Genomic DNA, 117,393 nt, shown 5'->3' with positions numbered 1-117,393 from the left:
CAATTTCAAGGATGAGAGAAGACAGGAGAATAGAAATCACAAGAAAGCTAGATGGCTGAGAATCAGGACAGCACAGGAAAATCAGGGAAGAGTGAGCCCCTTGACCTCTTGGTATTTAAAAACGATCCACAGGGAGTTAAGGATCCAGTGTTGCCATGAGCTGTGGTGTAGGTCGCAGATGCAACTCGGATCTGGCGTAGGCCAGTGGCTACAGCTCTGATTAGCCCCCCAGCCTGGGAACCTCCACATGCTGCAGGTGTGGCCCTAAAAAGACAAAAACAAACAAAATTTTAAAATAAAATGAAAATGATCCACAGGGAGTTCCCATTGTGGAAATGAACCTGATTAGTATCCATGAGGACATGGGTTCGATCTTGGTCTCGCTCAGTGGGTCAAGGATCCTGCATTGCTGTGGCTGTGGTGTAGGCCGGTGTGGTGCAGGCCGACAGCTACAAATCCAATTCGATCCCTAGCCTGGAAACCTCCATATGCCTCAGGTGTGGCCCCGAAAAAAAAAAAAAAAAGATCCACAAATTTGCAGATAAAGAGAAAGTCCCTATAGGATCTGGGTCAATATTCCAATTGCTAATTTAAATTAATATCATTAAGCAGGGTAGGGGAACTGGTAAAATAGGTGAAGAGGGTTAAGAAGTACAAACTACCTGTCGTAAGATAAATATGTCCCAGGGATATCATGGAGAGCACAGGGAATATAGTCAATGATATTGTAATAACATTGTATGGTATGTAATGTATAAAAATATTGAATCAGGGAGTTCCCGTCATGGCGCAGTGGTTAACGAATCTGACTAGGAACCATGAGGTTGCGGGTTCGGTCCCTGCCCTTGCTCAGTGGGTTAAGGATCCATCGTTGCCGTGAGCTGTGGTGTAGGTCACAGATGTGGCTCAGATCCTCCGTTGCTGTGGCTCTGGCGTAGGCCAGTGGCTACAGCTCCGATTCGACCCCTAGCCTGGGAACCTCCATATGCCACAGGAAGCCCAAAGAAATAGCAAAAAGACCAAAAAAAAAAAAAAAATATTGAATCACTATGTTGTACACCTGAAACTAAGTCAAACATTCCTCAATAAAAAAAATTATCATCAAAAGGATAGATTAACTTTCAGGCCTTCGAGTAAAATATGGGTCTTTCCCCTCACATTTTCTGCCACCTCCACCACCCTGGCCTCCAGTTTCCCTAGAGGGACTTGCTATTTTCACAGGCCCTAGAGCAGACATTTCTAGAAAATTAGCTGCATCTAAGGCTGGGAAGTTAGGATGAACATGGGGAAAATGAGAGCTGTTACTGTAGGGCTTTTCCCCCTTAAGGCTCTGCTGATTGCATTTAAAAACAGATACACAATGTTTTCCCAGAAACACAAAATTCAGTTTGAGGAATTCTTCCACACCTTTCCTCTCTGCTCTGAGAGCAGTTGTTCACACTCATTCTCAGCTGACTCTAAAGTTACAGCGCCTCTGTAATGGTCTACTAAAAATACACTTTTCATCAATATTTGGCTCTAGGACTGTATTTAAAGAGAGTTGTGGACAAAAAAAAAAGAGAGAGAGAGAGAAAAAAAAACCCAAAAAACCCTAATCCAGGCCTCTGACCCCAAAGGCGTCACTATTTGTCTGGTGTGACAAGGAACAGTGTTTAGAGAGTTATACGAACGTGGATATAAGTCTGTATTAAGTTATGAGCTGCAAACTTTGAGTGTGGGCAGAGCTGGAAAAAGCAGAGGTCTCTGTGGGCTACAGTCAGGAGGCAGTGTCACCAAGGAGATGAGCAGAGTCACTCCCAAGGACGTGACAAAGTGACGCCATTGCGCTGGCCTTCGGGGGCTCCTCCAGCCCCCAGGACCTGGCAGCGTCTCAGGGAATCAGTCCCAGAAGGAAGAGGGACACGAACAGTGAAGCTGTGGTCCTCTGAGGTTCAAGGACATGCAGTCACTCCAACCTGCATGCCCACACCCTACCCTAGGACACAGAGCAAAGCCGTGATACCCTTTCTGCATATACACAGACAAAGTGACACACTCCTGGCCACAGTTCCTGTTAGCAACCCTGATCCAGGGTTGGGGAGCTGTGAACACAGAGTAGGAGAACAGTCAAGAAGATTTCAGTGCCTGCCACTGAAGGTCAGGAATGAATTCCCACTCCTGCTCTTTACCATGAGCTGCTCGACCTCCAGCAAGTCACAGCCACCCCGAACCCTCCACAGGTTAACTGGGGATGATAATGGTTCCCTTACAGCATCATGATGGAGACTAAACAAGATTAAATAACAGATGTACAGTGTTCAGCAAATTTCTGGATACATATTAAGCCTATATTTACTACTGACATTGTCTTTCCTGGAGAAGAGGCAGGAAAGCTAAGAACCACTAATTTTTCCACTCTTTTACTTTATGAGTTATTTGATCACTAACTATTCCTCTTTTTTTTTTTGGCTGCGCCCATGGCATATGGATGGTCTGGGTCAGGGATCCAGTCTGAGCTGGAGCTGTGACTTATGCCACAGCTGTGGCAATGCTGGATTTTTAACCTGCTGTGCCACAGTAAGAACTCCAAACATTTCCCATTTTGACAAAGTCCATTGCCATACAGTTTCCCTGGAGTGCTTTTCAAACAGCAGAAACTTGACTTATCTACTATTTTCAGAGAAATTTGACTGAATTTTATTTTCCGAGACTCGTCAACCAGGTTAAACTGAACTGTGAGGTATCAGGAAGAATTTAGTTCTGTTTCTGGACTTGACTGATCATAGTAGATTTTAAAAAAGAAACATTAATGAGACCATGCGCTGTTGAGAACTTAGTCATTCAGTAAATATTTATGGAGCATCTGCTCTGAGACAGGCTCTGTGCTGCTTGCCTGTGTGCTCTTATATTTATAGTAAAAAAAAAAAAAAAAAACTCTTATCAAATAATCATTCCTTAAATAATCAAAGCTATAGGGGCAAGGTCTTGGATCTGGAATTATGTAGAAACCCATTTAAATGTGAATGATTTGCCATATATACAACAGATTTAAAAAAAGACTATCCAAATTATAAAGACTGTCTAAAATACCATTAAAATCATACCAGACAATACGCAATTTACAAAAAAGAGAACTTAAATTGCCACTAAACACATGAAGTATACAATAGAAGATTGTGCAGTATTTAAAAAGAATGACTTAACATAGAATTATCCTAAAATTCAGCAATTCCACTTCTGGGTATATACCCAAAAGAATTTAAAGCAGGGACTCAAATCTTCACACACTCGTGTTCATGGCAGCATTATTCCCAACAGCCAAAAGGTACAAACAATCCAAGAGTCCATCAACAGATGATGAACAGGTAAACAAAATGCACATACATATGATGGACCAGGTTATCCAGTCTTTAAAAAGAAGGAAATTCTATCACATGCTACAACTTGGATGAACCTCGAAGACATGAACCTTAAGACATGATTTTAAGGGCGATATGCCAGACAGAAGAGGACAAATATTGTATGATTCCACTCACAAGAGGCATCTAGAGTAGTCAAATTTACAGAGACAGTAAGTAGAATTGTAGTTGCCAGGGGACGGGAGAGGAAGGATGGGGAGCTGGTGCTTCAGGGGAACAGAGTTCGGGGGACGGTGAAAAAATTCTAAAGAAGGATGGTGGCGATGATTGTACATTAATGTGAATGTGCTTCATGTCACTGAACTGTACACGGAAACATGGTTTAAATTGTCGATTTTATGTTATAGATATTTAACCACAAGTTGAAAAGCATTTCTTTTCTTTCCTTTTTTTTTTTTTTTTTTTTTTTTTTTTTTTTTTTTTTTTGTCTTTTTGCCTTTTCTAGGGCCGCTCACATGGCATATGGAGGTTCCCATGCTAGGAGTCGAATTGGAGCTATAGCCACTGGCCTACGCCAGAGCCACAGCAACGCAGGATCTGAGCCACGTCTGTGACCTACACCACAGCTCACGGCAACACCGGGTCCTTAACCCACTGAGTGAGGCCAGGGACCGAACCCACAATCTCATGGTTCCTAGTCGGATTTGTTAACCACTGTGCCACAACAGGAACTCCTGAAAAGCATTTCTAAACTTGAATCCCAAACTATTTGTTTCCTCTCTAATTAGGCTTACAGAACATTCTTCCCCCCTCTCCCATCACTGAACTTCCTCACTGAGCCTTTATTATTAAAAATACAAGAGGGGGGAAATAAAAGAACAAGGTAGACAAAGAAAGCGGTCTAAGAGAAATCATTATGTGAAAAGGGGTGACTGTAAGGTTGATACATATTTTTCCTATGTATATTAAGGAAAATAAATACATCATATGTGTAAAAACACAGAGAAATGTCTCCAAGGAAACACCCCAAACTGGTCACCAAAGTTACTTCTGAGGAGTCTCCTTGGGAGATAAATGAAAACCCCTGATTTATCTGAATTGGTGAATAATTTAAAAATAGATCCCATACCGGGGTTGTAGGGGGGGGAGGCTGGGGTCTCCTGCCCAGTGGGCTTGGCAAATGAGGTCTCCGACTGCCACATCTGACTTTGATAAGATCCTACTAAGTGAAAAACTGGCTACCGCATGCCGGGGATATAAGGAGACCATTCTGATTGCAAATATCACGAACCATTGTCTATAAAAATAAAAGCATATCTGTAGAATCATCAGTTTCAGTTTTTGGTGTGGAAAAAACACGCCCTGAACGGTTCTACTTGGGAGGTAACAGCTCAGCTTTGAGCCAGAAATATAGGTATCTAAATACACATTTATTGACGTAAATTATTTAACTTCTGCAAGCATCAATTTCCTTATCTGTAAAACGGGTATATCAAAACTAGAGATTGATGGGGTGAGGATTATAAAGCACCTGGCATACACCAAGACCCCATAAATACCATTAAAATAACATAATGAAGTCTCATTTCTTTGGGTTTTTTGTTTGTTTTGCGTTTTTAGGGACGCACCTGCAGCTTATGGAGGTTCCTAGGCTAGGGGTTGAATTGGAGCTGCAGCCACCAGCCTATGCCATAGCCACAGCAATGCCAGATCCGAACTGCATATACGACCTACACCACAGCTCACAGCAACACTGGATCCTTAACCCACTGAGCGAAACACACTGAGCAATGCCAGGGATCGAACCTTCATCCTCGTAGATATTAGTCAGATTCATTTCTGCTGAGCCATGAGGGGAATTCTATGTCTCATTTCTTAAAAGCATACTTGGACTTAAGGCATCTAAAAACCGAAGCCAAAACTATTTCCTTTGCACGGTACCTGGCATTTAGAAGGTATTCAATAAATAGGACCCTGGGCTCGACCTACTGGATCTGTGGTTCTCAAACCTCAATGGGCATCCAAATGATCTGAGGCGCTTGTTAAAAATAGAGATTCTAGGAGTTCCTATTGTGGCTCAGCGGAAACGAATCCTACTAGGAACCATAAGGTTGCAGGTTCGATCCCTGGCCTCGCTCAGTGGGTTAAGGATCTGGCGTTGCCGTGAGCTGTGGTCCCAGATTCGACTCGGATCCTGATGTTGCTGTGGCTATGGTGTAGGTCCCATTTGACCCCTAGCCTGGGAACCTCCATATGCCTTGGGTGCAGCCCTAAAAAGACAAAAGACAAAAACAAAAAAACCAGATTCCCCATCTATGCTCAGAAATGTCATCCAGGTGGGTTGGAGTATAGCCCTGGAATCTGCATTTTACCTTCAGGGATGTATAAAGTGAAGGTGAGACATCCTGGTCTAGGAGTAATATTTGAAAAAGGTGAGGCAGCATTCCCCCAAATGTTCTTTTCCTGACTCTGTCTTTCCTTCCTTCTCTACAGGAAAATGACCACTCCTTTCCTTCTCCCTTCTCCAGAGTTTTGGGAAGTATAGTTTCCAGAAAGGATGCCTTTGCTGTTTCTTGACAAAGTCTCCATAGGACTGTTTCTAAAAGAGAAGGAGGGGGGAAGGAAGAGGAGGAGGGAGGTTAGGAAGGAAAAAAGGACAGTTCCTGCCGATGGGGTGGGAGGAGGAAGCAGAGGGCTTTGAAGATTTGGGCATTTAAACCAAAAAGACTAAAGATCTTTAAATATCCAATCTGGTGAGCAGACAGACTTTTCCCATCCTCTGGGACAAAATCTAAAGAGTTTTCCAGTTGAGGGGAAATAGCAGAAATGAGAGATCGCCAAAAAAAAAAAAAAAAAAAAAAAGGGGGCTGGGAGGGAGGGGAGGGAAACCGACAATCCCAGGACACAGCAACATAACTAGGATGCGCGTTCAGGCCAAGGCAAGGAGTCCCTTTTTCTGTACCTTTGAAACAACAATAAGTAAATACATAAAAATAGAAAAAACTCACCCAAGGCTTTTTTTTGGGTTTCCCGCCGCTCTGCAAACACCAACTAATGAATTCATCTGCCCAGGACAGCCCCTCCAGAGGGAGGTAAAGAGTTACAGGCTCTTAGGCCCTATCTGCTAAGTAAACCAGAGCTACAATGAGCTAGAAGTTAAGCAGCTTGTGTGGCGAGAGGTTGCATAAAGTTAATTAATTGTGTCACTGCTGCAGCTGATAAAGCAGGTCCAGTGGGTGGCTATTCTACAGTCACGCAGCTCTAGGTGAAAGCTGAACATTATATAGTAGCTTCTCCAGGAGATTTGAGGTTGCAGAATCAAACCCTATTAGCACTAGGGCTTCAAATGAAGGGGAGGGGTTGATTAGAGAAACAGGAGGAGCTGGAGCTGGGTGGGGGGCGTTGGCGGGGAGGAGGAAGAGGGCCTGTAAAAGTCAGTAGCTAACACAGCCCTGAGCCTGGAGTTTTCATTCAGAAGACAGAAAAGTCACGTGCCCGAGTGCAATGCCTGTGAACAACATCCAAGAGAACCCACTGATGTCATCCTGTATCCGGAGACCCAGCTGTGACCCCTCTGCCATCATCCATACCCTCCCTTCGTCCAATGGGCTTCATTATTTTAATGTTTTATCATAGAAAATTTCAAGCATACATTTGACAGCCTCCCCACCTCCACTTCAATGTCAATCAACGCCTGGTGCATCTTGTTTCATCTAAACCAGTAGTTCTTAAACTTGCGTGGGCAGCAGAATCATGGGGGCGGGGGGAGGCGCTTGTTAAACCACCCAGGGCTGGGCGCTCCCCTCAGGATTTCTCATTCAGCAGGGCTGGGGTCTGAGAATTGGCATTTTCAAGGTCCCGGGTGATGCTCATGCTGCTGGCCGGGCAAGCACAGCTCGAGAGCCACTGATCTCTACACCTGCTCCCTCCTCCCTTCCCTATTATTACGAAAGCCAATCTCGGAGAGAGCGTATCATTTCATCCGAAATATTCGGCGCTAGAAGAGACCATGCCATTCTCACACCTGAAAAATAATAACTCATTCATGTCATTAAATATCTAGTAAGAGCTCAAATCTCCAAATAGCCTATAAATGTGGTGGGTTTTTTTTTTTTTAAGTTTACTTCCATCAGAATCCAAATATGGTGTACATATCGTGATTGTGTAATAGGGTCCTTTGTTTTCTTTTTAGGGCCTCACCTGCCACATATGGAAATTCCCAGGCTAAAGGTCAAAACAGTTGCAGCTGCTGGCCTGCGCCACAGCAGCTCGGGATCCGAGCTGCATCTGTGACCTGTGTCGAAGCTTGCAGCAACACAGAGCCTTAACCCACCGTGCCAAGCAGGGATTGAACCCAGGCCTCAGCAGCAACCCGAGGCATTGCAGTCAGATCCTCAACCCACTGCACCACAGTGCGAACTCCACATTCCTTGAACTCTTATTCCTTTTAGAATTAACTCCTTGAGGGACATCTACTATTTTTCAAGAGGCGGAAGAGCATAGCAGTAACCTCTCTGGACTCTTGGCTCCACCACAACCTTGTGACCTTGGCCAAGTTAGTTGACCTCTCTCAGCACAGGGGTACTAGCAAATGTTTAACAACCAATCTAGGGGTGGGGGCGGGGTGGGAGCTGGGGAGGATGCAAGCCCTAATTTATACGTTTGCTCTTGTCTGTGATGGAAATGTCCCCACCCAGGCCAATTCAAGCCACCGAGGTGATGTCACAAAACGGAGTTGGGAGCGAAGGGTGTAGCAGCACAGTATTACACAAAATACTCCCACTACACAGGCACCGCAGACACCAGTCACCTCCAAAGCACGGATCCTAGTGAGACAGAATCAAGTCATTAGGAAGTGATGGGTTTCGAGTATTTATTACCTTTGTTTTAATACAACTTATTTAGTAATACACTTATGTATTTGAATTTTAGTAAGGGCTGTGATGAACCACTAGCTTGCCAAATTCTAGAAAGTTTACCAATCAGCCCTGCTTCCTGCCCACAGCTGTCTCTAGGTCTCATCTTTCTTACCTTGGAAATGGGAGATGTCTTAAGAGCAAGAAGGCTTTGCAGTGAGGATGGGGGGAGATGGTTCTTGTGAGCGCACAGTAAAGATTCAGTAGAGGTGCCTGAACAGGTGGACATCAAACAGAGGTACCTGCCCCCTCTGGCCGTCAGGGAAAGCAGCGATGTGGGGGCTCCTATCAGATCACTAGATATAGGGGAGCAGCTTTCAGAATTCCGAGAAGCAGCAGCCAGAGGGGTGGGAGCGCAGCCCCCGAGGCCCAGGAGTTGGCCCTTGGGCCTGGCGGGATCACCACATAAATTCCAACTGCCCAGAAGAAAAGCACTTTAGGCTGATTCAGGCCTGCTCCACCCTCCACTTTACACAGGGGCCACTTAAACTGTTTGCTAAAATCAAGACCCTTCTTTGGAGGTAGATCAGATTACGGGGCAAGGTGATTATCGGTTCTAATGGTCTGCAAACAGGTTCTCAACTGTTAACCCCTCCAGCCTCTGGGGACCCTGGGCCACGGCAGGCTGGGCAGAAGCAAACACCAGCACCCGAGGCCCAGGGGTTGAGAGACACTAAAAGAATGAGGCTGGTTTAGGAGGCCGACAAGTTGAAGCTCGACTCCAAGCTGAGTTCTTAGTGCTTCCATCCGTTCCCCAAACAGCCCGTGGCCCCCTCCTGGCGGTCTCAGACTCCCAGGGGGGCCTGAGTTTGAGCCAGAGGCTGGAGAGTCCATAGGCACACCAATCATTGTCCACAGAATAAGTAAACAAGAGAGGCAGGCTGGAGTGGCACTAAATCTTTCACGCCTGTCAGACTTCGAGTTCTCAGGCCCCCACTTGCCGTGGGTGTGAGCTTGGATTAGTTATTTAGCGTCTCTGAGCCTCCATTTCTTCATTTTTACATTGGGGGTAACAGTGGTTTCCATTCTGGAGGGTTGTGGGGTGAAGGAGAGACAATGCGTGCAAAGCACTTAGCAAAATACCTGGCACATAATAAGTACACAATAAATAGCCCTGCTATTATTATTTTAATGCTTGTAGATTCTGTCCTACTTAACAAAATGCAAATCCACTTAATGACATTACATTTAATTAGCAGTAGCTTTTCCTTCCCATGTATTTTCTCATTCATGAGATGATTGAAAGTGTCACAGGGAATGTCTGTGGGGTGTTTAGACTTTAGGAAGAGGTCTTCAGGGGTTCCGGTCATGGCTCAGGGGTAACGAACCCAACTAGAATCCATGAGGATGGGGGTTCGATCCCTGGCCTCGCTTAGTGGGTGAAAGGATCCGGTGTTGCCGTGAGCTGTAGGGTACGTTGCAGACTTGGCTCGGATCCTGCGTTGCTGTGGCTGTGGCGTAGGCCGGCAGTTGCCGCTCTGATTCGACTCCTAGCCTGGGAATCTCCATATGCCGCGGGTGTGGCCCTAAAAAGACAAAGTGAAATGGGAAAAAAGGCAATGGGTATAGAACAGCACGACCTCAGATGTGGAGAAGAGAGAGGCTGGGATGAGGCGGAGTGGGAAGAAGAACCTCCCGTAAGGGAAAAGCCACTTAGAAAATTATGTCATCAGGGCATGCTTTGATCCCTTCATGGTATATCCACATCTCTTTTTTTGTTTGTTTGCTTGCTTTTGCTTTTTAGGGCTGCACCTGTGGCATGTGGAAGTCCCCAGGCTAGGGTCGAATTGGAGCTACAGCTACTGGCCTACACCACAGCCGCAGCAACACAGGGTCCCCAACCCACGGAGCGAGAGCCAGGCCAGGGATGGAATCCACATCCTCACGGATACTAGTCAGATTCATTACCACTGAGCCACGACAGCAGTAACGTGAAAAAACAATGAATATTTAACACGAAAACAGGACACTGTTGACACTCAGAAATGGCTGTCGCTATCGTGATGTTTAAGGCCAAAAAGTCTTCCCTTGGCTCTGTGTTGTTGTGAAGCAGGGGCGGAGAGCACGTAGAGTGGACTTTGCTTATGTGGAAGCCCACGGTGTTTGTGTGGAAGGGTGTGCATTTTAGAACGAGGATCTGGAACGTTACTGCCTGAAATAACAAACAGGGCTTAGCTCAGCAGTGTGAAATTTGGATGTAAGAAAATAATAGTTTTTGCTTACTTCATTCCTTCAGTATAAAGTGTTGCAACAGTCCTGAGCTACTTTTTTTTTTTTCCTACTTTTTGAATTTAGCTATAACTTACAATATTTTTTTGTCTTTTTTTTTTTTTTTTTTTTAAGGGCCGCATTCATGGCATAGGGAGGTTCCAAGCTAGGGGTTAAATCAGGAGCTGTAGCCACCGGCCTACGCCACAGCCACAGCAACACCAGATCCGAGCCACGTCTGCAACCTACACCACAGCTCATGGCAATGCTGAGTCCTTGCCCACTGAGTGAGGCCAGGGATTGAACCTTTGACCTCATGGATACTAGTCAGATTCATTTCTGTCGAGCCATGATGGGAACTCTTAAATATAACCTACAATATTGAGGGGCACAGACATACAGATGGATCGGTTCTAACAGATGCATGTACCCATGTAATCCACACCCCCATCGAGATACAGAACATTTCATCACCCTAAAACATTCCCTCAAGCTCTGTCCCAGTTAATCCTTTTCTCCTATACCCCAGATATCCACCACCCCCACCCATCCTCACAACCCCTGCAAGCAAACACTGGTCTGATTTCTGGTTTTGCCTGTTACAGAACTTCATATAAGCAGAACCATGCGGTGTGTGCGCATGTCTGGCTTCTCTCACTCATCATAATGTCTCTGAGGTTCATCCTGTGGTCCCATTTAGCAGTAATTTCTTTCCTTTTTTTTTTTTTTTTTTTTTTTTGGTCTGTTTAGGGCTGCACCTGCAGCATATGGAGGTTCCCAGGCTACGGGTGGAATCAGAGCTGTAGCTGCTGGCCTACACCACAGCCATAGCAATGCAGATCTAAGCCACCTCTGTGACCTACACCACAGCTCACGGCAACGCCAGATCCTTAAGCCACTGAGCAAGGCCAGGGATCAAACCTGCATCCTCATGGATAATAGGTTCATTTCCCCTGAGCCACAACAGGAACTCCAGTAATTTATTTATTTATATTGGTGAGTAATATTCCATGATATAAGCCACAGTTTATGTAGCCATCTGTCCATGGACACCTGGGCTATTTTCAGTTTTTGATTACTATGAAAAAAAAATGCAAAAAAAAAAAGAATAAAGTCATATCCAAGTCTTTTTGAAGGCATATATTTTCTCTCCTTAAGCAAATGTCTGGGAGTAGAATTGCTGGATTAAAGTTGACTGTTTTATGCATTCCTACTCAGGGCCTCATGATCCACTGCCAGATTGAAATGGAGGCAAAGAGGGAACTCCCTTGTGGGGCAGCAGGTTAAGGATCCAGTTTTGTTACTGCAGCAGCTTGGGTTGCTTCTGTGGTGTGGGTTTGGTTTCTGGCCTGGGAACTCCTAAATGTTGCGGGCACAGCTGTAAAAGAAAAAAGAAAAAGGAGAAGAGGCAAGGAGAACTGGGAGTGGAAAGTAAAGCTGGAATGAGGAGGATGTGACATTTTAAGGCAGAAGATGCCATAACTTGTGATTTGGAAGACATTAGCCTCAAGCTGCCTCTTTCTCTTTGAGCAAATCAGTGACTCCAGGTCCTAGTTTTCTCATCCGGAAAAGAGAAGCAATGATGCTACATAGAAGGTAGAGGAGGACATTTTCAGGAAGACCCAGCAACAATGTGGGGTGGGTCTTTTTTTTTTTTTTTTTTTGCTTTTCAGGGCTGCACCTGCAGCATATGGAGGTCCCCAGGCTAGGGGTCCAATCGGAGCTACAGCTGCTGGCCTACACCATAGCCACAGCAACGCCAGATCCAAGCCATGTCTGCAATCTACACCACAGCTCATGGCAACACCGGATCCGTAACCCACTGAGGGAGGCCAGGGATCAAACCTGCAACCTCATGGTTCCTAGTTGGATTCATTTCCAGAACTCCTGGGTGAGCCTTCATCAGACCCCTCACCCTCTGAGGGGGTCCGCGTCCCTAGCACTGTGCAGAGTGAGGAAGAAGCAATGGATGTGCCCGGGGAAGAGAGAACGGATGATGAGTCTAGCTCTGTGTGGTCCCCAGCCCACAGTTTCCCAGGGCCAATTCCCATCTCGTGCATCTCTTTTGCTGTCCTCAGCCCTCCAGCAGCGCAGGCGATCCAAGGCCAGATTTCACATGCCAGTATCTAAATTCTCCAGTAGGATGAGCTAGGGTGCTAGTGGGAGTGGGGCGTGCGGTGTGAAGGTGTGAACGGTCGGGGAAGGTAAAGGGAGGCCCTTTACCCTTGTCTAGGGGAGCCCTGCTGGTGCGACTTCAGCCCCAAAGCTCAGGCAGGCGGCACACAGAAGCTGTTATTTTACCAGAGGACCCCTTGTGGGTCCTTGATCACTATCTTCCAGGCCCCACAGCTACTCCTGCTCCCGTTTTGTCTTCCCCGCAGCACCAAGATCTCCTAGAGGAGGCTGTGCTTTCTATCTCGTCCACAGTGAGGGTCCATTTACTAGTGAATAAATGAACGAACCATCCCTCTTTTGACTTGAAGTTGGGAAGAAAAGAAGCAGAGGCAACTTGTTTAAGGCCGTACAGGGTAGCTGCACTGCCCAAGTGACCTAAAGCTGGGATCATTATTTCCAGAGCATTAGATTTTCCTGCTGCCCATTCCAAAATAAGCCTCACAATTCCAAGGCCCATCCATGAAATTTTTCCTTTCTGTTTATAGGCAGGCATCCTTTCTCCCTGTGTCCCCGCCTCCGGCAACATCTGAAACACCGTAGGGCAGAAAAGTACATGCTCAAAGTAGAACTTTGGGCAGGGAGGCGGGAGAGGAGAATGAGCATGTAGGATTTTACAGATTTCCTCACCTGGCCAGTGGAGTGTCTCTGGCTCTGATCACAGTAATTTCTCCTGGATCTATTCCCTCTTTTTTTTTTTTTTCCTTCATTTTTTTCCAAGTCTTATTGAAGTATAGTTAATTTACAAGGTGTGATCACTTCTGCTGTACCACTAAATGAGTCAGCTATACATAGACACAGATCCATTCTTTTTCAGATTCTTTTCCCATAGAAATTATCGCAGAATATTGGGTAGAGTCCTCTGTGCTGTACAGCAGGTTCCTGTTGGCTCTAATTTAATCAGAATGATTTCCTCTTGTTTTTCTTTCTTTGCTCCTGAAGGCACAGACCTGGGAGGGAGATGGTTCAGCAGCTGTGAGAAGCGCAGGAGCAAGAGGGAAGGCAAAGGCCTGAGGCTCACACCTGTTGCAGCTCCTCCAGCAATAACACGATGGACTTTGCTGTTTCAAAATAAAAAGAAAGACCAGTGTGACCTAGAAAGTAAGCCTAGGTTCTTTGGATCGTAGTCCTGGCCAGGGCTAACCAGGGTCAGCACTGGACAAGCTGCTTCATGTCCAGGCGCCGCAGGGAGCTTCCCTTCAGAAACGCAGGTAGAGCAGCAAGATAATGGAGACAAAAGAAGTACAACCTCGGAAGTCACAACGAGAGGGGCCGAGGATGAGCTTTAGGGGCGTAGAGCAAAGCAACTCGAGAAACCCTGGTGCTCCTGTCATGGCACAGCAGAAATGAATCCAACTAGGAACCATGAGGCTATGGGTTCGATCCCTGGCCTTGCTCAGTGGATTAAGGATCCTGTGCTCAGCTACTTTCCGTCTCTTCCCATCTTCTCTCTCACTAGCCTTCTTCTTAGTTCCCCAGCCAGACAGAACAGCCCTTCAGCTGCAAACACACACACACACACACACACACACAGATACAGACACCTATAGACACAGACACACACATAGACACATAGACAAACACTCACGCATAGTAATTTCCCACTGGGCTCAGGTGCACTCAGTCTGGAATGCTCTTAGCTCATCCCTGAAGGGAGGACTGCTTCCTGGCCAGCCCTGGAGCTCCAGGATGAACAGGTGTAGACACTGAGTGAGGCAGGCCTGGGGCGGAAGGCCCATGTGATCTGGGCAATTTACTTTTATTTTCTCTGTGTGCGATGGGGCCAGTATTACCTCCCCTGGATTCTTGTGAGGACTAAATTAGAGAATCTCTATTTAACATGCTGGAAGCACATAATAGGTGCTCAAATAAATATTTAAGTGAATAACAGTATGGAATGATCCATGGGTGTCTGGGAAGCCCTGAAGTCTTAGATAGGAAGAGGACCTGAGATCATGAGCTCTGTGAACCTAGAAACCCTGTCTGGAGTTCCCAGTGTGGCTCAGCAGTGACAACTCCAAATAGTATCCATGAGGACACGGGTTCAATCCCTGGCCTCGCTCAGTGGGTTAAGGATCTGGCATTGCTGTGAGCTGTGGTGTAGGTCGAAGATGAGGCTTGGATCCTGAGTTGCTATGGTTGGTTGTGGTGTAGGCCGGCAGCTATAGCTCTGGGTTTGACCCCTAGCCTGGGAACTTCCATATGCTGCAGGTGTGGCCCTAAAAAGAAAAAAAGAAAAAAAAGAAACCCCATCTATCTTATTTACCTGAGACAGGGCCTGGCAGATAGTTCAGTGCTTGTCCAATGAGTTCTTCCACATGGAAGGCCATGGAGGCAACCTAAAAAGTCTGGGGATTATTCTGCCTTTCATTCAACTAATATTCATTAAGTGACGACCTATGCCAGGCAGCCTGTGGAGAGCCAAAGAAGCCAGGCCCTGCCTTCCAGAGGGTTACAGAAAAGCCCAGGTGGTGGGGGTGGGAGGAGGGTTGGACGAACTGGAGAAGGACAAGGGAGGCTGGGGGTTGAGAGGCTGGCCTGCCAGGGCCGGGCAGGGCTATGAGTGTGCTAGAGGCCCTGCTGTGGATGCTTAGCAGGTGGAGGGACAGGGAGGACCTCAGGATAAAGTCAAGTTTTTGTAGTCAGATTTTCTCTCTGCACTTGGCCATGGGAAAGTGCAACCCTATTTGCCCTATGGTGACAGGCTGCTTGGCCTAGGGGGAGAAGCCCCCCTTTCCTTCCAGAAGAGAAGTGGGGTTGGTGTTGGAGACCTCCACAGACCTGACCCCAGAATCCCGGAAGCTCATCTGATTCTGGAAAGCAGGGGTTTTCCATTGCCCTGGGAAAAGGCAGCATCTTACCACCCCCAGCCCCACCCTTAACTAGAAGCTCTGTCCTGCCCACGAAAGGGAGACGGGGGCTCACAGTAGCCTGCAAACCTAGAGAACAGTTTCCCAGCATAACATGGCGCCAGAGCCCAGGATCCGAGACCTGGAGACTTTCTGAGAGGGGTGGGAATGGGCTGCGCTCAGGAGGAGCTTGAACGATTATGAAACCAGTGCCTTTCCCATACAAACTCACGGCATTTCAGTTTGTGTTTCCTTCATGTGCAATGAACTGTTGCCACTTTACTCCATTATAATTTCTCTTCCCTATCTTTCTCTCCCTTTCTGTCTTCCTTCTCTCTCTGTCAGTGGGGTAGGCTTTTAATTTATCCATTCATATAACAATCATCCATTGAGTGCCAGCATGCTGCAGATGCAAAGGGAAATAGAGTAGCATGCCAGCTCACCACCTGGGCAATATTTATTAAAAAGTCAAAGGTCATCACAGCCTTTGGTTCAGCCATTCAACTCCCAAGAATTTATTCTAAAGATATATGCCTATAGGTGCCAACGCTAACATATAAAGAGACCATTCCTGAACTATTTCAAGTAACAGTTCAAAATTAGGAAGAATGTTCACCAATAGGGAACTGATAAAATAGAGTATGATAGGAGTTACCATTGTGGCTCAGTGGTAATGAATTCAACTAATATCCACGGGGTTGTAGGTTCGATCCCCGGCCTTGTTCAGTGGGTTAAGGATCTAGTGTTGCTGTAGCTGTGGTGTAGGTCACAGCTGTGGCTTGGATTTGACCCCTGGCTTGGGAGCTTTCATATTTTGTGGGTGTGGCCAAAAAATAAAATAGATTATGATAAATCCAACCATTGGAATACTGGAGAGGGAGTTTGGTGTTGTTAAATGCAAACTATTACATTTAGAATGGGTAAGAAATGAGGCCCTACCGTACAGCATGGAGAATTATATCCAGTCTCTTGGGATAAAACATGATGGAAGACAGCATGAGAAAAAGAATGTGTATATTTATATATGTATGACTGGGTCACTATGCTGTATAGCAGAAATTGACACAACACTGTAAATCAACTATACTCTAAAAAAAAGATGCATAAAGATTTTTCACAAAAAAAAGGAAGAAAGAAAGACTGTAATTTGGGAAAGTATTAATTCACAGCTTTTTTGCTACAAGTCCAGAATCTAAGAGCACAAAAATATTGTAAAATATATTTTGGAAAGTACTTATTTTATGAAGAGAAGTTACTTGTTTTTACATGCAAATGTTTGGAATACACCAATTCATTTAAATATTAAAAAAAAACCAATTAAATACTCCACCCCTCCAAAAAAAGAGTCTATTATATGGAACAATAAGGAGAGATAGCCAAGAGAGATTATTCAGTTAAAAAAGCAGGTATACTGGAGTTTCCACGGTGGCACAGTGGGTAAAGGATCCAGTGTTACAGCAAGTACCACTCTAGATCAGGAGCCTGCAAGCAATGGTCCCAAGGCCGAATCAATGGAGCTGAAACCTGTTTTTGTAAATAAAGAGTTACTGGAACACTGCCAGCCCCATTAAAAGAGCTTTGAAAACCTTTCTTCAAGGGATGCACAGTCTAGTAGAGGCTCAAGCAAGTAAGTAACTGAAGAGTCAAGAAAAAGTACAAGATCACTGTTAGGTATTGGAATGTCAAGTAAACAATAATAATAATAGTTGGCGACTACACAACGCGTCTTAGGAACTGGCCACTATGTACGAAATAATCAGAACTGAAGTACAGTTCAGTGGAAACGAATCTGACTAGCATCCATGAGGATGCAGGTTATATCCCTAGCCTCGCTGAATGGGTTAAGATCCCAGTGATGCCTTAAGCTGTGGTGTGAGTCACAGTTACGGCTTGAATCCCTTGTTGCTGTGGCTGTGGTGTTGGCCGGCAGCTTAACCACCAATTCAACCCCTAGCCTGGGAACTTCCATAGTCCGCAGGTGTGGACCTAAAAAAAAAAAGAAGAAAATAAAATAAAAAGATAAAAGCACCTTTCCTGTTCCATGCACCCTCATTTCTCAGAGGCCCTGTGTCCCAGTTGGAGGGTGGCTTTCTGGACTTCACACTTGGAGCATATAAAATGCTTTTAGCAGAAGCAGTGCATAACAATACTGTCAGGAGATCTGCTTTTATCACTTAAAAACAGAGCACGGACCTCTTTACACAATAGCACTCATAATCTACTTATTATTATTTTTTTTACAGCTGCACGTTATTTTGGTAACCCTTTCTAAAATAAAAACATCACTCGAAGTCCTGATCGAACTAGAAAAATAAATTTTAAGAACTACTCTTACCCTGTAGCCTTTGTTTTCAGGAAATGAATTTGCCCTTAGGATTTCTCCATGGACACAGCAGCAGGCTAGGTGTAGCTCCGGATGCGTGGAAAACAGAATCTGCATGAGTTTTTAATCTGTAGCAGCCTGCAGACAAACAGACACACAACTGTCTTCAGCCCTCAGCGTCCTTACATAATCAACAGTGTCCTACCCCTGTAAAACCTAAGGTGAGTAACTGTGCCGGCAATTAGGACTCGCCAGGGGAAGGTCGAAGTTGTGTCCAGGCAGGGCAGGCTGAGGAATAATGCCTTGGTATCTGCCTCTCTTTTCCTTCTTTTTCAGCCACTGACCAGGCTGGGGCCTCTTCCCCTGGTCCCTGGCCTCCCATCCAAGTCTCTAGGAGTCTGCTAACCTCAGACCTCCTCTGCTACAATCCACTCATCAGAACACACTCCCCTGAACCCTGTCTTATACATGTTGCCCCTGGGCCAAATACCTGAACAAAATTCCAGATCTTTTATCTTGGCATCCAAGTGCCTCTTCGGTGCTGCCCCAACCTATTATTCTGGCTCTAGCGCTGTGTGGCTCTCTAAACCCACCTCCCCGTCTGCAGCCAAAGGGGTCCTCTTTGCCCCAACTTATCTTGCTCGTTCCAGACTCTGCCTCTGCCTGAAGAGCCTCCTGCCTGGCTCCCACATTTCTCTTATTCTATCTAAATCTTTCCCTAACTCAAATGAAATTCTCCTGAAGACTCCTGACCCCCACAAGGCCAAACGTTTTCCTTGTCTCAACATAAGGTTGATTGCACGTTCATTCTCTGATCATGGGATGGTTTCAGTGTTAGTTAGCAGGAGTTCCCATCGCGTCTCAGCTGTAATGAATCTGACTAGTGTCCACGAGCATTTGGGTTCAACCCCTGGCCTCGCTCAGTGGATTAAGGATCTGGCATTGCCATGAGCTGTGGTGTAGGTCACAGATGCAGCTCAGATCCGGCGTGGCTGTGGCTGTGGTGTAGGAAGGCAGCTGTTGTAACTCCAATTCAACCCCTAGCCGGGGAACTTCCATATGCCATGGGGGTGGCCCTAAAAAAGAAAAAATTGTTAGTTATCTTTGATGTATAAAGATCATACCCCAAGAAGACTGTATCAGATGAAACAGATCTTCTCTCATATCATTGTATAGATTTTATACAACACATCAACATTCTATAGCACATACCTGAGCACTTTCCATATCATACATAGTCAATAAATCTGCCACAAATTAATCAAGAGGAAACATCGTCTCTGATCCAGTAAGCCCAGCCATGGTGATCTTCTCTTCCTAGAATTTCAGACTCTCCATGGGTGTTACGATATTATCATCACTTAGCAGGACATCTAGGAAATACTCCATGTGTAACATAAAGAGCTTCTTTGTCCTCCTCCCCCTTCCTCCCCTTCCTCCCCTTCCTCCTTCTCCTCCTCTTTCTCTTCTACCTTCTTCAGAGTTGTGTGCTACTCTATCCTGTGGATGTACCATACTTTATTTAAATGTTCCTTATTGATAGTCATTTGGATTATTTCCAGTATTTTATCAGGAAAAAAGCTGCTCTGAATAATTTTGTATCTGTGAATATTTCCTTAAATTAAAATAGCTAGAACAAAGGCATGTTCATCTGCAGTTTTAAATTATACGTTCTTGAGAGTTCCTGTCGTGGCACAGTGGTTAACGAATCCGACTAGGAACCATGAGGCTGAGGGTTCGATCCCTGGCCTCGCTCAGTGGGTTAAGGATCCTGCATTGCCATGAGCTGTGGTGTATGTTGCAGACGTGGCTCAGATCCCGCGTTGCTGTGGCTACAGCTCCGATTAGACCCCTAGTCTGGGAATCTCCATATGCCAGGGGAGAGGCCCTATAAAAGGAAAAAATAATAAAATAAAATAAAATATATGTTCTTTTTCTTTGGCCTCACCCAGGGCATGTGGAAGTTCCCAGGCAGGGATGGAACCCATGCTAGAGCAGCAACCAGGATCCTTGCAGTGACAACACTGGATCCCTAACTCTCTGCACCACAAGAGAATGCTGAAATATACTTTCAAATTGCCCTCCTTGAGGGGATATAATGATTTATACACCTACCTATAAAGTCTGAGAGAGTCATTGCATATAATGTCTTCAAAGTATTCCACTGAACAGAAGAACCATACCTGATTAAGCAGTTCCCTTTTTTCTGGACATTTAAGCTCTGTTTCTATTCAATAGCAAGACCTACTTCCGTAGTCCTAGATACTGAGCCCTCAATCCTTTGACTTATAAATCATACAGCTTCTCCACAGAGCAATGAAAACCAAAGCACCAGGAGTTCCCTGGTGCCCTAGCAGGTTAAGGATCTGGTGTTGTCACTGCTTTGGCATAGATCAGTGCCGTGGTGCAGTTTCATCCCTAGCCTGGAAATTTCTGCCTGCTTGGGGGTAGCCAAAAAACAAAACAAAACAAAAAGACCCCTAAAAGACAATAACTCCAAGCACTTAACTCTATATACAAACAGTATGTAAAAATAACATTTTTATAAATAAAATCAAACAACTAACAAGAAGATTCAGCATAATTCAGTAGAAACAATATAGGATAGGTTTTAAGGTCAAAAGGCATAATTTTTTATTTTTCTAAGGTGTATTTTTTTGTCGTTTTTGTTTTGTTTTATTTTTTTGACTTTTTTTTTTTTTTTTTTTTTTCATTTTCTTAGGGCCGTACCTATGGCACATGGAAGCTCCCAGGCTAGGGGTTGAATCGGAGTTACAGCTGCCAGCCGACACCACAGCCACAGCAACGCAGGATCCGAGCCCCGTCTGCAACCTACACCACAGTTCACGGCAATGTCAGATCCTTAACCCACTGATCGAGGCCAGGGATCGAGTGAGGCCACATCCTCATGGATACTAGTCAGATTTGTTTCTGCTGTGCCACTTCAGGAACTCCCTAAGGTGCATGTTTTTGTACAAGCCACTAAGTCTCTCTGAGCTATAATTTTCCCCTCCGGAAAAGAATGTATCACATGTTTTGACATGAATGACAATGTAAGGAAAGCCCATCTAACCTGAGCTGATAGCAGCTCAGGAGTTGTGTCTTATTTGCTGTTTCATCCCCTGTGTCCAGAGCAGTTCCTGGGATGTAGTGTCTACTCAATATGTAATGAATGAACCAGGCCTATTTCCACCTGTCCATAGGATTAAGGGACCTGTCCAAGGTCAGGTAATAACCAACCAAGAAGCCTTAGAGGTAGCAAAGGCAGGGGCTCACACAGGTCTCTCTGCCTTCTCTCCATCTGATCAGACTTCATCATTGTCTTCAGCTTTGCTTTAGTCCAAGCAAAGGGCTGTCAGGAAGGCACCTTCCATTAAGTGTTATCACAGTCACTCTCCTCCCCTACTTATTCATGTATCCCATCCTTTCAAGACAGTGTTTTTGGTCTCTGGAGAAATGAGCCTTTATGTATTTTTAATTTTTTTATTTTTTTTAATGAGTGAGGATGTGGCCTCGCTCAGTGGGTTTAAGCATCCGACGTTGCTGTGAGCTGTGATGGGGTCGCAGACACGGTTCGGATCCCGAGTTGCTGTGGCTATGGTGTCGGCAGGCAGCTGTAACTCTGATTCGACCCCTAGCCTGGGAACCTCCATATGCTGCAGGTGTGGCCCTAAAAAGCCCAACAAATAAGTAAATAAGTATGTAAATAAATAAATAAATAAATAAATAAATAAATAAAATCATCTCACTCCCAACTCAGTGAATCCGTCTTTTCCTTTGGGTATAAGATGATATTTATGCCCAAATAAAAGCCCCTCTGACCTCTGTCCCACCTTCTCTATTCCTTTCCTAACTCGCCACCAGTGAAGTTCCAGGACCCATAGTAATTTCCCCACATTATCTCAAGCTTCCATGGTTTTGAGTCTGTCCACCAGCTCTGCAATCTGATGGTAAGACCCAGAAGATGTAAAATATCTGCCCGAGTTTACAGGGACCAGGCTGTTCAACAGTTCGCTCCCTTATGCTGACTCCCCACGATTTTACATTTGTGACGTGCTTTTGTTGCCAGTGGCTCACATCATCATCATAATAGTCTCAGATGAGGTATCACCTCATCCCAGGGCTGGGGGGCAAACCACCTCACAGTTCAGAGGCTTAAAGCAACAATCCCGTCCTACTCCAGCTCCTGCTTCTGCAGTGCATGTGAAGGTTGCTTAGGCAGACCTGCTGAACTTGGCTGGGTTTGTTCTCTGGGTCATCTGGACAGCCCTGTTCCAGGCTGGGCTGGGCTAGAGCTGTCTCCTTGGGGCAGCTCTGCCCACGTATTTCTCATCCCCCTCCTGGGACCCGTGGGCCAGCCCAGGCATGCTCTTCTCATGGAAATTGTAAAGATGCAAGAGGCCAAGTCCAAGGACACAAGCATCGGTTCAAGCCTCTCCTAACATCCTATTGGCCAAAGCAGGCATCATGGTCAGAATCAGTGGGTTGAGGACAAGACACATCCCTTGAAGGGAAGAACTACAAAGTCCCAGGACAGAGGGTAGAGATATAGGGAGGGATGAAGTTTGCGGGCATTCGTACCACCTCTCAAATATCGAGGGAACTCCTCAAACCTATTCTTTAAAATCATCCAATCAGGTTAAGCTAATTTCTCTTGACCTCGAAGCACAGGCCAGGGTGCTAAAGCACGGTCTCCCCCCACATAGGTAGCCCAGCACACAAGTCTAGCAAGAACAGGCCTTGATGGCACTTCCTTTGCTGGAAACTTCAGCACAAGGCTGCGGCAGGGTAAACAGAGAATGAGGGTGACAGGCTGGCACAGGCTCCAACTTCCTGGCTCTGTATCCACCCTAACAGCTTCTTAGAATGCGATCCACTGCTCCAGAAAGAGAAAGGTAATTGAAGGTATATTTTTACTGGCAAAACTGCTCTGAAAAAAAATATATATATTAGTAAGAGACCAAACACTCACTCTGGCTTGAGGGTTTTTATACCAAAAGTCAAAGGAAACTGAACAAAGCAGGAAAAGAGATGTGGCAAACTGGAAGGGTAGATGGATACCCTGTGGAGGTGAACGCGAGAAGTGGGGGAGAACTAAAAACAGGAAGAACAAGGGAAGAAACCAAGAAACTCCAAAATAACTATAGAGAACAAATAACAAGCCTCACGTCTTCTGAGATGTGTTTTGCTTTCTGGAACGGTTCAGGAAGTAAGACTTCCACCTGTAAGTCCACTTTTTTAAGGACCTCATCTCCAAGAGTTTCTTGCACACCCCACGCCTTCCGTTGCCAGAATAAATACATGAGGAGGCCAATTGCATGTGACATGAAGTCCAAACAAACTGAACGAACTCAGGGAAACCTGAGAGGATTCAGTTTCCAACTCAGATAACGTTGCGATCATCAGTTCTCTGTTGGTTTATCCTTTTTCTTTTCTTTTTTTTTTTGGCTGCACCCACAGCATATGGAAGTTCCCAGGCTAGGGATCGATCACTGGCCACAGCAGCAGCTGGGGCCACTGCAGTGACAACACTGATCCTTAACCCACTGAGCTGCCACAGAACTCTAGCACTTTGAAAAAAATTAATAGACTTATTTTTTTAGAGCAGTTTCAGGTTTACAAAACACTGAGCAAACAGTACAGAGTTCTTATATAGCCTCTCCTTTTCCTACTCACAGTTTCTTCTATTATTATTATTATTATTATTTATTTATTTATTTACTTTTGTCTTTTTCCCATTTCTTGGGCCACTCCCTCGGCATATGGAGGTTCCCAGGCTAGGGGTCTAATCGGAGGTATAGACGCTGTTCTACGCCAGAGCCACAGAAACTCGGGATCCTAGCCATGTCTGCAACCTACACCACAGCTCACCACAACGCCAGGTCTTTAACCCACTGAGCAAGGCAGGGATCGAACCTGCAACCTCATGGTTCCTAGTCAGATGCGTTAACCACTGCGCCACGATGGGAATTCCCACAGTTTCTTCTATTATTAACATCTTGCATTGTGTGATACGGTTTGTTACAGTCGATGAACCAATATTAATTCAGTTTTGTTAACTAAAGTCCATAGTTTGGATGAGAATTCCCCCCCTTTTTTTTTTTTGCTTTTTAGGACTGCACCTGTGGTATCTGGAAGTTCCCAGGCTAGGGGTCAAATCAGAGCTATAGCTACTGGTTTACAACACAGCCACAGCAACATGGGATCCGGGCCATATCTGTGACCTACACCACAGCTTATGGCAATGCCAGATCCTTAACCCACTGAGTAAGGCCAGGGATGGAACCCGCATCCTCATGGATCCTAGTCAGGTTCATTAACCACTGAGCCATGACGGGAACACCCGAGGATTCCCTCTTTGTGTTATACAGCTCCATCGGTTTTAACAAATAATGTCATATATCCATCACTACAGTATCAGACAGAATAGTTTCACAGCCCTAAAAATCTCCTGTGTTTCACCTAATCATCGCTTCCCCAACCCCCCTTGACCCTCGACCCCTGACTATCACTGATCTTTTTACTCTCTTCATAGTTTTGCCTTTCCCAGAAGGCCATATAGTTGAATCATACAGTATGTAGTCTTCTCAGATTGGCCCCCTTCACTGAGCAGTAGGCACTTAAGTATCCTTCATGTCTTTTCATGGCTCGATAGCACATTTCCTTCCTTTTTTTAAATATTCTTTTTAAAAGAACAAATTATAGATAACAAAACATTAGCAAAAATGAGCAGAAAGTACAGAGACTTCCCATGTACTCCCCCTGCTCCCACATACGCACAGCCTTTCCCACCATCAGCATCCTGCACCAGAGGGTACATTTGTTACAATAAATAGTTCTATGTTGGCCCGTCATGATCAACAATGGCCATAGCTTATGTTAGGGTTGGTACTGCAGTCTATGGGTTTCCACAAATGTCTAACAACATGTACCCACCATTACAATATCATAAGGAATATTTTCACTGCCCTAAAAATCCTCTCTGCTCCACCTAGTAATCCCTTTCTCCTCCTAACCCCTAGCAACAACTGATCCACAGTTTTGCCTTTTACCAGACTGTCATATGTTGGAATCATACAGTAAGTAGCCTTTTCAGATTGGGGGGTTCAACCCTGGCTGGGAAATTGATCTGCCACACAAAAAGAGTGTAATCCATTGCTTGACCAGTTCTGCAAAGATAATTTACTTTCTTAGTAAATTATTTTTGCAGAGTGCCTTTGGGCAATGTGCCATGATGCATCATAACCCATATGAGCAGAAAGGTTTTGAAGCCATCAAGACTTCAAAGTCAAAGTTCTGCTGTGGCTCAGAGGTAAGGAACCCAACTAGTATCCATGAGGAGGCAGGTTTGATCCCTGGCCTTGCTCATTGGGTTAAGGATCCGGTGTTGCCATCAGCTGCAGTGTAGGTCAAAGATGTGGTTTGGATCTGGTGTTGCTGTGGCTGTGGTGTAGGTCACCAGCTGCAGCTCTGATTCGACCCCTAGCCTAGGAACTTCCATTATGTTGTGGGTGTGGCCCTAAAATAAGATAAAATAAAATAAAAGACGTCAAAGTCATCCCCCAGCTAGAGCGTGAGCAGGAACAGCAGAAGGGGGAAAAGAACGTGGTGTGTGGAACGCTGGGTTCCCCTTTTAGCTATAGCGAAGTTATTGAGCACATGAAGGCAGCCTAGTGGCGGTAGCACCATTCTAAGAAACAAGCCACACCTGTGACTTGTTTTACCCAAATAACCTAAATAAGCAAATAGTAACCAAGTGACACAACCTACATCATCTTCAGTTTTCCCATTGCTGCCACTGAGAGTATTATTTATTACAGATGTTGTTGTGCTGTTTTTAAGCCTTCCTTGAAGGCCTTAACAAAATCAACCCCCCCCCTTTTTTTTGCATTTTAGGGCCCCACTAGTGGTATATGGAAGTCCCCAGACTAGGGGTCTAATCAGAGCTACAGCTGCCAGCCAACTCCACAGCCACAGCAACTCCAGATCTGAACTGCGTCTGTGACCTACACTACAGTTCTCAGCAACGCCGGATCCTTAACCTGCTGAGCGAGGCCAGGGATTGAACCCACATCCTCATGGGTCCTAGTTGGGTTCGTTAACCGCTGAGCAATGAAGGAAACTCCTCGTCAAACATTCTTGCATATGATGCTGATAAGGAAGTAGATATGTGTGTTGTATATGAGATTATTGATTTTTTTAATGAGATACTTTATTAAGGAAGGTTGGGGAGAGTTTTTAGAATATTTTCAGAAAGTTCTTCTAAACACTAGATATATTTTAAAAATTACTTTCACGGCTGCTACTCTCCTACTTGTTACCTGAAGTATTGTCTAAGCATCTATGCTCTCCATGAATTACAAGGACCTCAGGGCTTTTTTGGTTTTTGTTTTTTAACCTTGCAGACAAGTTTCTTTTGTGCATGACCTTGTCACCCTACTCGTTGTTATTGATAGAGTTTGTTAACCCAAGAGTGGAAGCAATCGGTTCTCCAAATGTATGGTAGCCCTTCAAGAGTGGAGATTCTGTAATGAATTTTAAAATCAGAGATGAAAAGCGTTTCCCCCACTTGGGAATGGAAAGTAAAAATTCAGTAAGACTAAACAGGATGCAGAGCTTAAGAAGTGGGTTAGAGCCCACAAAGTTCTAAGAATCACAACTGTGAAGGAAATATTAAGCAGACCAGAAAAATAAGTGAGGTAAGTGCAGGATGAGTGAGACTGAATGCTTTAACCAAGCCCCACATGGTAACAGTTTTATTTCTGCGACACGTGGAAATTCCCAAGCTAGAGATGAAACCCGCACCAAAGCATCAACCCCAGCCACTACAGTGACAATGCTGGATCCTTAACCCACTGTTCCACAAGAGAATTCCAGTAACACATTTTTTTTTTTTTTCCTGTATGGAGAAAAATATTGGAGAGAGGTTTCAGATTTCTTGAGATTCACCTGAATAATTCCTACTGAATTGTTCACTGGGACAATACCCTCTTTCCTCCATTCTGCAGAAGTTCACCGCATCCATTCATTCTGGTCACCAAGCATGGAGGTGCCCCTGAACAAACGCCTAGAGGTCCCCTGAGAACTGCTAGGCTGGAGAAAGCAAGACGGATGGAGCCCAAGGGGTGCAGCCACAACTGAAAGACTGAGGTTGTAAGAACCATCACTTAACAGTCACAGCAGGAATATATTTTTGGTAATTGAACCCCAGTTTGAATTCTGTTTTGAGGAAATGGTAACATTTATTTTCTAAAAACTGGAGAATTTTTAAAAGGGGATTATTTCCAGACTCACTTTAGAGCTAAAAAGGTAAACTATTTAGAGCACAAACTTTTTCTTTCCATGAATTTATGTAGACATTTCAAACAGACTGGCAAATACATAGATTCATAGAATATCAGAGGCAAAAGGGTGCTTGATCTAGGACACTCCAGTTGAATTGCCTCACTCTTTTTTTTTTTTTTTTTTTTTTTGTCTTTTTAGGGCCACCCAAGGCATACAGAGGTTCCCAGGCTAGGGGTTGAAGCGGAGCTACAGCTGCCGGCCTACAGCACAGCCACAGCAACGCCAGATCCAAGCCACGTCTGCGACCTACACCAACAGCTCACGGCAACACAGGATCCTTAACCTACTGAGCGATGCCAGGGATCGAACCCGAAACCCCATGGTTCCTAGTCAGATTCGTTTCCACTGCACCACGATGGGAACTCCTCCCCTCACTCTATAGTTGAGGACAATGAGGTTCAGAGAGGTTAAGTGTTATGCCCAAGGGCACAGAGCTGGTTCACAAGATGGCAACGTGGATCCAGGTTGCTCATTGCTCTTCCTGTGTTCCATTTCCCAGCACTGCAAGAAGACATCCATTGCATCTTTGGAGAATTTAGACTTTTTTTTTTTTGGAAGCTTGGAACTTGAAATATGTGCCTAATTAGAATATAGTGTTCCACCCCCTTTAAGTCACCAGCCAAAAATCCACTGAGCCACGTCGCAGCACACCGAGGCCTTCTCAGTGACCAAAGAAAGATTATTGTCTTAACTCAGTTCTCTGTGTCTAGGTACCCACAAAATGGAAATCGCTTTACTTGGGGAAGAACAAGAGGACAAGATGAGATGAAAAGGAAGCATGTTTAAAATGGATAAAAGGAGGCGCTTTTTTTTTCCCACTACACACAATTGACCTGGGGAACTCACTGCAGCAGGATATTAAGATCAATGGTGAAGATTTGTGTTTTAAAAGATTAGACATTTCACATGCATATCATCAACAGCGAGACTCAATAGGATGAAAGTAAGATGGATGAAAGTTCTCAAGCTTCAGTGCTTAAGTTGATCACCAACTGGGTCGGGTGAAAAGAAAAAAAGTTGTCTACTCAGGTAAGATTTCACAGAAAGGCAGATTTAGGGGCATGTCAGTCATTGCTACTGTGTAACAAACTACTCCAAAGTAAAGGTATAAACCAACAGGCATTTTATGATGCACGTGGATACTGTGGCTCAGGAAATTGGAGCGGGCACAGCAGGGGAGGCTTGTCTCTGCCTCATGGTATCTCGCGCCTCAGTTGGGATGACTTGAACTGAGGGGGGTGATTTGAGGCTGGGGCTGGAATCATCTGGAAGTTTCTTTCCGAATAATGTCAGGCACCTCACTTGGGATGACCTGAAGGTCCACTCAGCTGGGACTGTCAACTGGAGTACCTACAGGCAGGGGCCAAGAGGGAGTGTCTCAAGAAAAAGACTTCCAGAAAAAAAAAAAAAGTATTCCCAGAAAACCAGGTAGAAGCTGCATGGCCTTTTGTGACCTATCTGTGGATGTCCTGTAGCATCACTTCTGACATAGACTATGGGTCCCAAGCCCACTGAGATTCAAGAGCAGGAAATGTAGGAGGTCCCACAACCCTCCCCTATGGGGCATGGCAAAATCACACTGTAGAAAATGCCATCTTCCATGGAAGGGGTGGGCGATATGAAGCGGCAAGAACACACAATCTGGTGGAAAAAACTGATGTCTGAACAGATAATCACAGTACAATAAAACAAAACTCAATGTATTTTCCCCTCTTTCTTTCTTTCTTTTTCTTTCTTTCTTTCTTCCTTCCTTCCCTTCTTTCTTTTGCTTTTTAGGGCTGCATCTGTGACATATGGAGGTTCCCAGGCTAGGGGTCGAATAGAAGCTGCAGCTTCCAGCCTACACCACAGCCACAGCTATAGCAATGCCAGTTCCAAGCCACGTCTTCAACCTACACCACAGCTCACAGCAATACTGGATCCTTAACCCACTGAGCAAGGCCAGGGATCAAACCCGCAACCCCATGGTTCCTAGTCGGATTCGTTTCCACTGAGCCACGACGGGAATTCCTCCCCTCCCTTTTAAATGCAGCTATAAGAATTTTTTTTTCTTCCCCCTTTGTTACGGGTCATCACATTTAAATATTTTCATTCATCTTCTTCCACTAGACTGGACTCTCCATGCATCAGCTACACTACTGTAACCCTTGTACCTAGAATATTACCAAGCCCAATGCACATACTCAAGAAATATTTGTTGAAAGACTAGATGAGTAACGTGCTGTAACAGAGAATTAGTACAAGGGCTGTCGGAGCACAGGCAATAACAAATAACTCAGCTTGACAGAAATGACATTTGAGTGGGTCTCAACGCATTTGAAGGATGAACAACAGTTTTTCTGGTGCAAAAAAAAAAAAAAAAAAAAGGGAAGAAATTTTTGCCCTTAAATCCCCGCCATAGGCTTCCATTAGCCAAGTTTAAGTGGGCAGAGTCTCATCCTAAGTGCACAGACTGCATGTCGTAGTTACAATGTTCTTGATTGCAAGTGAAAGAAAACGGAGACTCAAATGGCTTAAAAAATAAGCAGTGTATTGCATCACATGACAAGAAGTCTATAGGCAGGCAGTTCAAAGAGGGTCAATACCATCCTTCCTCACTGGGTCAGCTTAGCTCTTTTGCAGTTGCAAGATGGCACCCACAGTGGTATGCATCACATGCAGACACAGCAATACCCAGCAGGGGACAAGACTGTTTGTTCTTTTTCTTCTTCTTCTTCTTTTTGCTTTTTTAGGGCACTGCTGCACCTGCAGCATATGGAAGTTCCCAGGCAAGGGGTCTAATCCGAGCTACAGCTGCCGGCCTACACTGCAGCCACAGCAACATGGGATCCAAGCTGCGTCTTTGACCTACACCAACAGCTCATGGCAACACCAGATCCCTGACCCACTGAGTGAGGCCAGGGATCGAACCCGCAACCTCATGGATACTGGTCGGATTCGTTTCTGCTGTGCCACAATGGGAACTCCCAGGACTGTTTCTTCTTGAGAGTAAAATCTTTCCCATAATCCATGGACAGGCTTACTTCACAATGGTCCACACACCATTCCTTTTTGGACAGAACAGTGTCCCAAGTAACCTAAACGCTGATAAGAAGGCCAGCAACGCGAGCAGATGGACCAGTTACATGTCACTTCTTGGGGCTTGGCCTGAAGCCTCTCCTGAAGCACAAGGCTGTGCAGAAAAAGATTCCCTGGCAAACAAAGCAAAACAAAAAAACCTGGGGCTTTGTTAAGGAAGGAGAAAGGGGAGCTAACTCTTGGGTATATAATCAACAGTATTTTGCAACATTAGGCTTGGAGAAAATTAAAGTTCTGTTTTCTTTGTGGATGAATACTACCTAACTCTTTTATCTGTACTTTTTTAATGCTTAAAAAATTTTTTTTTTTAATTTTTCATGGCTTCACTCAGGGCATTTGGAAGTTCTTGGGCCAGGGTTTGAATCTAAATTGCAGCTGTGAGCTATGCTGGATCCTTTAACCTACTGTGCCTGTCCAGGGATCAAACTCACACCTCTGCAGCAGCCCAAGCCACTGTACTTGGATTCTCAGCTCACTGTACCACAGCAGGAACTCCCCTTTTCACCCTTATTGTTCCTTTCCTTTCTCCTGCATTAGTCCATTGAATAAATCAAGCACTCTTTCATTAGGAAAAACATTATATGTAGGGTGAACATACACATCTAATTAATCAAAACTGTGTTGATTAGGAAGTTCCCTGTGGGGCATAGAGGTAACAAATCTGACTAGTATCCATGAGGAATCAGGTTTGATCCCTGGCCTCGCTCAGTGGGTTAAGGATCCAGTATTTCTGTGAGCTGTGTGTAGGTTGCAGACTCAGCTGAGCTCCTGTATTGCTGTGGCTGTGGCATAGGCTGGCAGCTGTAGCTCCAATTTGACTCCTAGCCTGCGAAATTCCATATGCCATGGGTGTGACCCTAAAAAGACAAAAAGACAAAAAAAATTGTTGATTAGACATGAATGCACTTTCAGGTAAAAACCTTGACTCAGATGCTTCTGCCAGCCTTGCCATGTCCAACTGTTCATCACTCGTATCCCACACTTTTGTGGACTTATGCCCTTTACTTGTGCTGATTCCTCTGTCTAGGAAGTCCTTTTCAGTTTTCTTACCTGTAGTGGAAACTTGGGATTGCCTCTCCAGCCTCCATGCTGACCTTCTAGTAATGTAGTTGAAGAAACTGGAAATAATCAAAGTACTTTTTTCCAGACTCCCTTGCAGCTAGGGTCTGGATCTGAAATAAGTCTAGTCAGTCAGGTGCACTCGTGAGAGATTTGGAGGCAATGCAAGGAGAAGGCATCATTCTGCTGCTGTTGATGTTGGCAAGCTAGGTTTGAGAGATCATCTTAAGAGGCATTTAATGCTGTTGAGCTCAGTGTCCTGTTTCAGGGTCTAGTCACCAGTTTCTGGGTGTGAAGAGCCATCACTGCAGCAGCAGCATCCCGATTTCTGGATCACAGCTACTGTGGTGGGTCCTTGAACTTAATAGTCCAAGTTGTTCTCTGACTTCTGCCCTTCCAACCCTTCCAATGCTGTTGTAAGCCTCTGCTTGATGCTCGGTATTAAATCTTTCTCTGTTTGAAATAGCTAGAGTGATTCCTATTTCCTGTACTAAACTCTAACTGAGGAACACCTAACTCATATGCAGGCTTCCAGGCATAGCCTGGGTCTTCCCTGAGCCACCAGGTTGGGCCAGGGAAGACCCACCATACCCTGCCTGGTAAATCCATGTCTCTTCATCTTTGCACCCCTAGTACCAATTCTTGGTTCACAGTACATATAGCATCAATATTTATTGACTGAAGCTTCCCCTGCCAAGATACCAAGATGGTCTTGAAATCTAGTCTAAGTTTAATCTAATCTAGATTCATGTCATGCCTGGTCTGCAAAGCCCAAAGAACACGTTGGCTCCAGATGTATACTGGATTCTGGATGAATCCAGAGCCCTCACCTTTTCCATACTTTAGCCCTACATGCAAGGGGCCACACCAGAACTGAAGATTCAACTTGATCCCCAGGAACTGGATGCTAAGGAATGAGGGAAGCTGCTTATCTCAAGAGTTACCACCTGGTGGTCCTTAGGACTCTACTGCTGGGCCTACAACAAGGCCTACAATCAGTGGCAGCATAAGCTTTGGAGTTAGGAAAACTGAAGTTGGAGGTGCAGCCAGATACTTAGCCTGGCTGCACCTCAGATTCTTCATCTACAAAATGAGGTTGATAATACCAACCTCACAAGATTCTTGGGGGTAAAAGAGATTATGTGCGTAAAATACTTGACACAGTGCATGCACGGTGGAAATGCCCAATACCACATCAGCTGCTAACATGGTCACCATTGTTGTTTACTGTGCCATCACTGTACCAAAATTCTGCTACATATGTTTACTATATACATATTTTTTCCTTCAGCCCAAACAGACTTACATGCAATTAAAAGAGAATGCACCTCTCTAAATCCTCTCCCGAGGTGTTTCATTTTCCACTGGGATGTGATTAACCTTTTTTTTTTTTTTTTTGCAGAAGACTCAGCTAAGCTCAAGTTTGGGACTGTGCTGAAGAAATAAAACCATCTATAGCTCTCGACCCTAGCTGAAAATCAGGATCACCTGGAGAGTTAAAAACAAAATAGGGACAAGAATAAACAAACAAAATGAAACCAAGAAACAATGTCTGGGTCTGTCAACCAGAGATTCTGATTTAATAGGGCCTGAGCATCAGTGTCTCTTAAGGCTCCCCAGGTGGTTGTAATGTGCAGCTGAGAGCCACTGCTCAGTGGAGGAAAGATTAGTACTTTCATCGCTTCTAGGGGAGAAGAAAGCTCTTCCTTTTCTATAATCTTCACCACTGTGGAGGAGGGGAGAGGACTAAAGATTATAGTTGAATTATTCCACTTATAATGTGAATAAGGCATGCTTATTATGAACTTGGATAAATGACACATCATGTTAATCCTCTGGTTAGAGTTGTGGTTTCTCATGTAAAGGTGTCTGAACTGATGAGAAGAGGAGTGATCAGAAATGCTCCAGGACATGGAAAACTAGTCTGGAAATATTCTTGAGGGATTCACGTTGGCTTGTGGGTGTCTGTTCTGTGCCAGCCCTGTGCACGCTGGCACACTTGTGAGCTGGTTGCTGATGTGTATGCACTTTGATCTGGGGCAAGTGAAATGATTCCTGCCTTGGCATAAAAGCTAGCTAATATCTAAATGCTAGAGATAGCTGATGACAGCTGGGAGTATACTCAGACGTAAGGTACAGGCATACCTTGTTTTATGGCACTGCACAGATACTGATTTTTCACAAATTGAAGGCTTGTGGCAATCCTGAGTTGTCAGATGAAGGCTAGTATTTTTTAGGAATAAAGTATTTTGAAATTAAGGTATGTACATTTTTTAGACATAATGCTGTTGCACACTTAATAGACTAAAGAATAGGGTAAACGTAAGTTTTATATACACTACTGGAAAACAAAAAAAATATTGCAATATTTATTGCAATATTTGCTTTATTGCAGTGGTCTGAAACCAACCATATAATATCCCTGATGTATGCCTGTATATCTAAAAAAAAATGTAATATTTTCCCATTATTTGAAGTGTTATACAAAAGAAAACAAAGAAGACTGGGAAAATAGAAAAATAGAATGAAGCCAGTAGAAACTAATAATAGTAATTAAGACTTATCTAGAGTTACGGAAGTTCTATACATGGTTCTAAGCACTTTACCATATAAATTCATTTACCCCTTGCTACAACTCTATGAAGCAGATAACTATTTGTAGCTCCATTTTACAGATTAGGAAAGAGGACCTAAAACTCTTGGCTGACTTGTCCAGAGTGGCATAACCAGTAAAGGAAAAGCCAAGGTTTAGATTCATGCTGCATTTAACAGGATGGTCAAGGTCAAAGATAAAACTTATAAGGTAAGCTTTTTTTTTTTTTTTCTCCTTGTCTTTTTTTTGTCTTTTTGCCTTTTCTGGGGCCACTTTCGCGGCACAGGGAGGTTCCCAGGCTAGGGGTCCAATTGGAGCTGTAGCCGCCGACCTATGCCACAGCCACAGCAACATGGGATCCAAGCTGTGTCTGCGACCTACACCACAGCTCAGGGCAACGATGGATCCTTAACCCACTGAGCAAGGCCAGGGATCGAACCCACAACCTCATGGTTCCCAGTTGGATTTGTTAACCACTGAGCCACGACGGGAACTCCAAGGTAAGCTTTATCCAAGGATTCGGTGTCACTTGCTAAAGTTGAAAAAGTTAATCTCAGTTGCCAATCACTCATCCATTTATTTCACAAATATTTATTGAAGGTATCTATGGGCAGCATACTGCTCTAGGCTTGCTTATCAAGATACTGAAGAGTATACAGAGGCTACAAGTCCAGTCATTCCTATAGCACTGAACTCTCAAGTGTTGATTATGCATGTATAATCAACACAAATCTAGTAAGATTAGAAAGGCAGTACCTATTCCCCAGCAACAAAATTCAAAACCAATACTTTAATACTTTTGGAATGTCTCACACTTACTAGATAAATGTTTAGCATTATCTTCTGTATTTTAATCATTTAATAAGTACACCATGAACAATAATTTAAGTTGAATCTCATTATTTTGCCTTTGTAGAAACACTTTTAATAGAGTAGTATTGTCTTCAACTCAGAAATGTGTGTCTTGGGGAGGGATGGATGGATGGATGGCTAGATGAAAGGACAGAGGAGTGAATTCATGGATGAGAATGTTTGGCATTGTTCTAGCTACTTAAAAATTGCATCTTTAGAAGTGGGATCAAGATGGCAGAGGTGTAAGATGTGGCACTCACCTTCTCTCACAAACACACACACACACAGAAAAACCATCTACATGTAGAATGATGCACACAGAACATCTACATGCTGGCAGAAGACCTTAAACTTCCAAAAAGGGGTAAGAAACCCTCCACATAATTGGTTAGAACTAAAAAGGAGGTAAAGAGAAAAAAGAATCCGGACAGGACTGGCAATCTTGAGAGAGAGCTGTGACAGAGGAAAGGAACCCACACTCCGGGAAGCAACGTAACTAAAGGGAGATCAGCTGAGATGGAGGAACCTCAAAGCTGCAGAGAAAAGCACAGCAGCTGGACTGAGGAGGGCAAAGCAGAGAGAGAGAGCCCCACAGACCATCGATATCATCTTCCAGGACACCAAAGCTTGAGACGATCGGAGTGGGGCTGGGCACTGAGACTCAGGCTCCAGAGGGCAGCTCCAGGAAAAACACTAGGGTTGGCTGTGTGAAGACAGCCCCAGGGACTAAGGAGCAGTGTGCCAAAGGCTGGGGAGTGGAGTGCCACAGCCAAGGGAGGAGGTCTGGGCCAGCAGGAGAAGAAAGCACCATTGCTGTGGAAGGTAAGAGGAGGAAGAGTAGACCGCCATAGGATTATCTTTCTCTGCACATGCATGAACTCTCAGAAGATGGGGTTATGGGCAGCAAGGTGCTTCTTGAACTGGCTATGGGTGGCAATGCCTCCAGGCCAGGCTAAGCATGACAGGGTGCCTCTTATGTGGTCTACAGGCAGTGGGGACAAACCAGGATAGTCATCTCAGACTCCAGAGGTGGGCACAGCCAACCACCACAAGGAGTCCATGAACAGCACCACCCATAGCCCAAGTCACCTCAGAGGTCAGCACAGAGGAGGGCCCTGCATCTGAGCACCACCCATTGTTGCTCTCACTCCCCTGGGAATGTACACGCCCTGCTGCTGCCACTGCCAAATGCTCCAGGCACCACCTATACCCGCCTGAGTGTCACTGCCATTTCCAAGGGCCCTGCAACTAGAAGCAGCCCGTGCCACCTTCCCGAGGGCCTTGCCATAGTCAAGGGCCCAGCAGCCAGGCACTGGCTACTAGCCTACCCATTGCCTCCTTCTCCCTGGAAACACACGCAGCACCCTATCAAGGGGATAACAGCTTGCACACACTGAGGAAAGAGATAGCAAGCATCCAAACTATCTTGCCAAGAATAAACAGTAAGCCCTCACAAAATACTCAGTGGTGCTCTCACATATAAATAGCCTCCCAAGGAGTTCCCATCGTGGCTCAGCAGTTAGTGAATCTGACTAGCATCCATAAGGACATGGGTTCAATCTCTGACCTCGCTCAGTGGGCTAAGGATCCGGTGTTGCCGTGAGCTATGATGTAGGTCACAGATGCTGCTTGGATCTCTCATTGCTGTGGCTGTGGAGTAGGCCAGCGGCTACAGTTCCAACTGGACCCCTAGCCTGGGAACTTCCGTATGCCAGGGGTGCAGCCCTAAAAAAGACAAAAAGACCAAAAAAAAAAAAAAAGCCTTCCAAGATTGCAGTAGTTGCTTTCCCTAAACTTACAAAATAAGAAAACTATAAGAAAAATGAAGAAGTTTGGGAACCATTCCCAGTTAAAAGAACAGGAGAATTCCCCTGAAGGAGCAAACAATGAAATAGACCTCTGCAGTCTGACAGACACTGAGTTTAAAAAGGAGACAGTGGAAATACTGAAGGAATTAAGAGCAAATGTGGAGGAACTAAGAGCAGACATGAACAGCAATGCAGATTACTTTAGAAAGGAAATGAAAAATATAAGGAGGCACCAAGAAAAATTAGAAAATCCATTTGCAGAGATGCAAGCTGAGTTAAAGGCACTAAAGAGCAGAAAGAATAATGCAGAGGAATGAATTAGTGACTTGGAAGACAGAATAATGGAAATCACCCAATCAGGACAGCTGACAGAAAGCCAAAATGAAAAAGCATAAAAGCAATATAAGAGATCCATGGGACAATATAAAGTGGGCCAATCTATGAATACTAGGGATTACAGAAAGAGAAGAAAAAGAAAAGGGAATTGAAAATATATTTGAAGAACTTATGGCTGAAAACTTTCCAAATCTAAAGGGAACAGATATCAAGATACAGGAAGCAGAAAGGGCCCCAAACAAGTAGAACTCAAACAGGCCCACACCAAGACATATTATAATAAAAATGGCAAAAGTTAAAGATAAAGAGAGGATTCTAAAGGTAGGAAGAGAAAAACAAAGAGTTAATTATAAGGGAACCCCCCATAAGGCTATCAGCTGATTTCTCTACTGGCCAGAAGAGAGTGGCAAGATATATTCAAAGTTCTGAAAGGGAAAAATTTGCAGCCTAGAATCCGCTACCTAGCAAGAATATCATTTAAAATAGAAGGAGGAATAATTTATCCAACAAATAAAAACTAAAAGAATACAGCAATACTAAAACCCATTCTAAAAGAAATACTGAAAGGGCTTCTCTAAATATAAAAGAAGTAAGAAGAAATAGGATAGAGGAAATCACAATTGGAATGTAATCACTTAAATAAGCCAGTATACAGATCTAAAAGGGGAAGAAAAAAAAAAAAAAAACCTATTGTAAAAGTGACAGAAAACATAAGGAACAGCAAAAGAACAAAAATGAAGATGCTAAAAAAGACATCAAAATCATAAAATGAAGAAAAAAGACAGAGTTCCTGTTGTGGCTCAGCAGTTAATGAACTCAACTAGCATCAGTGAGGATGTGGGTTCAATTCCTGGCCTCACCCAGTGGGTTAAGGATCTGGCATTGCCACCTCAGTGGTATAGGCTACAGATGTGGCTTGGATCCCATGTTGCTGTGGCTGTGGTGTAGGCTGGCAGTTATAGCTCTAATTGGACCCCTAGCCTGGGAACCTCCATATGCTGCTGGTACAGCCCTAAAAAGACAAAAGACAAAAAAAAAAAAAAAAAAAAAGGGAAATCATCCAACCAAAAAAAAAGAGAAGATAACAAAGGAGAAACAGAATCAACAGTAAAGCAAGGTTTAAAATGGAAATAAATACATATTTATCAATAATTACCTTAAATGTTAATGGACTGGATGCTCCAATCAAAAGACAGAGAGTGGCAGACTGCATAAAAAAACAAGAGCTGAATCAGAGTTCCTGTTGTGGCTTAGGGGAAACCAATCTAGCATCTATGAGGATGCAGATTTGATCCCTGGCCTTGATCAGTGGGTTAAGGATTTGGTGTTGCCATGGGCTGTGGTATAGGTCCCAGATTTGGCTCAGATCCCACGTTGGTGAGTATAGGCCAGCAGGTACAGCTCTGATTCAACCCTGACCTGGGAACCTCCATATGCCTCAGGTATGGCCCTAAAAAGACAAAAAGGCAAAAAGACAAAAAAAAAAAAAAAAAAAAAAACCCAAGAGCTTCATAAAAAAGCAATATACTGCCTATAGGAGACTCACATTAGGGCAAAGGACACATATATATATTGAAAGTAAGGGGATGGAAAAAGATATATCACATGAATGGAAAAGTCAGGAAAGCAAGAGTTGCAATACTTGTGTCAGACAAAATAGACTTTAAAATGGAGGCCATTAAGAAAGACAAAGGACACTATTTAATGATAAAAGGATCCATTCAAGAAGAGGCTACGACACTCATCAATATATACGCCCCTAGTATAGGAGCACCCAAATACATATAACAAATACTAACAGACATAACAGGAGAAATTGATGGGAATACAGTAATAGTAGGATACTTTAACACCCCACTCACATCAATGGACAAGATGCTCTAGACAGAAAATCAGCTAGGCAGCAGAGATCCTAAAAGACACAAAAGAAAAGTTAGAATTAACTGACATTTCCAGGACATTACATCGAAAAAAATCAGAACATATATTCTCGAGTTCCCATCGTTCATCAGAAACAAATCTGACTAGTATCCATGAGGACACAGGTTTGATTCCTGGCCTTGATCAGTGGGTTAAGGATCCTGCATTGTGGTGAGCCGTGGCGTAGGTCTCAGACATGGCTCGGATCCTGCATTGCTGTGGCTATGGTGTAGGCTGTGAGCATTGAGATCTTATACCCATCCTTCTTAAATTTTCCAAAAAGGTGAAGAAGAAGGAATAATTCCAAACACGTCCTATGAAGTCACCATCACCCTAATACCAAAACCAGGCAAGAAACTACCAAAAAGAAAATTATAGGCCAATATCTTGGATGAATATAGACATGAACATTCTCAACAAAATTGTAGCCAACTGAATCCAAAAACATATAAAAAAGATTATACACCATGACCAAGTAGGATTCATCCCAAGTTCATAAGGATGGTTCGACATACACAAATCAAGCAATGTTATACACCACATTAACAAAAGAAAAGTCAAAAACCACATGATCATTTTAATAGATGCCGAAAAAGCGTTGGAAAAAATCCAACATCCATGCATGATAAAAACTCTTTGTTTTTTCGTTTTTTGTCTTTTTAGGGCTGCACCCACGGCATATGGAGGTTCCCAGGCTAGGGGTCTAATTGGAGCTGTAGCCGCCAGCCTATGCCACAACCACAGCAATGCCAGATCCGAGCTGCATGTGCGATCTACACCACAGCTCATGGCAATGCTGGACCCTTAACCCACTGAGCAAGGCCAGGAATTGAACTTGCAACCTCATGGTTCCTAGTCAGATTCGTTTCCACTGTGCCACAACAGGAACTCTGATTAAAAACTCTTATCAAAAAGGGTATAGAGGGAACATACCTTAACGTAATAAATGCCATTTATGACAAACCCACTGCAAATATAATACTCAATGGAGAAAAGGTGAAAGCTTTCCCACTAAAATCTGGAACAAGACAAGGATGCCCACTCTCACCACTTTTATTCAACATAGTATTGGAAGTCCTAGCCATAGCAAGCAGACAAACAAAACAAATAAAAGGTATCCAAACTGGAAGAGAAGAGGTAAAATTGTCACTATATGTAGAAGACATGATACTATATGTGGAAAACCCTAAGGACTCTACACAAAAACTACTTGAACTGATCAGTGAATTCAGCAAAGTAGCAGGATACAAGATTAACATTCAAAAATCAGTTGCATTTCTGTATACTAACAATGAAATATTAGAAAAGGAATATAAAAATATAATACCTTTTAAAATCACTCCCCCCCAAAATTAAATACCTAGGAATAAACCTGTCCTAGGAGGTGAAAGGCTTACATGCTGAGAACTATGAAACATTAATCAAGGAAATTAAAGAGGATTCAAAGAAATGGAAAGATATTCCATGCTCCTGGGTTAGAAAATTAATACTGTAAAAATGGCCATACTACCCAAAGCAATCTACAGATTCAATGCAATCCCTATCAAATTACCCATGACATTTTTCACAGAACCAGGGCAAACAATCCAAAAATTTATATTGAACCATAAAAGACCCAGAATTGCTAAAGCAATTCTGAGGAACAAAAACCAAGCAGGAGGCATAATTCTCCCAGACTTCAGACAATACTACAAAGCTACAGTAATCAAGACAATGTGGTCCTGGTATAAAAACAGACATAGGAGATCAGTAGAGCAGAATAGAGGACCCAGAAATAAACCCAGACACCTATGGTCAATTAATCTTCAACAAAGGAGGCAAGAATATAAAATGGGAAAAAGATAGTCTCTTCAGCAAGTGGTGCTGGGAAAAATGGACAGCTGCATGTGAATCAATGAAACTAGAACACACCCTCACACCATGCACAAAAACAAACTCAAAGTGGCTTAAAGAGGGAGTTCCCATCGTGGCTCAGCAGTTAACAAACCTGACTAGGACCCATGAGGACACAGGTTTGATCCCTGGCCTCACTCAGTGGGTTAAGGATCTGGCATTGCCATGAGCTGCAGTGTGGGTTGCAGACACAGCTCAGACCCTGCATTGCTGTGGCGGTGGCGTAGGCTGGCCGCTGTGGCTCTGATTTGACCCTAGCCTGGGAACTTCCATATGCTGCAGGTGTGGCCCGAAAAACACATACACACACACACACACACGCAAAAATGGCTTAAAGACTTAAACGTAAGACAAGACACCATAAAACTCCTAGTAGAGAATACAGGCAAAACATTCCCTGACATTAACTGTACAAATGTTTTCTTAGATCAGCCTATCAAAGCAACAAAATAAAAACAAAAATAAACCAGTGGGACCTAATCAAACTTCCAAGCTTTTGCATAGCAAAGAAAACCATAAAAAAAAAAAAAAAAGACAACCTACAGAATGGGAGAAAATAGTTTCAAAGGATGCAACTAACCAGGGCTTAATCTCCAAAACAGGCAAACAACTCAAAAAACTCAACAGCAAAAAAACAAAACAAAACAAAATCAAACAAACAAAAAAACCCAATTGAAAAATGGGCAGAAGATGTGAATAGACATTTCTCCAAAGAAGACATATAGATGACCAACAGGCACATGAAAAATGCTCAACATCACTAATTATTAGAGAAATGTCAACCAAAACTACAATGAGGTACCACTTCACACCAGTCAGAATGGCCATGATTAGTAAATCTACAAATAATAAATGCTGGAGAGGGTGTGGAGAAAAGGGAATCCTCCTAAGCTGCTGGTGGGAATGTAAAGTGGTACAACCACTATGGAAAACAGTATAGAGGTACCTCAAAAACCTAAACATAGAACTACCATATGATCCAGCAATCCCACTTCTGGGCATATATCTGGACAAATCTTTCATTGAAAAAATACAGAAGTTCCCGTCGTGGCTCAGTGGTTAATGAATCCGACTAGGAACCATGAGGTTGTGGTTTCGATCCCTGGGCTTGATCTGGCGTTGCTGTGAGCTGTGGTGTAGGTCACAGCCATGGCTCAGATCCTGTGTTGCTGTGGCTCTGGTGTAGGCCTGTGGCTACAGCTCCAATTAGACCCCTAGCCTGGGAACCTCCATATGCTGCAGGAGCAGCCCAAGAAAGGGCAAAAAGAAGAAAGAAAGAAAGAAAGAAAGAAAGAAAGAAAGAAAGAAAGAAAGAAAGAAAGAAAGAAAGAGAGAAAGAAAGAGAGAAAGCAAGCAAGCAAGCAAGAAAGGAAGAAAGCAAGAAAGCAAGAAAAGAAGGAAGGAAGGAAGGAAAGAAAGAAGGAAGGAAAGAAAGAAAGAAAGAAGGAAAGAAGGAAAGAAGGAAGGAAGGAAGGCAGGAAAGAAAGAAAGAAAGAAAGAAAAAGATACATGCACCCCTGTGTTCACTGCAGCACTATTCACAATAGCCAGGACATGGACCTGAAAAAAACCTAAATGTCTGTCGACAGATAAATGGATTAAGATGTGGTGTATCTGCACAATGGAATATGACTCAGCCATAAAAAAGAACAAAATAATGCCATTTGCAGCAACGTGTATGGAACTAGAGACTCTCAGACTAAGTGAAGTTAAGTCAGAAAGAGAAAGACAAATACCATACGATATTACTTATATCTGGAATCTAATATATGGCACAAATGAACCTATCTCCAGAAAAGAAACAAACTCTTAGCCATGGAGAACTGACTTGTGGTTCCCAAGGGGGAGGAGGAGGGAGTGGGATGGACTGTAATTTGGGGTTAGTAGATGCAAACTATTGCATTTGGAGTGGGTAAGCAAGGAAGTCCTGCTGTATAGCACAGATAACTATAATCACTTGTGATGGAATGTGATGGAGGATAATGTGAGAAAAAGAACGTATGTATACGTATAACTGAGTCACTTTGCCGTACAGCAGAAATTGACAGCATTGTAAATCAACTATAATAAAAAAAAATTTTTTAATGTGTCTTTAAAAATAATTCAGTGTTTTCCAGTTTGTTAAACAATAAGTATGACTCAGGAGAAAATTTTGATTTCCATCCTTTCCATGGACTAAATGTGTAACTTCAAGCAAGTCATTATGGTGCCAGTTCCATCTGATTGTTGTGAGGAGTAAATGAGCTAACTCAAATGAATTATTTAGCACCCCGCCTAATACATGTTCAACAGCATATTTTAAACTGCCTTTAAAGTGAAGTAATAGATGTAAAAAAGCAAAAGACCAAGTGATACAAAAAGCTATACAATGCAAAATAAATTTCTTTTGGCAACATCTTCCCTCTGTTATTACTCCTATTATTAGAGATGTCCAAGCAAAAATAACACTTCCCTGTTGATTATAAAGAGAGAGGTTTTTCAGACGAGGAGATAACATCCTTTGAGTCAGAACCAAGTGAAATAACACAAGTATTCTGGCTAAATGCCAGCATGAGTGATTAACATTCTCCAACTTCAAATAATTTTTATTATTAGCCAACACTTGTCCATCCCCAATAATACACACGTTGCATAAAGACCACAGAATGAGGCAGCCTCTCTTGGCATGTTCACAATCTGTGCATACTTTCCACTGAGGGTTTCCCTTTCTTTTTGATTGCTATTCCATAGCTTTTCAACTCCCACTACTTTCAACTCTGGGTTGTTTGCTGACACTAAGTGCCAAGTAGTTCCAAAAAACAAACAAACAAACAAAAATATGGGAGCACCTGTAGAATTTCAGGAAATGAAAGAGGTAAGGTACATTCTAAACATGTTTATTAAGAGTTTTGTTGTTTGTGAAGCAACTGATATTTCTTTCTTTTAACTCTGAGGCTGGGATTGATACACATATTCTGCATTATTTTTCACAAAGCAGGAGAGAGGGGACCATTCTGAAACAGTCTCTCAGTCTGTGTAGATGGGACCAGGACACAAGAACGACAATCGGCGCGGTCTATCTCAACCCTTTTTTAGTCCAGTCCTGAGTCCTTCAAGAACTCAGGCCCTCTGGCCTTTTTTCCGCCTTCTTCCCAGTCGAAGGAAGGGGTGGGGGAGCGGGAAACAATTCAAACTCTCTTTGTAAGCGTGTGAATGAATTTCAAGAATGCTAAACACCTCAGTCTTCCAACCTAATTAGAACATGTAGAAAAGAGGCATTTTTAGGACATTAAAAACTTGCAGCATAATAACCCATCTGAAGAGCGCCACTGTGCGTCCCAGCGGTCGGGGCGCCCAGCAGGTCTTCCCGCGGGCTCTGGCTGTTCTGTGAGCCCCGGATCCCCGGCGGCGCGCTAGTGCGTGGCTAAGCAGCGGGCAGCCCCGGGGGGGCCGGCGCCTAGCCCATCACAGAGCCTGGAGCCAGTGTTGCTTCTCTCTGCGGGCGACTTGGGAACTGCCTGGACTTTTTAACCCGATAAACTGATAAAGGACTAACCTGTCTCGAGTCTTCCTAAGAGAAAGAAAATCACTTTCCTGTCGCAACAGTAAGATTTTGTTACGAAATGCAAAAGTAAAGGTTAAAGCCTGGGAGCTAACCAGTAGCATAATGGCGGGGGTGGGGTGGGGGGAGAGTGGTGGCTGTTAAAACTGTGGATGCAGCAGCCCAAATATCTCGGTTCAAATCCCAGGTTTGCCATTTGAGCGCCTACTCTATGCCAGGCGCTCAGAATACCGAGCTTCCCAAGATTGTCTAGGTTGTGGCTTTCCTGGGGGTTGCTATTATTAGCTTGGTTGCCTTGGTCAAGTTTCTAAACCTCTTGTTTGTTCACCTGTAAGGAGTGCCTGCCTCATAGAATTGTTGTAAGGATCTGAGACACCCTGTATTAAGATATGAACGATTAACACGCTGTCCGACACACAATAGGGGCTCAGGAAGCGTTTGTTCTCTCAACTTAAGCTCACCTGGTATGAGGACAACGCAGAGAGGAGACAGGTGCCACAGTTAAAAGTGATTCTTTGAGCAGTTCTTTTAAACAAGCGCTGGACTCTAAGGATGCTTAGCTGGAGAGAGGAGACCTGGTAGGGGCCCTGGAAGCAAGGGTTCGTAAGCTAGACCATTACAGAAAAGTGGACAAGGCACGGGTGGGCGCCACTAGAGAACTCGGGAGGGACTTCGAGCTAGGGTTTCCCGCCCCGGGTCTCAAGAAGGCGAAATTAGCATTTGCCCCGCCCCCACTGCTTCCCGGCCCGCGATTGGCCCGCACTCCTCAGCGGCCCGCTCGGGGAGGGGGCAGGAGGGCGCCCGAAGAGAGGCCGATCCCGCGGGGCAGTGGGCGGGGACGCGCGGAGAGCGTGGCGGGGCGGCCCACCAACCGAGCTCCAGCTCAAAGGGGCGGGGTCGGGGCGGAGCCTCCTGGCGGGCATTAGAAGCAGGTGACCCGGGCGGGGCGCAAGAGGCCAGTCCAGCCTGCGGCCGCAAGTGCACTACAGCCGTCGTCGCCGCCGCGCGCCGTTGAGTACCCGCCAGAGGTGGGCGAAAGGGTGCTAGAGCGCGGAGGAGGAGCCGAGTCCCGCACGTCCCGGGAGCGCCGCCACCGCCCCCAGGAATCAGCTGGAGCGCGGAGCCCCCTGCAGGGGAGGAGGCGAGCGGCGGGCGGGACGCGGCGGCGGGCGCGCACCATGCAGTCCTGGCGGAGCCAACACCAGCTGCTGGCGGTACTGTGAGGCCGCGGAAGCCCCCGGTCGCCGCACACCGCCTTCCTTTTGCCCAGGTGCTGCCAGGCGCGCTCGCCCTTGGTGGACCCTGGTGGAAGGCACGGCCGACCCCAGCCCTGTCCCGCTCGGATCATGCAGGGGGCCCCGGAGAAGGAGAGGGCGAGTGACCGGTCTGTGGCGACCTCGTTCAGCGGGCGACCGCCTCTCTAAGACACCCCCACCTGCTGCCATGTGCTGCCTCGGGTACCCAGCTTATCGCCAAACTTTCTCGATGCCAGCTCGGTTCAAAGTCGCGTTTCTGAGCTAAGAGCCCCAGGGACGGAGGATTCAGGCTGGCGACTGACTATCTGCTTCTCACGGGATCCTTCGAGGTGAGAGTACGCGCCTTCTCCTCCTCCCAGTTGTTTTCCCTGCCCTTCTGCCCTTTTCCAGAGGGCTGAGCGCTCTGACCTCGGGGTACAGCGTGGAAGGCCGGGCGGAAAGGGAGGCGGGATGAGAGGCGGGGAGTCTGTAGTTTGGTTTCTGGAGGTGGAGGGAAGGGAAGGGAAAGAGGTTAACTTAGAGATCTGGAGACTGCTCGCGAGGACTAAGCCATTGACGCCCCTCTCCTTGGCAGTGGCAGCAATCTTTCTTCTCCCCCACCTTCTTTTTTAAAGAGTACTTTCCCTGGAATCGGAGCCTTAACTGTCCCTCCTCAGCCCTATCCAGCGAAGAGCTGAGCTCTCCCTGCGGAGGCAGCGCCCTCCCGGAACAGTTTATCTTTGGACGGATTTCTTTAAAAGAAAGAGAAACCAACAGGTTGCCAGCCCCGGCGCCACACAAGTCTGCAGAGAGGGAAGCACGGTCCTGGTTTCCCCTGCCTGAGCTGGCCCCGCTTGGGCTGCGGGAGGAGAGGGGAGGGAGGGGGCTATGGCTCGGCCTGACCCGTCCGCGCCGCCTTCGCTGCTGCTGCTGCTCTTGGCGCAGCTGGCGGGCCGGGCGACGGCCGCTTCCAAGGCGCCGGTGTGCCAGGAAATCACAGTGCCTATGTGCCGCGGCATCGGCTACAACCTGACGCACATGCCCAACCAGTTCAACCACGACACGCAGGACGAGGCGGGCCTCGAGGTGCACCAGTTCTGGCCGTTGGTGGAGATCCACTGCTCGCCGGACCTGCGCTTCTTCCTGTGCTCCATGTACACGCCCATCTGCCTGCCCGACTACCACAAGCCGCTGCCGCCGTGCCGCTCGGTGTGCGAGCGCGCCAAGGCCGGCTGCTCGCCGCTCATGCGCCAGTACGGCTTTGCCTGGCCGGAACGCATGAGCTGCGACCGCCTCCCGGTGCTGGGCCGCGACGCCGAGGTCCTGTGCATGGATTACAACCGCAGCGAGGCCACCACGGCGCCCCCCAGGCCCTTCCCGGCCAAGCCCACCCTCTCAGGCCCTCCGGGGGCGCCGGCCTCAGGGAGCGACTGCGTCGCCGGGGGCCCGTCGGTGTGCAAGTGCCGCGAGCCCTTCGTGCCCATTCTGAAGGAGTCGCACCCCCTTTACAACAAAGTGCGGACGGGCCAGGTACCCAACTGCGCGGTACCCTGCTACCAGCCGTCCTTTAGCCCGGACGAGCGCACGTTCGCCACCTTCTGGATCGGCCTGTGGTCTGTGCTGTGCTTCATCTCCACTTCCACCACGGTGGCCACCTTCTTAATAGACATGGAACGCTTCCGCTACCCTGAGCGCCCCATCATCTTTCTGTCAGCCTGCTACCTGTGCGTGTCGCTGGGCTTCCTGGTGCGCCTAGTCGTGGGCCATGCCAGCGTCGCCTGCAGCCGTGAGCACAGCCACATCCACTACGAGACAACGGGCCCTGCGCTGTGCACTGTCGTCTTCCTGCTAGTCTACTTCTTCGGCATGGCCAGCTCCATCTGGTGGGTCATCCTGTCGCTCACCTGGTTCTTGGCAGCTGGCATGAAGTGGGGCAATGAGGCCATCGCGGGCTATGCACAGTACTTCCACCTGGCTGCTTGGCTCATCCCCAGTGTCAAGTCCATCACTGCGCTGGCCCTGAGCTCGGTGGATGGGGACCCGGTGGCCGGTATCTGCTACGTGGGGAACCAGAACCTGAACTCGCTGCGTGGCTTCGTGCTGGGCCCGCTGGTGCTCTACCTGCTGGTGGGCACGCTCTTCCTCCTGGCAGGCTTCGTGTCGCTCTTCCGCATCCGCAGCGTCATCAAGCAGGGCGGCACCAAGACGGACAAGCTGGAAAAGCTCATGATCCGCATCGGCATCTTCACGCTGCTCTACACGGTGCCTGCCAGCATCGTGGTGGCCTGCTACCTGTACGAACAGCACTATCGCGAGAGTTGGGAGGCTGCGCTCACCTGCGCGTGCCCAGGCCCCGACGCCGGGCAGCCACGTGCCAAGCCTGAGTACTGGGTGCTCATGCTCAAATACTTCATGTGCCTGGTGGTGGGCATCACGTCAGGCGTCTGGATTTGGTCTGGCAAGACTGTGGAGTCGTGGCGGCGCTTCACCAGCCGCTGCTGCTGCCGCCCGCGGCGGGGCCACAAGAGCGGCGGGGCCACGGCCACCGGGGACTACGCCGAGGCCAGCGCAGCGCTCACAGGCAGGACCGGGCCACCCGGCCCTGCCGCCGCCACCTATCACAAGCAGGTGTCCCTGTCTCACGTGTAGGAGGAGGCTGAGGGACCGGGACCGAGATCGAGGCCGGCCGGGAGCCGAGGGAGGGAGGTTGTTTTGTTTGGTAGCTTTGCCAAGGTCACTTCCATTTACCTTCCTGGTGCTGATGCCCCCTCCTGGGGCAACCTGGAGAGAGGGGAAAGGGGCTGTTTCAAGGGGAGTACCTGTCCCAGGGCTTCTCCAAGGGGCTCAGCTCACCTGCCTTTTCAAGGGGAACCCTATTTTTAATTTATATGTAGTTTTCTTAATTTTTAACTTTGTTGCATTTTGGCAACAAAATTTCCCTTTGCTTTGGGGGCTTTACAATCCTAAGGTTGGCATTATAATGAAGTTCCACTTGGTTCAGGTTTCTTTGAACTGTGTGGTCTAAATTGGGAAAATATATTTCCTATACTTGTGTCTTTACAAATAATGTGAACAGTGAAAGTTTGGGTTGCTGTGACTGGGAAGTTGACCCCTGTGCTTTTTACAGCTTGTTTCTCCTTCCACTACTTAAAGTGTCCAAGATGCTTTAAGGTGAGCTGCTTGTCCCAGTATTTAGTTCCTAAGTTAAGGGAAACCCCAGGTCATACCAAGGAAGGGGAGCAGAATGTGAATAGGACCTCTTGAAAGTGACAAGGTTGGGGAGTGTTTAGAGATTTGGTGTCTCTCCTAGCTTTACCAAGCTTCAGTTTGTTTTCGGTAGTACTTGTAATCATTCTCATTCTTCACGGTGCCAGCTTTGCTTGAATAAGTTAGAGGTAGCATTATATAGTGTCCTCTAACGTTTGGAATAGTGAGAAAATAAGGGGTGCCGATTGGTCGAACTTGAATTCTAGACTGTTAAGATGGCAGCTTTGTGCCAGAGGAGTGGGTGGTTCTTAATAGACTTCAGCCATCCCACTTTTTCAAAAAAAAAAAAAAAGAAAGAAATGTGTTATAATTTTGGTGAAAGTAAACCTTCCGCTGGAAGTACTTAGTGCTGAAGGGGGCTCCTTTCTACATTTAAGGACTAAAATGGATATACCTCCTGTTAATTAAGTAAATTTCCAACACTTCTCTTATCTGCTCTACCCCCATCCCACCTCCTTTATCATGTTAAACAGCCTTTTTGCTTTTCTTATTCCTCCTCTCCTGGAGAGCTGTGATTAGAAACCACACCCACCCTTGAATGAGGTGCTTGAAAGAGGGGGACGGTGGGGGGGGGCGGCTACCTGTGAACAAACATTGGCAGCGGAGGGAAAATAAGTGTTCCTGGACTTTGGACTAGTTTACAGCCAGATAGTCTAAAAGCAGTGAAACACTGCTCTCTGTAGTCCCTGAAAACAAATGAGACCCATAACACACTTGCCTAAGCTTTTAAAACAGAAATTGGTGCAGCACTAGGAAAGCTGTTCACCTCACCCCATCTCAATATAGTTTGCTTTTCTTCCTCTTCTGAGACAGCTTTCGTATTGCTGAGCACAGTCTCACACACTTTCCTGTTAGAGAATTTGGTTTGCTCTTCTCATCTGTTTAACCCTTCCCGCGTTCCTATGCGAAAGCCTATAGATGTATTGATGAACACACATGTACACACACACACTTGACTATGAAAAATTCCGTTCGCGTTCGCTTTCCTAATCTGTTCAACTATTCATTCATGAAGCGCGTCGTGAGGCCATTACTGGGGAAGGAATGACAGTGCCCTGGCCAGCAACATACCAGGGACCAGGACTGAGCGAGGACCGCATTTGAGAAGCCGAAATGGCAAAAGCATTTAAAATTTGAGAACGCCTCCAAAGGAAAACAGCAAGTCTAGGGATTTGTGCTTCGTTTATAACCAAAGTTGGAAAAGTGAGACTTAAGCCCAGGTCAGTTTTCGCTTTATGGATATTAAGGAAAAAGGTGTTTAGTTTCCATAGCGGATTTAAGCATGTTGCTGGTGGGAAGAAGGCTGGTATTACAGTTTTCATGAGTTCTCAAAAGCTGTTCCCATTTATAAAAATGCACCGCTCTTACGCGCTCACCTTCTGCATCAAAATTGAAATTTCAGTATATTCGACCAAATCTGTACACAGAGCGATGGAACTTTTGGCACATCTAATTCCTCTGCTTATTCTGAAGTTTCTAGGATCTTGAAATAGATCTCCTGCCTGAGGGCCAATTCCTCTCTTGTTTTTCAGATGAGAACCTTTTCTGATCACCTTGACCTCTTTCCCCATTTAGTGGGTCTTCTCAGAAAGTACAGGTCTTTGTGCCTAATTTGGGTTGTTCCTGTTCCTTTTTCTTTCTTTCTTTTTTTTTCTTTCTTTCTTTTTTTTTTTTTTTTTTGGTGGAGGAGTCTAAAGATGATGCAGAATGTATCTAAAAGTTGTGGGATGGATTGGTATAATTCTTCCTTTTAGTTTTCACTTTGGTAACATGCCAAACCTAAAAGGAACAACCAGTTTACTTAAAAAAAAAAAAAAAAAAAAAAACAGTTAAGACAAAGAATACCACGCCAAGGAGAGGCAATACAGGTAACTCCTTTGGGGATCCAGCCCTCTGTTTTCAGTCTCTGTTCTCACCCCTGCTCTCCTTTCTTCCCGCAAAGCTGAAGCCCACCTGCTTCCCTGAAATCTGACTAAAATCAAGCACCACTCCCTACCCAGGGCAGAGAAACCCATCCGTTTATGGTCACCTCTTATTTCCATCCCATAGGCTATTTTGTCCTGAATTGCGTTTTTATTAGGCAAACAATCCATACTTATGAAATACTTACGAAAATAATTATAAAGTGAAAAGTTGTGGGGGTGGTTTCTTCACAGCCAACTATGTGATTTTTGGAGAAGATTTAGGGCCCAGTTTTGGCTCACATGTACAGCCTCCAGGCTGCCCCTTTCATGGTTCAATTTTAAGCAGTGTCTCCCTTCATAGATGAGGGGGTAAAGATTTAGAAGGAACTAATATATAACCTCTTAGTTGACCAGGCTTTACCAAGTCTTTTTAATTTATATTTTTTCCCTCCTCAAGTCATTTAAATTGGCTGAAAATGTTTTCTTGGTGCCTTATTGGTTTATTCTTGCAAACCTTTGTCGTATTTTCACATGGTCATTTCCAATGACGGGCCTGTGTGTGTGTGTGTGTGTGTGTGTGTGTGTTGTAATTGTGTGCATGTACAAGCTTAAATAATGTGCCAGCAGCACTGTTTCCACGTTGGTGTTCATTAGGCTGTTTCTTCCTGGGCCAGGGCTGCACTAATTCTGACACTGGCTGCCGGCAGCAAACCTCATGGACCCCACCCTAGACCCTTAGCAACTGCATCCATGACCTGCAGTCTCAAGTACAGAAGGGGAACCCCAGAGCTAGGAAATGTAGGTGTATATTTTAATGAACTGCTACCCCTGCTAAAGAGGCTTCTCTCACTTTTGTGTTCTACAGAAAGACCAAGGGCAGGTAGGAGGGACAAAGCTTTGAATAACTGCTTGCTGATACCACCGCATGTGGCAAACAGGACCGAGACCATTACACATCCGAGGCAGGTGTGAGGTATGGTGGCTGAGAATTGCCAGCTCCCCCACCCCCACAAAATGCCCTTTTTTTGCCTCCAAAGTCCAATCAAGTGAGCCTGGGAAAGAACTAGGCCCGGCTTGAGGAGGTTGGTTCTGAAAGAAAAAGCTACCAAGACATTAAAGCAGGGTGAAGGGTAGGCAGGATGAAAGTAACCTAAGTAACCTGACTCGGAGCTCTCAAAAGCTTCTTGCAGCTTGGTGACAATGACAGGATTTATTTCAGCCAGGATAATGTCTGTGGTCCATCATCTGAAGACAATATTCCTTCATGTTGTTACAAACCGTATGTATAGTATGTATGTGTTGTTGGTGTGTATATAAATAATATATATTATATATATATGAGAGATTTAGTGACTTTTGATACGGGTTTGGTGCAGGTGAATTTATTACTGAGCCAAATGAGGCACATACCGAGTCAGTAGTTCAAGTCCAGGGCATTCAACGCTTTTTCTGGTTTCCATACATGTATAGTGCCTATTTCACACAGTATTGTCAGTGTTGTGTCGAATCCAGAACTCACAAATCCGAGCCAGCGATGTTTTATTTGTAGACAATCAACTTGAATCTATAAATTATTACTGGCAGATGATTATAATGCTGAGTCCCTAACACTAACACAAAGGAAACCCAGAGCATCTTGCTAAGAAGTTTTCTATTTTTGTTTTGTTCCTGGAAGTCAATAGAACAGCAGTTGTGTGTGGTTATGTTAGTCTCAAGATACTTAATTTGCTGACCTTATTTCAGAAAAAAAAAAAATTTGTATGTATTATATTTGTGGGATGGTAAAATAATGGTTTGAGATTTTTATCAAATATGGAGAGTAGTTATTTATGAAAAACAAAGAAATGTCTATTTTTGTTTCTTTGTTCCCAATTAATGTAGATAAATTTTAAAGTGCATTAAAACAATGGTAAAGTAAAAAGATGCTGTACAAGTATTTTTTTTCCTTATGCTTTTTCAGAGAGATGCATTGCTTAAGAGTATCTGAAGGAGATCTGTGGATTCTAACTGCATGATCAGATTTCTCAGATATTTTAAGTGGCAGGGTTTTTATTAATAAAACCAAGCAAATTCCAATCACCAGGAGAAGAACTAATGAAAACATGGTGTTACTTGAGTATACTCCTTAGATTTCTCCTACCGATCCTGTGTTTCATGATTCACTTGAAGAAATGAAGAGAAACACACATAAGAGCAGAGAGATTGCTTGAAACTTCTATTTTTATCAACCCTCCATCTACACTCTGTACTGAAGCAATTTGAAGAGAAGTGGTGCTGTTTCTGTGTGTCTGGCTGGGGGTTAGGAACTCCTCAAACTACATTGTTTAGCAATTAGATGCACAACTTGGTTGGTATTAAGGTCTAAATACAAGTCAGGAAGCCCAGATACAAGGATGGATGGTTCTTCCTCTGTATTCCTGGTAAATGGGTTCCAGGAGTCACCCTCTCTCCCGGATACCAAAATCCACAGATGCTCAAGTCCCTTATGTAAAAGATGGTCTTGCTCAGAGAGGGCCTTGAGACAGCAGTGGGACTAGAGAGTCAGTTCCCACAGTAAGGAGATAAAGGGCCACCATCCTGGGAGCTAGAAGGTTAGTAGATTTGAGAGTGGTAGTATTGAAACGTTCTTGAGGACCTTAGGTTCTGAGGCCGTCACTGAATTCCTCTCATCACAACTTACTTAGCACCACCCTTCATAGCAGTTGTGATAATCACCTAAACGTTCCTTTTGTAAACAAGGGTAACCTCTTGACTTGGGATTCCTCTTAATTTCTACACTCTGTCACTTAGTTGTTTCAGCACCCTACAGATCCTAAGCCACTAACTGGAGTTCTTAAAATGTTCCGCATGTTCTCATGTGCCAAACCCATCTGAAATAGAATGGTGGAAACTGCCTCAGAAACCAAATGGATCGTACCTGTGTCCTAGAGGAACTGGCTTTGCTGAAGGGCTCCTAGATCATCTATATTCTTGCTGGCAGTGTCAGGCTGACCAGTTGGTAAAGGCTAACAGGTAAGACCTCAGGTAATCCTTGAGACTGGATGTAATCTACAGATTCTGCATTGAAACTCATGGTACTCACCTGGGAGAGCCTCCACCAGCTGTCCAAGTAGCTTTCCCAAGTAGCTCTGCACTCAGAATGCAGCTTCTGGGTGAGTGAACAGTCACAGGCATTTTACATGTGGTTAGAGAGCAGGCTTGGGTATTTTGCTAACCTATGTGCTGCAAGTAAACATTTCCAAAAACATTGCATAACCTGAATACAGAGTTAAATACTGTTTTCTAGTAAATACTGGCTTCAGCATTTTTTCAAAAATCAAAGAATGGTATATTTCACGCAGACGGGAAAACTAAACCAAGAAATGAAACTTGAGCCGTCATAAAACAAAGATTCAGGGCTGCTGAATTTCAATAATGGGCACCTAGGGTACATTAAGAGCAAGTGTGCAAGGACCGGGTCATGATGGAATCTGATACAGGATGGAAAAAGCTTCTTGAGCAGAAACACTGGGCCCTCTCCTAAGACGTTGACTTCAGGTGAACCACATGATGTACTGAGACGGCAATTTCATTTGGTTCAAATACACATTTCAAACCTTTCTCTAGACGTTCAGTTCACAATATGAGTTAAAATTCCACTGATGTAATTCCAGTAGGAAAAAAAAAAAATGAAAATTTTGGGGTAGTCAGATGTTCTTCTATAGGTTTACTCCTTTAGGGAACAAACCCTTCCTGGGTATATAATGCTGAAAAAACTGCCAGAGTTGCCACCCTATTAGAATTAGTTTCCATCCAGGCCCCATATGTATTAAGAGAACCAACTTCAATGTTTAAATTTTTACCTCAAGTTGACTCAGTTTCCCCTTTATCGAAATGGCTATATTGCCTCTAGAATTAAAGCCAAAGGGGAAAGCAATTTTTTTAATGATTCTCTTCTACCAACTTGTTCTTGAAACTAGTCACGTCTAATGTCCTTCTCCCATTTTTTTTTTTTTAAACCTTTGGCTACTCAAGATACGCCAGCATTTCTACTTAGTAACTAGCATATTATTATGGGGTGTGTGAAGAGTCACCCTCTTTACAGGAACAATTCTATTCTTACATTTTCTTTCCTGTTCGGTTGCTTGAAATCTTCAAATAACTCAATGTTCTGATTGTACAGTATCCTGCAATTCCTGTGTATTTTACCTGTTTTATCTTCCAATGTGCTTTTCTCTCTTGGCACAGTAACAATTCAGAGATGCCATCTAAATGCACTATGCCACTGATGACTGTAGCCAGTGATTTTAAGTATAACTAAACTATCTTCAGGTTGAAAAAAGCACAAGCTAAAAAAAAAAAAAAGACTACATCTTAACTAAAGGCAAGGGACAAACCAACTAATGAACAGTTAGTTTGAAAATGCTTTCAGGCCTATCAGATTTGGTTGAAAACATTTAAGTTAGGTAGCTGTAATGTTACAGTCAGAAGGGTTACAAACACAGAAGCCATATATTTTAATTAAAATAGAGTTTATTAGCTTTTCTTTTAATATAAACATGAGAAAGAAAAACCACATAAGTTGTAGCATTCTTTTCAAAATAAAACTGCAATCAACATTTGAATCTCCAAGCTCCATAAACAATTATTTTTTGAGGTGGTAGATTGTAATAAAAACTGCAATCAATGTTTGAATCTCCAAGCTCCATAAACAATATTTTTTGAGGTGGTAGATAACATTTTATATGCCATTTTTATCATTTAAGTCTCTGTCCTTTAAAAATGATGGAACTGCAGCACTTAACATAATGTGAAGCCTTTCTATAAAGAGAGAAAGTATTCCAGGCCCCGAAATGCTTTGTTTACAGGCAAAATTCCTAGGATTACATTTGAGAAGGCAGGAGGAGAAAGATTTCACATAGTTGAGAACACTAATCTTTTTTTAAATATTTCAAGTTTAGGTGACATCATTACCAATCTCCTAAAAGACTGATTACTAGACCTCCCTGCCTTTTTTTTTTTTTTTTTTTTTTTTTTAATTTTTAAAGATTTTTTTAGCCCTCCCTGCCTTTTAAAGTCTGAGGTAAATAAGGGTTCTTAAGATTTCTATGTTTCCTCTCCAATGGCAGAACTTGAAATGAGATGCCTACAACCAGGTTAAATACATAGGATAGAAAAGCTGTTTCATGTTCCTTATTTTCATATCACTACTACTATCAGGGTCCAATTCCTTTCAATTTGTTAACACTGTTCTTCATAATTCCTTTATCCAATCTAGAAAAATGAAACTTAGGTGACCAAAGCAGGTAAACAGCCCAGCCCTGCCAAGAACTGTTTTTAAAAGAGGAGGGCAGGTCTATAAAGATATAAGGTATCCCTTGAAGTCTTAGCACAATTTTAAGCTTTGATATTTGTAGGAGTATAAATGCTACACACTTACAAAACATCATTTGAAAGTTAAATTTCTTCTAAACTCATTTAGTTTTGTAAATTTTTTTTTTTTTTTTTTTTGTCTTTTTGCCATTTCTTGGGTCGTTCCCGCGGCATAGGGAGGTTCCCAGGCTAGGGGTCTCATTGGAGCTGTAGCTGCCACAGCAACGTGGGATCCAAACCGTGTCTGCGACCCACACCACAGCTCACGGCAACGCCAAATCCCCACTGAGCAAGGCCAGGGATCGAACCCGCAACCCCATGGTTCCTAGTCGGATTCGTTAACCACTGAGACACAACGGCAACTCCAGTTTTGTAAATTTTAAACATTAAAATTCAGCCAGGGGCTGAAACAAAAAATTAAAATTAAAAGCTTAATGCTTAAAATTTACAAAACTGGGAGTTCCCGTCATGGCTCATTGGTTAACAAATCTGACTAGGAACCATGGGGTTGCGGTTCGATCCCTGACCTTGCTCAGTGGGTTAGGGATCCCGTGAGCTGTGGTGTAGGCTGCAGACACGGCTTGGATCCTGTGTTGCTGTGGCTATGGCGTAGGCGGGTGGCTACAGCTCCGATTAGACCCCCTAGCCTGGGAACCTCCCCATATGTGCGGGAGCTGCCCAAGAAAATGGCAAAAAAATAAAACTTACAAAATTAAGTTGAAAAGTAAACTATCAAGTGATGTTTTGCCAGTCTGTAGCATTTATACTAATGCAGCAGTGTCCTGGAGTGTCTAAGCACACTATATTAAAGCTTAAGATTGCACTAAGACTTTTGGGACACCTTCTATTTCACTACCCGCTTGTTAACTACTGGACCACCATGTTGGTTGGAATTATGGAAGATAATATAAGTACTGTACCCTTTAATACAAGTATTTAACAGAGAGAAAAATCATCAGAAAAATCCTGGAGTGTCTAAGCACACTATATTAAAGCTTAAGATTGCACTAAGACTTTGGGGACACCTTCTATTTCACTACCCGCTTGTTAACTACTGGACCACCATGTTGGTTGGAATTATGGAAGATAATATAAGTACTGTACCCTTTAATACACGTATTTAACAGAGAGAAAAATCATCAGAAAATCAGAAGCACCATTATAAGTTCACAAGAAATGCAGCACGGACCCAGTAGAAGTAGGTAATAACATACTTTCTCTGTTTATGATTCCCAACAGGCTAATATATGTTAAGTAGTGCTTGCAAAGAATTTCAATGACGTTGTTATTCAGCAGCTTTTTGGTTTAAACTGATTGCCAATAATGACTAGCAGCTTCAGTGATACAGTAGGGAGGAATAATCTTTCAAAACCTAACAATGCTACAACAGTCTGTTTCTAAGTGGCTTTATGAGTTGTTAGGAGTCCCATGTTTCAATGGTAATACTGCATTGATTCTAAAGGAATATGCAGCAATATAGGGGAGGGGGGCAAGAAAAATAGGAAAAACATAGAAGTTATATAGTTAGTGTCTTTTAAAATCTAAAAATTTAAACTATTAAAAAACCACATAGTTCACAGCTATCAGCCTACACAGTAAGCAAATGCCTGTGTGTTGGTTGGGAGCTTTTAGCTTTGGAGTGGTTTTTGTAACTCTGTTTATATTAAAAAGGACAGAAGTGTGTGTTGCATTGACAGGGATGCATTGCATTCTTTCCTAGGAGCATAATCCTCGCTGTCCTTGAGTCTTTTGAATTCAACATTTTTCTTTCAGGTGAAAATACTAACTTTGCTGGTTTCTGAGCAGGAGAGGTGATATTTCTCCAGTCCTTGTTATGAGGGGCTGATGATGTTACGACCCCTCACTTCTCCCTTAAGAGAGGATGGCGTTGGAGCGCTGAATACCAATGAAATTATCAGCGCTGAAAGACCGTCTCATGGCAGCTCTGCACAAGTCTTTGTATTTGTCCTCACACAATCTGGAAATGGCCTGGGAAAGTCAATCAAACAGAACAATTAGGGGATCACTGATAAGCCACACCCACAATTCATTTACACAGTTCCCAGTTATTGCTACTTTGGGTAGCTGACGTCTACATTCCCAGTCCTGGGATGCTACTAACTACCAGTTCACTAAGGTTAACAGCCTTTAAGGACTATGATGAGATTGTTACAGTGAGGGAGAACTTAGAATTATTTACAAATTGGGTTCCCAGAGTGACCTCACTGACATAGTGTCTGCGAGGATGCTAAATCAAATCCCTGGCCTCACTCAGTGGGTTAAGGATCTGGCGTAGCTGCAAGCTGCTATGTAAGCTGCAGACATGGCTGTGGTGTAGGCTCGCAGCTGCAGTTCCAATTCAGTCCCTAGAATGGAACTTCCATATACTGCAGGTGAGGCCCTAAAAAAGACAAAAAAAAAAAAAAAAAAAAGGTTCCCAAAGATAGGCTCCTAACAGCAATATCATCTATTACCTGCACACTTGCTCCTTAAACATAATGAATATACACTTGGGCAAAACCAGTGTTTACTCAGCTATTCAGCTTCTATTCAATCCTTATCAGTTATTATGTGCCCTAAGAAAATGTTAATGAGGAAGGAGTATGTTGGATTTGTTTGGAGAGGTCTAGTGACTGAAGCACCAAGAGATGATATTTTCATTTGCATGTTAATTATGGTAGAAACACATTCTAAAGAACCACTGAGGTATCACAGAAAGTGTCAATTTTAAATGAATCCATTTCCGTTGTGAATTTCTGTATACCCACCCAAAATCCTATGTACATTAACATTCCCACTGAAAACCCATGTACTTTCTACATCTAGTATTTCAATCCACATTATACCTTCCAAGTATAGGTCTCTCAGGTTAGCCACCAATGCTTTTAATAAACTCATGGGACTGAACTATATAGAAACACTGACATGAACCGCAAACCGAGTAAGAGACAGTTAAGAGTGGTAAGTAGATTATATATGTAGATGTGACTAGGGATACATTTGTAAGAAATTATTCCTCTATGGTTTTAAATAAGTGTAGAGGTTCCAATAGAAAACCATTAAAAACAGATTAAATCTTAAAACATTCTGAATTATGGTTAAGGAAGAGATAATATTTTATAATGTGAGATCCTTGTATAAACCATAAGAGACACTGGAAATACGATGCCAAAGGGTTAATGAGCTCTTCAAACTGTTAATTTAACAGCTTTCCATTTTCCGAATCACTGCTTAATAAAATTTAGCTACCCATGCTGTCTTTGGTGGCTGACAGAAAAGCCCGGTTGGTGATTTCACAGCCTTACCTCTAGGTTCTGTGCTCTTTCTTTGCTAAGAGGAGCAAACAGAAAATTCACGTTGTTGTCATCTGCTAAGGAGCGAAGGTCAAAGTAGTATTTGGCATAAACACTGGAAGGAACATTAATATTAAACTGAAGTAGCTCCAGAAAGTGCCTTTCCATCTCATTCCTGGGGCAGGGTGGGGGGGGGGGAGAGAAGACAAAACCAACACAGAACAATTTTAGTCAACTGGGCTACCTTCGAAAATACCATTCTCAGCTTCTAGGATGGCTCTAAATTCTGTTTTGAAACAAATAATGGCTACCCAGCTGGATTAATACACTAATGTTCAAACAAGGTACAGCTATTTGTGGTCCTTTCTGCATCCCAGCACTTTGAGTTTGGGACAAGGGGGAAGAGGTTACGGCCCTCTTATGCACTCATGCTGCTGACTCGGGGGCTCATTCTTCAGAGTTCCATTAGTGCAGCTGTACGATTCATGCTCCACGCTCACTCACAAGGCCCTGCTATAGTGATCAGATGAAAGGAATGATGTATGCTGTTTATTAGCTCTGAAGAACTTGCAGACATTTTCACCGGGCCGATAACAGGAAGGGGCTTATTGAAGTAGAGACCCGCCAACAAAAGGAGTGGGCACATCACCACGGCAACAAATGGATCCATCAAGAGCCACTGCTATTATCTCTGAGGGGGGAAAACTCTTGAGGCAACAAGGATTCATCTCAAATAAATAAATAAATAAGCTGCATTTGATGGGAAAGGGAATCCCCTCCCCCTGCCCCAGTGTCAAAGGGCATAATGCAAGTTTCTGTTCACATTAACCTTACTAGGCTGAGAAATTGTCACTACAATAGGACAGGACAGGACACACTTTTGAAGCTTTGGAAGGCAGTAAGATTAAAGATAGCCGCCTTGACTAGACTAAACTCGCTTGTCTCCCTTAGGCTTCCCCAGCCCGGGATGCTCAGACCCGCCTCCCTTGCCAGGACAGAAAGTGCCCACGCCCACAGGGGGCGACCTCAATGAGATGGAAAAGCTGAGTGCTGGGAGCAGGCCTTGGCGACGTGACCATACAGCCATGTGCTGGCCAAATGTTTAAGTAAATAAATATAAAATTATAATAAATCTTATCACTTTCACGGCAATCACTTTAGAGAGTTAATTATATACAAGTGATAAATGCCCAAATAGAAGAATGGCTTATTTTACAACATATTTGCTTTCTTAGCTTTAAAGTGTTAATATTTTATCCACTGGATAAGTCAACACATGCTTGATGTTCTCCTGTATGGAGAGCAGGGATAAGCAGAAATGAGGTTTCTCATTTGCTGAACTTTAAACCCAACTGAACCTACTTTCAAAATTAATTTCCTGTTCATATAGCCATAAGCCTATAGAAATGTAAATGAGATGTTTTGATAATCAGCTAATCAGGACTTAATTTACTACAGGAATAAATGCACTTCACTATCCCTTTTATATTTTCTCCACTAATACATTTTAATTGTGTGAAAATACAGTACTTCATAGGATTAACATGTCTATTAATAGAAGTTTAATCACTGAAGAAAAGCATTATGCCTACAGAATGTGCATCTTCTGTGTTTTTTGTTTTTTAAATGGCTAGATAGCTGAATAGCATACCATTTATAGGCACAGCAAATTTTCTGATAGCAGCTGCTCAGTTTAATTTCTTTTGAAGGGAAATATATCCTAACAAGACCCATAGATGTTAGAAAGTTTTAAGGAAAAGCTGATAGACACCAATTTTTCAATTTAGACTCAAAAACGAGACCATTACAAAGAGCAGTCAACAGCAGGGGGATGAAACAAATGTGTTTTAAACACTTTGTTGTAATGCCTTCCAATTTTCAAAGATCACAAACAAAAGCAGCCTATTATAAACATAGTTCCTGTTGATTCTCTGCTCTTACAAGAAAAAGCACTACTTAGAATCGGTTTTCTCCCTGTAGCCAGGTGCTGCCACCAATGCTCCTAGGCTCACATCTAAGAAAAACTACACATTTCCCTACATGTTCTCTGACGTTGTAACTAGAACCAGAGCCCCAGGCACCTTAGTTGCAGATTTTGAGAAAATTTCAGCTGTCATCGTGGCAGGCCTAGTGTTGATGATCACAATTTTTCTTTCCTATCTTAAGTGATCACTTTAGCTTCTACAACTTCCAAAAAGACTTCCATTCATTTCAAATTAATTATCTGCCATCATACTGTTTGCTAAGATGGTACCAGCAGTATTACCATGACCACTTGATTTACATTATCACCAAAGTGGACATGTCACCAAAAGCCATCTTGTCAGCTACTGACAATCACTAGTCCCTTCTTAGCCACAAATTTCCATGCTTCAGTTGCAAATAAACACTAGGCAATTCTGAATTATCTAGAGTAAGGGGTAAAGGTAATAAAAAAGTCTTGCCATCCCATGCCATGATCTTGATGGGCCTCTGCTGTTCAATATAATCAAGAGGTGTCCTTTCATATTTTCCTACATGCCACCTGCAAAGACATTTTTGCTGTCAAGTGGGCACTTCGAGAGTCTGCTGGAAATACCTCTCTGGCTCATCCTCCCTCCCAGCCTCAGGGCCCTTCCCCTCATCCTCATTAAGCCTGGTGTCGCACGCCCACAGGAGCGTGCCGTTTGTGAAGAGCACCCTCCTAGTTAACTGAAGGTCCCACAGAATGCCCCGGGAGAGGCCCCAGTGATGCTTCTCGGACTGCTCGAGAGGTATGAGTTTCCTAACTCATCAGACCCACTCCTAGTGGAGGAGACAGGAACACACGGCTCTGAAACCTTTCTGTGTGGCTGGCTGTCATCATGGTTTCTGTAACTGACACAGACAAAAGGGACGAAAAGACCAGCAAAAGCAAATACACCATGTGTGAGTCAGGTTGAAGTTATAAGCTCTCAGTAGTCTACTCCAAAGACCAGAGGTGTGTCCCTTAAAAATGGACTGGACCTGGTAGACAGCTTTAAGAAAGCCGTGAAAGTTTTTTACTGTACCATGTTGTTCTGGCAGCGAGCTTGTAAACTATTTGCCAAAAACCACCAGAAAAATAATTTCAATCAAGCAGAATATAACAATAACACACTAAGACCTATCAATTAATGATGGGAAATATGAATTGTTACACTACAGCTAGACAGAAGTGTAATTTTATGCCTATTTCAGCTCTCTGTACAAAGTAACCTTTGTTAAAAATCTAACATTTCTTAAAATGTAAACTTTATGGGAGCAAATGAAGTATTGGAAAATGGTTAGAAAAGTTCACCATAACCTTACACACTCACATGTCCTCAACTGTAATGTCCTTGAGGATTTGGCAGTAGTCCACATTCCATACAGCCTGATCGTCCCAAACCTTGGAGGCAAGAAGAATGGCTCCCAAAACAATTCTTTTCCAGTTAGTGGGACAAATGTCGATCTCAGCATAAGTTAAAAGCCTTTCTAAGTAAACCTGCAAAAGTAGAGCACTGATCTTTGATTTTAGTTCAGTTTAAGTGCTGTGATAAGAACTGTTAGGAATGACAAATTTCATCTGGTTTTGACATGCCTTTTATTCTTAGGTTCTACAGAGACTGCTCGACCAGCCAAGGCCAGAGGCCAGGTCACAGTTGTAAGTCAGATATTTCTGGTTGCCTACTCTGCTCATGTGAATTTCCAGCCCAGTTTTGGTCACAGGAATGAAAAGACAGGACAGCTCAACAAAGGGCACCCTAACAACAGGCACTGCGTTATTACTTTCACACGTGTAAAGGGCAGCACATGCATGCCCAACACAGGTTCCAGCTGTTCAATAAATGCTTGAATTGTTTGGTACCTACCATACTTGGTGGTGGTTATGTGGTGGTTTTATATAAAGTCTGAGTATATAAAACCCTGCTAAGACTGAGCATGTCTTTATCTTCTCTTCACAGGACCAGTCCTTTTGTGGCAGGAACTTGAAGATAAAATCTGGGTCAAGAGAGCCTCCCAGTGGCTGCTGTGTGGCACAGCAATACAGGCAGTACAAAGGGACTTCACAAGCATCAAGTACTCCCTATTTTAGTGCCTTTTTAAGGAACACACATGCTTACAAAAAAAAGATAGTCCTTCTCATATCCTGTATTTTTCATATCTCCACTATCATTTCATAATTCATTTCTGTCTTACATAATCTGTAGCTTTATCAACTCTGTTGGTCTTAAGGTGGTAAGAGCCACCCATGTTTGTATCCCTGGGGCTCCTCTAAACCTGCCAGGCAGTTTGTGAGAAAAATTTCATGCTTTCTTGTACATGTATCAAATGTCTATTCTACAAAGAACTGGGTAAAGTTAATAGCCGATTTGTTGTTACCTCAAAGAGTGCACTGTGGAAGAGTATATACGCCATTTGACAAAATGAAAAATGTCCAGTTTTAAAGAGTATGTTTACTATCTGAAGTATTCAGCCTGACAGTTCAGATTTGCCAATATTCTCAAACTAAACTGTGTTTTCGAACATGGATATTAAAATTGTATGCTCCCACTTCCCGGAGAACTCAGAACTCTCCAGTACCCTAAGAATGAACCTCCTATGAGGCTCGACTCTCTACTTCACAGGAATGGTCACTTACCCGCAATCTCAATTACAAACTTGGTATGTGCCAATACTCATTCATACGACTTGCTCTCCTATCTCAGAGGAAATGAGATTTCTTTCTTTTCACTGAAGCTAACTCTTTGATGAGTGCAGTCAATCCCATCTCACTTCTGTAGATTCCCACAATTTATCTCTTTTTGAACAATTTCTCCCTTCTGTCAGAGATTTTCTTCAATGTGAATGTTTGCATGTTCCCAGCCCATCCCCTGCAAGCTGCTGGAATACGTCCTCCGTAAATGCCCTGACGCTGGCTGCTCATCTCCCATCCTCCCCTCAGGCCACTTTAGTCTGCCCCCTGACACTATCGCTCTACTTTACTACTCTTGCCACGGTCACTGCTGCTTTCACACAAACCAACCAGAACTCTCACTTCCAACGCTCCACTCCCTAAGCGTTCCCGCAGAGCACTGCCAAGCTGCTGGGACCAAAAACCTCCATTTGAATTATCTTGCTCCAGTCTGCTAGAAATTCTTGTTATCTCTACCTTCATTGGTAACCTGACTGCTTTTTTCTTCTATGTGTCACTTCTGACTCGTACCACTACCACTGCTTCCACTCCGACTCCCAACTACAGTCTGTTCTCCCCAAAGCAGCCAGGAGAGTCCCTGAAATGTAGAGCACTTCACTTCCTGCTCAAGATCTGCCAAAGATTTCCCATCAAACAGTTTCTCTCCACAGCCTGCAAGTTCCATTGCCTTCTGTGACCCCGTTGCCTTTGTTCTTTCCCTTATTCCCCACTCCAATCACACTGGCCATCTCACTGTTCTGTGAACCCACAAAACTCATTCCTATCTCAGAGTCCTGCACTTGAACCCTCCTCCTGTCATCCCAGCACTCATCACCCTCAATTCAGTCAGGTCCACACATCCCAAGGTTACCTCTTCCTGATCATTCTGTCTAGAAAGCCCCTCTAATCACTTTATCCCTTTACCCTCCATTCTCTTCCTGGTTTCTACCACTACTTGAAATATTCATCTGGAGTTTTCTTGTGGTGCAGCAGGTGAAGGATCCAGTGTTGTCACTGCAGGGGCTTGGGTCGCTGCTATGGCAGGAGTTCTATCCCTGGCCCAGGAACTTCCATATGCTGCAGGCACAGCCAAAAAAACGAACAAAAATTTCATTTTTAAAAAACACTCACTAAAAAAAAATGCTTATGTCTTCCATACTTGCTCCATAAAGGCAAGAAATGTATTCAACCTATCCTTTCCTCTAGCCTCAACACTTAGAATAGTGACACAGAATAGGTACTCAGTGGGTATTTATGACATAAGCAACTTCTTTGCAACATTTAGCGTTTGGACCATCCTTCCCCTACTCCCACCCCCGCTTTTCAGGACCATACCTGCAGCATACGGAAGTTCCCAGGCTAGGGTTCGAATCAGAGCTACAGCTGCCGGCCTGCACCACAGCACGGGATCTAAGCCACTCTGAGACCTACACCACAGCTCATGGCAACGCCAGATGCCTGACCCACCAGAGTGAGGCCAGGGATGGAACCCGCATCTTCATGGATACTAGTCGGATTTGTTACTGCTGAGCCATGATGGGAACTCCCACACTTTCCCTCTTGAACCTCTTTTGGCCTCTTATGATTCGCTCCTGGTTTTCCTACCACTATAGCCACTCCTCTGGGGACTTGTCCCTTAAGTGCTGATAGTCCTTACCAATCTATCTTCTATCCACTTTTTATTCTATATATTCGCATTTGAATAGCTACTCTTATTTCCCTTCCTCTAATTCAGATTCATGCCCCAATCGCATATATTCAAATGATTACTAAACACTGCCACTGTGCTGTCTCACAGCTTGTCTATTGTCTACAAAGAACTGTCCTCTTCCAAGTTAGGTGCTCTGTGTCCTGCACCTCCTAGGTCTCCATATGCAAATGTCACTCCTGCCTCCTCCAACATGTGCTAAGCATTCCAAATGGCTTATAGCTCCCAAAGGCCTGTGTCTGATCTAGTGCCCACTGAGGGGACTCCCTGCAAAATGACAAGCCTCCTCTCCTAAATTCTGGCTGCTTGCTCAGGAGCAGGCAGTAGCCTAAGTATTCCTTCCCTCCAGACCATGCAGTTGATTTTCCCCTCTAGGGAGGAATAAAACAATCCCAACAACCTTTCACTTGAATATGATTTATTATTCAAATGATAAAATCTTACCATAGGAATTCTGTATGGATGATGCAAGGGTCCTTACACAGCTGTGACTTGGCAGGCTAACTAGAGCAAAGCCCATCCAAGTACCACTGGCACTATAATCCTGGGCAACTTCACAGGCAGGCAAAGGAGGACTGCATGGATGGATTAACACCACCATCCAAGGAACAGAGGATATAGAGCAGTAGTTCTCAATCAGGACACACAGCAGAATTGCCTAGGCACTACAGCCTGGGACTCAGAACTACACTGAACCTGTTTCTGCCTGTGGACCAGACAGTTTAGTTATCACCCCCATCCTGCCAGTACAGCATACCTTGTCTGTGTGCATGTACACACTGTGTGTACATGTGTGCCCTGTGTAGAAGGAAAAACCAGAAATATCTCCCACTGTCTTATTAAAGAGTTTTATGTTGAGAAACTGTTTTATGATGAGAAAAGCAATGGCAACATTTTAAATCATGGTGATTATTAAGCTCAAAAGTGTCTATTTTACTTTAATAGGTTTCTCTTCATAAAGTTCTGATGATCATTTCAGGAACCTACTTTCATCTGAAAAACAGGGCCATACCTTGTGTACAAGATAGAAATTTCTACAGATGCTTTATGAAAGAAAAAATATCTTACCAAAGTTACTATTGCACATTCAGCTGTTAACTGTGCAGCACTGAAAAGAGTACGAACAAATCTGTAAATGAATTTGTGTTCAGGATCATGCTTAAAGTATTCCTCAGGAACCTTTTCTCGCTGAAAGAAGAAAAAATGCAATGTAAGTATCCACTGAAGGAAAAAATCTTAAAAGTAGCCTTATGATTACCTTTAGCAGTCTTCACACTTGGGCCCATGTACCCCTTAAAATAATTTTGAATGAGTAACATGTCTTGTAGTCCTTTATATAAACAACAGGATCCTAAAATATTACAGTAATTGAATACCATCATTCATTAAAGAAAAGCACAGGCATAACCTTAAAAAATTTATGTATTTCCACCTTCCTCCCCACAGAATTCTATCCAACTATAAACTATTTTTAGTCTCAAAAATCTTGCTGATCCCTTATGTCATCATATTTGTCTGCAATCAACTTTGAAAAAACACTTCCAGCATCCTGTAACCTTAAGGCTCTAAGAATGTGCTATCCTACACAGCAGTCACCAGCCACACGTGGGTACAGAGCACCTGAAGAAGTGAATTTTAAAACTTCGTCATTTTCACTGGCTTAAAATTTAAACAGTTTTCTACTTTTCTTCTTAAAGGTCTCACCATTATTTACAAATATTTATATTGTTTGATGCTACTGAAAATCATCCTTTAAAAAGATAAATTTTCTGCTATTTGGGTACCTTTACTCACGTGCTCACTAATCATACAAAGTTGCAACTTGGTTCTTATCTAGATGTCCCACCTCTTATACAACATGCCTTTTGCAAAATGATTATAGGATTTTGACCTCAGGCTAGAAGGGGTAATTTTCTTCTAGTAATTAATTTCAAAACAAATCAACATGAAATTAACACAACTGTAGAAGAGAAAAATACAACTCAACACAACTGATACATACTGTGAGTGGATGTGATCGCTCATCAAAAATATCCAAGGATCTATCTGCATCTCTATAAAATAAGAATGTATATTTTAAAAACTACTTCAGGAATTACTGTCTTAGTAAAACATCTACTGGGAGTAGAGAGAGGGATAGAGGAAGCTTAACCTTCAACAAAGCAAAACGTTTTACAAATTCTCTCCTGGATTCTGCCCTTAGAAAGGTTTCCTGACCTATTTTTACCCAGCACATCAAGTTCTGTGAAATCTTTTCTACAACAACCAGCCATCATTGCCTTTACCAGCACTGACCCTCCCCCTAAAAGGCAATGAGAGTAAACCACCCTATTTCCACACCTCTAAGCTCACAGTGGAATATATAAGAACATTTTTCTAAAGCGGCAGTGGTGGGCAATAAAGTCTTCCACTTCAGTGAATAGGAAGATGAGATTCATGTCTTTCCCCCTGGTTTTTTCGCTTTAGTTCTTTATATTCTTAATGTGTATTTCTTCTTTTAAATAGTTCAAGTTTAAAATGTAATTTCTTTTTTAAATTTTAAAAGAGACTAAGCTTTTTATTTAAAATTTCACCACACTAATACACTGTGCTCATTTATGTGGTCAGCAGGTCTCTGGGATTCCCTTAGCCCCTTTCCAGGAGGCCAAGAGGTCAAAGCTGTTTGTATAATAATACTAAGACATTATCTGCTTTTAGGTCAAAGCTGTTTGTATAATAATACTAAGACATTATCTGCTTTTACTTGTTTGACATTTGCAAGGACTGTTTAAAAACAAAAGTGGGTAAAACTGCTGATTTCTGAGCATGAATCAAGGCAGTGGTACCAAACAAAATTAGAACTCGATTCTTCACTGCTACTTGCAGTTCAAAAAAAATCTGCTTTATGGCTTGGGTTGCTGCTGTGGTGCAGGGTGATCCCTGGTCTGGGAACTTTCATATGCCATGGGCGCAGGCAAAAAAAGCTGCTTTACTTAGGAACAGTAAAAATGAACAGTGTTCTTAAACCTTAATCTTGTTTAATATTCTAAAAAAAGTGAAAGGTATGTCTTAAGCGCTTCTGCATACTGCAGTATGGTTGTGCTAAGGAAAAGCATTGTGACAAAGTTGTTAATTACTTTTTTCATAGAATACCATCTTTATTTGAAAGTACAACTGATGGTCATTCTCTCAAAAATGAACAAAATGACCCTGTCACTTCAAGGAAAATAAAGTATTTGTTGCCAATAATAAAATTCAAGCCAGCAAGCTAAAAACACCAAGATTTTTGGAAGACTTATACTTTCTATTGTGAGCTTGACAACCTCTCAATAGTGAAAGACTTTCCTGATAAGACTGGTACCAACAAAAGTTAGTTTTTGACACCATCCAAAGAAGTATGAACCAATACTTCCCAAATGACCAGTGTATAATTTTGTAAAATCATGTACAGGTGACAAGATCCACTTAGCATTCAATGGGCAGATCAATGGGTGTTAATTTAAGAGAGTATTTACTACAAGCTCATTGATACAATTTGGAATTCTATTTTACCTAATTTAAGAAACTAGCACATGTGGACTTTTGGTACAGCATCAAAGAATATCCAAAATTATCTGAAGGCTTTAAAAATACACCTTTTTCCAACTATCTGCATGAGGATGGGTCATCTTCTTATTGTTTCTTCAAAACACATGACTAAAGACAGAGTAGATATGAGAATCAGCCGTCTTCTGTTAAGCCAGACTAAATCGCAAAAGTTTAAGTCAATGAGATACTTTTCTCTCAACTCTGTTGTGGAAAGTAGTTATTTTTCATTAAAAAAATGATTTATGTTAACATTGGGATTCCCAGTCAGGGCTGAGTTCAACCCCAGGGGACATCTGGCCATGACTGAAGACAGTCTGAGTTGTCATAATATGGAGTTAAGAAGAGGGTTCTACTGACATCTATTGAGTAGAGGCCAGGCTGCTGCTGCACGTCCCACAATGTACAGGACAGCCCCTACAACAAAGCATTATCTAGTGCTAAGAAAACCCTGTTTTAACATACAATGGATTTAATTTTTAAATTCTCAATTTTAATTTCAAATACAGTAAATACCAATACAACCCACATAAACAAATACTTTTGGGGATACTCAATAACCTAAAAATTAAGAGTCCTAAGATAAATGATTCACTTCAATACTGTAATAAAAACACTCTAATAAAAGCTTACTCCAATAATGTCCATAGTTATCACCTAATACTAAACTTGCTATCTTGTAAATTAATTAGACTAACAAGATAAGTTTTAAAAGAGCTCACCTGTTCTTTATGTGGTAATATATTGCTAAGGTCACACTGTGGAAGGAAAAAAAAATATTGTAGTAATTGATTTTTATCATACTAGGCCTGAAGACATTTTTAAAAAGGGGTTGGGGGGAAGGGAAGACCTTCTAGATGCCCATTGATCCTAAAATCCTCTAATTCAGAACAGTAGCACATGAATGCTTTCCCCTGTTTTAGGTTCTTCAGCTTTTAGCAAAATTAGGAGACCAAAAATGCTAGATATGCTGATAGAAGACATATGTCTGTATGAGTTACATGTACGAGATACAGCTATTTGTACACATGCTTAAATTTAAGCCATAACTTTGGTGGGTTTTTTTTAAGGCCCTGCATTTCAGTTGATTTAGCTTGCTATTCACTGCTCCTCCGTTTTCCATTACTTCCCTAGAAGTAAATAATGAAAGTGTTCTATACTAAATAAAATGATTTAAAATCACTTTTACATAATTATTAGAAAATTTAATAGTAAAACGTTATACCCACAAAGTTGATGCTAGGTCTATCTATCCTGAAATAAACAGTGTAAACAATGAAGCATATGGAGTTCCCATCGTGGCATAGCAGGAACGAACCCAACGAGGAACCATGAGGTTGTGGGTTCGATCCCTGCCCTTGCCCAGTGGGTTAAGGACCCAATGTTGCCATGAGCTGTGGTGTAGGTCAGACTCGGCTTGGATCCTGCATTGCTATGGATGTGGCACAGGCTGGCAGCTATAGTCCCCTAGCCTGGGAACCTCCATATGCCACAAGTGCAACCCTAAAAAGCAAAAAAAAAAAAACAAAAACAAAAGCAAAGAAGCAGCATAATACTATACAGTATAATATTAATGACAGGTATTTCCAAATTATTTTAAATAAAGTAGTCAAGAACAAATAGATACAAGTCCTCAAATACCTAAGTTACTACAGTCCTAAGTTATTCACAGATGTTGTGTATTAGGCAACAAGAGGGTTCTCTGGTTAAGTTATATGCTTCCCTTTGCCCTCAGTGTCTAAAACCAATTTCAAAATAATTGAGGGAAGGCAAATCTGAATTTTATAACTAGTCTACAGAAATTTAGCACTTGTAAAAAGGCCTGAAACACTGCTAGCATCAAAGATGGATACTTCTATAGTGCTTCAATTTCATCTTCAAATTCATTTTAAAATCACAGAATTAAAAGTTATATAATGAAAAGGACCACTGACCCTTAGATGACATTTAATTAACCCATTTTACAGCTAAGGGAATGAACAGACCTGTCCAAGACCCCACCACTTATCAGAAACAATTCTTTCTCCTACACTCTAACCAGACAGTGGCTGAAAAACTGCCTGACTTTTGCCTCAAGATGCTCTCATTTAACTGGCATTGGCTATGGCTTGGAATTGGTTTTAAAGCTCCCCAGGTGTCTGCAATATGCAGCAAAGTTTAGGAATTGAATGAATTAGAGTTAAGATCAGAATCACCTGGGATGCTTTTGTCCCTATAATCATGCCTCACAGCACTCCTCAGCTTGTCAAAAGGTGTGTGTGTGTGTGTGTGTGTGTGTGTGTGTGTGTGTGTGTGTGTGTGTGTGTGTGTGTGTGTGTGTGTGTGTGTGTGTGTGTGTGTGTGTGTGTGTGTGTGTGTGTGTGTGACACAAGGAGAGAGAGGGAGAGCCTGTGTCTTGAGGGTGCGGGGGTGGGATGGGGGAATTGAATGAGTTAGAGTTAAGATCAGAATCACCTGGGATGCTTTTGTCCCTATAATCATGCCTCACAGCACTCCTCAGCTTGTCAAAAGGTGTGTGTGTGTGTGTCAAAAGGTGTGTGTGTGTGAGTGAGTGAGTGACAAGGAGAGAGAGGGAGAGCCTGTGTCTTGAGGGTGCGGGGGTGGGATGGGGGAATGCATGTGTTTAAAAATATATATATCTTGAAAAGGTGGCAGAAATGATCCTTACAAGGTTAGCCAACCCCACTGAGAACAACTACCCCACTGAGAACTAATCCCATGATAAATATTTTTCAAAATCACTCCTAAAAACCAATTTTCCCTATTAATTTCTTCAGCAAACCTTTATTTCACCAATAATGAATGTGAATCACATTAAAACCTAATGAGAGCAGAGTTCTCTTGCGGTGCAGCAGGTTAAGGATTTGGTTTTGGGTTGCTGCTGTGGCACAGGTTTGATCCCTGGCCCAGGAAACTTCCACATGCCCCAGGTACGGCCAAAAACAAACAAAACAATAACAACAGCAAAAAACCCAGTGAGAGCAAACTAAAATTTTTTTTACCGTACTTTCAAAAGGTAGACCAGTTTGGGGCGGGGGTGGGGGTGGGGGAAGAGCATGAAAGCAAGGTTAATCTTTAATACTATTTTCGAATTATATACTAAAACATCAGAATTTTTTGAATTCAAAACAAGCTGTGACTCTAACCCAAGTAGAATGGTTTTTAACCCACAGATCTAATTATCTTGGCTGAATAAACACATATGATGATTATGTGATAAATGCTAAAACTCAGGTCTTTAGAGCGACTTGGGACTCAGTTTTTTCTGAAACACAATTTGACTGCAACTACTATTATAAGTAGGGGGGAAGGTTACATCATTATGATTGTGAATTTGAAGTTTTTAATTAAAATAGAAGTTAACGATAATTTAATTAGCTTAAAAGTGTACACACATTTTTAAGCTAATTAAAACAAAATTAAGTTTATAAGCTAATTATGTTTTGAAGACTGAAAAATAAATTAAAGATAAGGACATTAATATCTTCAAGTAGCATTCACCAAACTGTGTTCTGGAAAATCAACACTTATATCCCAAGGAGGCAGTGTTTCGTGGACAATCCCAAGGGAGTCAAGAGCTCTGCATACTGTTTGGTTTTTTCTCCTCTCAAACTTGAATGTTCATTATAGGGTGTTTGGAAAGTGTATCTCCAGTTGTGGACTATGAGATGCTCACCGAAATTAAGGAACAGTTCACGTCATAGCACTGCTCATGTCTTCTTAAGTATAAACCTGACCACGGCCACGTTTCCAAACTTCATTGCGCACTGTTCTCTCCCGTGAGTAACAGTGTGTTGGAGATACATTTTTATATATATGATAAAACTAAATGTATCTATTTAGTTAAAACCTCAGTTGAACAAATTTCATTCAGAAAGAAATCAAGCTTGAGAATATGCTCCTTGACTGGTCTGACATATTATCCCCCTCTTTGGGGGACAGGAGGAAGAAGTAACATTTCATACAGAAATAGTATAGGGAAAAAAATGCAGTGGGACAAATCTGTCAAGATCCAATTAGATTTAAATGCAGATACACTCTGGTGCCAGTAGGGGACAAGCTCTGCCTTCTTCTAAGAATAGCTTCCAAAGTAGTACACACTTTCAGGACTACCAGGACTACAACTCATACAAAATTTTTTTTCTAGAAATATCCAATAAAAAGCACCTGCCTTTCTCATTATGTTCAACAATGTCTTCATAACAGAAATGCATTACATAAAGATTGATGCTTTCTCTTCTCTGGGATTTCTTATGTGCTAACTGGCTTTCCCTTCCACCATGCACTCTAAGATTAAAATGGAAATTTAAATTCCATATTTAGGTCCTTGAAATCAAGATATAGTTGACACCAGTTTCTTAACTTGATCACTGAAAAGGACAACTCAAATGAATGCAATTATGTATGGCTAGGATGCTTTCAGCATAAGGGGAGGGGAGGTCTGTCACTCAGCCCTTGGCAACCTAATTGTACTCACCATTTTATTGTGGTTCTAAGATTAGGCTGGCTGACTGTGCTGTCATCTAGAAATATTGTTGAGCATGAGCTATACTTTTTAGTAAGCTGCCCTGGAGATACCTGAAGGGGAAGGGAAATAGAAGAAAATGTCACAGTAAGTTAAACCTATAAAAGTGTGTTTTTTCCTTGGTTAAAATGTCAAACGATACAGCATTACGATTTTTCTTACATTCCATGAACTGCTTGAGTGTGAGATCATGTGCAGCTCTATGGGAAACCTCTATACTCTAACCTTCACAGAGATTCGAGGAATGGGTTAAAAATGCTGCCCTAGATATAGTACCTATAATCAGACCTGGAAAGTACCAATTATAAACCTTTATAATAATGTAGAAAGTCTAGAATAAGATTTCAGTGTTTTTTCCCTAAGCAATGAAATGCAGCTGAGATTTTCTCTTTCTATTCATTGACTACAAAACAACATAATGCTTTCTATAATACTGATGCAAGAGCATTTCACTGCAGTAAATGTATGCCAATAATAAGTATATTAGTTCAGGAGTCAATGTGATGAAACAATTTCAAATCAGAGGCTGCTCTATCATTAACGAGCTCTGGGCTTCATTTTCTTACATGGAGGACAAAAGGGTACTGCTTTAAGATTCTCACATCCAAAAAACAGATAAAACAACTGGAGAATTTAACTTCTCATTTCATGTTTAAGTAAGATTGCCATTATATTCCTCAAGTGAGAACCTCAGAGAATACTTGCCATTCATTTCAAAATGTTACTAATTCCATTCTACATGTCATTTGACACTCGTCATGACACTCTCCAGCCTTGTTCATGCTGCTCTCTGCCTACAATGCCTCATTCTTCCTCCTTGTACCAGCAAGTTTGACCCCATCTTCCTCCAGGGTACCTTTGCCAGCAGTCACACCATGTAAACTTCTCCCCGTCTGTACACTCACACATCTCATTTACCAACTGTTACATGGTCTTAACTGCTTGCATGGTACCCCCCTCATAAGCAAGCTTCTCTAGGGAAGGGAAGACTCTTACTCCTCCTACCTCCAGCTGCTGAGCACAGAATCTGGGACAAATCAGGATTCAACAAGTTGTTTGACAAATTATTTAAAACCAATTACAACTGGAAGGTAAATCTTACTAAGGATACAAATTAGTGAGAATTTATCTGCAGTGGTATTGGATGGATGACAAAGAACTTTTTGAGACCCTCTAGAGAATAAACTATCTTTAAAACACTTTAGAAGTATCCATTTATTTGTGAAGAGTCCAAGAATACAAGAATACTAAAATAGCCTGAACTATGTTAAGGACAATTCTCTTCCTTAAAGTAAGGCCAATAACCAAATCCCAGTCACAGTCATCTGTTGAGAGTAGATGCAATTTTAATGCTTGATTTTGTTTTTGGCTTTTGTTTGTTTGTTTTACTAATTCAGATGAGCCTTCCTCTTATTAATAGAAAACAGTTTGCACCATGCTGTCACTCTCCAATGAAGGTCCTCCACAAATGCACTAAAGGTAGCAAGGAGAAAATCTAGTTGATGCTTTCTAAAATAGAGAGCATTTGAATAAACATTGCCAGTAGCCAATAATTAGAAATATCCAAACGGTATTAAAACACTATTTTGCTTGTTTCAGATGTTTTATTGCAAAGCCACTTATCCCTTAGTAACATAAGTTTCAGACTTTACGTTTCTGAAAAATATCTAATTTTTGGAGAACTAATTTCTCCTTCAAGCTAGAAATGTTTTAACTATACCTAAAACTCTGATAAGTTCCTTCAACTACTGAATTCATGTCTAATTTTATAATCTCAAAAAAAAGAAAAAATTTATTAATTCAAATACTTTCATTGTAAATAAAGGAGGTTACTTTTTTTTTTTTTTGGTCTTTTTGCCATTTCTTGGGCCGCTCCCGCGACATATGGAGGTTCCCAGGCTAGGGGTCGAATCGGAGCTGTAGCTGCCAGTCTACACCAGAGCCACAGCAACTCGGGATCCGAGCCACGTCTGCAACCTACACCACAGTTCACGGCAATACCAGATCGTTAACCCACTGAGTAAGGGCAGGGACCGAACCCACAACCTCATGGTTCCTAGTTGGATTCGTTAACCACTGCGCCACGACGGGAACTCCGGAGTTTACCTTTTAAGTCACTACTACTGGCATACACTACACGGAGTATGAGTCAATTCTGACCAAAAATCTCTACCCAACGGGAATAAAGACAGGAAGGAAGTGCACCAAAACAGACACTAATTAGTAGAGCTTTGGGTGATATTTATCCCATTTTCCTCTACTAAAGTCTTTTTTCCATTATGAATGTATATTGGTTTGTGTTTGGAATATTAGTCCTAAAATATTTAAAATTTTTAATTAGATGTGGTCTTACAGCCCTATGGGGGCTCATTTAGTGTATCAGCAACTTACAGTCTACTGGCTGGAGCCTACGAGGAAACAGCAAACACTTATCCATCAGGCCTACTCCCAACTACTCAAATGTTTCAGCATCTAATATTCACTCAAAGGTGGCAGAATGAAAGCCTCTGAGCAAAGTCTGGATATATTAGCTACCAGCAGGTTACTTTCCTCTCATCTTGCTTGAAAATTTAAGACAAAATTTCTTTCCTTTATGTTAAAGAAGAATTAAGTCCTTACCATTGCTGGCTCACAACTTCAACAAACTACACTGACAAAAACAAAGGGTATAAAATGCAAATACCAGAAAAAAAAAAAATCAAACAGCAAAAAACACTACCAAAAGGAGATTCCACCATGGCTCAGTGGTAACAAACCTGACTAGTATCTACAAGGATGTGAGTTCAATCCCTGGCCTTGCTCAGTGGATTAAGGATCCAGTGCTGCCATGAGCTATGGTATAGGTCACAGACACATCTCGGATCCTGCGTTGCTGTGGTGTAAGCTGGTAGCTGCAGCTCTGATTCGACCCCTAGCCTGGGAACTTTCATATGCTGTGGATGCGGCCCTAAAAAGAAAAAAAATAAAAAATAAAAAGACAAAAGAAAAAAACCCCACTACTAACAGTTTAATGTTCATAGGCATAATTTCAGTTGGTCACTGAAAACTATTTCTCTCATTCAATACTAATTACAAAGGAGACGGATTTTTACAATCTTCACAACAAACGGTCACAATAGATTTTAGGTTTAATAGTAAAGACTAGAAAAAAATCTTAACTAAAAGGCAAAATAAGCAACAATTCCCAAAACTTATCATTAAAAGTCAAGTACCTGTTAAAATCCTGTCCCCCTACTTGGTGACTTTTCCCATTGTGCCTACTGCCTCTCATTTTCAACCCATTAAAACAAAATAAAGCTGAAGTTAACTTTTTTCTCCCCCTTTTCACAGGACAAGTTTTGGATATGTTTATTCAGAATCAGTAACTTTTAGTTAACTTACAAATTTGTAAAACCCTATCCATTAGCGAAAATTATTCCATCTATGTTGCACGTTAATGGACATTATGGCAGCATGTATAGTTTGAATAGAATTCTTAATCAAAACCTTAGTAGAAAAGTATAATATTCTAATCAGGTATATCAAAATTATTGTGTGAATATTGTATTGAATTAGTAAGACTTTAAACTTAACACCTATATTTAAAGTATAAATCTAAATTTAGATTGACCACAAACCTATTCCTTCTCTTCTTTCAGAGATATGGTCTCACTAGAATTAAAGGTGTTTTTTTAAAAGGCCATACATAAGACAGATAAACAGATGATTTTTAAAATGTTTGAAAGATGAAAAGATTAGATAAAGGAGTGTTAAGTGACCTGGCAGGATAGAGAAAGCACAACCTTAGTACCTACAGAGAGTGACTGTGACAGGAACAAGAAAATCAACTTGTCCTACAGAATCCAAGGCAGGCTCAGAATTCGGAGGTGTGGTTCCCCAAACCCTTGTAGTGAGCCTTATCAGTTAATGAGTCCTCTAACTGATGCTTCCAATTAGATCTTAACAGACAGCCGGGGACCGCCACACATTTGAAGAAAGCCTCCAACAAGAGATCAAAACAGCAAGAAGGAATTGATAGGAGTGATGAAACACAGGAGCAGATGAAAACTTAAAAAAAAAAACCTTAAACATCCACAGAAATATGAGCAATTGCATCAGTGATAAAAAGGATAACTGGATAAGATAGACAAAACAATATATTCAATAGAAGGGCTAGAGCATAAAGTCAAGGAAATCTCCAGGAAGCAGGACAAAAAGACAAAATAGAAAATACAAAAGGGAGTTCCCGTCATGACTCAGCAGAAACAATCTGACTAGTATCCATGAGGACGTGGGTTCGATCCCTGACCTCGCTCAGCGGGTTAGGGATCCGACATTGCCATGAGCTGAGGTGTAGGTCTCAGACGTGGCTCAGATCCTGCATTCCTGTGGCTGTGGCATAGGCTGGCAGCTGTAGTGCTAATTTGACCCCTAGCCCGGGAACCTTCATATGCCACAAGTGCGGCACTAAAAAGCAAAAAAAAAAAAAAAGAAAAAAAAAAGAAAGAAAGAAAAATACATGGGGGAAAATTCACTAGAAGGAGAGATGTTCTGCATATTTAAAGGCCCGAATAAAATGAAAAGGTCTATACCAAACCATATTATGAAATTTCAAAATCCCAGGAAGAGAGAAGGTACTAAAAGTTTCCAGAGAAGGAAGGGATAGGGGAAAATGACTGAAATTTGTAACGAGAAATGTATCATACAATGTCAACAGACTTAAGAGCAACACCAGAAATGTGGAGAATTAGTTTCAACCTAGAATTCTATACTGTTGTCGAATTCCCCAGAGGCTCAGTGGGTTAAGAACCTGGCGTCGTCACTGCAGTGCCTCGGGTCACTGCTGCAGTGCAGGTTCTGTCCCAGGCCCTGGAATTTCTGCATGCCATGGTTGCAGCCAAAAGGGGGAACCCAGCCTCCCCACCCCTAAATAGAATTCTATACTACTATCAAATAGAAGGAGTTTCAGAGATGCTAGATCCCTGAAATTTTATAAATTTCTAACCAAGTGCCCTTTTCCTAGGAAAGATGTGCTCCAGTAAAACAAGGGGGTATATCAAGGCTGAGAGAAACAGTTGAGGACATACAGGATCCAACACTAGAGGGCAGTTAATGTGAGCTCCCAGATGTTTACCCCAGGAAAACAGGCACAGAGCCGGCCTTGGGGAAACTAGCCAATGTGGGAGTAGGATAACAAAAGGCTGGGGAAGAGTGTCTCCAAGAAAAAAGTGGAACAGATGTGGTTTAGTAGATGGAAAATATTTTTGATAGGCATGTGACACATGTTACAACATTTGCGGAAAAAAATAGCTGTTAGAAAACAGGCAAGTGAATATATTCAGGAAATTAATTCCACAGAAAAAATGAAGGATGTGAAAGCAGGGAGACTGGCCAAGGAGCTACTTTCTGCATTTGGCTGTGGGAGATCATGCTGACTAGGAAATGGGGGACTGGATTACTCTGGAGAAGTACAGAAGTGCTTAGATTTCATTAATATTTAAGAAAAAGAAAAAAGGGTGTACAAGGAGGCAGCAGTCAGAGAACTATATGGCTCAGCAGTGAACAATATTTGCACAGTCCTAATAATGTCAACATTGATTCTAATAAAAACTGTGATACATGTTGAGAGAACAGAGGGAGGGAAGTAAGGTCACGGTGGTGTGAGGAAGCAAGCTTTTACCCGCTATGACAAGAAGTCAATGGATAGTGCTAAAAATTCACTTAGGCTTTTAGTACTTTGGTTAAAAAACAAGATTTAGAATTAAGGTAAATTAATTTAAAACAGATCTTTATACTATAACCATGTTATTGAAATTTAACTTAAATATCAGAATCCTTAAAAAATACGCAATACAAAGCCAAAGACTTTCCCGAATATATTCGATAATTAGGAAAACAGAGAAGATTTAGAAAATCTACGAAACAGAGGTCCATGCTAATAGTTCTGAGTCCATTGTAGTTCTTAGGCATAATGGCAGACATACTTTCCATTCAAACTTTAATTTCTTAACTTTTCAACTGTTTACTTACATGGTTCAAATGGTTGCTCTTCCTCTTTTCTCGCACTAAGAATAAAAAAAATTAACTGATGAATTCTGATACAAATGTCACAGAAAGTAAAAGTAATTGCTAATTATCTGATGAATTACCAATATACAAAATGAAATAAAACTTCATTCTATTTATAATTTCCAATAAAAAATGTAATTTAAATCACCTAGCAAGATGAGTCCTATAAACAAAATCTAAAAACTTAGTTTTACTTTTTGACCTTATAGATATTCTGTATTGATAAAAATGAAAGATGTTCATTCAAAAAAGAAAAGGACATTGCAAATTAGGCCAAGTTAGAAATTTAGCTAATAAAAAAAATTTACCTGTTGCATATCCTAACCATACCCAGTAGTACTTACTAATTCTACTTTTACACACAACTTACTTTACTAATCAGGATCTAAGAGATGGACCAGTTTCTGGCCAGGCACTCATCTCTAAATGCACCAGTACCCCTGGAAGCATATGAACCACTTACCAGTAACTTACTAAAACCCTTTACAGAAAAAAACACAACTGGAAAGTTAACCTATCTTAAATGTTACATTTTATTGAGTGTGCTGACCTAACTGAACATATCTACAGCACATAAAACCATCTTGCTCCAACAAAAGCAAGAGAATAAAAGCTCAAACAGGCTACTCTTAGGCTACTCTTTCCCACACTGCCTTCTTTAACTCCAGACAGACATCACAGGCACGAGTTCTTTAAGACTGAGGAGAGAGAGGAGCCTGAGATGGCTTTACTTCTGTCTCAACAGTCTCTCTGCATATGAGCAGCCCATGGCTCTCCAGAAGCTGAGAAACACAGCACTCCTAACCAAAAATGATTGGCTGAAGTCAGGCAAAATACACACACAAGTTAGAAAGCCCAGGAACTTCCAGGTTGGCAAACATGTGGTGCACTCAGAGAGGGCATGGCCCTATGCGTCTTTTTCCATCTCACTGTTCCTGAGTTATATACTTTTAAGAAAACCAGTGACTTAATAGGAGGAAAAAAAAGAACTCTTCATTTTTTGTATGTGCTTCATTACTTCAAATATTACGAAACACTCACTTCTTACATTCCTGCTCTTGTAATCAAATGAAAAACTTAGTCACGTATGGCTTTTCAGCAAATAAACTAGGATTTAACATAACATTAAGATAAGCAAGTAGGAGTGCAAAAAATTCTACAGTTCTGATGCTCATCTTAAATCAAGAAAGACGTAGGAAATTTACACTAGTTTCACATGCTGAGGATAATCTGGGAAACCCTATAAGGCATGTTTGCTCTGATTTACCCTGGCACAGCACTACATTAGGATGAGAAGGTTTTCAACAGCTTAAAAGTTCTTAGTAGCACAAATCTGGGTGTGAGACAGGCTCACCTGGTTGAGCACTGCGTAAAACAGGGCCAAAATCCCAAGACTCAATCCCCATATACAGACAACTGATTTTTTATTCCATCAATGAAAACCTGTGACCTAAACTCTATGATTCATCTTTAACACATAAGCTCTTTGGAGCAAGCAGAAAAGGACAAAGTAGTATGGAGAAATGGATCACATTTAAATCACATGGCCAGTTGACTATGTTGATAAAGAGGTGGCAAAAGTATAAACAGACAAGTGTCAGTGTTCTCACTAAAACAGTGACAACTAAAGGAAAGTATATCACCACATATTAAAATAAGTGACTTACCATGAAAAAGTGAAACATTTAAACTACTGTTAAGAGTGTGTATAAATACTTTCTACAATACACAAAGTAAAAAGTTTTCAATCTTTTTCTCAGGGGAAAAAAAATACTGTCTTACCATCTGTTTGAGATTTGCTCAGGAAAATTGTGCTTGCCCTTGGGTGGTCAGAAGGGTTCGATTCAAAAGCTAAGTCTGTTTAGGAAGAAGAGAAAAAGGTGTGTGTAGTTGCGTAAAAGATACACGATTTTAAAAATAACTACAATAATTTTAATCACTTTTAATAGTCTTGAGAAAAGCTTTTAGTCATAACAAAAATGCAATTTTAGTAAAGCAACAATATAAAAATTCTCTTGGGAAACAGTAAAATTGTATAAACTCTCCATACATGTGGAATATGAAGAAAAGTCTATGCAACTTTTAGATGAATCATATATGTGACTCCTCTCCTACTTATGAATTAAAAATTCAGTCATCCTCCTTCAAGCTGATATTACTAGCCCACTCCAGGAACAGTCTCAAAAAGTAAGTTATGCTGTGGCCAGTTACTGTCAGACACCAGCTCAATATATCAAATATGCCAAAATCAAGGGAGTTGCTGTTGGCAAATGCTCGTCGGACAATCAAATGGCTAATTCTGGCTCTATTCAACAAATGAACTCATTTAGTTGGCTGTAGTTTATTTGGGGGCTATTCATCATGGCAGATTACATAAAAGCTCAATGTTCTAATCTATAGGGACACTTCCTTCCATGATAGGAAGTGATTTTTAACTTTGCCCTCTGTTTTCAAAGCTAAACTCTCACTTCTTCCTTCCATGATGCATGATTAATTTGGGGCTTCAATAAATAGTACTTTCTGATCACAGGGCTGCTTGAAAAAATTCTGGCCATAACTACATAAAGATGCAGCTGCCTGCAGCCCACCTTGCACCAAGATGGGACAGTCTTCCACTTAGACAGGAATACAAAACAAGCACAAGCCACCAACATGGGATAGTAAAGTTATCATTTGAAACAAACTTCAGACAGCTTCTCAGCAAAGTCCATCTCAAACCCCGTAAAGAACATTTTAAGAAACTGGACCAAGATCCAGATAAAGAATAGTGGTTAAGGAAATACTTCCCAAACCACATAATAATTGCTTTTTTTTTTTTTTTTGTCTTTTGTCTTTTCAGGGCTGTACTCGCAGCATATGGAGGTTCCCAAGGTAGGGGGGTCTAATCAGAGCTGTAGCCAGCCAGTCTATGGCTGCAATGCGGGATCCGAGCTGTGTCTATGACCTACACCACAGCTCAAGGCAACGCCAGATCCTTAACCCACTGAGCCAGGCCAGGGATCAAACCCGTAGCCCCATGGTTTCCAGTCAGATTTGTTAACCACTGAGCCACAACGGGAACTCCTAATTGTTCTGTTTTTAAAAAAGGGGGTTTGGTGGTCAAATTGAAATACACTATATCCCTGCCTCTTAAGAGAATTAAAAGAATACAGTAATTGATATATTAAAACTAATCAGTCTAGCAATGAATTCTAACTCAGCATTTCACAAATGTATATACCTAGAATCCTTTTCCCTCAAAAAAGAATATTGCACAAACAATAATTTGGGACTTCCTAGTTTAACAGGAATCTGAGCCATCCATTTTAATGTTACTGCCAGCACTAGAAATTTACATAGTTAAACCGTTTTATGAAAATTCTTTCCCTGCATTTGAAGTTTATTAAGATACTGCTTTTGGAGAAAGTATTCTATTCAACATTTGTATGTAAAAGATCCATAAAATTATTTTAAAGTATTTTTTCCTCTACATAGTTGAAAAATGAGACAATTTGGGAAAATAAATTATTTCAGTTGTACACAAAGTGACAGAGACTTTCACAGCTGCCCCTAACCTAAGGCTTCTGAAAGGATTCATGACTGCTTACTTGTACCAAAATGAAAATAGACTACATTTGAATCTAAAAAATGAGCAGAAATGTTTGCCAAGTAATCATACTATTTATCAGTATCTATGGCAGGATAAAATTTAATACCCAGTTAAATGGAAGCCCAAAAAAGTGCCAGAATCAAAGAAGAGCAAGCTTCTCACACACACTCCCGCCAAACAGATCTAAATACCAAAATCATCACTTATGATGGAGCATAATGTGAGAAAAAGAATGTAAACATGTATGTGTTGACTGGGTTACCTTGCTGTACAGTAGAAAACTGACAGAACACTGTAAACCAGCTATGATGGAAAAAATTAAAACCATTAAGAAAAAAAAAAAATCAAGAAGGCTGGGGTAAAAGAAAAAAGCAAACTTAGCTCAAGTGACCAGAAAAAAACTGGCATTTCCCCTACCTTACTTTAGGGTTCAGGATTGGGTACATGATCCATGGCTGGCCAATAAATCACAGTGGTCCTGGAACTTCCCAATAAACAGAGAAGAAAGGCAGAGCTGTCCTCAAGGACCCCTGGCTGGCCTGGAGCTGGTGGACACTCCTTTCGCCAGCATGCAGGGAAAACCCATTCGGGAGAGAGCCACAGAGGAGAGCAGAACTGACACAGGCTCTGGGGAATCATTTAAGTCCTGGGTCAAGTAGTGCTTAATTTACACTGTGAACTCTGGTTATACAAGTCAATACTTTTTTTAAAAAATTAAGCTATTTTGAGATAGACTTTAACTTCCACCAGAAAGAGACCTGGTTAATCAGCAGTACTGATGATCACACTAAAGGTTGAGAGGGATAAAAGTCACTTGCTCATTTCTTTAACAAATATCTTATCATGGAAATTTGCATGAACCAAAACAATGCTGTTTAAAAATCAGACCATAAACTCAATCATTACTTCTCATTGCTTCTTATACATTAAAAAGCTCTAATTAGTATACAATCTATGTCTTACTAACAAGTTGCATATTCACTGTTTAATGAATACATATTGGCCCATCAAGTATTATTCCTGTACTGTACTTAATCAATCCTCTATTGCTGAGGTTTATTTGCTTACAAAGTCCTATTTTTTTTTTTTTTTTTTTTTTTGTATGTGTGTCTTTTCTAGGGCTGCACCCACAGCATATGGAGATTCTCGGACTAGGGGTCTTATCGGAGCTACAGTGGCTGGCCTATGCCACAGCCACAACAATGCCAAATCTGAGCCATGTCTGCGATCTACACCACAGCTTATGGCAACACTGGATCCTTAACCCACTGAGCAAGGCCAGGGATCGAACCCGCAACCTCATGGTTCCTAGTCAGATTCGTTAACCACTGAGCCACAACAGGAACTCCACAAAGTCCTATTCTTAAAATATTATGAAAAGCTATCTTCACTTAGCTTTTAAAAATAATGGTTTTATCTTCTTAGTAAAGATCTTCAAAAGTGGGAATAGGCCAAAAGTTTAGCTCATTTGAATGGCTTAATGTATAGTGCTAAACTGCTTCCTAATGAAGGTTACATTATTAGTGCATAATGCTACCATCAATCATGTTTAGTTCCCACCCCAGCTTTGAATACTTGAAAAAAATTTCCTACTGATATGAATGAGGAGCCTCATTGTAGACCTAAGTTGTTATTTCTTTGGATTACACAGTTCAACCATTTTTCCAAAGTTAACAGTGTTATTTCCACTTTGGTGAGCTGCCTATCATTTGTACATCCTGATATGTACTGTACACACTAGGGCCCTAACGTTGTCAATTTGCATGAGGTTTTCAGAAAACATTAATCTTTCATTTATAGTCTATGTAACAATTTTCCATATAACTTGCACTTTTTGCTAATGATAAATACCAAATCAGTATTTCAAAGAATGGATGTGTAAGCCATTAGACAGTAAATTCACATATACAAAATATTTTTGCACTCGTTAACTGTTTCCCCAAGAGCCTAAGGAGACTACGATCAAACCTACTACACTCTTCACTACCACAAAGATAAAACTGCCAACTTTTTTCTTGGCTGCATTTGCAGCATGTGGAAGTTCCTGGGCCAGGGATCAGAACCCTGCCACAGTAGTGCCCCTAGCCGCTGCAGTGACAACACTGGTCACTGGCCCTTAACCCACTGAGCCACCAGGGAACTCCAATACTGCCAGCTATTAAGCAAAGCATTATTACCCCCTCCCCTCACATTCCCCCACACACAACACACACACACAGTAATTTAAAGAGATTTCAGTAAAAGATTTCAATTAAAGAAATTACTGTGCATCTTATAAATTCTTCCTAAATTACTTCTTTAGAATCCTCTAAGAATGTTTAACCCAGGAGAAATATTCTTAAGCTCATGATCAAAGGTTATGATTAAAATTGCATTTTAAGACCCATCGCTTTTGTATTATCAGTTTATTGTTCTTTTGGCCATGACCACGGCATGTGAAAGCTCCTGAACCAGGGATAGAACCTGAGTCATAGCAGTGGCCCAAGCCACAGCAGTGACAATGCCAGATCCTTAACCTACTGTGCCACAAGAGAACTCCCAGTATTACCAATTTAAATTGCAACTTATTTGATGACATGATAGATCAATGTAGTAAAAGTATGATTTAAAAAAATTAAACTCAGGAGTTCCCAATGTTGCTCAGCAGTAATGAACCCTCCATGAGGACGCAGGTTTGGTCCTTGGCCTCGTTCAGTGGGTTAAGAATCCAGTGTTGCATGAGCTGTGGTGTAGGTTACAGAGATGGCTCAGATCCCATGTTGCTTTGGCTATGCTGTAGGCCAGCAGCTGCAGCTCCAATTCAACCCCTATCCTAGGAACTTACATATTCCTTGGATACAGCCCTAAAAAGACAGGCAAAAAAAAAAAAAAAAATTTAAACTCACACCTTAATGAAAACACTCCTCAGAGGAAACCTACAAAACACCACTGACACTGAATACTGCTTTCTCTCCAACCTAAGAGTCCATCAGTTGTAAGATCCATCTCAACTGCAGATGTTAAAAATGTGAAGGTAGGAGTTCTCATCATGGCTCAGTGGAAACGAATATGTGGAAATCAGTCTTTCTGAAATATGCTACTTTCATCAGAAAATTTCTTGTTCACTACCCTTTCCCTCTAATATTCTGACAAGGAAAAATTATTAACACTTTATGACAGCATAATTTTAACACTCTTAACCTTCAGTAATGCATTTCATTTATTCTAACTTGCCTATATCCTCACTTTTGTTCTTAAATAAGCAAATACACATTTCTCCTGCTTCTGTCATGTAGATTACTGTGATCTCTCCTTGCTTTTTTCATGTAACATATCTTGAAGATTAAGTCATAGCACTAGAGAGAGCTTTTTTACACGGCCACAGTTCTCCACTATGTGGATGTGCCAATTTATTTTACCCGTCCCTTAGTGGACATTTGAATTATATCCAATATTTTGCTGTCAATAATAATGCAACAGACACTTTGTGGATATGTGGTTTCATATTCGTGGGATATATCTTCAGAATAAATTACTTTAGTAGATTAAGCAAGGTTGTGCCAACATCCCCTTCATGAGGTTGAACCATTCTGCATTTCCACCAGCAACACAAGAATGTAACTTTCATCCATCTCACCAAAGAACGCAGCACCAAGTTTTTGGATTTTCTCCAAACAGGAGAGGAACTATAGCAGTTTTATTCTGCATTTCTCTTAGTGTGAGGATATGTTTAAAGCCAATCTGCATTTATTCTTCTGTGACTTATCTACTTTTAGGTCACTCAATTTCTTCAAGCCAGCCTATTTAAGCATCTCACCCAAACTACTACACCAGCTGCCTAACTGGTCTCCCTACTTCCTTCCACCCTCACCTGCACTTTAGTCTATTCTGACACAGCAGCTGGTCTGATCTCTCCCTGCCCCCCCCCCCTTTTAAAGAACATCATTCCCCTGCATATAATCCTTCAATGACTTCCACTACAATTAGACTAAAATCTATATTTTCTGTCAAGGCTCACTAGGCATAAAGGGTCTTAATCGTCTATGCTCTTCCTCCTGGCACTCTTTCACTCAGCCATAGCCACCCATCTTTCTGTCCTTCACCTGCATCAATTTATTCCCAAACGAGGAACTCTGCACAGAAGCCTCTTCTCCCACACCCTCACATGGATCCCACTCATTCTTGGGGCTGCACACAGGTCATTTAAAGAGAGTCTCTAAACACTCCACGTAGGAGTTCCTGCTGAGGTGCAATGGAAAGGAACCCAACTAGATCCATGAGGATGCAGGTTCCATCCCTGGCCTCACTCAGCTGGCCATGGATCTGACGTTGCCATGAGCTGCGGTGTAGGTCGCAGACGAGGCTCAGATCCTATGTTGCTGTTGCTGTGGCATAGCAGCAGCTCTGATTCGACCCCAAGCCCGGGAACTTCCAAATGCTGAAGGATCCGCAGCCCTAAAGAGCAAAAAATAAACACCCCATGTAAAACTGCCCTCCTCCCCAGCCCGTTTCTCTCATTTTCTTTCTTCTCAGTGTCTCACTACCTGACATGACTCATGTGTATCTGCCCCTAAGGCATCTCTAGAAAGCAAGGACCTGAGTTAGGGTATAGGCTTTATCTTGTATAACCACTGTCTGTCCTGCCTCTGGAACAATGCCCAATAATCATTTCAGTGTTCCTCAAACCAGTTAAGTTTCTCCCAGTTTTCCCACATCATCTAAGATTTCTTCTAATGCCACCTTTTGATGTGTCTGTCACCTAGGACCAATATTAATTTTAGATCTCTTAGAGTTAGTACTCAGAATCAAAGACACAAGACAGGTTACCAAGAACCACAAAAACCTCTTGAAAATCTAATGTTCAGTGAAAAATCAACGGTAACTTCAATTTTGCTTCTTAGGGCCATGCCTGAGGCACATGGAAGTTCCCAGGCTAGGGGTCAAATCAGAGCTACAGCTGCCGGCCTACGCCACAGCCACAGCAAACACAGGTTCCCAGACCCACTGAGCAAGGCCAGGGATGGAACCCGCATCCTCAAGGACACTAGTTGGATTTGTGTCTGCTGCTTCACCATGGGAACTCCTGGGAAAATAACATTTAATGTTAAAATACTTTTAAGTACAAAATGATTTACCCTGCAAATTTAATTAAGTATTAAGACAAAGCATACCATCAGAATTCTAAAGGGAGGTACAATGTATCACTTATGCGTTCCCAGAATAAAGCATTATAATGGGATCATAAAAGATGCTCAACCATGTAGGGCAGGTAAATGAATGATGCTCCAGCCATTCAATGGTGCAGTCAACAGTTACTATGGGGCAGGCAGGAGAGCTACATGCAGTTTCATGAAAACTCATCTGGGAGCAGCTCTCTCTAGGTGTCAGCACAGTTCCAGGAGTTTCACGTCATTACCTTTCTTCATGACAATTACAGAGCTGCACATATAGAACAAGCTAATTTTTGTAAAATAAACAAAATGTTATGTATACGTACATACAAAAGGTTCAGGAAATATCAACACCAAAATATTAATAAAAATTCTGGATATTCTGAGTATGAGTGAATGACTTCTGTATTTTCTAAATTTTTTACATCAGATGTTTATTGTCATCCAAATATGTAAAAAAAAAGGGGGGGGTGTTTAAAATAGCTACTGGAAAGAGGAAAGATGTGTTGCTCAGAGGTTTTTCCACATAATATTGCCAACTCCTCCTTTACCCACTCCTCATGGGGGAAGGGAGGAAGGGATCACTTGAGCACCTTTCATCAGAAAATTGGCAAAGCTGCTAAGATCAGAAAATAAGGGCTGTATGAAAGGTTGATGAATAAGATAATGGGACCATAGCATCTTTTGTATTAATGACACTACTATTGGTTACATGAGGCACACTGTTGGATAAAGGCAAGGTAGCAAAAAAAAAAAATTCTCTGGAGTCTATCAAAACCTACACTAGGTTCTTAAGCACTCTCTCTTTGAAATGACTTGAAATCACGTTCATTGACTCAATGTTTCTGAAGACCAAGACAGGACATCATTTATGTCTGATTTTGTCTAAGTAGCCAAATAATTCTTTACTGTAGAAAAGCCAAAATGTTTTATATCTAAGTAGATTTTCTCAGTTTCCAGGGAAACTGACACAAAACTGTCTGAAATAAAAACATTAAGAGCAAATTTTCAATGTGTCTGTACTTTACATTTGGTGTTCAGACCTTGTTTCTAAGGAAACGGTAACAGGTAAAGGCTGAATTTGAGGTTTCTCTTATCACTTTATTGAATGACAAAAAAAAAAAAGAAAATTTCAAATTTTAACAGTCATGTTAAACATAAAAAGGTAAAGTCCTTTTTTTTTTTTAGGGCCACACCTGAGGCATATGGAGGTTCCCAGGCTAGGGGGTCCAATCAGAGCTGAAGCCACAGCCACAGCAACGAAGGATTCTTAACCCACTGAGCAAGGCCAGGGATGGAACCCTCATCCTCACGGATGTTAGTTGGGTTCGCTAACCACTGAGCCATGATGGGAACTCCAAAAAGGTAAATTCTTACCCATGAACTCTATTTTTCCAACTTTCCTGATTTAATACTCCTTATTATACACAGTCCTATGCTAAATGCTTAGTACCTTACCTGTCCTTTTCCGAGCTTCTCCTAATACCCTCCCTGTCCAGGGCATTCTCTGCTTCAATTCAAGGTCACCAGACAAAAACTCTTTAAAATATATCAACCCATTTACCTGACTGGTAAAATTTGGCTATTTATGACTTTTATTCTTACCCATTGTAATGAACATTGAGACACAGAATGGAGAGGTAAATGTGGCTTGTGAGTTGTGTACAATAAATGCAAGTGGAATTAAAACTAAAGTCGAGATGGGCCTTTCTTATGGCTAAATTATAAAACAGGTACACTCTAGTTTTTTAAGCACTCCAAGAACTGAATTTGGCTATCTACCACCTCCACATCTGTTTCCCCTGCTCAGTAGCTGTGTCACATAATGATTTTAGAGAAGTCTTGGTTTCTTCACCAGGAATACAGGGAGAATATACACAGGCCCTATTTGTGTGGAAGGGTCAAGTGAAATATACATGAAAATATGTTATGAGTCCTAAAAGAACTATATACAGCTCTAATTTCGGTCTCTCATTTTACAGTAATCAACCACTAACTGATTTGTAACATCACTCAGAGGCTTACCTTATAGCAACAAGCAGAGTAGAAGTTTCACAAGTACTTACATTCTTTGTGTTTAAAAGTTACATTTAATTCATATGATTTGTTCATTCTTTTACAATATCTGAACATTCTGAAAAGGGAGTACTTTCCACTTACAGAGCCATGTCCATTACATGGGTGAATCCACAGGCTTAACTACTCTGTTAAAGAAATTAAGTAAGCCCAACTAAAATTTAAATAGAAGAGCTATTAAGACGTTTCCTCTATGAAATAGCCTCTGGCAATAAGTGGGCTACTAGAGCTTCAACATCTTTATGATACAATGTTTTCTACTTCAAAGAACAGTCTTTATTAAAGAGCCACAGTGTTACTCAGAATTTCTTTTTAACCTAGAGCCATCCCTTTCCAAAATTCTAGGCAGAAATCTCTCCCTTCTCTCCTCCCTGGCAACCGCCCACCCCACCCCCAGAGTCCCTCCCCCCATAGTCATTTAGTCCTAAGAACTTTTACCTGAACATTCTTCCAGTTGAATAGGAATTCTACCGGCAGGAGGGGGGGGTGGGGGGGGAGAAGAAAGGGAGTCATGGAGACACTTTTCTGCAGAATCTGACATCTTAACTCCCAAATCTTCATATTACAAATTAAAATGTGAATTTGCTTTCTTCTGTTTTGAAACGTTTAACAGTCTGGTGAATCACCTCACCTCTTCTTTAAAACTGGCAACGTGTAAATGAAGTCGGTTAAGGCTGCGGGGCTGAAGACAGTTGTGTCCAAGTGGGAATTTGAAAGTAATCAGAACCCCGTGGGTTCGAATTTGGGTAAAAAAACTATTCTCTGCAGCCGTGGCAGTAACATTTCAAACGTTCGCACTTATTTGAAGCCCCCCGCCCCCAATCATTTTCTTTATTTTCGTGCTCAAATTACAGTTAGAAGGAAGAAAGCAGCTTCTATCAGGGCGACTGAAAACGTTAAAATTCAAATAATTTTACCGAAGAACGCCATATAGACTCTGTCGATCTCTATTTTGAACTTAAATAACAAATTCTGGAATGCGTCTAAATTGTATCAACTGCCTTAACTACCTTACCTGGTTCCTTCACTTAGGTACCATCTGGATAGGTAAGGATAAGGAGGTGGGATGGATACGCCATAGTTGGGTTATTTAAGTTTTCACTGAGAATACAGAGACTATACCAGAAAGTCTTTATAAAGTCCCACCAGGCGTTAATAAAGAGCCGCAAACAGGAAGGGTCGCAGACCGGAGGGTCTCAGACTGGGGTGGGAAATGGGAATGGGGGAAAGAACTGGGCTTTCGGGTAGATTAGAGGAAAAAAGACTGGCTGGACGCGACGGGAAAAGAATAAGGGGTGGGGACGCCAAGCAGAACCAGCCTTCATCCCCGGTGCCCAGCCCTGGGAAAGCCAGCTCCGGGCAGGAAGGAGCCCTAGGCGGCGGCTCCCTCCCGGGGGAACCCTGGGGGCGGCGGAGGCCAGAGGTAAGCCCGAGAACAGATGCAGCCGGCCCCGCGAGGGGCGAGGTGCGCCTACCACCGCCTTACCTTCGGGCATCTCCCGGTCGCTGATGTGCTGCAGGTGGTGGCCCTCGCCGGCTCCGTAATCCAACTCAGCTGGTTCCACGGCAGCCGGCGCGGAAGCTACTGCCACCGCGTCCCCAGCCGCCGCCTCACAGACTTCAGACTCGTAGTCTGGCTCCACCGGCCCCTTGCGCCTGCCCAGCTTGGGGCTGGCATTGGGCGACAAGCAACAGGACAACGTGTTCCCCATGGGGCGCCTCCGCTTCTGGCCGCCACCTCCTCGGCTCGCCCTGCGACTCCGCCGTTCTCAGCAGCCGCCCCCTCCCCCAACAATGGCGAGGCCGGCACGGGCAGCCCCGGGCTATGCCGGGGCTGCGCCGCGCATGCAGACGCGGCCTCGGCCCCACTCGCCCGTCCGCCCCGCCGCCGGGCCCGGGGCAGGGCTCCGGCCCCGGCCGCACCCCCGCCGCCGCGCCGCTGCCGCCTCCCCGGAGCCAACTAGTCTGTGAGGGCGGTGACCAGACCGGCTTATTTAAAAGGGGTGGGGACCCGACAAACGCTGAGACGCGCAGCCACTGCCGGGAGAGAGCGCAGCCGGAGCTCCTCCTCCTTCCGCCGCCGCCTCCCGACTGAAAGCCTCGCCTGGCTGGCCCCTGCCAACCGGAACGCGTCCTTTGGTCACCTGGTTACGACGGACCAATCACATCTAGAGTTCCCTCCACGCGCCCGCCTCAAGCGTAGGCACGTGACTCATAATGCCCCGCCCCTGCCCATCGGCGCTCCGCCCCCCGCGAGGCGCGCCCTGAACTCCGGTTTCCATTCATCTCTCACGGCTCGGAGCTTTCCGGTCCTGTGGAAGCGTTGCGGGAGTTTGTTAACTGAAGCTGTCCTGGCTGAGCGGGCTCTGTAAAATAGCCCCTTAAGTAAAGAGCCAGTTCGTTAGCAACTTGGTTTCGCTAGGTCTGACGGCTGGCTCATTTGATGTACTGCTCAACGAACTTAGTTACACCCGAATTGTTGACCGTTTTTGTAACTAAATGCTCCTCTGTTCTGCCTTCAGTTTGACCACAGCAACCCCCGGGGCCCTGGTCTTACCTTCAGTAAAAAGCTGTGGCAGTGTCTTGAATAAGACTCGAGGACACGTCACCCCTACACTTCCTCATCGGTAAAATAGGCACCGAACTCGTTCCTTCCACTTCTGAAACGCGGGGATTCAGCAACTCTTTCTCGCCAACGCATAAAGCACGTTTTTCTCATACAAAATTGAGAGTCACAAAGTGGAGTACCACGGTCTTGAATTGATGAAGGAGGTTAACGATAGCTAACATTTGGCGAACACTTAATACGCGCCCGACCCTTTCCAAGTGTGGTGCTCATTAACCCTTGAGAACAAAACCATCAGGAACACAGATTTTCCATAAATTAAATAACGCTCCCAAGGTCACCTAATTGCTCAGGGGTATGGCCAGGATTTGATCCCTGATAGTGTGGATCCCTAAAGGGGTGGGGACGCCAGGCAGAACCAGCCTTCATCCCTGGTGTCCAGCCCTGGGATTGTGATTATCAGGAAATAAAGACAGAAATCAAATTTGGTTGGAAGTGGCACAGCATATCAGGATTTTATTTTATTTTTAAGGAGGGACAGCTTTTTGATGTGGATTTTAAAATGCTTTCCCTTCATTCAGCATTAATTAGCGCTCCCTATGTGCCCGGCATTGTGTTTGGGGAAATAACCCTGCCCTCAGTGAGCTTAAACACCTGAGAAAAACAAAGGCTTTGAAAGTTCAATTGTCTGAGGCCACACTGCTGCAGAATACTTGAACCTGAAATTCAAACCTAGATCTGCCTAACCCCAAAGTAGATGCTGGAGTAAAGAGTTTGAATTGTTTCCCAGAAACATGAGAATCATTGAATGTTGTGAAGGTAAGATGTCCCTATCAGGTGGTTTGTAGTTAGGTCACTCTGGACAATAAGGAGGATTGAAGGACACAACAGGACCAATTGAGAGACTTTATATTCATCTAAAAGAAAAGAAAGGGTTCAGACTGAAAGCAGTGGCAGACTGGAGTGGAAGGAAAGGATATGAGGCCATTTGGGAGACAGAAGTGCTTGATGACTAGATACAGAGGAAGAGAGAGGGAAAGGAGAGGCAAAATTTGCTGCTAATGGAGTTCCTGCTGTGGTGCAGCAGGTTAAGTATCCAGCGTAGCCACAGCTGTGGGGTAGGTAGCGGCTGTGGCTTGGACTCGATCCCATAGGTGTGCCAAAAACAAACGAACAAACAAACAAAAAAAAAGCTGCTCAGGTTCCAGCTTAGGGAACTAGGTAGAGAGCAGTGACTTTCTCCGAAGTAGAGAATGCAGGAAGAGGAAGAGGTTTGGGAAGATCATTTTGGGGTCTGTTAAGCGGAACATGGAAATGGAGCTCTCTGCTTGAAAACTGGGTGTAAAGCTCTGCAGGCTAAGTCCATTCTGTGATATCCCAACATACGTTTTTTAGAATAACACATATATTAAATCAACCAAAAAAAAATGTGATTGGGAGAACTTTCTAATGTTGACAGCTAAGAATATCACATTTTTCATGAAGCAACTTGTAATCTTATGGTTTTAGTAAATGAGTCATCCTATGTAAAATAAATCTGTTAAATGAAAACAACATTTAAGGAGTGCTTGTCCTGGAATAGCAGAAACAAATCCGACTAGGAACCATGAGGTTGCGGGTTTGATCCCTGGCCTCGATCAGTGGGTTAGGGATCCTGCATTGCTGTGAGCTGTGGTGTAGGCCAGCAGCTGTAGCTCCAATTCCACCCCTAGCCTGGAAACCTCCATATGCCATGGGTGCGGCCCTAAAAAATATGAAAAAAGAAAACAACATTTAAAACTGTATTGTCATTAGAGTACATACATAGTAATTGAAGCCATGGTAGAGAAGTAATTGCCTTGAGAAGATGTGAGGAAGAAAAGAAGGAAGGGAGGGAGGGAGACTTTGAAAATAGGGAGATTTGGAGTTCCCATCATGGCTCAGTGGTTAACAAATCTGACTAGGAACCATGAGGTTGTGGGTTTGATCCCTGGCCTTGCTCAGTGGGTTAAGGATCCGGTATTACCGTGAGCTGTGGTGTAGGTTGCAGATGCAGCTCGGATCCCGCATTGCTGTGGCTCTGGTGTAGGCCGGCAGCTACAGCCCTGATTGGACCCCTAGCCTGGGAACCTCCATAGGCCACGGGAGTGGCCCAAGAAGACAAAAAAAAAAAAAAAAAAAAAAAAAAAAAGAAAAGAAAAGAAAAGAGGGAGATTTAAGTGGCATTTAAGTAAGACTGCCAAGGGAAGCAATGGAAATCAAGGAACCCAAGTATTAATCAGGAATGGCCGCTCAGGTGAGTCCCGGTGGGTAGGGATTACATCTGCCTCTCATTTCTAAAACAGCAGAACTTCAACATAATATCTGGCCAGCAGAAGCTCCATTCATAATTCACTAAATAGTCCAATGCTGTCCAGAGGGCAGAAAAGCTACAAGTACCATTGGCTGTGTGGCAACTGGATGACTGTGGATGTGTGCAAACTGGAAGGTAGGCAGTGAGTAAGAAGAGAATAGGAGGTGACAAAGTGGAGGTAACTATTCTCTTCCCAAACACTGGGCTGAGAAGAGAGATGTAGTGGTAATTAGAAGAAGATGTACAATTAAGAATGCTTTTTGGGAGTTCCCGTCGTGGTGCAGTGGTTAACGAATCCAACTAGGAACCATGAGGTTGCGGGTTCGATCCCTACCCTTGCTCAGTGGGTTAACGATCCAGTGTTGCCGTGAGCTTTGGTGTAGGTCGCAGACGCGTCTCGGATCCCACGTTGTTGTGGCTCTGGTGTAGGCCGGTGGCTATAGCTCTGATTAGACCCCTAGCCTGGGAACCTCCATATGCTGTGGGAGCGGCCCTAAAAAAGGCAAAAAGACAAAAAAAAAAAAGAAAAAAGAATGCTTTTTGTTTGTTTTTTTATGGCCTCGCCTATGGCATATGGATGTTCCAAGTCTAGGGTCAAATCAAAGCTGCAGCTGCAGGCCTACATCACAGCTTGTGGCAATGCCAGACCCTTAACCCACTGATCAAGGCCAGAGATCAAACCTGCATTCTCACAGACACTATGTTCAGGTTCTTAACCCATTTAGCCACAATGGGAACTCCATGGAATGCTTTTTTTTTTTTTTTTTTTTTTTTTTTAAGATAGAAAAAAAGGAGTTCCCGTTGTGGCGCAGTGGTTAGTGAATCCGACTAGGAACCATGAGGTTTCAGGTTTGGTCCCTGCCCTCACTCAGTGGGTTAACGATCCAGCGTTGCCATGAGCTGTGATGTAGGTCGCAGACACGGCTCGGATCCCACGTTGCTGTGGCTCTGGTGTAGGCTGGTGGCTACAGCTCCGATTTGACGATTTGACCCCTAGCCTGGGAACCTCCATATGCCGCAGAAAAGGCAAAAAGAAAAGAAAAAAGAAAAAAATGTGAGTGTATGTGTATGTTCAGGGGTAAGAGCCAATGGAGAGAAAAAGAATTTGAGGTTAGAGGATATGAGAAACTGACAAAGCAAGGTCTCCAAGAAGGCAGAAGTAGTTGCACTGCAGAGCAGACATAGATTAGCTTTGGACTGAGAGAAGAGCAAGAGAGGAGAGAGGACCTGGGTATCATAGAGACATTCCCGGTAGACGAGAGGTTTAGGGAGAACTCATCTGATGACCTTTTTTTCTATTATAATTGGCTTCTATTTGGAAAGCCATCATGGAAAGAAGTGGATCATGCGTAGATAAGTTTATACTTCAGAAAAGCTTGATGTACCTAATAAAAACCAAGTAATATCTTTCCTCAAAGGTGGGAAATATGAAAAGAAATTTGAGCAAAAACCAAGGAGCTCAGGTATAAATAGATATGTCACAAAAGTGGAAGATGAGAACTATTTGTTTCTCCAAATAGTTAAAAGAAATAGCAACACTTTAGGGGGGAAAATTTAAAAAATTAAGAAGAAAATGACATGTAATTTGCTAAAAGTATGAACACTTACAAACCCTTTAACTACATGAGACCACAAAAGACCAGAGGAGTGTTCTTTATGAATATAAAGGATACCAGTGGAGTTTCCTGGTGGTTCAGTGGGTGATTGTCACTTCTATGGCATGGCTTTGATCCCTGGCCCAGGAAACTTCTGCAGGCTGTTTGCCCCCAACCCTGCAAAAAAACGAAACAAACAAACCAAAAAAAACAGGAGGAAAAGGTTACCTCCAAAAAAATCTGGGAAGCAGGGATAATTAATATTTAATTTATTCATTTAAAAGATAAGTAAAGTTTAGGAACAAAAATAGGTAATATATTGAAATGTGAGAAACCACAGTGGAATGGGAAAAAATTCAGTGAAGTTTAGTTTCAGTAAACATCTTGTTAAATCCTTAGAACCTAGTGACTACATTCCATGATAATAATGTCCAAAGTCCTAGGAATGTCATTAGACACCATTTTGGATGATTCTTATATACTCCAGACAATGCCTAAGATTAAGTTTCGAAATAGTGCCTGCATTTAACAACAGATACATACAAAAATAGATATGCATGACCTTGAACATTAAAGAATTTTAAACTTGCTAAGCAGAAAAAATATTCAGAAGCATTGTTGTGAAAATAGATTTGAAAAAATTTTTTTTGATCTTTTTTTGTCTTTTCTTGGGCTGCACTCACGGCATATGGAGGTTCCCAAGCTAGGGGTCTAATCGAGCTGTAGCAGCCAGCCTACACCAGAGCCGCAGCAAGGCGGGATCTGAGCCACATCTGCAACCCACACCACAGCTCACGGCAGCAACAGATCCTTAGCCCACTGAGCGAGGCCAGGGATCAAACCCGCAATCTCATGGTTCCTAGTTGGATTCGTTAACCACTGAGCCACAACGGGAACGCTCAGATTTGAAAATGTTTAGTTTTAACAGAACATGAGAGCAGTAAGAAAAAAAATCTATTTTTTTATGACAGTGGCAAGTCTAGGACAGCAAAGGAAAGCAGAGAAGGAATATGTTTCTTTTGTTGTTTTTTGGTTTTTTTTTTGGTTTTTTTTTTTTGGCTACCATGGCATGTGGAAGTTCCCATGCCAAGGGTTGAACCCAAGCCACAGCAGTGACAATGCCAGGTCCTTAACCCACTGAGCCACCAGGGAACTCCAGAAGTAATGTGGTTTAAATTAAGCATGAGCTTGATTCTGTGGCAGAAATTGACACCTTGTACATGCCTAATGATGGCTGAACAGTCCTTGGGAGAACTTTATGGTTAGTGTTTTACGTGGATCTGGAGTAACCTCATTCATTCATTCAAAACCTGTTCAATACCTGAGCCCTTAACCACAGGGCACACTTTTTAGGTGCAGGGGATATTGTTTTGACCAAGAAAATAAGGTCTCTGTTCTCATGAAATTTGGCTTCTAATAGGGAAGTCAAGCAAAGTGTTACCCTTCACACCTCAAATCCATGGCCCAAGACAGCTATCCATCTAGTATTGTGTCTTCATTCCAAACAGTAGGGTGAAGGAGAAGGGAGATGTTTCAGAAGATTCACATAGCACAGTGTTTGCACATCACCAACTTCAAGTTTAGTTACATGGCCACACATAGCTGCAAGGGAGGCTTAGAAAATGTAATCACATAGCTGAGTAACTAATGCAGAAGGAAGAATTGGATATTAAAGGGTAACTAATCCTCTATGACTCAATCTGAAAGGAAAGATTAGAAAAGCTTTAACTTAAAGCAATAATTACGAGGAGCTCTTGCAGGGGGTTAAGAGTTCAACTGCAGCAGCTTGAGCTGCTGCAGAGGTGAGAGTTCCATCCCCAGCCTGATGCAGTGGGCCAAAGGATCCAACATGCCGCAGCTGCAGCTTGGATTGAATTCCTGGCCTGGGACCTTTCACAGGCTGTGGGTGCATCCATAAACAAAAAAGAGCATGCTGCTGATAAAATTTCATAGCTCTTTGCAAGCATATACGAAAAATTTATACAAGGAGTTCTGTAAAGGTGTTTTCTTAAGCTAAGACGGCAAAAAAAGTGGAGAGAGGCTCAAACTGTGGAATGAAACTTACTTGGATGGAAGAAATATTTATGACAGCCAAATGAACAGGATTATATATTACGTATGTTTGGTGACTAAGTGGATTCCATCTTGAATACTATGACTAGCTGTTCTTCTAGAAGACGATTTTGTGCGTAAGTAATACATACACTTTTTTTTCTGGACATATAGTTCACCCTTACCGTCATACTCTCAAAGGCATATGTGAAGAAAAAAGTTAGGAGTTACTATTTTACCTGATTTGATGTGGAACAGCTGGACTTCTTTCATTCCCAACTTTAGAACATTATAATTCGGCTTTTTAGTAAAGAGGGGCGTTTGGTGGAACTGGCGCTCATACTGTAGGAAACTATCCGGTGTCTGTCCATCTGTCTTTTTCCACTCCTCCTAAACTGTTCTCTCACCTTCTCTCTTCTCACAGCATCTAGGTTTCTTTCTGCCAAGTGAGTCTGTTGAGATGAGAATGCAAACTGAGTTGAAATGATGCTCTGAAAAACATTAAGAAAGTGTTAGTTTGCCATAGCATCAGGGCAGTTAACGCTCATTGCACAGGTTAGTTCTGACCCCAAATGTCCACTGTAGTTACAGTTCCAAACATCAAGGCATTTTCTGAGATAAGTTCTAAGAAGGGCCTGCAGTTTTCAGAGGGACTAAGCGTTTCCTTTTGCCTTCCTGGGATCTTTATTTTTCTGTGTCATTTAATGGTTTATTGACTTCCAGTTCCATTTGACTATAGAAAATCTAAGTGCTACAGAAAATCTAAACGCTTCCTCAGCCCACTGCTAGGGCTTCCTTAGATCACCTCCAAGTGGGGGTGGAAGAGCCTTTCTCTTCTGGAAGGACCTTGCTCAGGTGCCTGCTTCTCTGAAGCAGATGCCAGCTCTACTCCCAGCTCCAAAGACAGTAAAGCATGTGGTCTGCACTTAACTAGTTTCATACGAGCGCTGCCCTCTATACTTGCTCAGAAAATCAACTCACTGCCAAACCCACTTAATGTATTTAAAAAAAAAAAAAAGCTGAGTTTTTAAAAATATATTAAATGCTTTTGAATGTTTATTCTTAATCTTGCCAACACTCCTTTTCCCCAGCATTTCCCTATTTCACTACTTCCACTTGTTTCCCCTATGTGATATCTTGGTACATTGAAGATATGTCCATTTTACACTCTTAAAATGGACTCCTTGGCCAAGTTGCCCTACTCAAGCTAGGAGTGCTTTCTTGCAATGATTTAACATGTTCCCCTCAGTTTCTCCTAGTAGCTTTTTTGACAGCAGCCTGATGTTAGAAACACTGTAGGAGGAGGGGTTTCCTTAACCTTGACAGCCAGGAGAGGTTTGAAGATGTCTTTTTAACCAAGATTGTCTCCTAGAAACAAAGCTCATAGATTTTAGGGCAGGAAAGTTTCCTCATGATGGCTTGATTGCCCTATTCTGGAGACAAATCAGCTCTTATCCTCATAGCATGGCATCCACCCTGAAGTACCTCAAGAATATCTCTAGCAGAGGGGATTAGGACAGCAAGTTGGATGGAGCTGGGAGCCCAGGAACATGTCTTAAGAGTCATATTTGAATAGAAAGCACTCTTTTTTTTTTTGTTTGTTTGTTTTTTTTTTTTTGGTCTTTTTGCCTTTTTCTGAGGCTGCTCCCACAGCATATGGAGGTTCCCAGGCTAGGGGTCTAATCGGAGCTGTAGCTGCCGGCCTACACCAGAGCCACAGCAACACAGGATCCGAGCCGCGTCTGCAACCTACATTGCAGCTCACGGCAATGCCAGATCCTTAACCCACTGAGCAAGGCCAGGGATCAAACCCGCAACCTCATGGTACCTAGTTGGATTCGTTAACCACTGTGCCACAACGGGAACTCCAGAAAGCGCTCTTGAAAAAACCTCAACAGCTTAGATTACACGGGGGTGGGGTGGGGAGCACAGCTAAGGCCTTGGCCCCTCTGCTGAGTAGGCCTGGACTCTGTAGGGTATTCTTTGGATAAACCAAGTTGAGTAATGACGTCCACTCCATGAACTGTTTCTTTCCAGTCGTACTTAGTGCATAGATAAAATCAAATATTCCTCTAAAAATAACTCTCAGGTTATGCAATCAATGCTTTGCCCAGGAGAGGCAAAGAGAAGCTGAGACCACAGGAGCAGCTGAAGCCAGTGTCTAAAATGAGCCTACCCTGTTCTTTGCTATCATAGGATTGGCTATGCCCCACCTTGGACATCTGGTAAACCTCTACTCATTCTTTGAGGCTTATCTCAGGTAGGGCCTCTGCTGCAAATGCTTCTCTGACTCCCTCAACCCTGTAAGATTCTGCATCTTCAGTGCAATCACTTCCTCTGTGAACCCTTAGAATAAAGCAGCCCTGTACCACATTGTATAGTAATTGTTTACTTGTTTGACACTCTCATTAAACTAGGTACTCCCCAGAGGGCAGAGCTATTTTATTTAGCTTTTTGGTATCCCTTGCACTAAGTACAATGCCTGGCTTGCAGCATGTGGAAGTTCCTTGGCCAGGGATCAAACTCACTGCAGTTGCAACCTGCACCACAGCTATGGCAATGCAGGATCTTTAACCCACTGTGCCACAGCAGGAATTCTTCAACACATTTTCTTGAATGAACACATAGAAGAGCAAAAAAGTTGACTTGTGAGTACCAACAATCAAAATTTGAGAACTGTTATAGCTATTCCTTATTTTTCAGTCTTCTCTATTCTCTTTTGTATCTTTGCTTCACTTCTGCTCCCCTATAACATTTTAGAAAACAATAGCCAATTTTCTAATGCCCACAGCTCTGTGGGTCAGGAAATCAGGCAGGACATAGTGGAGACTGCTCATCCCTGATCCAGGACAGCTGAAGCCTCAGCAAGAGTGGATCTAGCAACTGGACATGGCAGAGATGGCTCACATGGGACCACACAACGGAAGTGTCTATTCGGGCTGTCAGCTGAATTCCTCATTTACTCTCCATGTTCCATCTCCTGCGACTGGAATGTCCACAGTGGCTTCTTCACTCCCTTGTCAGGTGCCTGACCTGAAAAGGCTGGAACATCTGGGACTGGCTGGACATCGTTACCACATGGTGGTCTCGGATTGGTCAGACTTCTTACTGGACACAGATATGTAATCCCAGTGTGTTTCACTTCTCTGGAAAAGACATCAATCTAAAAGTATGGGGTGGAATTCCCATGGGCCTCAATGGGTTAAGGATCTGGTGTTTTTACTACAGTGGCTCAGGTCACTATGGTGGTGCAGGTTTGGTCCCTTGCCCTGGAACTTCTGCATGCCACACGTGCAGCCAAAAAAAAAAAAAAAAAAAAAAAAAGTTTGGAGGAGGAAGGGGGAGCTATGGTGAGCAGCATTTCTTCAATTCGAGGAAAAAATCCTCAATGCCGATTTCTTTACTGTTACGAAGTTCATCCAGACCAGCACTTTGCAATGGATTGTGTTAAACTTGCTGTAGCCAAATCTAAGCCTTCTGCACTACCTCCCATTCAAATAATTCCTTTTCCCTCTTGGTCTCTGAGTTTTTCAGTAGCTAGAAAGAACACAGATTTCTGAAGGGGTTTTCGGAAAACAATTTGTTATAGGTTCACTTCATTTTGTGATGTTCCACCTTATATGTTGGAGAATAACATCTAGGGCATTCGATCAAACGGAAGAGCATATTAAGGGAAATTTCTTAAAGTTTACATGTCTTATTTTTCTAGTGGTTACCTTGATAGAGCAACTTAGAATCTGTGGTTTCAGCAAATGAGGCTTCTTATGTAAAATGAAACCACTGATAAAAACAAGACTCTAGGAGTTCCCGTCGTGGCGCAGTGGTTAACGAATCCGACTAGGAACCATGAGGTCGCGGGTTCGGTCCCTGCCCTTGCTCAGTGGGTTAACGATCCGGCGTTGCCGTGAGCTGTGGTGTAGGTTGCAGACGCGGCTCGGATCCTGCGTTGCTGTGCCTCTCGCGTAGGCCGGTGGCTATAGCTCCGATTCAACCCCTAGCCTGGGAACTCCATATGCCGCGGGAGCGGCCCAAGAAATAGCAACAACAACAACAATAACATCAAAAGACAAAAAGACAAAAGACAAAAAAAAAAAAAAAAAAAAAAAATTCAAAAACAAGACTCTAAAAGTTAGTATCATTGCTACTTTTAACTAGCAATTTCCATGTGACTATGTACTGTGACATGCTTGATATGCATAAACGAATACCCACAAAGCCCCCATGACACAGTCATGAAAGCCCCTCAGGGAAATTTTCCACGTGGGACCAAGGACCCTCTGACCCCGTTACATAAGGATCCCTTCTCCTGGAAAGCAGCATTTCTTCAATTCGAGAAACATGCTGTTTGCTATTGTCTGTTTTTGAAGCAAGGTATGCCAAGGTCTGCGTGCCCTTCCTCAGAAGTATCAGGGGAGGAGCCTGCAACATCTGCAAACGCTGTTTATGCCAGAAATCATGCTTTGCTGGCATTTTATGTTTCTATAAAAGAATAGGGAGAAACTGGCCCTGCAGAGTCCTCCATGAGGTAGGAAGGCTGTGGTTTGGTAGCAATGGTGATTAGGTGTCTGCAGAGGAGAGAGAAATAAACAGGATTGGAAAAATACACATTCCCTACGGGTATCCTTACAGGGCCTTGACTAAAGGCCAAATAGTCACAGAGAGAGCAGTGCCAGTTCTGTGGCTCAAGGTAACTTGGATAATTAATTATAATTAAGTAGCAATTAATAACGATTTAAATAATTGAAGGTTCCCCACCTTCAATCTGTGGGCTGGGAGCAGTGCCCTGCTGAGCCATAATGGAGCCTGAAACAAACGAGAAATCAGTAATATTCATTTGTCTCGATTAAAATTGTTGATGTTTTGTTCATTATAGATTTTTTTTTTTACCTATTTTTATTAAAAACATTCCACTAAAGTATTATTTATCTTGATCATTGAGTGTTTTGGTGCCCTCTTAAGTTTGCCCCCTGTGGCAAGTGCCTCACTCTCCCTCCCTTCTCCAGGCTCTTCACCCAGAAGCATGGTGAGGGGTATCTGGATATGGCTTGGCCTGGGCTGGACAGAGAATAAAGGGAGAGTCAAATCCTTGGGTTGGACCCTGACTTTTGGTCTCTTAAAATTTTCAAATCATGGACCTCAAAAGAATCAAATTCTAGCCTGGTCCAGAGCCGGAAGGCAGCTCCGCGTCTTGTGTGTATCACTATTACCCCATTTTATAGGTGAGAAACTGAGACTCAGTATGACTGACAGATATGTCTGAGATGACAGATCTAGAAAGTGGCACATGAGAACTTGAATCTAGGCTGGGTGGACTCCCTGGGCTGTGCTTTCAGCCACTGGGCTCCAAGGGACTGCCCACTAGCTGTGTTTCCTACTGTTCTCCATTGAAAAAGAAAAATAATGTATTTTTTCCCTCAACATAACAGCCAGTTACAAGTTATGAGAAAATATCTTCTATTAACTTCTTTTTTTTTTTCCTTTGGTCTTTTTAGGGCCAAACCTGTGAGCATATGGAAGTTCCCAGGCTATGGGTCGAATCAGAGCTATAGCTGCTGGCCTACACCACAGCCACAACAACGCCAGAGCTGAACTGCATCTGCGACTGACACTGCAGCTCATGGCGATGCTGGATCCTTAACCCACTGAGGGAGGCCAGGGATCAAACCTGCATCTTCATGGACACTAGTCGGATTCTTAACCCGCTGAGCCACAACAGGAACGCCTCTTCTATTAACTTTAATAAACATATTGTCTTTTTCCTCTTGCAGAAGTAATATATATTCACTGGAGAGAAATTAGAAAATACACACAAGTGAGACAAATCAAAATCCCACCCCCAGAGCCACCCATTATTAGCATTTTGTGGCTTCTCTCTCCCAGCTTTATTTTAATAAAGATAAATTACATGTCTACGATTTTAAAATGAAACTATGCCACACATGCGGTTTTTGAAAATGTGCTTTCTTCATTTAACAATATACCTTGAACATCTTTCTCTGTCATTGCATTTTTGCAGAGTAATTTGTAATGGCTTCATAATAGGCATTCATGCTTTCATGAATATTTATTGAGGGCCTGCTACTCTCCAGGCATCAGCTAGGCACTAGAGATACATCAGTTAACAAAACAAAGAATATGGCTCTCTAGGGTTGATTTTTTTTTTTTTTTTTTTTGGTCTTTTGGGGCTGCACATACAGCATTATGGAGGTTCCCAGGCTAGGGGTTGAATTAGAGCTGTTGCTGCCAGCCTACACCAGAGCCATAGCAATGCCAGATCCAAGCTGCATCTGGGACCTACACCACAGCTCACGGCAACGCCAGATCCTTAATCCACTGAGCAAGGCCAGGGATTGAACCCGCAACCTCATGGTTCCTAGTTGGGTTCGTTTCCACTGCACCACAACAGGAAATCCTAGGGTTGATATGGAAGTAGAGGGGAGACCTTCAAAAAATAAATGAATAAATGTACGTCAGTTAATTGGGACACTATTTTGGATGTGTCAGGGAGTCTTTGCTGATACAAGGCAGCTATGGGCTTAACTTCATCTCCCCTCAAATTTATAAGTTGAAGAGTCGTCACCCTCCACACCTCAAAACAGGACTGTGTTTGGAGACAGGGTCTTTGAAGGGGTAATAAGCTAAAATGAGATCCATTGGGGTAATCCCTACTCCATTATGACTGGTGTCCTTTTAAGAAGAGGGGATTTGAACACAGACACACAGAGGGAAGACCATGTGAAGACACCAGAAATTGGCCACCAAGGCCCGAGAGAGAGCTCTGCAGCAGATCCTTCCCTCACAACTCTCAGGAGAAACCACCCCTGCTGGCACCTCGAACTTAGACTTCTAGCCCTCAAAAAGGTGAGAAAATTCATTTCCGTAGCCCAGTCCGTAGCCCTTGGTTAAGGCTGCCCTCAGAAACGCAGACATTCGGAGCTCTTTCTCATTTCTCCACATGAGGTGAGAGGGCACAAGCCCAGTGGTGTCTGAGGACCAGTGAGGGCCAGGGCTCGATAGTTTGCATTCGAGGAAAGCAAAGGGGCCAGGGGCCTGGAAGGGTGGCTGAGGGCGGAAAGGCAGCAGACGGTCAGAAGTGCCCAGCAGGCCTTGGAAAGGACTTCAGATTATACTCTGGGGAGACAGGAAACCACTGAGGAACAGTTGACCTGACTTTTTTTTTTTTTTATTACTCAATGAATTTATTACATTTATAGTTGTACAATGGTCATCAGACCTGACAGGTTTTAACAAAGGCCCTTGGCTTTTGGTGGAACCCAGACCAGATGCATCAAAAATTTATAACCCTCCTATTAATCAATTACACTAGATAGCAGTGCATCTTAGTGCGAGGAACAAGAAGCAGGGTAAGAGCCTTCTGCGACATTGGCCCCAAGCCCCCTTTGTACCTCCACCATCCCACTGGGCCCTCCTACGCCCCTATCTGACAAACTGGAGAAGCTGTCATTTTAAACCAGCCTCAGGCTTTGCCACGAGTCCCTCCTCCATGAGTCATTCATGGGGCCCCCATGCCCAGTGTAAGGCTGGCTGGCTGCTTTCCCTTCCTCTGCTTATGTCTGTTCCCTCTCCCCAGGTCTCACCCGGAGGTTCCCAATCCTCAGGCTCCCTCCACCCAATTCAAGCCACCCTAGCTCACTGGCACCAACTGCCACCCACCAAGATTCCATCTTCCTCTTCTTTCTCTCTCTCCCCTCCCCTTTACCTCATTGCTAGCTTTTCCTAGGAAATGGTGAAATGGAAGCCTCCTCCTCTGATATCTGCAAATTAAATTTCACCAAGTGGACACTGTTCTTATGAAGTCATGGCTGTTCTGCCTAATTTGGAAACCTCATGCCTTCCCAACAAATCAGAGGTAATGGCTGTGTGGCCAATAACAGCCCAGGGTTGAGCCCAACTTTGACCAGCGAGCTCCTCTCAGGAGGCTTTTCTTAGTTTCTAGATGCCTCTCATGCTACACGGAGGCCCTCTCTTAGAGCCCCATCAGGAACTTCCTCTAAGGATACTACCGCTGCCCACCCAAGGTTTATGGACCCTGTTGGTGTACACGTATTCCATTCTAGGCTGCATTTGGACCCTTCTTCTCTGAAACAAGGGATCAAACTGTTCCTCTTTCTCAAAGTCCAATAAACACATAGACCTGGAGCAAACAAACGGATTCCCTTGGTAAGTAGGCCATTTCAGCCCCGACTCCTGGGCTGATCCACTCCTTGACCACAGGAGAGAGCTGACAGGCTGGAGATTCCCAACCACAGATGCCCTGGGCCTCCGAAGGGAACCATCAGGAGGGCCACTGGCCCTGGTCCTCTCTGTCACCAGGGAGCTCAATGCCACCCGGTAATATTTCTAATTACAGAGAAGTGCTGGCAGTTTTGAAGAAAGAAGATAGCACCACCCAACCTAACTCTGTGTCTCATTACAGGGCCACATCTTTTGGGCATGAGGAATCAATATTTTGAATAAATCGCCTAATAACTCCTTTAAGCATCTGGGGAATGACATCATTATATGGAACTGAATGAGTACATGTGTGCACGTGTGAGTTGAAACAGTTTACTCTTTAGATATTGACCTTTGAAATATACCAGAAATTTTGTAACCCTATTTTGCATGTCTTTTCCTTCTTTTTCTTTTGGTTTCCTTTCTTTTTTTTTTTTTTTTTTTTTTTTTTTGTCTTTTGCTTAACATGGAAGTGGCCTGTGCCTGTCTTGACCTTTGACAGGCCCTGTGAAAACCTGAAACCGAGGCAAGGTGACAAAGTCTGGTCATTTGGCCCTAAGGGCCTCCTCATGTTACTTCTTCACTTAGAAGAATAAAATGTTGTTGCAGAAGACCCAGAGCAGCACAAATGTTCTTCCCAAGCTGATCAGCTTCTGGCTTCTTAGATATTTAGCTTAATTTAGCCATCAGGGAATTGTCTAGACTGGAAATATCTAGGCAAGACCACAACAAAATCGCAAGTGTGAATCTGCCTCTTCCAGGTTGAGTGAGAAGCAGATGTGCCCCTGGGAGGAAGTGAGCAAGGGAACTGTTTTCAGCCCACATGGTTACCTGAAAATCAGATGGAAGGTAAGTAATAGTCGCATATCTTGCCACATATCAGATCCTCGTTTCTATTTTTGAGCAAAATAGCAAAGTACCTAATATGTGTTGTTAAACATGTTTGCAAAACTATAATTTAATCTTTGTAACTGTCACTGCTAACCCGACGCAAACATGCCCATAAGTTCAGTCTAGAAATGACAGCATGAAACTTTTCAGCAGCGCTTGCACTCCACAATAACACTGGGTCAATCCTGAGTTTGAAGGATCATGACACCGTCTGTATGTAGTTTTAAATTCCCCAGTGATGCCAAATATATTTGTGTCAACAGACTCTGTTCCAAAATACCGGAGTTCAATTTAGCTGAATACCAGGGGACTGACTCAAATGACTGTGGAGGAAGTAAACATATTTTTAACTAACTCAGACAGCAAAACGTTGAAAACTCAGAAAATCTGTGTTACAAAGAGGTGGAAAGTAGTAAAGTAAGACATTTCTAGAAGGGTGAATAAATCGTGTATTTTCTTTAATGATATTACTGTAACGCTTTTCAGGTCACATGTTTTCTCAGCCATATGTGAAAAACTGTTTTTGTTACTAATTTATGAAAGCATCTGATTAATGATCAATAATAAATCATTGTTAAAAATGTAGAAATGTTTTATACTACAGAACTATTCAATATAGTAAAATACCAATAATTGTAGTAATAACAATCACCAAAGTAATTTCTCACTCTGACTGAGTACTTACTATGATCTAGAAGCTTTGCTAAGTACCTTTATGGATTGTTGTTGTTGTTGTTGTTTAATGGCTGCACCTGTGGTATATGGACGTTTCTTGGCCGGGGATTGAATCCAAGCTGCAGCTGCAAATTATGCCACAGCTACAGCAATGCCAGATCCTTTAACCTATTGCGCCAGGCCTGGGATCTGAACTCATACCTCTGCAATGACACAAGCCACTGTAGTCAGATTCTTAACCCACTGTGCCACAGTGGGAACTTCTATGGGCTGTTTTATATTAACCTCCCAACAAGCATGTGAGATACGTAAAATAATTTGCTAATTCCTGTTCTGATGAATGGTTAAGATTTTTATTGAGCATTTACTGTGTGTCAGGCACTGTACATGTATTAACTCATTCATTCTACACAACTGCCCACAAGGTAGGTGCTCTCATTATTCCCATTTTAAGAATGAGGAAACTGAGGTACAGAGTTGAAGTGCCATGCCCAGGGCTATCAAGTTGCAAGTGACATAACCAACCCTCAAACTCCACCTATCTGGCTCCAAGCTCAGTCTCTCTCTTTTTTTTTTTTTTTTTTTTTTTTTGGTTTTTTGCCTTTTCTAGGGCCGCTCCCAAGGCATATGGAGGTTCCCAGGCTAGGGGTCTAATCAGAGCTGAAGCCGCTGGCCTACGCCAGAGCCACAGCAGCGCGGGATCCGAGTCGCGTCTGCAATCTACACCACAGCTTACGGCAAAGCCAGATCCTTAACCCACTGAGCAAGGCCAGGGATCGAACCTGAAACCTCACAGTTCCTAGTCGGAATCGTTAACCACTGAGCCATGTCGGGAACTCCTCAGTCTCTTTCTTATTGCTCAAGACCTGCCACATTTTCTTTGAAGCTTTTGTGTGCCAGCCACTGTAGCAAACAATGTGTTAATTATCCCTCCTTGAGGAGCTCACTGTTTTCCCATTTTTCAGAGGAGGAGAGGAAGTCACAGGCCACTTGCTCCGGGTTCACAACCCAGTCTTACTTGACTCCCAGGGAGAGTGCTGGCCCGAGACAGAAAGTGCTGGCCCCATCTTCAGGAGTCAGCCCTAGACGGCACGCCTCAGTCTTTCGGCAAGCCTGACTTTTTATGGCCTCGCCCAGGCTGGGAGTCGTAAGGAAAGAATCTATCCTCCTGGGTCTAGGTTCTACCCCTTAGATTTTTTGAGCCGTTTGTTTAGGCCAGTGGTTTGAAAAGACTCAAGTCACAGGCGGGGAGTAGAAACCCAAGAGAAACTATTCTTGTAGAGTGAAAACTAGCTTGTAGTTTTTCCTGTTATTCATTTTGAGCTTCCTCTTCCTTACTATTGAACATTGTTTAAGGAATTATTGAAGTACTAAATTACGGTAATTGCTATTTTCTTAAATATCTTTCTGACATACATTCATAGCTTCAGCTTTTTTTTTTCCCCTCTTGTATATTTCTGCCATGTACATTCTTATAAACCTATATTCCAAATCAAGTCCAAACTACATGAAGCCAAGTTCTGTATCTTATCTTTTTAATCCTTATAGGACCTTCTTTTTTATACTGCATGAAGTGAGTGTTTGAGAAACTTTTGGTAAAGTAATCCATTTCATAGGCAGTATACTTAGGACTTAATGATAGCCCCTAAAACTATCCTAAAAGGCAAGTAACTACATTCCCAGTACACAAAGTCACATAACTAAAGATACAGAAACCTGTCTTTTTAATACACAGCTTCAGCTTTTGACAGCTACCTTTCAAAAATTTGGTGATGATGCCAGTCGAGCCTGATGCACTGTGCAAAAGACATTACCCGTGAAAAAAGGTATTTCACTTTCCTGAATTGTGTAACAAGACTGTCACTCTTCTTTGTTTCTTTAGCAATAGGTCCCTTCATACAATAAACCATTGCCATTTCTTCTTTCTGAAGTCATCGCAGTCTATTGTATTTTGTACACATATATAAATATATACATTCAGAAATTGACTTACTACAGATATGTTGTATTTTATATAAATAAACATTCACAAAATGACTTGAGCGTAAGTCCTCAACCAGGGCTCACTGGAAAGGCACCCCCTGGGACCCTTCACTGCACAAATTCATAACCACACGCAGTGCCCTCCATGCTGGAGCTCTGTGAGAAGAATCCAGCACTAGCGCACAGAATTGAGTATGAGGAATTTACTGTCCTTTGATTTTTTTTCCCTATGCTTTAACTACAATCCTTTACCTTATTTCCAGATTTTAGCATCATGACTCTTAAGTTCTTTTCTCTGCAGTGCAGAACCTGGACAGGCAAAATAGTATATCCACCTGTGCATAAGACAGAAAATCAGTTGTTGAAATAGGTTCGACTTAATTTTTTTTAATTTTGATTTTTCAGAAAGAGTAAATTATTATTATTATTGTTTTTGCTTTTTAGGGCTACTCCCGTGGCATATGGAGGTTCCCAGGCTAGGGGTTGAATTGGAGCTACAGCTGCTGGCCTACACCATAGCCACAGTAACACGGGATGTGAGCTGTGTCTGAGATCTACACCACGGCTCACAGCAACACCGGATCCTTAACCCACTGAGTGAGGCCAGGAATCGAACCCGCATCCTCATGGCTGCTAGTCGGGTTTGTTAACCACTGAGCCACGAAGGGAACTCCAGGAAGAGTAAATTTGATTCATTTGATCGCATTACGTTTGTGTTGCTTCTCTTAGTTGAAACATAATGAAGAGCTAGAGTTTATAAGTGTGCCTCTGATGGGTGCATGCTTTGGCTGAATGGACATTTTGGTAAGCTAACGTCGTTTTCAAATGTAGCTACACAAGTTGGCATCAAATCCTAGAATTACAATGGGAGAAAGTCTGGGAAGTTAGTCATCTAATTCACGTGTTTCAAGGCAGACATATTCTAAAGACCAACTGAAATAAACCAATACTTTAGCATCTAACTAATAAATTTGTTTCCCACATTTTCTAAGTGCCCAGCAAGGTTCTAGCTGGAGTTTTCTCTTTTCTCTTAGCTGGTTTAGATCCTATACGAAGAAGGTAGGTGAATTTTCTCAGGCTTCCTCTTTCCTACTTTTTCCTTTTACACGCGCGTGTGCATGCGTGCACACACACATACACATCCATTTTTTTACAGTGCATGTGATGATTTTGACAATCAGAAGGGGGAAAAAAACACACAAAAATAAGTGTATATTAGAGTTCCCATCGTGGCTCAGTGGTTAACAAATCCAACTAGGAACAATGAAGTTGCGGGTTTGATCCCTGGCCTTGCTCAGTGGGTTAAAGATCTGGCATTGCCGTGAGCTGTGGTGTAGGTCACAGACACGGCTGGGATCCTGCCTTACTATGGCTCTGGCATAGGCCTGTGGCTATAGCTCCAATTTGACCCCTAGCCTGGGAACCTCCATATGCCTTGGGAGCGGCCCTAGAAAAGGCAAAAATATAAAACAAAAACAAAAGTGTATACTTATCTGGCATGTAGTAGATATGCAATAAATTTTGTTGAATGGAAAAAAAAATACGTTTGAAAATGTGAATTATAAAATAAAGACTTGTCCTTTGATTTAAAAAAATCATAGATATAGCCTCATGACATAATCAACCCCATATACAAAGATTTATGTGCAAATGTTCATTGCAGAGTTAGTTATAGCAATGAAAAAAATGGAAGCAATCTAAATAGATAATAATAAGAGGATTATGAAATAAACGGTATACCCGTGAGGAAATACTATGCAATCCTTTAAACTATATTTATAACCACCTTTAAGGACGTGGTGAAATGCTATGACATAATGTTAAATTTATAAAACAAGGGCCTACCGAGTTGTATTTCAGTACAGGTTCAGCTGTGTAAGGACACTTTAAAATGTTAATAGTGTTTCAGGGGGAGTTCCCATGTGGCTCAGCTGAAGCGAATCTGACTAGCATCCATGAGGATGCAGGTTCAATCTCTGGCCTCACTCAATGAGTCCAGGATCTGGCATTGCTGTGAGCTGTGGTGAAAGTCGCAGATGCAGCTCAGATCCCTCGTCGTCACTGTGGCTGTGGCATAGGCTGGCAACTGTAGCTCCAGTTCGGCCCCTAGCCTGGGAACTTCCATATGCCACAGGTACAGCCCTAAAAAGCAAAAAAAAAAAAAAAAAGGTTAATAGTGTTTCAGGATAGTGTTTTTGTTTTTTGCTTCTTTTCCATATTTCAGAATTTGTCTCAAATAATGAAGATTGCATTATTTTGATGATTAGAAAAGAATTAAAAACTAGACAAACATCTCTATGGAAGATAATTTATTCATAAAGCAGCTCAAAAGCAAAGAAAAGTTTATGCATTTATAATCTAAACTAAACCCATCAGATGGTTTGTTTGTTTTGCTTTTTAGGGCTGCACTCTCAGCATTTGGGGGTTCCCAGGCTAGGGGTTGAATTGGAGCTGCAGCTGCAGGCCTACACCACAGCCACAGCAATGCCAGATCCAAGCATCTGCGACCTACACAACAGCTCCCGGCAATGCTGGATCCTTAACCCACTGAGCGAGGCCAGGGATCAAACCTGCATCCTCATGGATGTTAGATTTGTTTCTGATGAGCCACGATGGGAACTCCTTAATGATTTCTTCTTTTTTTTGGTCTCCCATCAGATGGTCTTAAATATAATCTTGGGGGAGTCACATAATTGAATTTCCACTATTCCTGCAGGTAATCTATTCCAAAGTATAACAATAAAAAAAACCTTCAAATGTGGGGATTCCTTTGTGGCACAGTGACTTAAGGATCTGGCGTTGTCACTGCAGCGGATTGGGTCACTATGGTGGTGAGGGTTCAATCCCTGGCTCAGGAACTTCCACTCCCCCAAAAAATCACGGCCAACAAAACAAACAAAACCCTTCCAATTTACCTTCAATTCTTTGATTTCAATTGGAATCCATTATGATTTAGTGACTTTGTGGGAATACGTGCACTTATATCACATTCTAACATCTTTCTTTTACTAAAGAACCTATTCATTTCATCTTTACTTCCCTGAACTTTCTTAGTTTATTGTCTCTTGATCATTTTATTTTGTTCTCTATTATTTCAAGTGCCTGGGGTGCTGATTCATTTGTTGCCTCCGGACTCTCTCTCCTGGTGGATCATTTCCCCACATAGTCTGTAATTTTTCATTGTGAGCATAGCTTTAGCAGGTGTGTTGTTTCTTTAGATATTGCAGGTGCCTTGAGTTAGAGAAGTGTCCTCCAAGAGAGATTCTGTGTTTGCCTCTGGCCCAGTTCTTGGGGATTCTACCCATTCGACACACATTTTGTTGGGGGCGGGGGGGAGGCAGCATACTGCAGCATACAGAAGTCCCAGGCCAGGGATTAAATTCCTGCCACCAAAGCAGGGACAACACTGGCTCCTCAACCTGCTGAGCCGTGAGGGAACTCCCAGGACCCATTTTAGGTTTTTTTTTTTTTTTTTTTTTTTTTTTGGCTGTACATGCAGCATGCAGAAATTTCCAGGCCAGGAAACCTTGGGGGATGGCAGCGACAACACCAAATCCTCAACCTCTAGGCATCCAGGGAACTCCCCAGGACCTGTTTTTATTTATTTCTTTATTTTGGGGGGTAAAGAAGAAAAAATATAGCTTTATTGTTTTGCCAGGCAGAGGGACACAGCAGGGTAATGTCTTTAAAGATTGTGCCCCCAAGGACCCATTTTTATACTAATTTCTGGGCTTGGGATTCTCATGCCATGTGGACGGTATAAATTCAGATCTTCTACCTCTGCACGGGGTTTTCATTTCTCAGAGGAGACTATATACAAAGTGCCAAAGGCACAAGCTTCCTTTAGGCCTCAGGTGCGGCATGTCTAATGCTCTTTCCACAGAGGGGCCAGCCCTCCAGGACTCTGCCGTGAAGCAGAGGCCTTGGTGCCAGCTCTCTACCCGGTGTGAGCCCCTCAGTCTTGGCCTTCATCCCTATGTGGATACTAAAATGCCAGCACACACCCACCAGGACCTGGGTCTGGGCACCGTGTCCCCAGGACTTTGATATCATCCCATACACAGAATGCTCTAGTTTTGACTTCCATCTTCCATTCTGGTGCCTAGGTATTTCCTTTCAAAAGATATACATATACATATATAAAGTTTTTGCATTTTATCCAGAAACCTATGGTTTGGCGAGGGAAGACTTCTGTGGAACTCCTGGAACTCTGGAGTGGGAAGCGTTGTCTCAGCTGAATTTCAAGCCCTCAAGAGGTTTTCTGGACAAGAGCACCTCAGACTATATTATTAGCCCAGCTGATGTGTTACCGTCCATTTAGAGGAGAGTCACAAGAGATTGGCCATGAATAAGAGTTAGGGCACTTAGGTTTTTCAATTCTTTGCCTTTTAAAACAAATTCAAGGCCCTTCTTGTACAATAAAAGGATCTTCACTTTTTAAATTTTTTTTTTTTTTTTTTTTTTTTTTTTTTGCCACAGTGTGCAGCAGCTCAATGTGGGGTCTTTGTTCCCAGACCAGGGACGGAACCCAGGCCGCAGTGTGAAAGCCTCAAATCCTAACCCCTGGACCACCAGGGAACTCCCCTTAAATTCTTTACTGGGTAGAAATGCTCTAGAATGTCATCTTTTATGTGTGTTGAAGAGGGTAAAAAAGCTAAGAAGTTACTCTAGACTGTATTCACCACTCTCATAAGTGTCATCTGAACACACCCTCAACACCAAACCATGATCAATTAATTCTTTTTTTTTTACTTTGTCATTTCATTTAATCAGAAAATGGCAGAGAAATAGCAAACAAGCTTGTTGTTGTTGTTATTGTTTTTAAAATCTGCTCAAGATATATCTCAAAGGTCAAGTATTTAAATTTGGGGAAGCCCTAGGGACTCGGAATCCGTGGACTCTTACTTTATAGTAATAGGAGTTCCCTGGTGGCCTAGCAGTTAAAGATCCAGCTTTGTCACTGCTGTGGTTTGGGTCACTGCTGTGGCGAGGGTTCGATCCCTAGCCCAGGAACTTCCACGTGCCTGCCAAAAAAAAAAAAAAAGGAAACAAGGAAACACCATGCTTCATGCTCCATAATGACAAGAAAACTAGATTTACTTTCTGCCTCTTTCCCAAGATTTTTCTTATGATAGAGTCCAAAGCGGAGCAATGTAAATCAACTATAATAGAAAAAATAAAAACCTAAAAACAAAAAAGTCCAAAGCTAAGTTTCACCCAAATGAAACATAATTTATAAAGTATATGCTGTGGTTGCCCAGTTACCATAAAAGGGAAATGATGTGGGCTTCTTCCCTTAGCGCAAGTCCGCTCCTGAGCTTAGGCAAAGAGCCCAACAGAGGAAAAATGAACGCTACTTTCACCAGGCACCTCTCACCTATGCCCCTTCCTACTCTTGAGATCTCTGCTATGTCACCCATGTTCCCCTTACTGTTGGTGAAAAAATTCAAGGAGAGGGCTGGGTACAGGTTAGCATAATCTAGGGGCAAGTGATTGGTAGGTTCTGACTTTATCTCCATCACTAAAATGAGTTTTCCTTAATTATATGATGCTTCACCAGAAAGTAATGGTAGGAATCATATTTTTAAGGAAAAAGCCATAAAATTTGGAGTTCCTGCCATGGTGTGGTGGGTTAAGAATCTGACTACAGCGGCTCAGGTAGCTGCGGAGGTGCCGGTTCTATTGGGGTCGCTCCCTGGCCCTGCACAGTGGGTTAAAGAATCCAGCAGCAGCTGCGGCTCGGATTCAGTCCTTGGCCCCGGAACTTCCATATGCTGCGATGCAGCCATAAAACAAAAGCAAACAAACAAAAAACATAAAATTTGTTTCCATGTTGTGTAGGACATCACCAAGATTTTTGTAAGCTCTTTTTATCACCTGTCATCTCACTGGCTTTAAGACTGTTCCCTAAGGAAAGGAGAGGGGGTTATTACTCATCTCACATCAGAAGCTGCCAGTGCTAAAGGCCCTTAGGTGTTCCCTGGGCAAACCTAGGGTATCTAGGTTAGCACTGACCTCAAACCTTCCTTGACTCGTCTTTTTCTTTGCAGCCAATATCTTGATTCAGCAGTTCTTTCTAGACGTTGCTTCCCTTAGCTCAATACTTGGTCTCACCCTCTCATTTCGATTCCTCTGGGTCTCAGCTCCACCACTACTGAAATTCCCACACATGTCACTGCCTTCCCACCGTAAATCTTCCCCGTTATTCCTGAAATGAAGCTCCACAGGCTTTCACATGAGCCAGCTGCACATTTATCACTTCGATTGTATTGCCCATTGGCCACGATCTTCTAAGTCTTACCCGATGAGCCAGGGTGATTCACCCAGGAATGGTAGGAATGACTGTGACAAATCTTTGCAAAGACAAACATGACTTGGTACCTCATTCGTGATGGGAAAATATTCTCCCATATAAAAGGCATCTGAATTTACAAGCTTGGTATAGCTATAATGTAACCACTAATATAT

General features: G+C 42.8%; 2 protein-coding genes and 1 long non-coding RNA gene across 5 annotated transcripts; 2 read left to right on the top strand and 1 right to left on the bottom strand.

Moving 5' to 3' along the window:
• The first annotated feature begins 45,181 nt into the window (after positions 1 to 45,181).
• Positions 45,182 to 52,558, top strand: FZD5 (frizzled class receptor 5). Its single transcript, XM_005672133.4, has 2 exons — positions 45,182 to 45,816; positions 46,102 to 52,558. Exon 2 carries the CDS (start codon positions 46,355 to 46,357, stop codon positions 48,113 to 48,115), a length of 1,761 nt encoding a protein of 586 aa, XP_005672190.1. The 5' UTR covers positions 45,182 to 45,816; positions 46,102 to 46,354; the 3' UTR covers positions 48,116 to 52,558.
• Positions 52,559 to 55,131: 2,573 nt separating this feature from the next.
• CCNYL1 (cyclin Y like 1) lies at positions 55,132 to 92,689 on the bottom strand. 3 transcript variants are annotated; one of them, XR_014829128.1, is made up of 11 exons: positions 92,083 to 92,689; positions 81,564 to 81,638; positions 79,743 to 79,777; positions 73,686 to 73,786; positions 69,931 to 69,966; positions 67,647 to 67,698; positions 66,713 to 66,832; positions 62,600 to 62,766; positions 59,295 to 59,457; positions 56,668 to 57,978; positions 55,132 to 56,178 (listed from the first exon to the last, which is right to left on the bottom strand). XR_014829128.1 is itself a non-coding variant. In XM_005672130.4 (10 exons), the coding sequence occupies exons 1-10, from the start codon at positions 92,306 to 92,308 to the stop codon at positions 57,862 to 57,864; spliced, it is 1,092 nt and encodes a 363-aa protein (XP_005672187.1). In that variant the 5' UTR covers positions 92,309 to 92,689; the 3' UTR covers positions 55,132 to 57,861. The 3 variants fall into 3 exon arrangements, 1 of the variants encoding a protein (XP_005672187.1); XM_005672130.4 differs by having other exon boundaries at positions 55,132 to 57,978; XR_014829129.1 differs by lacking the exon at positions 62,600 to 62,766 and having other exon boundaries at positions 55,582 to 57,978.
• Positions 59,250 to 66,050, top strand: LOC106506339 (uncharacterized). Its single transcript, XR_014829130.1, has 3 exons — positions 59,250 to 60,388; positions 62,876 to 62,925; positions 63,227 to 66,050. It is a non-coding gene; the product is annotated as an uncharacterized LOC106506339 (long non-coding RNA).
• Positions 92,690 to 117,393: the final 24,704 nt, after the last annotated feature.

Source organism: Sus scrofa, chromosome 15 (assembly GCF_054392235.1).
Source record: "Sus scrofa isolate SSC_HxYL_T2T_F1_AM1 chromosome 15, Sscrofa_HxYL_maternal_Yorkshire_Landrace_v2.0, whole genome shotgun sequence".
Lineage (NCBI taxonomy): Eukaryota > Metazoa > Chordata > Mammalia > Artiodactyla > Suidae > Sus > Sus scrofa.
The sequence above is the reverse complement of the archived record's forward strand: the minus strand, read 5'-3'. Positions and strand labels throughout refer to the sequence as shown.

What these genes read in the sequence shown, in the direction of transcription:
- FZD5 (XM_005672133.4), top strand. Translation starts at nt 46,355, where the DNA reads ATGGCTCGGCCTGACCCGTCCGCGCCGCCTTCGCTGCTGCTGCTGCTC.
- CCNYL1 (XM_005672130.4), bottom strand. Translation starts at nt 92,308, where the DNA reads ATGGGGAACACGTTGTCCTGTTGCTTGTCGCCCAATGCCAGCCCCAAG. An exon ending in AGCGATCACATCCACTCACA is followed by an intron (nt 66,833 to 67,646) that starts GTATGTATCAGT and finishes TTCTTCTTTCAG; the next exon opens with CGAGAAAAGGTTCCTGAGGA. An exon ending in AAAGAGCACAGAACCTAGAG is followed by an intron (nt 57,979 to 59,294) that starts GTAAGGCTGTGA and finishes TGACTTTCCCAG; the next exon opens with GCCATTTCCAGATTGTGTGA.